Source organism: Medicago truncatula, chromosome 3, assembly GCF_003473485.1.
Source record: "Medicago truncatula cultivar Jemalong A17 chromosome 3, MtrunA17r5.0-ANR, whole genome shotgun sequence".
NCBI lineage: Eukaryota > Viridiplantae > Streptophyta > Magnoliopsida > Fabales > Fabaceae > Medicago > Medicago truncatula.
The window spans coordinates 2,164,928-2,300,624 of record NC_053044.1 but is presented as its reverse complement, the minus strand read 5'-3'; the positions used below and the strand labels follow the sequence as shown (position 1 = coordinate 2,300,624).

The 135,697-nt window shown below is 33.3% G+C and overlaps 10 protein-coding genes across 15 annotated transcripts; 5 read left to right on the top strand and 5 right to left on the bottom strand.

The window, feature by feature from the left end:
* Positions 1-18,638: 18,638 nt before the first annotated feature.
* LOC11416312 (uncharacterized WD repeat-containing protein C2A9.03) lies at positions 18,639-25,299 on the top strand. 2 transcript variants are annotated; one of them, XM_024779549.2, is made up of 10 exons: positions 18,639-18,780; positions 19,682-19,843; positions 20,002-20,169; positions 21,714-21,800; positions 22,455-22,589; positions 22,773-22,883; positions 23,829-23,920; positions 24,016-24,121; positions 24,327-24,413; positions 24,529-25,299. In XM_024779549.2, the coding sequence occupies exons 2-10, from the start codon at positions 19,700-19,702 to the stop codon at positions 24,940-24,942; spliced, it is 1,344 nt and encodes a 447-aa protein (XP_024635317.1). In that variant the 5' UTR covers positions 18,639-18,780; positions 19,682-19,699; the 3' UTR covers positions 24,943-25,299. The 2 variants fall into 2 exon arrangements, with proteins under 2 accessions (XP_024635317.1, XP_024635318.1); XM_024779550.2 differs by lacking the exon at positions 18,639-18,780 and adding an exon at positions 18,860-19,011.
* A 1,570-nt stretch (positions 25,300-26,869) lies between these two features.
* LOC11422409 (photosystem I reaction center subunit V, chloroplastic) lies at positions 26,870-27,644 on the top strand. Its single transcript, XM_024778222.2, has one exon. The coding sequence runs from the start codon at positions 26,937-26,939 to the stop codon at positions 27,423-27,425; it is 489 nt and encodes a 162-aa protein (XP_024633990.2). The 5' UTR covers positions 26,870-26,936; the 3' UTR covers positions 27,426-27,644.
* A 14,312-nt stretch (positions 27,645-41,956) lies between these two features.
* On the top strand, positions 41,957-45,829 carry LOC11422990 (uncharacterized). 4 transcript variants are annotated; one of them, XM_013603394.3, is made up of 5 exons: positions 41,957-42,331; positions 42,660-42,740; positions 42,826-42,912; positions 43,008-43,058; positions 44,719-45,829. In XM_013603394.3, the coding sequence occupies exons 2-5, from the start codon at positions 42,670-42,672 to the stop codon at positions 44,897-44,899; spliced, it is 390 nt and encodes a 129-aa protein (XP_013458848.1). In that variant the 5' UTR covers positions 41,957-42,331; positions 42,660-42,669; the 3' UTR covers positions 44,900-45,829. The 4 variants fall into 4 exon arrangements, 3 of the variants coding, with proteins under 3 accessions (XP_013458848.1, XP_024635518.1, XP_003598292.2); XM_024779750.1 differs by lacking the exon at positions 41,957-42,331 and adding an exon at positions 42,338-42,576 and having other exon boundaries at positions 43,008-43,053; XM_003598244.3 differs by lacking the exon at positions 41,957-42,331 and adding an exon at positions 42,338-42,576.
* Positions 45,830-52,779: 6,950 nt separating this feature from the next.
* On the bottom strand, positions 52,780-57,092 carry LOC11420999 (26S proteasome non-ATPase regulatory subunit 1 homolog A). Its single transcript, XM_039831208.1, has 7 exons — positions 56,978-57,092; positions 54,973-55,007; positions 54,571-54,676; positions 54,272-54,371; positions 54,011-54,179; positions 53,278-53,702; positions 52,780-53,207 (listed from the first exon to the last, which is right to left on the bottom strand). Exons 1-6 carry the CDS (start codon positions 57,090-57,092, stop codon positions 53,466-53,468), a joined length of 762 nt encoding a protein of 253 aa, XP_039687142.1. The 3' UTR covers positions 52,780-53,207; positions 53,278-53,465.
* Positions 57,093-60,606: 3,514 nt separating this feature from the next.
* Positions 60,607-64,926, top strand: LOC11422408 (uncharacterized). The gene is made up of 4 exons (XM_013603392.3): positions 60,607-60,762; positions 61,190-62,512; positions 62,927-63,130; positions 64,500-64,926. Exons 2-4 carry the CDS (start codon positions 61,226-61,228, stop codon positions 64,821-64,823), a joined length of 1,815 nt encoding a protein of 604 aa, XP_013458846.1. The 5' UTR covers positions 60,607-60,762; positions 61,190-61,225; the 3' UTR covers positions 64,824-64,926.
* Positions 64,927-80,348: 15,422 nt separating this feature from the next.
* On the top strand, positions 80,349-86,265 carry LOC11414168 (high mobility group B protein 10). Of its 2 annotated transcripts, none has more exons than XM_024777788.1 (7): positions 80,349-80,729; positions 82,675-82,753; positions 83,006-83,165; positions 83,249-83,326; positions 84,470-84,634; positions 84,763-84,829; positions 85,876-86,265. In XM_024777788.1, exons 1-6 carry the CDS (start codon positions 80,545-80,547, stop codon positions 84,798-84,800), a joined length of 705 nt encoding a protein of 234 aa, XP_024633556.1. In that variant the 5' UTR covers positions 80,349-80,544; the 3' UTR covers positions 84,801-84,829; positions 85,876-86,265. The 2 variants fall into 2 exon arrangements, with proteins under 2 accessions (XP_024633556.1, XP_039688313.1); XM_039832379.1 differs by lacking the exon at positions 80,349-80,729 and adding an exon at positions 81,546-81,881.
* A 1,460-nt stretch (positions 86,266-87,725) lies between these two features.
* LOC11415235 (berberine bridge enzyme-like 22) lies at positions 87,726-89,595 on the bottom strand. The gene is made up of 2 exons (XM_003598236.4): positions 89,055-89,595; positions 87,726-88,834 (listed from the first exon to the last, which is right to left on the bottom strand). The coding sequence occupies exons 1-2, from the start codon at positions 89,593-89,595 to the stop codon at positions 87,726-87,728; spliced, it is 1,650 nt and encodes a 549-aa protein (XP_003598284.3).
* An 11,204-nt stretch (positions 89,596-100,799) lies between these two features.
* LOC11417824 (berberine bridge enzyme-like 22) lies at positions 100,800-101,460 on the bottom strand. The gene has a single exon (XM_003598234.3). The coding sequence runs from the start codon at positions 101,439-101,441 to the stop codon at positions 100,800-100,802; it is 642 nt and encodes a 213-aa protein (XP_003598282.3). The 5' UTR covers positions 101,442-101,460.
* A 7,227-nt stretch (positions 101,461-108,687) lies between these two features.
* LOC11406991 (berberine bridge enzyme-like 22) lies at positions 108,688-110,675 on the bottom strand. The gene is made up of 2 exons (XM_003598231.3): positions 110,108-110,675; positions 108,688-109,836 (listed from the first exon to the last, which is right to left on the bottom strand). The coding sequence occupies exons 1-2, from the start codon at positions 110,604-110,606 to the stop codon at positions 108,755-108,757; spliced, it is 1,581 nt and encodes a 526-aa protein (XP_003598279.1). The 5' UTR covers positions 110,607-110,675; the 3' UTR covers positions 108,688-108,754.
* A 21,523-nt stretch (positions 110,676-132,198) lies between these two features.
* Positions 132,199-134,411, bottom strand: LOC11422989 (berberine bridge enzyme-like 22). The gene is made up of 2 exons (XM_003598228.3): positions 133,789-134,411; positions 132,199-133,505 (listed from the first exon to the last, which is right to left on the bottom strand). Exons 1-2 carry the CDS (start codon positions 134,285-134,287, stop codon positions 132,424-132,426), a joined length of 1,581 nt encoding a protein of 526 aa, XP_003598276.1. The 5' UTR covers positions 134,288-134,411; the 3' UTR covers positions 132,199-132,423.
* Between the last annotated feature and the right edge of the window lie 1,286 nt (positions 134,412-135,697).

The following is a 135,697-nucleotide window of genomic DNA, read 5'->3' as shown; positions in this document are numbered from 1 at the left end:
TCCGATGTGTGGAAACTTCGTGACAACGAAGTGGACACGGCTCATTTATTTTCGACCCGAGACACATGGAAAGATAAAGACGAATTGCTCGGTTGGGTCCGTCGACAAGCAAATAGGGCAGGATTTACGGTTATCATTAGAAGATCTTGTGAAGGTAGAAATGCTATGTTGGAGTTGGTTTGTGAACGGATCGGCGAGCACAAATTACCAAAGACAAAAGTGAAGCATGAAGCAACGGGATCAAGAAAATGTGGGTGTTTGTTCAAGGTGCGTGGATATGTCGTGAGGGAAAACAATGCTTGGAAATTGGCTATTCTTAATGGCGTTCACAACCATGAGATGGTGCGGTATGTAGTAGGGCACCTTCTTGCCGGAAGATTAATGGAGGACGACAAGAAGATTGTACATGACTTGACCGATTCTTCGGTGAAACCAAAAAATATTTTGACTAATTTGAAGAAGAAAAGGAAAGAGTCTATCACAAATATCAAGCAAGTCTACAATGAACGTCACAAATTCAAAAAGGCAAAAAGGGGTGACTTGACGGAGATGCAATACCTAATCTCAAAGTTGGAAGAGAATGAATATGTTCATTACGTAAGAGAAAAACCGAAAAGTCAAACCGTTCAAGACATATTTTGGACTCATCCAACATCAGTAAAGTTGTTTAACACTTTTCCGACTATTTTGATAATGGATTCCACGTACAAAACCAACTTGTATAGAATGCCATTGTTTGAAATAGTTGGAGTCACCTCGACCTATTTGACATATTCGGTTGATTTTGCATTTATGACGTCGGAGAAGGAGGATAACTTTACTTGGGCCTTGCAAATGTTGCTTAAACTTCTTGAACCAAATAGTGATATGCCTAAGGTGGTAGTGACCGACAGGGACCCGAGTATGATGAAGGCCATAACAAATGTTCTCCCCGATAGTAGTGCAATACTTTGTTATTTCCATGTTGGAAAAAATGTTAGATAAAAAATCATCACCGATTGCAAAGTTAAACAAAATGTTGTTGTGGTGGATGGGCAAAAGAAGATTGTCGACGAGGAGAGTCATAGTAAGTTAGTTGATACCATATTTGATGCATGGGAAAAATTGGTTGAATCTACTACTCAAGAGTTATATGCGGGTAATCTAGTGGAATTCCAAGATGCTTATAAGGATCATCCAAAGTTTCTTAAATATGTTGAAACTACCATTTTGAAGCCTTTTAAGGACAAACTAGTGAGGGCATGGACGGACCTTGTGCTACATCTTGGGTGTAGGACCACAAATATAGTTGAAGGAGCTCATGGTGTGGTGAAGGAATATTTGTCCACCTCCAAAGGTGATTTGGGTACTTGTTGGCATAAAATAGATGAGATGTTGGCAAACCAATTTGGGGAGATACAATCATCGTTTGGTAGGAGCGTTATAGTCTTGGAACATAGGTACAAAGTTGTACTTCGGGTTGGGGGGTCACATGTCTAGACAAGCCATGAACTTTATTTTTGTGCAAGAAACGAGTGCTAGGAAAACCTTGTGCATCGAGAAGAAAACTTGCGGTTGTGTTCAAAGGACGTCGTATGGCCTACCTTGTGCATGCTTCATTGCTATGAAAATCCGTCACAACAAGTCCATTCGATTGGATGAGATACACCCGCAGAGGCATAAGTTGTATATGGGTGAAGAAGAAAGTAATGAAGATTTGTTTTCGGTTGCGGAGGAGTGGCGTGGTATCCAAGAACGTCTCGAAAGAGTTCCATTCCAAATGAAACTAGAAATCAAAGACGGTATGCGGTTGTTAGCGTTTCCGAAGACCACAATGTTGTCACCACCTCCAAAAAAGGTGCCAACCAAAGGAGCTCCCAAAAAAATCAAAACTACACATAGGATCCCATCTAAGTGGGAGACTATTGATTCTCAACATCCGAAAAGTCAATCTTCACCACGAAAAAAATCTTCACAACCTAAAAGAAAAGGTGCTCGCATTGGCATTTCTCCGGTTCCGGTTCCTAAGCCTAGCTTGGTTTCAAGAAATTATGATCCATTGAATCCTATGTATTACATGCCAAAATTCATGAGACCATACATTGAGGGAATTGTGAATGTTATTGGTGACGGACATTGTGGGTTTAGGGCTATTGCCGAATGCGTGGGTTTGACGGAAGAAAGTCATGTTATGGTGCGGAGAGCACTTATTAAAGAGTTGAAAGAACATAGGAACAAATACATCGAGGTATATGCGAGCGCGGACCGTTACAACTACATTTTGGATGGATTGCATACTCCCAAAAATCCTAGTAGCTTTGCACCTCCCGGCAAATGGTTGAAATTCCCGGATATGGGACACATCGTTGCATCTTGTTACAATAGGCTGGTGGTGGAGATGACTACCCTTGATATTGGAGTCTCCGAGACTTTTTTCCCACTTAGAGGTGCGCCTCCGGTTAATCTGAAAAGCAACATGATTTGCCTTGGTTTAATCCCAAATCATTTTGTCATTCTTTCATTGAAAGATGGTTGTCTATTACCTCCATCATCCACGGAGTGGAGAAATCATAGGAGCGATGAGGCAAAAACATGGGATTATGAATTCTTGGATCAACACGATCGTTTCCGAGCACTCATGGAGATTGAGGACAAGAGAGACCGGTTCCACCAAAAGAACCAACAAATGAAGACAATCCAATTATGTTTGATGACACTCCGGTTAAAGAAAACGAAGAATTTGAAGATGTTCTGGAACATTTAGATGATTTGCTTTTGTTAGATGAAATATGACACTTTTTGGTCGGTGTTAATCCGTTTTTTTGTCCATACGCGCCGACGTATTTTTTAGGATATATAATGTAATGATCAATTTTTGGGGTGATATGTAACTAACCTTTAACTATATATATATATATTTGAGTTTCGCATTTATTAGTAATTAATGTACATTACGTGTAATGTGTTGCATAATGTGGAAAATTTGACGGATTTCAAACAATTGTGAAACGTTAACTCATTATCGATTTTGTGTAATGTTACCGAATAATTGATAAACTATGAAATATTGATGTTTATGATTGCTGGATGTTGTTGTTTCGGTTTGATTTCCTCCTGAATTGCCGTTTGAAATTATAGTTAAAACAGGACAAATTTCCTGGAAAAAACCAGTGCAGGCTGCACTGATTCTGCTAACTGGTGTGAGCGGCAGTTAACTGCCGCTGGCTCCAATGGTTGTTAACTGTCGGCATATTCTTGAATGGCTGTTAACTGCCGCTGCATAAACGTATTTTACTTGTGTCTTTATGAAATTTTCTATGTGAAAAAAACAATTTTCTTTTGGAATTAAGTTGTAAGAGTTTTTAGGCCCATTATGAATTAAAGTAACCTAGCCCATTATTGAGTACATATAGATACCTTATGAGGGAAAATTAGGGTTTACCTATTCATTACACACATTCTCACAAAAAGGGTGGCTAGAGAAACTTGGTTAGAATTGAGAGAGAAGTGAAGAATAGAAGAGAAAGAGGAAAACCCAAGTGAAGAAAAAAAAAGAGGAGAGCTAGAATTCAAAGGGAAATGAAGATTTTTGGTGATTAGCTTGAAATTAAGAAAAACAAGGTAAGTAGGATAAGTTTTCTCTACTTAATAATCTATAATCAATTCTTAACTTATGGGTCATAATCATTTTGGTTGAATCATGAAAATTGATGATTATATATGTTGAATTTCATGCTTGAAATTAAGTGATGAATTTGGGTATATGGAAGTTGTTGAAAACTTGTTGTTGATGCTTAAATTTCATTGTTGATATATGCTAAGTTGTTCACTTTGAAAATTTAGCTTAAATTGGTGTAAATGATGATGGTGTTGTTGTTTAATGTTGAATTCATGATTTGTATGCTATAAATGTTATGGGTATATGTTTGTGTTAAGAATCCATGAATTTGATTGTGGTGAATGTGATGTTTGGCTAAGTTGTTGTTGGTACTTTGATGAACTTAGTTGTTGTTGTTGGAACTTTGATGAATTAAGTGATAACCTTGTGGATTGAAGTATAAGTTGATGTTTTAAAGTTATGGGAAGAGCTTAAATGAAGTGTTTGAACCTTAGAATATGATTTTAATCGTTTTGGGTATGTTGGGATCAAAATGGAAATTTTTGGGATGATTTGAGGATGAATCCGAGGCTAAAAATATGTTTTCCAGATCATTGAATCGATTTAAGAAAGTTTAAATCATATCAATCTTTTGAATCGAGTCAGACATTTTTGAATCGTATCAATGTTTTTCTCTGACTTGTTTGAATAGATTCAATAAGATATGAATCGATTCAGCCTTAGTTGTAAACATGAAAGTTTTAGGTATGTATGTTACCTTTGTAAAGGCTTTGGTTTGACTTCATTATTATTTCTATAACTTGAGTTATGATTAAATTACTACACATAAGTCATGTGATATTTTTCATGAAATTTTATCATAACTTTTTCAATGAACCATGAAACATCTTAAAAATTAATATTGAGTTTAGGGAAGTCTTTATAGTGAATAAATGAGTATGTAATCATGAAGTTGTGATGTTTATGATGTATATGATTGCGTAAATTTTTTTTATTTTTTTTTATGAAATGTGAAAATAGACGATTTTTTGCGAAAATAGATGATGACAGTCAGTCATGCACTATTTTTAGAGTCTTTTTTAATTAAGTTTTTAGTCTATTTTATTAGTTTAGTATTTAATTTGGAGTCATAATTTATTGAGTCAAATGGTTTATTATCATTACTATCATTAATAGCAACGTGACCTAATAAGAGAAAACAAGGCATGTTATTGTTTGAAGACTTGCTAGTAAAGAGACTAAGAAGCAACATGTAGGCAATGCTGGAATTGTTGAAAGCAATTGGGCCTTTGACCAAAATTGAGTTGGATGACCCGAAAGTAAGAAGAGCAATTAGGTTACAGGAGGCATATATAAGTGAGCGCATAGTAACTGTCAGAGGATTCTCGTTTTGGAAAATAAAAAGGGAGCCATTCACGCGCATCACGAGACAGAGGAAGAGGCACATGAATATGGAAAAGAGTAGTGATATTTTGACAACCATTTTGGTACAATCTTTGAGACAACTTTGTTGTTCTCTCTTCTCATTGGTCAAAAACAATGGAGAGAGAAAAAGGTAGAGAGAGAATAAAAACATAATGTGAGTGTGAGAGAGAAAGTTGTACAAAAGTTGTACTAAAATGGTTGTACAAATATCATTTCTCTATGGAAAAACAACACCATCAGTAGCGACTGGAAAAGAAATTGAGGAGCAACGCCGGCAACGACGGAATTCTATCGGTTTATTTTCTTTACAATGTTGTTTGTTTCTTTATTCATGTCTAGCTAATTTCATATGATTGAGCCATGATGAACCTTTATAATATATGATTTAGTAGCTGATACTCTCTTATTTAATAATGTTATTCAGTTTTTATTCAGAATTATTTGTGTTCATTGCTTTCATTTAATTGCCTGTATGACTATTAACCTTAGCTTCTTGAAATTACATGAATTGATATTAGGAATTGAATGACTACTAACCCTAACTTTTAATCCTGAATTAGTAATTTTGTTTGATTCAACATAGGAACCTAGAGATAGGAAATTGAGAATCATGATATATGAATTAACGTTCTGACATCGCTTCCGCAGTTATTCAATCGGTTTAAGAGATTAAAGGGTTATAACTTAGGAAAGGGTTTTGATTCAAGAGATTGATCAAAACTACTTAGTTAATTTGTCGTAAAGACTAAATAATAATTAGTAAATAATAAGGGAGGTAACTACTCATATAGAACAATAGGGGATTCATCGGCTTAATCATTCTTCTCAAATCATCTTTCAACAACTTTTATTTACTTTTTATGCACACAAACCTACTGCCTCAGGCACTTATAAAATTTACACATCCTAGATATTAACTTTATTGCTAAGTTGAGATTAACACAGTCCTCGTGGATACGAACTTATTTTATTACTTCGATAGTTTTAGTATACTTGATAAAAGTCTATCAATAGACAAACTTTGTCAAAATGAGGAATTATTATTTGAAAACATGTAAATGACTTATATTCATGATAATATGATAGGATAAGAATTAATCAATGTTTGATGAGTGTAAACTTTTTTGGTTAACATGTTGAAAGTGATTGTCCGTCAATTATGTCAATTGTGCCTTAAGAGACGATGTTGTTTCTTTTTTGTGCTAAAGACTTGGTGATGATGTTTATGCTTGATTGATAGCTAGACGATGATTGTATATATGTATAAAATAATGATGAATACATGTATACTTTTGATAGTGTTAATTATGGTGTCGATGTTGGTGTTAAGTGGTGATGTCTTGTATGAACGTATGCATTTGGTGAGTCATCTGTTCATGTATTCATAAATTTTGGTGATTAGGATATTTTAATATCCAAGTGGAGATAGGATCCCTTGGAGATATTATTTCCGACATCCATGTGGAGATATGATATTTATATCCAAGTGAAGATGGGTTAATCGATAAATTAACTTCGACATCCAAGAGATCGGTACCGCATGCATGTAGAGGTGTTTAGAACATAGCATGCATACAAATTGTGTGATGTGGTGATTTGATATATTATGTGGTTATGTGATTCGGTGAACGAGGCAAACTTATGTGAAGATGTGTACTCGGAGTATAATTGATTTGGTGACGTTTGCACACTTGAATTGATGTTGTTAGTTTGTAAATGGGTGTTGATGATGATTTGACTCGATATGTAATATTGTGTTATGAATGAAATATGATAATATTCATATGAAGTTGGTATCTTAGGAATGATAAGTATGTATATGTGCTATACTTGAAATTCTTGAATGCCATTTCCTAATTATATTTTATTACGTGGAATATTATCTAACCCCTAGTGGTCATTTAGTTAATCGCTTACCCATTTGTATGAATGGTGTAGACGGCGTGAATGATTGACTTTTTTTTCTTGTGAGTGCTTGAGGACTAGCTTTGGAGCTACCTCTTTATCGTTTTGCTTGGAGTCTAGTTAGGCTCTGATTTAGGAGTGTCAGGACTTTGTTTCTTTTGTGTCTTTTATCTGATGATGGATTTATGCTGAGACTATGACTATGTATATGAGACCTGTGACACGGTGTTGGGATTTTGTTACTCATGTATTTGAGGATGATTACATGCTATTGAGATATTTTTGTATGATGATTACGAGTTTTCTGAAAACCATATTTATGCATGATTTGGAGAAATGACGACGTGACATCTTAAACTCTGTTGATTAATTGAATTATTTGCATGTTTTATTGCATTCGGGGTTTAAGGGTGTTACACCAAGTATGAGATATTTAACAAAGACTCGATGCTTGCAATATTCTAGGCACAACTCTACATGGATGTGGCACTGTTCTGAATGTCGGAGGTCTGTTACCGATTAATCCATGCGTCACTGGATACCTAAGTATCCTAAATCTCATCAATGGATACCAGAATATCCTAAATCTCATCACTGAATACTGAAGTATTTTAACACCAATACTCATGAAGGCATGAACATATGACTCATCAAATGCATACGTTCATACAAAATTTCAGGATCATAAACTTCTCTTTTTATATACATGTATTCATCATCATTATATATATACCATCATGAATTATCATAATCAATAATCATGATCACCAAAATCATCATCAAAGTCATCATCAATAATCATTGTCAAACATTTACCACACATGAAAGAAACAACGTCTTAACATTTAGCAAATGTGACATTTTTAGACGACTAATCATTTTTCCTAAAATGACCAATACACCATGTGCATATTAATTATCAATTCAATCATTATTCATCATGTTAACACTAGCATATAATCATTTACAAGTTATCATAACATAACTCATTAATTTACAAAGTCCATCTATTTTCATTTATATGCTAATCAACACAAAACACCATAGCACCCATCATATTACCTCATTTTTCATAATAGAACGTTCATTGATTGTTAGAATAAAGTCCATACCCTTAAAAACAACTTTGAAAGCATTTGGAGTAAAGAAAAATACATTTTTAAGGTTTCTGGTATGACAAAATCGTAGCCCGATTTTCTCAAGTCGTAACATGATTTTTGTCGAACCAAAAACTCTAAAATCTTACCAAAATCATTTTGGCCTAACAGGCAACTTCAAATTTTCAGTTTTAAAACACGATTTTTGTCAAATAATCACTTTTAAGCCACTTAAGTCAATTACAACACCCAATCAATCCAAAAAGATACCCATAATCATAACACTTATGATAAACATTTTCACCATTTCAAATCATCAATTACACATCCAAAATCATGATTCTCTAACCATTTTCTCAAAAACTCAAAAACACCGCATAATCACTTTTAAGCCGTGAGCTTATAGCTTAAAACTCATAGAAACAAAAGTTATACATACCCAATATCATACCGAATGGATAGACCATGAATTGAAAATTATTGATCAACAACATCATGAATTTCACATAATTAAGCTAAAATCTAAAAAACACTTATTCCTAATAATCAACCATGAGTTGTAGCACAACAACAACACGTTTCTACCACTTTACATACCAAAATTTAGCAACTTAATTGGAGCATGAAAATTAACTCAAAACAACATCAATTTCATAAATTCACAAAGATAAACATGACCCAACATAAATTCACAAAGATAAACATGACCCAAATATCATACAAGTGAATATAATTCAATATGTGAACATAATCTCTCCATCCTTTCCTCTAACTCACAAAATCTAAGCTCTAAGCTTTAATATACTCCCCCTCTTGAGTTTCTTCAAGCTAGATAATCTTCTCCCTTGAAATTCTTCTTTCTCTATATTTTTCTCTCTTCTCTTCTCTGACTTTGCCTCTTTTCTCTGTGATAATAAGCTCATGACCTAATTTTCACAAAGACTACTTCTCTTATAACCTCTTGGGATTAGTCACTCACTAATGGGCTTAGTAACTTTCCCTCACTCATAAAATATTACTACACAGTTGCTTCATTTAAAACCGCACTATTACTCATACACCATTATTCTATTAATTACCCAAAGTTACTACTACTTCGCTAAATAATCTTACACGCCCAAATAACTAAAATACCTATCACTTTAAAATTACCAAAATGCCCTTACTCCTCAAATGATCAAAATATCATTATCGCCTAAAAATTCACTAATCCCAAAATCAAACACATCAAATAAGCAATTAAGTAAATATTTTAAATAAATGAATAATCCTAGAAAAAAATCAGGGTGTTTCATACGCCACAATTCCATATCTTGCTGCATAATCTCATTACGATGTGTTGCTGGTTTGTCCTCATGTACAAAATTGAACAATGTTGTTGTCACCTGGTGCCACGGCAGATTCTACTCTCACTTCATCTTCAGTCGGGTTAACGTCCTGAGGTTACCCCTCCACATGATGCACTGACATTGTCTCGAGAAGTGACGACATGGGAGGAGAAGAGCGTGGAGGCGAACTTGTAGGTGAACCAGTTTGAATGTCAACATGTGCTACATACTGCTGGATGAGAGAAGGGCGCTCCTCCCTACCAGAAGCGGAGGAAACTATCTCAGATGAATGCAGATGTGTGGCATCGTGCGCTACCGAAGAAGCAGCTAAAACTAAAATCTTAAGGGGGCTGAGTTGTAATTATTTTTTTAGGCTCTGTTGGATAATTTAAAACTAACAAAGCAGAACGGAATGGAATAGAACAGAACGGAATCGAACAAACATTTCATTCCATTGTTTGGATACTCTAAGATGGAATGAAATTAATTTTTCATTCTATTGTTCGGAAACTGAACTGAACAAAATGAATTATCATGTTTTTTTTTTCTCCATTTGTACCCTTTAGTTTTTCTTGTATACTCTTTTAATATATTACTTAACTAATAAATTATAAAAAAAAATATATATATATTTTCGTACAATAATTGTTTTCCCTATATTGTATATGTTTGGCTCACGATTCAGCCATGCCTTACTATTCGAGTTCTGATATTTCAATTTCTAAGTACCAAGAAAAATTAATAAATAGTAGTATGTGTAACTGTAAACTGATACTCAGGAGATAAGTAACTAACTGAGAAAAGCAAAAAGTAGTGAATTATTGATTGATAAAAGCAAAAGGTGTCTCAAAACCTCTAGGTTACCTCGTTGTAGTGTAGGAGACACGACCAGTAGAGAGTTATAGAAGATAAGAGCGAAAAAAAGAGAGAACGAGAGACATGAAATGAAATAGAAAAGAAAATGTAGGGGCGACATTGTACTTGTATTATTGATGTGTTTGGATACAAAAATGAGAATTGCTGTTTACACATTTGATAAAGCTGTGTCACACGAGTAATTTACCTAAATGTCATTGGGCAGTTAACTGCCAAAGTTTTAGTAAACCGGCGGCCGTTAACTATCAAGGATTTCCTCGGCAGTTAACTGCCGATGCGAACTGAACATAACAGAAGCAGAAACTCAGTTTTCTGAGTATTGCTTCATTGTTTAAAATATTTCCAAACCATCAAACTTCTCCAATTTCGAATTTTCAGCAAAATCAAGTGCATCATCTCCATTTAATCACAAGTAAGTATCTTGACTCATTTTTAATCATAACGTTAGTTTGGGTAGGTTTTTTTTTTTTAAAAAAAAATGGTAGTTTTCATGTGGTTAGGGTTGATGTAGGAATTGAATTTTTTATGAGTGCATGTAGTTTATAATTGAATGCAGTTGCTTTAATTGATGATTGAATGATGTTAGAATATAATGTGGTTTTGAATGGTGGGAAAAGAACACATTTTGAGTATGTTTGATACTTTGCACACAAAGTGTTTGATAAAATGTGTCAATGACAATTTTATTGATTATTTAGTTAGTTTAGGTATTGGATATGATCTTGATTGTAATTCGAAAAAGTGTATATTGAATTAGGTTGAATGCATATTGAAAAAGTGTATATTGAATTAGGTTGAATTAGGTTGAATGTGTATATTGAATTATGTTTAGTTTAGGTTGAATGTGTATGATAATGCATTTGATTATTTACGTTTGAATGTGAATGATAGTGTGTATGATAATGTTTAGGTTCAATCAATGTCTTTATTTTGGTAAAGTGGTTATGTTTAGGTTATGTTTAGGTTTAGTGTTTTTTATGAAGTAGTTGAATGTATAAGTTGAATGATATTAATTTTATTATTTTTTGTGTAGATATGGCCGATCAGGACCCCATTGATTCATCTAAGATGATTGGGGGTAGGCGTGCGATAACTCAGAGCCACCGGAGGGAGAGGCAGAGCGGCCACATCCCAAAGAGGGGTAGAGGTCGGAGGGGAGATGGTTCAGGGAGCTCTCAGGCTACACAGCCTGAGGAGTCACAGGTTGTTGACCCGTCACAGCTTGTTGACCAGTCTGGGGTGGAGTACCTGAACTATCAGGATCAGGTACAACATGATGTGACTGATGGTGGATATGAACAGGAACATATACCACAGAAGCAACATGTAGGAGACTATGATGACATTGCAGCAGCTGCTGCACCGGAGGTGTTACCTGTGGACCCTCCCTTTCCTGGTGGACCGGCGGACTTATCTTTGCTCCACTCTTATGCCGGTCATGTGGCGTTGCCACTTTGGTATAATTCAAATAATGTAAGTGTAATTTTTTTAAATGTTTTTTCTTTATGTTTAATTATTTTCTTTAAATGTGTGTTTGTTTAATTATTATATCCACTTTTATTTTTTTTTTTAATTCTTTTTCTTTATGTTTAATTATTTTCTTTAAATGTGTGTTTGTTTAATTATTATATCCACTTTTATATGTGTTTTTTTTAATTCTATTTTTTATGTTTAATTGTTTTCTTTATATGTGTTTTTGTTTAAACCATATTTATTTTTCTATTATTTTAGGTTCGTAAGCTCCGTGTGTTTAACCGATTAATCATGGGGCTAAGATTCTCACTCTCGGACGCCCAAACGGGAATGAGAATTGGTTTTGGGATCCGCTTAGGCAGAGCGGGTTACATGACTTGGTTTACTTGGGGTACTCCACCGTGCCTCATGCCCTGCCGATGACTTTATGCGAAAGGTGGCATCTTGAGACCAGCACCTTTCACATGTCCATGGGGGAGATGACTGTGACATTGGATGATGTCGCATGTCTCACGCATCTTCCGATTGAGGGGCGGATGTTGAGTCATGGGAAGAAGAGGCCGAAACATGAGGGAGCGGCACTACTTATGAGGCATCTGGGTGTGTCGCAACATGAGGCGGAAAAGATTTGCGGGCAGGAGTACGGTGAGTACATTAGCTACCCGAGGCTGAGGGACTTTTATACCACGTACCTTAGTAGGGCCAACTTATTGGCTGGTACGGAGGATCCAGAGGAGCTTCAGGAGCTGGCGAGGGTTAGGACTTACTGCGTCCGGTGTTACCTTCTGTACTTGGTCGGATGCTTGTTGTTTGGCGATAGAAGCAACAAGCGCAACGAGTTGGTATATCTAACGACCATGGAGGACAGCTACGCAGGGATGCGTAATTATTCCTGGGGAGGGATGACACTCGCTTACCTATACGGCGAGTTAGCTGATGCGTGTAGGCCTGGAGACAGAGCTCTTGGGGGGAGCGTGACACTGCTCACTGTAAGAAAACTTATATTTTATTTTTATGTTAACTTTATTTTTTTGTTAACTTTAATTTTTTATGTTATATTTTCCGTGCGTAATAATTTATAAATGTTATTTGTTTGGTTTGTGCAGGCATGATTTTTGGCGCATTTTCCTGGATTTTACAGTGTTGATCCCAACACTGACTACATGGAAAACTATCCGGTTGCAGCAAGGTGGAAGCTCCATAAGGGTCACAGGGAGGGGATCACGTATCGGTCACTGCTTGATCGTATACAGTTAGATGATGTATGTTGGAGGCCGTACGAGGAGCACAGAGAGATCCAGGACTTCGAGGAGGTTTTCTGGTATTCTGGCTGGATTATGTGCGGTGTCCGTAGGGTGTACCGTCACTTGCCCGAGAGGGTTTTGAGGCAGTACGGATACGTGCAGACCATCCCCAGACATCCGACTGATGTTGCAGACCTCCCACCGCTTTCCATTGTGCAGGCGTTCGTCGACTTCCGCACTCACACGCTTAAGGCGGACGATCGGGGTGAGCAGGCAGGAGAGCAGACATGGCGGATGGCGGATGGCTATGTCCTATGGTACACTAGGGTGTCTCACCCTCAGATCTTGCCACCTCTTCCAGGAGATCTTTTGAGGCCTGCAAATGAAGAGCAGATCATTGCAGACCAGTGGGAGCGGTATGAGGCGAGAAGCTCGCCTAACACCTATGACATGATTAGTGGCGCTGTTGCCTATGCTGATGCGCAGTTAGGCCAGGAGGAGGTCATGAGCATGACCCCTCAGCAGTGGTTTGAGGCCATGAGCCATATGAGGAAGCAGATCACGCCAATTTTGACTAGGAGGCGAGCCCAGAGGCCGAGGAGGAGGCACCATCAGCAGGATCAGGACCAGTAGTAGTATTTTCATTTTTAGGACTTGTTTTTTAGTTTTCGTCTTTTGATGACATTGATTTGTATATTTGTACTTTGATGACATTATTTTTAATTTCATGGGATTTTTTTACTTTGTTTAATAAAAATGTTGGTTTAATTAAGTTGTGCATTTGCACCAATATTTTTTTGTTATTTGAACCGTTATGATGAATTTTAAACGTTTGTCTAATTTGAACCAAATGTCGGTTTGATTTAATTATGGACAATTGTAAAAGATATTGTATTTTATCTTGTTTATGTCCAAGTTTCAATGTTGTATGAATTGTTTTGCCTTTCGAAATGCTCTGGTTTAATTACAGGTAAAAACTGGCCGAAAAAAGGCTTGAAAATGTTTTAGAATGATCAAGAGCTCACTGCCTGCAATCAGATTTCCTCGGCAGTTAACTCCCGAGGTTTTCCTCGGCAGTTTTGCTTCGGCAGTTAACTGTCGAAGTTTTAGAAATCCGGCTGCAGTTAACTGCCGAGGGAATCCTCGGGAGTTAACTGCCGAGGATCTTCTGCTACAAATCTGGCAGAATCTCCTCTCATCCATAATTCATCTCATCTTCCAAATAATTTCTTCAAATTTCTCTCAAAATCTCTCTAAAAAACACAACCAAATCCAACCAAATTTATTCAACAAAATCACAAGTAAGTAATTATAATGCTGTTAACTTACATTTTAGTTGTTATAAATGTTTTTATTTTTTAGTTTTTGAGTACATTTATTATTTTTTAGTTTTTGAGTAGATTTACATGTTATAATTAATTTTTAGGGTAGATTGTAACACCCCGTTACCCAAAAACAACTAAATAATAATTAAACATACATCAGAGTAAATCCCAAACGGGCATGTCACACTACATTTTCAAAATTTCTTAAATAGAATATAAAAACTATTTAATAAACATCCTTCAAAATCATCATTAATTTGCAGCGGAATATTTGCATCAAAAGCAACAACAACAACTGTTTGATTCTCCATAAATAAATGTTGGCATAAAAGCCTCATCAACATAAATTCAACAACCAAATAAAGGGGCTACATCATTAAGTTCCAAAATTTGATACATAGGAATGAAAATAAGCAGTTAAATCCCATCCCGTATGTATCAGAGCCCTAGACACTTGAGCCACCACCTACTACTCTGGATCACCTGCAAGTTACCCATAGGAAGGGCTTCAAGCAGAAGGGGTGAGATTCACAACAATAATTATAGATAATAAATTCATCAATTGAATCTAACACCCTAACATAATAATAATTCATCAATATATAAATATATCATCGTTAACAACATCAACAATAAAGGGTAATTATAACCAACAACATCGACTCATGCAACTACTCAACGACTCCACTAAGACTCCTCAACAATGCACATGCATGTGGTACCATATTCAGGGCCAAAGCCCTCACCGCTAATTGAATGATTAAAGCATTCATTCAGGACATAAGTCCTCACCGCTTTGAACAATAAGTGTTCCAGGACATGAGTCCTCCCGCTTTGAACGACGAGGCATTCCAGGGCCAAAGCCCTCCCGCTTTTTATGCTTATGAAACTGACTCCACTTGTGTATATCTACATACAACTCGACAATGCATATATGTATATATGACTCACAACTACCATTCAACAACATGTATGACTTAATTAAATAAAAGCATACATCACAATCCTCAACAAGTCAGAATAATTAATCCAACAATCCCAGAAAAATCACAAATGATCACAATCATGTTCATACATCAAGATCCCTCACTTCTATTCAATTAAATAACAAACAGCTTCAGAACTGGGTAACTCGCCCTGCGAGTGCATCTACTCGCTATGGCGAGCACAAGAAAACGGGTTGCTCGTCGTGGCGAACTCAAGGCGAACTCAAAACAGGTGCTCTCGGGAGTTTTGACATTTTTCTCACTAAATCTTCATTTTTAAGTTCCCTATTCATCTTTTTAATCTAAAAATTGTCCCAGACCTCTCTAAAATCATCTAGGTACTTAAAACTATCCATTTTACAGCTTTTAACAACAATTCAAAAATCAAGTTTCTCTCACAGGTACTCGCCATGGCGAGTTGGCTTGCTCGCGGGGTGAGCTATGAACATTGCTCACTCGCGAGGCGGGGAAGTCTACTCGCCTAGGCGAGCGATGAATGTCAGCACAACCAGAATGCAGGTTTTTCCCCAGAAATCCAATTTTCTCACTTTCACTCCCCAAATTGGTTTACAGATGTGAAATAACTTGTTGTATACACTTATAACCTAATTCTAACATCAGAACAACAATCTCTGCACTCAAAACTCAATAATTCACCATAAACCTAAAATTTCCAGTTCTAACATAAACCTGTTAAAATCAAAATCAGAATTCATTAACTACACTATTGAAGCAAACCTCATCCTTACCTTAGTTTTGCAGAAAAAAAATGCACAGCAATTGATTATCTTGGCTCTACTTGCTCTTCTCTCCCTTTTCTCCACAAAAGCTTGGTTGTACGTAAAAACGTTTCTCTGACTTCTCTTTTCTTAACTCCCCAAAAATGTAACTTCCCTTTAATTCATTAAACCCCCCTTCATTCTATTAATTCCTAATTAACTCCCCAAACTCCAAAATAATATTAATTTCCCACTTATTCTAATTATTATCAAAATAAACTATATAATAAAATAATACACACCACATAAATCACAAATATTATTTAAAATCATATAAAAGATTCTAAATAAATCAAAAATAATTAAAATAACAACTAGGGCGTTACATAGATGTTAGTTGATTAATGTTGTTAAAATATTTGCATGATGTTTATGTTATATGATTAATTTTTTTATTTTAGTAAGAGTATATGATTTATAATTTTAGACTTATTTTTATGAATTTTAGAGTTTATGTATAATGTGCACATCAATTGTTTGATGAAATGTTTGAATGAGTTTTTCATTGATTGTTTTTAGTTTCTTATTGTGTAGATTTAAAACAATGGCCGGGTGGATCGACGTTCATGCGCAATTCAACGGCGGAGAACCCAGAGGTTGAAGGTTCGGTGCCTTGGTGTAACGTTAAGAGGTCTTAAGGATGAACTGATTGAATTCAACCAAGGAGTCAACCCCAAAGACACAAGGATGGTGGAACAAGTTTGGTATAAACGTCCAACGCTCGACGAGGGGAGAGTATCATTCACTTGGATGGAATTAACGAACGACGAAAACGTGACGGGCATGTTTTGGGAGCACATCATGTTCCAGTAGATCGATATGCGGGTGAAGTTGCTTAGATCAACTGAAGATATCATCAAAAGTTTGATTCCGCCAGAAGATCGTCATTAGTTAGGGTAAGGTGCATTCCAACTACAACAATTGTCTTCCTTTGAATGGGGTAATTCAAACTTGTCAAACAACAGGACTCGAGCATTTCGCAAGCACCTCATGTTTCTCCTTTGAAAATATTAAATTCTTGTTATGTTGGTTTAGATGAAGGTATTAAGTGTCAAGGATTGAACCTCAATTCGGTGGCACTTGAATACCATCATCTAAAGCAAGCCTAACAAAAATTTATTCTTTTCAAAGGGAAAACATGAAGTGCTTGGCGAAATGTTTGAGTCCTGTTGTTTTGCAGGTTTGAATTTATCCCATTCAAAGGTAAGACAATTGTCGTAGTTGGAATGCACATTCCAACTGCAACAATTGTCTTACTCTGGATGGGGCAATTCAAACTTGTTAATCGGCAGAACTCCAACATTCGATAAGCCTCTTAAACACTGGTATTCAAGTGTCAAGGAATGCACCTCATTCTTTTGACACTTGAATACCAGCGTTCAAGATGCTGATCGAATACTGGTGTCCTGTTGCTTAGCAAGTTTGAATTTGCCCCATTCAGTGGTAAGATGATTGTTGCAGTTGGAAGGTAAATTTCGGAATGTAATGTAATGTGTAATGCAATGTAATGTGATAACATATATTTTGTTTTGAATGGAACAATAATTATCTTATTTATTCACTTTTCAAATTTATTTATTCCAAATGCAATTTTATTCTAAGTACCATAATGTCAAACAAAATGTGCGCGACACAAAAATAAAACATAAAAAAATCCAAAACAATTAGGCATTAAAAGCCATTACATTCATTCTTCCTCGTCACACAAATCAATCGGCTTACCCGCTACAGTCCCTGCGGTACCTTGTTTTGGTTGAGGACCGAAATAGCATGTCCTCCCGCTCCTCCTCAACCTCGAGTGATTGTACACCGACACCTTCGAACCCTTATTTTTTTCGGAACCATCGCAAATAATTCCATGCCACGTCATAGGCGATTTTTCTTTGTTCTTCTCATCACCCTGAACGTTACCCTGATTCTAATTCTGAGACATATCTACATTAAAAAAAAAATGGCGATCAAAACCTAACAATTCAATAAAAATTCTCTAACAATTCTAACCATTCTAACCTAAACTATACTAACATATCATAAAATCAACAAATCAATATAATCGAACCTATATAATCGAAATTTAACGAACAATTCGACCACAAAGCAACAATGCAATAGGATTCAAAAAACTTACTTGTTTTTGTGATTGAAATTGGCTTGGAATGACTTCAAATGACTCAAAATCGCACCTTGGATAATCAAAAACGCAACAATGGAGTTTTGGAAACTCCTATGCTGTTCTGTTCTTATAACATTTTCTTCGGCAGTTAACTACCGAGGTTTTCCTCGGCATTTAGCTACCGCGGTTTTCCTCGGTAGTTAACTGCAGCCGGATATCTAAAACTTCGACAATTAACTGTCGAGGGGCATTTGAGTAATTTACTCGTGTGACACGGCCAAACCAAATGTGGGAACATCAATTCTCTACAAAAATTAGTTAAATGAGTTTCATCACATTCCATTCAATTCCACTACTTTTTTACAAAACCAAACAATAAGATGTGGCACCATCCCACTCCATTCCATTCCATTCCACTACTCACCACCAATTCAAACATAGCCTTGGGGAGAAAAGAAATTGTTATTTTTGTTATTTTCCTTCGGTTCAAAAATAAAAAAATTAAATAAAATAGATCTTTTTTACCGAAAATAAAATAAAATAATTAAAAAACAGTAATAATCATGATATTTATATTGATGTGTTAATTTCTGAGAATAGATCGAAGAAGCTCCTTTCCGACAAAACAAAGGTTCGCATCATATCTCAATTTTCCACTCTCTTTATTCATTTTTTTTTATTTTTTTTATTTTTTTTCTATCTGTTTTCTTCTCTATTTTTCTCTCATCCAGATCTATAAATTATTATCAAATTATTACAACTTGATCATTTTTGTGAAATTATCATGAAATTAAGGCCAAATTTTACATGAATTTTGAGAATTTGTTATTCTTTTGAACCCTAATTTCTGGCTTGTATTCAGGTTATGAAATTGAAATTCTAGTTGAATTTGATAAAATTGGTTATTTTTTAATTTAATTTAGATGCAATTGATTTCATTTATGTTAATTTGGAGGATATTCTGTTTGAATCCTAATTCTGGGTTATAATTTAGGTTATGAAATTGAAATTCTGGAAGAATTTGACAAAATTGTTTAATTTTTATTTTTATTTAGATGCAATTGATTTCATTTGTGTTAATTTGGAAGATATTTTCTTAAAACCCTAATATCTCGGTTGTATTAAGTAATTATTTTCAATTTCCATATTTTATTTTCAAAGGGTTCATGATTTAACTTGTCAATCATGATTTTATTAGTTAGCGACTTAATGTGCCCATCATGATTTTATTATTTTGGTTTTGGAATTACTGAAACATGTTGGCTATAATATTGTATGATGTTTATCTTGCTTTGTTTTTCATCATTGCTTAATGCAGCGATCCTCATTGGTTAAAAACTTAAAATCTGGATATTATTGGCTTGTTAGGATTGTTACTGAATTTCATCTTACTTGTGTTATATGTATAATTGTGTATGTGTAATTGTGTATATGATTAATGACACAAACACACAAAACTTTTGGACTCGAGCAGACACTGGAATATTACATGCCTCTGATTTTCTGTTTCTTTTCTTTTCTTGATATGATAGGTTTTAGTTGGTGAAAACATGTCTTACCGCCAGGGTGATGCTGAATATTTTGCGGATGAATATGAAATGGAGGATGTAGAGGATGAAATTGATATTGATGGTGAATCTATTAATAGAGAGGGGGGCGATGCCGAGTCTGACGTCGATGAATATGATTACTCGGTTCGTAAGAGGCTGTTTCTTATGTTTTTACAATTTTTACTCTGTTATGAATATGATGTACACGGTGTTTTATCCTCCTTCTAAGTAAATAATTCATCAAGCAAATGTAAATAGTGAAATTTATCTTCCTATGAGTAATATTTTAGTTATGGTGGCAGAGTAGTAAAGCTGTAGACACTACAGCTGCTCAAGCAAGAAGAGGACAAGACATCCAGGGGATTCCTTGGGATAGCCTTAGCATCACCAGAGAAAGGTATCGGCAAACTAGGCTTGATCAATACAAGAATTATGAAAATATCCTCCATTCAGGGGACAGGTCAGGGAAGGTAACAATTTGATGCCTTTTCTTTTTGATATTTCGGAGAAAAACTTATTCAATCATGTCATTGGTCATAACTTATGTCCGATATAAACCATAGTTACATATTTCGCTACAATTCATAGAGAACCACGGACCGATTAGCGAGTGCTGGTTCGAGTTACTTTTGCAGATTGGTTCACCCAATTTCATGAGAAAGGAATCCGCGTACCAGAGAGGCAAAACCATCTCTGTTCCAATTGAGCATAATAATATCTCAGTAAAAACAAGTTAAAGAAACCGACATTTAACTACTGTGCTTGCATTGGAAAGGGCTCCTCACTTTTAAAAGTGAGATGTCACTGGCCCACAAGTGTATTGCACCTTACCGTACACTGGAGCTTTGTTCTACAGTCCTCTATTTTAGTTAATTCACCTCTCTATGTTTTTCCTATTTTTTGATGTGGGACTATAATGCTCTCTCTCTATGTTTGACAAGCCTCATGCATACATGCTTCATACTTGGTTGAAACATCCTCTTTTGGTGACTATTGGACTATCCTTTTTAATCCGACTTTTGTTGGAATTTGGTTTTTTAAATAAATCTAATTTACTCTTTCTTTTTTGATGGAATGTTAATTACTCTTGGTAATAGATGCCTAGATCCTGTAAAATAAACAGATGCATTGATAAAATAATTTATCTTGAAAATAGGGAATTATTTCCTAAAATTAAATCACATTTTTTTATTAAAAAATTTGATCAGTCTATTATATCATAAATCACTATAAACAGAATAAAATCTACTTGTTTAATGCTCAATTTTTAAAAAATTTGGTTATATATGTGGGTATATAGATAGTATATAACATCAATTATGAAGGACATAATTTACATAAATGGTAGATTAAAAATATTTCTATAGTTTTCGTGTATATGAAAATTTGAGCTTCATCAATTATTCCGTTACTATAATAAAAAAATATTTATTAATTGTTTGTTGCTACTTTTTAGGCTGGATAGATTGAGATTCTTTTTCATTGTTTTTTAACTAAATATTTTTTTATTCATAGTGTACAATTAGTATATTAGAATGTACCACAAACTGAAATAGTGTATCAACTATGTATTCCCCAATGGCCACCCCTATGTCATGGTGATTTATATTGTTATTTATATATTTCCTGGCGTAGTGGTTAAGGATTGCTTTGCAACTAAGGGGCTTTGAGTTAGAGTCCGATCGAAACCATTTTTAGCATTTTCTTAGGAAAAAATGTGGCAGTCAAGGTTTGAACTCGGTCTTTACAGTATAAAATCAAGGCCAATTTAATCCCTATTCTAGCAAGCTAATTTAGTAAATTCAGTGCAATGATATTTATCTATTGTTTACATATTTGGCCCCCTCAAAAATACCTACCAAGCTCCCCCACAAGATAACCCCCACATACACTTACAGGTTTGTGTACTGCATACCTGAACCGGTACCACACACCAAACATAATTGTTAATCAGATGACCATGATATAAACATAACCCTATGCTTACCTGTTTATTATTATCTATTGCAAACAGGATTGTAAAAGCACGGACAAAGGATACTCATTTTATGAGTTCAGGAGAAATTCAAGATCAGCAAAATCAACAATTCTTCATTTTCAGGTAAGCTGTAGCCTGTATCGACTCTGGTTTCTATAATGGATTAAGGATGCACTAGGACATTTAACTGCACAGTGGCTCTCTTTAACTGTTCTTTATAAAGTTAGAAGTTTTGTTTTTTTACACAAATAAAGTTAGAAGTTAGATCAGCTTATTACTGTCAGAAAAATTATAAACCAAAAAATTCAAACTTTAAATGAAGTCTGAAAAGTGTTGGTGCTTAATTCACCTTATGTTGAAATTGATAGCAAGAGTGGAGGGAGAAGGAAGCGACTCTAGATCACTCACCCATAAAATGCATTTTAGTTTCACACTGCCGAATCAACATCTGAAAAAAATGCTTGTAGTCATAGAATAGGTTGAAATTTTTTAAAAATGCAGATTTGCCCATATCTGCAATATTTTTCTTGTGGACATTATAAATATACTTGATTGCTGGTTTGAATCAACAGGTGATTTGTAACCTAAATTGGTAGCGAGAACTGTGAGGTCTTCACACATGTGACTTATATATTATGTCAATATTGTGCAGTCTGTTCATAGGATGTGAATCATGAGTGGTACCTGGCATGTCATAGGCTTTGAAGAGATACGATCTTGCTTGCTTGACTGATCCCCCCGTTTTTTTTTTTTTTTTTTTTTTTTTATGTTATGCAGTTGAGGAATTTGGTTTGGGCTACATCAAAGCATGATGTATACCTTATGTCACAGTTCTCAGTGACACACTGGTCTTCTTTGACCTGCACAAGTTCTGAAGTACTCAATGTTTCAGGACACGTTGCACCATCAGAGGTGAATAACCCTTTAAGTAATGTTTTTAATTGCATAGCCCTTTAATTCATGTTGCACCCCCACCATCACATAGCACGAGGTTTAAATGATGGATTGATATTTAAATGTTCATTGCATAAATTTTAAGAAAAAAAAGGATCAATCATCATCGTGATCTTACATGTTATCAATTTTTATTGTCAGAAACATCCTGGAAGTCTATTGGAGGGGTTTACACACACTCAAGTTAGTACACTTGCAGTAAAAGATAATCTTCTGGTTGCTGGAGGATTTCAGGGTGAACTTATTTGCAAGGTAAAAATGTTAATTTTCTCATGTTTTGAGGAATATCTATTTCTTTTAATCTGTTTTGGATAGAGCAGTAAGTATAACTTGTAATCCTGGACATCCGCTTTGTGATCATTTTCTGAAACATTTTAACATAAAGTAATGAATGCAAAGCACTGCTTGGATATGCAATATGTACATGTAGACATGTGACTTACATGTGGTGATGAGTAGCTTTTTCAGGTAATATTGTAAAAGGCTACTGGTTTTCCCTTTAATCAACGTTAAAATCTTTTGTTTGTGATCCCTGTAAAGTCCTAAATCTCTGCATTTGCTCCCTACCTTCAACCTCTTTTACAAAAATGACGACTTAGCTAGTAGATGTCCATCTTGCCATGCCACATGAGATTAACAGCCTCATATAGCATCGAAATTGGATGATGATGTGGCGTTGAGGTTTATTTTCCTCTTCCCATCCTCCATTGCCACCCCCACTTCACTTTGTTTGCTGTGGTGCTTGGTTCATCATTGTACTAATTGTAGTTTATAAATAAGATTTATGTTCTGGGAAGATTTGCTGAATTTTCTCATTTTGTTGCTTCCTAAATATCTCACAATTTTAAGTTTTTTTAAATTGTATAGACCACATGGAACTATTTAATGAGCATTGCTTTAATAATTGGTGGAGTTCTAGAGTGTTGCTACAACTTTCTCCTTCAATTCGAGCCTTATTTTTTAGCTACTTCTCAAGAAATGCTTGAATTATCTTTTTCATTCATGTTATCTATGATTCAGCTAATTAGGCATTTGCAATTTTACATATGCATATTTTGGTTCATCATTCCCATTAGACTCTACATGTTTTTTTAGTTATATTTGCAGACGCTATAAATGTGTCCCCCGTAGGATTTGTTTTATGTTTTAGAACCATCCGCTGATATACTTCCATTACTTTCTGTTACTGAAATGCAGCACCTAGATCGACCTGGTGTCAGCTTTTGCTCAAGGACTACTTATGATGATAATGCTATCACCAATGCCATTGAGATTTACGATTCACCTAGGTATTTAGTTTTCCTTCTCTTTAATTATTTTGACATTTTTAATAATGGATATTGGTACCGTGATTATTGATTAACATACCTTTCCTGGTTTGTAGTGGTGCAGTTCATTTCACAGCATCAAATAATGATTGTGGAATCAGAAACTTTGATATGGAGAAATTTCAACTTTCTAAGCATTTCCGTTTTCCCTGGCCAGTGAATGTGAGTCTCTTGGATTATGTTCTCATGTTTTAATTCCATATCCCCTCTTAAATGAACAATTTTAGTATTAGGAAACATTGCTTACACTTTGGCTGTACTGTATGGATCAGTCGATTGAGAATCCTCGCTATCTATTCCCACCCCACTGTGACTCCTTTGCTTTCTATTTATATTCTTATCTTTGCCTTTTTATGCTATGCTGCAGCATACTTCTCTCAGTCCAGATGGTAAGCTACTTCTGATTGTTGGAGACAATCCTGAAAGTATGTTGGTTGACTCTCAAAATGGAAAGGTAGTACTCTACGCCCTTTTCGGTCAAATAATCAATCACTTCTTCAATTATTTGCATCTGAAGAGTATATGATTGAAAATCGTCCTAATCTGATTTTTTTATTTTTATTTTGCAGACTATTGCTCCATTATCTGGGCACTTAGATTTTTCATTTGCATCATCATGGAATCCCGATGGGGTAACCTTTGCTACCGGAAACCAGGACAAAACCTGTCGGATTTGGGACATGCGGAATTTATCCAAGTCAGTGGCAGTGTTGAAGGGAAATCTCGGAGCCATCCGTTCGATCCGGCATTCTTCCGATGGCAAGTATATGGCTATAGCAGAGCCTGCAGATTTTGTGCATGTATATGATGTGAAAAGTGGGTATGAGAAAGAACAAGAAATTGATTTCTTTGGTGAGATATCAGGCATATCTTTCAGTCCAGATACCGAATCCCTTTTCATTGGGGTTTGGGATCGTACTTATGGTAGCCTTCTCGAATATGGCCGGCGCCATAATTACTCATACCTTGATTCAATGATTTAGTTGCATGTTCAAGAAGAGGGATAAGTGACATGACAGTCAGTGCACTTGAACAACCTGCTTTACATATCCTTTAGGGGTAGGTTGATGTATGTATAAATCGAGTGTCCTGCAAATGTCCTCAATTTGTAGTTGTATTAGGGTGTGTTTATATCAGTGTGTGTGTGGGAAGCGAGGTATAGTAAGTAGGCTAGAAGTTGATGGTGCAAATAGAGGTGGAATGTTGTGTGACTATCTTGAGATGTTGAGTACCATCATCACTATGTAATGCAGTTATTTCTATCTTGGAAACTCATTTTGGCAAGAATATCTAAATAATGTAATTTATTGGTCTTATTAGCTCATTGATTGTCTTGTTAATGTTTTTGATTGGAACAAAGGCAGGGAATCATTCAAAGGAAAACAAAGTAGTTTGTATGATATATTTTTTTTTTAAAGAAAAATAGTAACAGATACCTAAGTAGTGGCCATCTTAAGGAATTGGATTCTCTATAGACTTATAGTACCAAAAAGAGTGATAGAAATACTCTCCTTTTCAATCTTTACTTTAACATTCACTCTTTATTATATAGTGAAATCATTAAAAATACTTTCTTTCTAACACTTACTTTCTTCTTGAATAAATTTACACTTCGAAAATGAGTTTCACAAAAAGTGGTAGAATTTACATGAATTAAGAAGAAAGTGATTGTCAAAATGAGTGTTGAAAATAAAGTGTTTTTAAAACTATTCACAGTAGCAATGGTAGTAACAATTTTGGTAGTTGAAAAAAAAATTGAAATATTGTGGTTGATTTGCAGAATTTCTATTGAGTTGTCTGTTGTTTATGTCATAACTTGAATTTGTTGACTGTAGTGACTTTGTTATTTCTGATGTGGCATGGTTGGTCCATAAACTTATCAACAAAATATTTTTCGATAACGAACTTATCATCAAATATCCATGATAATATTAATATAACAAAAATCTTACTAATTTGAAAGTTAAAATCAGTTAATTTAATTTTATATTAGAAACTCCCCCGTTTAACTTTAACCGTGGTGATATATTTAAACATTCATCAACTATCATATAACATCCTTCATGCCCTTTTTTTTCTCAAAAAAAAAAAAACCTTCATGCTCTTTTTTTTTTTTGAGGGGATCCTTCATGCTCTTTATTTCTCTCTATGTTATAATATTTATCATTTCCTTTTTTTTTTGTCAGATAGCTTATTGGCTAGATAAATTTACCTTAAAGATGAATAAGTAGGTGTCTGGGGTTTGAACTCCGGCCCCTGCACATATTGTGCATTATCCCTTACCAAATGAGCTAAGCTCATGGGGACTCATTTCCCTTTCTTCTATCTCCACAAAAAAAATCCTTTTGAAATTTAAACACGTTATTTGAACATACTCACACAAAAGTACATATAATTTAATTATTTTAAAAATACACGTTATTTTTTTATTTTATTATTTTTCTACCTTTTTTCAAACATGTGTGTCTAAATATATGTGTAAAATGAGATATGGGTTTCCAATCAACATTTTCCTTTCTATAAACAACTATTATAAACTTATTTTTTTTATTATTGTTGTTGTTGTTGTTGTTATTATTATTATTATTATTATTATTATTTTTCATTTGCCAATAAAAAAATTACTTCATTTCAAAAGTTCTCATAAATCAACAGCAAATCCAAATTTATTAAACCATAGGTTTAGTCACATATTTGTTAACATTTAACATTAGAACAAGATATCATACGTCCAAATTCATATCAACAAAGTGAAAGGGTAAAAATATCTGTAATCCAAAACAAACCAACAGATTCAAGCCAAGTCACTAGCCAAAATCTTTATTCCATGGTTCACAATCATAATCACAAACCACCTTATCTTTCTTTTCCACCACATATTTTCATACTATATGAATATGATCCCATTTCATATATCTACCTACTCTTCCATAATTCACTCATCATAGTAATCTTTCTTCAAACCAAAAAAAAAAATATGGCAGCTTCAGCCTCATCCATGATATCAACTCATGCATTAACAACCACCATTCAAAAACACAAAACTCACAATCTCAAGCCATCAAGCTTATCCTTCCAAGGTTTCAACCCTCTCACAAGGTCAACAAAAGTCAACACATTCACACCAAGCAAAAAGAGATTTTCAAGTCTTGTTGTCAAAGCTGAACTCAACCCTTCACTTGTGATAAGCTTAAGCACTGGTCTTTCATTGTTTTTAGGAAGGTTTGTGTTTTTCAACTTCCAAAGAGAAAATGTAGCCAAACAAGGTTTACCTGAGCAAAATGGTGTGACACACTTTGAAGCTGGTGACAAACGTGCTAAGGAATATGTTAGCTTGCTTAAATCCAATGATCCTGTTGGTTTTAACCTTGTTGATGTTTTGGCTTGGGGTTCTTTAGGTCATATTGTTGCTTACTATATCTTGGCTACTTCTAGCAATGGTTATGATCCTAGTTTCTTTGGTTAATATTTTCTTGTTGTTTGTTTCCTTTATGTTGTTTTAATATCACTTTAATTTATCCATATGTAATGTGATGATGTATAGTTTATTTGTATGAGAGAGATCCAACAAGTTTCACTACCTTGGATTGAATATGCTAATTTTATTAGTTATTGGAACTGCAATTTGATTTGGATAAAAGCTTCTATATGATCAATGGAAAATGAATCTTTTTTCTATATTAAATTCTGTTTAATTTTGTCCTGTTTTTTTTTTGTTATTTTGCTTATTTCTTTTATGTTATATAATAAAATAAATTTAGTTTGATTCATGTTCGCTGTGTATGAAAAATCATATATCGGAATATGTCAACCCTTAAATAAATCTCAATTATTTTAAGAGATTAATATTTGCAATTGTATACTTTATATATCTTAATTTGCCAAAAAAAATATGTTGAGTAGTATTAGAGGATAGTTTACAAATGTTTAGTGTGATAGAAATTTCAAAAATATATTTGAAAAGTTGCAATGCTTAAATAGAGACCATTTAGAGAAAAGATGTATTGTTTTTGTTTGACAATTGAGCAATGTAGTCACTCATGAACAAATTTTGGATATTACATAAAAGAAATAAGCAATTGGTTGAAAAATCACCACCCTGTGTTGCCAAAATCACAAGGCTTCAATGAAATAGGTAGCGAACGTGACGGGTGTGATGCTCAATCGATCATTCCATGCCACAGAGACCGGGAACATAAACTTGACAACAAACACATCGGATTTGAGAAAATTTGATTCTTCGCACGGTTTTCATCCATATCCACAACTTTCAACTGTTTTCTTCTTTGTCGATGGAGAAACTATCTATCTCGGGCATTGGTTTATCAATTTTCAGATACTTCGAGTTCTTCATATCCAAATTAATAGACATAAAATTAAAAAGAAAAATTCTAGTCTAAATGGGATAGAAAAATAATTTAATATCAACAATTCTCCAACAACGATGCTAAAAACTTGATAATCCCTCTGTGCTCGTGATTTTCGGATATCAAACCATTAATTGATTTGCATCGTCAATATTTGAACTCTCAATTTTTATTCGTGGGAAGGGAAAAAAATGAGTAAAAACCCTTGTCGAGACTTTGGATTCGGGGGTTGGTTACGCGAAGGGAAGGTGCTAGCACCCTAAGCGTCTACGGTATTCTGTAGGAACCTCTTACCTAAATTATCTTGTGCTAAATTCATTGCTTATTTGAAAATTATTACCTAAAAATCTAAGTGAAAGAATGGGGGGAGAAGAAGTATATTTTTGGTTATTTTTATTTGATTTGGAAGGATAAAAATCCTCTGCCTACATACCCTTAAAGAAAAGGGATCAAAACCAATGTAGTTCACCTCAAAAATTTCTTTGGCGAGTTAAGTTGATTTTAAGATTTTTGAAAATAGGTTTTAAGAAGAGAAAGGAAGCCTCAAGGCATGAGAGAAAATGAGGTGAGGTTGGTCAAGTTTTAATTAGAAGAAAATCAAGTCTAATATGAATATTAATTCAATTAAGCATTTGATTAAGAAAATAAAGGAAAAGCAACTTGGGTTACAAACCAAGGTTTATTAAGAAAATATTTTTTGAAGTTTTGCACATTTGATTTTTTTGAAAAAAAAAAAAAGATTTTTTAAACTAACAGTAAAACTAGCGTAACGGTGTAACGTCACGAGAAATAAACGTGAAGTGTCGGTGCGTTGTGTTATTACATCAATTCCTAGATACATTCTATGGTCTCAAGAGAAATATAATAGCAAGAAATAAAACGCGCAAAATAAATTACATCAATTTCCTAATTATACACACTAAATAATACCAATAAAATAAAATGACAAAGTTAAACATGCATGAGATGATTCAAATATACTATATCAATAATATAATGAAGGTAAAATAACAAAAACAGTAAATAGACAATCGACACAAAGCAAAATATTTTTGTAAACTTTTGGAGAAATTTTTGTAAGTGAAGGAGTTGCAGAAAGTAAAGACAGAGGCATAATTAATAAAATTGTAATTAATTTTTAAAGAAACAATTGGGCTTAAGCAAAAAAAACGGGTTGGTTCGGGTTACTGGGTTGGACTGGAAAGGGGGCCGGTTCGGTTCAGAAGGAGTATATATATGTTGTGAACCATTTTCTAGTCATTTTTCAAAGTCCCATTCTCTCTCTTCTCTTTATTTCTCACATAAAGCTCTCTCCTCTCTCTAAAAATTCTGGAAAAAAGAGAAGATGATCTTCATCTTCTCCGGCGAGCTTCGCCTCTCCGGCGTGGTGGTTTGCTCGGCCCAACAGGGTGGCGCCGCCGCACCGGAAACACGAAACTTCTCCGTTTTCAAATCTTTTTACATAGTTAGATATCCTTTTTGGTTTTAAACACGAACCCGACCTTATTTTTTCAAAATCAAAGTAAAACTCCCTAGATCTACACTTTAAGATTCGGATTCAAACTCTTTTTTCAAACATTTTCGAAAACCATATCACACCACATGCAGCTTTTAAACGTGAGAAAGGAAAGAAGGATAATGAAATTGTTACCTCTTTGGATCTGTTACGATCTGGAGATAAAACTTATGGAACGAAGGAAAAGCTTTGATCTACTCTCCTTCACCTTCGCTTGATACGAATCTGACTCTGTTTGAGCTTTCTGCTTTGTTGTCTTCGCGTCTTGTTCGGACCGATTGAGTTGTCGTGACTATGAAAACCGAATTCGTGCTTGGGGTTGCTGGAAAGTTTTGTGAAAAGTGTGAAAATTCTATGAAGAACATGTATGAATGTTCATAATATTATTGAGATTGTTCATGATTTTTGTGGTTTTGATTCTGAACTTGGGAAAGAGAAAGGAAATTAGGGTTTGTTGATTGCGGCTATCGATTGGTGACTCTGTGGTTTCTCGGTGTTCTTTTTTTTCTCCCCTTTTCTGTGTTTTGCAGGTTTGATTTTACCTCTGCAAAAACTCAGGAACTGATACGCGTTCCCTTTTTCTCCTCCCCAAGTTACTGATTTTCGGCTCAGCACCAACAAACCCAAGCATCAGCCTTGCCCTATAAATACCTGCAACCCACAAGAACAGAAACACACAGTAGAACACAGGAAACAGGCATAAGAAGCAGAATCGCACAACACAAGAACGGGAGAGAAGAGAAAGCCAGAACACAGGAAACACAGAAAAGGAGAGGAGAAGCCAAAAATCGCACATCACCAAGGAGCAGAGAACCGCAACCGTTCCCAACGCAGATCAGATTGCAACAACGTCCACGACATCGGAGCCGATGCAGAACCAGAGGAGTACCGGCTGTGTCACATCAGCATCATACAACAGTGAACAAAAAGGAACGAACCAAAGGTAATATTTTTCTTTTTCTTAGATCTAGGCTGAAATACAACTGTTGTGGGATTTTTGAGAGTAAAAACGAGAAAAGGAAGAAGAACCGGTTTTAAAAAGTGAATTTTTTTTATAAAAAAAAAAAAAAAAAATTAAGTTCCGGCACGGGGGCGCCGCCCATTTGGGTCGCCTGACCGCCGTGCCGGAACCGAAACCGCCGTCGGTTTTCTTCTTTCTCTCATCGGAGAAGATGAAGAAACATGAGAGAGAAGAGAGAATTTTGGGGGATAAGAGAGAGAAATGGAATGAACAAATGAAGAAATAAACCGGCTACCGCATATATATAGTACCCTGAACCGAACCGGTTTAAGCCCAATTCCCCAACCCGTGAAGCCCAACGCGCGCCTCTGAGCCCGGTTCCCTTTTTAATTCCTGCACCTCCTGTTTACTGCTACACCTCTCACCTTGCGATTGAACCTTTTTCTATTTCTTTCAAGTCTTGCATACATTTTATTTTATCTTTTAGCATTGTAATTATTTTATATTTCCTCATGCATATTTTAGGATTAGATTTATTTATTTTTTTAAGCCATTTATTTTGTTTTATATAGCAAGGGTATTAGAATGTAAATTAGGTTTGAAATGTAAATTATTTTATTTCCGTCATTTACTTTCTCGCAGACCATAGCATGTATAATAGGTTTTTTTGTAATAACTTAGGTGCATATGCATGTGTGCGTGTGTGGGTGTATACTTTATTTTTCTACTTAGATTACTACGTTTTATTTTCTTGCTCCGTTAGTTTTAATTTGGTTTCAACTATTATTCCAAAAAACAACAAAAATATGCAAATAGTTCAAAAATCACAAAAATATTTTCATAAATAAACCTTGATCTTGAATCAAGTGACCGTGTTTTTATCTTTTCTTTCCTTAATCAAATATCAATCAATTTAATCATACTTTGAGTCATTTTCTTTTAATAAAGAACACAAATCCATTCTTATTTTGCCACTTGGCTTTTCATTTTAAAACCTTTTTCAAAACTAATAAAAAAACACAAAACCAATCAAACGTCAATTTCTACCCCGAACTACGAGGTTTTGATCCCTCACGGGTACGTAGGCAGAGGACCATGTCCTTCCAAATCATAAAAAATGTAGATAAATTAGGTCTCACTTTCTTTTTTTCTTTTAATCATCACATTAACTTCTTTTTTCAAAAGCAAGCAAGTTTATAGCACGAAAATTAAATAAAAACCAAGAGGTTCCCGTAGATTACTACGGACATAAAGGGTGCTAACACCTTCCCTTTATGTAACTAACCCCCGAACCCAAAATCTTTTTAAAATGGGGTAGTTTGAACTTTTTTCCCCTTTTCTTAATAAAAATTAAATGTTCAGTCGTGAAATAATTAGTGAGTCAAAAGCTAATCAAATAGCCTTGATCTCCAAAAAATGATGCGACAGGCAGCATCAACACCATTAATATTCACAAATGAGAAATCAGGGTCCTTGAATTTCACTACCACTGGTGTTCCTTTCTGCGAGTCCTTCACAAAAATTATAAAAACATTGTCAATAGATTAAGTGGTCGCATTCCTATTATGCAGCTAGCCAAGAAAAACTATCACATGAATTATAAAAACCACACAATTCACATTATGCATAATCAATTCTATACAGCTTGGTACTTAATTTTGAATTGTCCACCAATTTAATTCAAACTGCACCATAAATTATAGATTAAGACAATGGTCCAAATCATATGAAGCTAAATATATGTGATATTTTTGGCTAGTAACATTACCGTGTGCGCTAAAATTCGAAGTGAAACCTTATTTGTTTCAAGAACATCAGAAACCACCGCTAAGAAAACATGCCATCACATTATCAGCTGCTATGTGAAATGCAGGGGGTGGAAGAAACACTGCTATGTAGCAGCAATAATCTGAAACACCTCTGCTGCACAACATTAGTCCACGGCAGAAAAATTAAGCAAGAAACATGAATGAAGGATACCTCCATGGGTAGTACCAAAGAAGAAGGACATTGCTACTTTTAAATACTTTATGCGTAGAGGGTGTCAAGGGGCGGAAGAAACAACTGCAGTACCGAAACACCTATGTTGCACAATTGATGTCCACAAACTGAAAACCAGCTCTGAATTATGCAGAAAACCACCAGGAATTTGCTCTGAATTATAGGAATTGAGATACCTGAGATCGATAGAAGAAGCAGATGAGAGCGGTTGGGGTGAGAGAGAGGAAAACATGCATAGCAGAGAGAGAGAGAGAGTGATGTTGCTTGCAGTATGTCATGAACCAAGATATTTGTTTTGTTGAAGAAATAAAGCGATGCCGATTTGCTTTGTTCATGAAAATAGGAGATTAGGTGTGAGTATTAGGGTTGTTCATGAAAATAGGAGATTAGATGTGAGCATTAGGGTTAAAACAGTAAAATTATGCAATAGGGTTTAGGTTAAAATTAGGACTTCATGAGCAAGAAACATATATGAAGAAAAATTAAGGAACGATAAGCCTCGGCAGAAAAATTAAGCAAGAAACATGAATGAAGGATACCTCCATGGGTAGTACCAAAGAAGAAGGACATTGCTACTTTTAAATACTTTATGCGTAGAGGGTGTCAAGGGGCGGAAGAAACAACTGCAGTACCGAAACACCTCTGTTGCACAATATCAGTCCACAAACTGAAAACCAGCTCTGAATTATGCAGAAAACCGCTAGGAATTTGCTCTGAAATAAGGAGTAAACTAGAATGTGAAGTGTGTTACACGTTTTTTTTTTTTTTTTGAGAGAAGTGTGTTACACATGTTGAAAAGTGAAAATGCAAAATTGAAGAGTAAAATGAGATCTGTTGAAATTGATTTTATGATATGTCACAACTTACCATACTGTGCTCTTTCAGCCCTATAATGTGAGACTCTCTACATCTGCAATCTGGTAACATAACCAAATAAAATTATACTTAGTCACAACATTGTAAAAAAAAAAAGACTTGCGGTGATTTTATGAAGAGATGTTTCTATTCCTCTCTTTCATGTGAATAAAGAAACTAAACCAGAAAAAGAAATAAGATGAAAAAGAAATTTTAACTTGAGAGAAATGGTTAGGAAAAAAAAAATAAGGAGTGTGTGTTTTGACCATGAGAGTATATGGAATATTGTTCGTTGCTGATAATTTTATGGGTTTCTTGAAGAATTTGGAGTAATTAATATACCAAAAATTAGACTCAAATTTAAAATTTTAAATAAGCATGTGTATTTTTTTTTTTTTAAAGGAATAAGCATGTATTTTGTCAACTTAGCAAAACACATATGCATTTTTCCATTGTGAAGTTCTACCAAAGACCAAAAGTGAAGGAATTTGAAATAATTGAGGTTGAATAAAAAAAATAGCATGAAAATGAACGATCTCCAATAACTAAAATTTAACATACAAAAATTAAATAAATGAGACCCACAAGCTAACAAATAATTCATCATAACTTTGGGACTTCCAAGGGATCCTATCTTGAGTTTTATCACCACATTAGACCAAGAGAAAATACACAAGTGAAATTGATATCCTTCCATCTCACTTATATGTTGTTCAAAATTTATCATTCCATCCAATATAAATTTTTAACTCATACTTGACACATTAACATCTCTTATTCAAATTTGCAACTCTCCTGTTCATAATTACGTGATATAGTCAAATAAGATCAAAGGAAAATACAATATGTTTAAAAAAGTTTGTTGATGATGGTTTCATTACAAGTGGTTTATGTTCCTTTCGTACATGGGAAGGGGGGAAAAAATAGAAGGAAAAACAAAGATACCAAAAAGAAATTTGAATATGAGAGAAGCTAAAGGAAAAAAAAAAAGTATTGTGTGTTTTGTTTGTGGAAGTCTAAGAAAGATTGTGAGTTGTTGATAAATCTATGAGTTTGTTGAAGGAGTTGTAGAATTTTGGATAATCATTTTACCAAAAAAATTAGATTCGATTAAAAAACGCCACATAATTCTAAATATGTAATAAACATGTATTTACCAACCCAACATAACACATCTTCAATTTTCTATTATCATTTCCCACCATTAACCAAAAGAATATATTTTTTTTAACTGATGAGCCTATCACGGCCTCATCCAAAATATATTGAAATCAAAAGTGAGGTACAAAAAGGAGGGGGGACCAAACCAAACCCTCAAAGTAAACTTAGAGAACCTATAATAGGGGAGACCAAGTCTATTATTGACAAGGTCTGCTCTAATATTAACAGGGGGTGAAGACCACCAAGTGAAACCATCAACGGTTAACCCTATGCTGGCTAGCTTATCAGCACAATGATTTCCTTCGCTATACATGTGTGCGATCATACAAGTCAAACCAGTCATCAAATGCAAACAGTTTAGCCATCTATTCTTTATCTGCCAAGGAACTATATTAGGTGACTTGACTGTCAAGTTAGCCAATTTTGAATCGCTTTCAATCCAGAGATGAGTCCATCTTTTCTTAATAGCACATTCAACAACAAAAATCACTCCCATGAGCTCAGCATAAAAAGCATTTTCAATCCTTAAATTAACTGCAAAACAGCCAAGGCTTTCTCAATTTCGGTTTCTGAAAATACCTCCACAAGCTGCTTGACTGGTGGTGCCAAGAGCTGCTCCATCAGTGTTGCACTTGATCCAGTGCAATATTGGGGGGCTCCATATGACTTCAGTGATCTTAGGTGCATTAGGATAATGTGTATTCACTTTGAAAGCCTTTAACACAGTGAAATCTCTAATTGCAGAACCAGTAGCTAACTTGGTAAGGTTGCCAGCTGTAACACCCCGTTTCCCAAAATCAATTAATTAATAAACATGCATCAGAGTAATTCCCAAACGGGCATGTCACACTACATTTTCAAAATTTCTTAAATAGAATATAAAATCTATTTAATAAACATCCTTCAAAATCATCATTAATTTTGCAGCGGAAAATTTGCATCAAAACAACAACATCAACTGTTTAAATCTCCATAATTAAATCTTGGCATAAAAGCCTTATCAACATAAATTCAACAACCATAGGGCTACGTCAGCAATATTCAAAAATTGATACATAGGAATGAAAAACAATAAGAAAATCCCATCTCGTACGTATCAGAGCCCTAGACACTTTAAGCCACCACTCCTACTAATCTTCAAATACCTGCAAGTTACCCATACGAAGGGTAACATTTCCAAGCAGAAGGGGTGAGATTTCTCAAACAATAATAATAAGCATAAAATTCATCAATTACAATTAACAACATAGACATCATCATATACACTCAATAATTCTTCTTCTTAACATCCCCTTAGTGCTCATGAATAGAAGACAACTTAACATAACCCTCATCAAGTACATTTAATAACTCATAGGTAACATCATGTAATATCATAACAACCTCACATTCAACACTATAGAAGATCATCATAACCTCGTCATACTCATCAACATAGACCACGTAAGAGTACACCACCTCTCATAGACAACAACAAAGTAAGAGTACACCACCTCTTAGAAAAACGATAAAGTAAGAGTACACCACCTCTTATAAAACGACAAGTAAGAGTACACCACCTCTTATAAAAACGACAAGTAAGAGTACACCACCTCTTATAAAGACGACACGTAAGAGTACACCACCTCTTATAGAAACATCTAACCTGATCAATCACCAACAACGGATACAACTACGACTTCAACAACAACACCAACGATGATAACAACATCGACAATTTGCATAACTTACTTATGACTCATTCGGCAACGTACAACCCAGCACGCTTACAATTTAAACCAACATTCACATCTTAATTAAGATCCAACAACAACACTAGTAACACATAATATGACAATACCAAATGATAATCAACACTACTTAAACATCATACATAATGCATTGGCAAATTCATCATAATACTAAAACCCTCAACCATCTTATATCAGACTTACTGAACATCAACAATATTTTAATAAACTTTCATTCCTAACCCAAGGATCAACTCACAACATGGGTTAAATACTCTTAAACACCTTAATTGAACTCATAGTACTTCTAGTTTTAAGGGTTGGAATTATCCCATAAGTTTTGGATTAACTTAGAAACGGTTTTGCTGAATTTTCATAAAATTTCACTAAGACCTCCTTGGAGTATTTTCATCATATCTCAAAAACTAAAAATCATTTTCGAGTCAAACCAAAGCCATTGGAAAGCTAACAAAATTATCTACAACTTTCATGTCAGAGAGCTACTCGCCCCGGCGAGTAACTCCACTCGCCATGGCGAGTTATGACAGGTAGCTCTCGGGAAAACTCTATTTTTCACCCCAAAATTCCAATTTTGACTTCCCTATGCCCAAATTTGATCCAAAAACTTGTCTAACCATTTCTATACATGTTAAGGCACTCAGAACCATATAAAACATGACCCAAAACATTAATTTACAAAATCACACTTTTCATAAAAGTTCTCAAGAACAACAAAAGTTCACTTCAAGCTCTATGGTTAAGATTACCCAAGGTTTCAATCATCAAAACAACATCTCATAACAAAAACAACAACAATCAGAAGTGAATTCATCAACAACAACATTATACTTCACCAATTTTGAGCAAAAACATAAGTATGCATATATACATAACTTGAGCATGTAAATTCATCATCAACAACTACAATGTTAAACCCTTTTTCAGAATTATACAACCCATCTTTAGAGAAAGCTAGTCCCAATTTTTCCCAATTCAATCCCCAAAATTGTTTACAACATCGCTATATGATTATATCTATGATCAGTACACAATCTCTCATCTTTATCATGGTTTCTACACTTTCAATTCAAAATCTAATGATCAAAACCTAACCCCAAATCCCAAATTTAACCGACACCCTTATGTTAAATCAAAATCAGAAGTTATATAATTTATAATTATTGAGAGTTAGTCTCACCCTTACCTTAGATTGATGAACAAAGCTCTACACGATCTTCTCTTGGATACTCTTGGCTCCCTCTTGGTTTTTCTCCCAAAAACTGCTTCCACGTGAAAATATTTCTGACTGACTGACAGTTTCCCAACTTCTCCCCTATTCTTAACTTCCCCAATTATAACACTTAACTCCTACTTAATTCCTTTAATTAAAATATAACCCCCAAAACTCCAATTATTCTAAATTCCCACTTATTCTATTAAATAGTAACATAACTTATTTAATAAAATATAACACACCACATAATAATATAAAATCATATATATAAAAAAAAGACTTGAAATCGACCAATAATAATTAAATAAAATTGGGGCGTTACAACTCTCCCCAACTTAAGAATTTTCGTCCTCGAAAATATACCTCTAATCAAGCGATCCTTCGTGCATCGTCTGCGTACCAGTCAAAGCAAAAACCTTCCCACCAGTCTGGGCCTTCTTAGGCTTCTTGCACTGCGAACTAATATGACCTTCTTCATTACAGTTATAGCAAACTACATCATTATGACTGCAATCTACCTCAGTATGACCCTTTTCACCGCAACGGAATGTTGGAACAAAATGTGTTTCACAATAAACCTTAATGAGTTTTGATGATAACAAGGTATTAAAAATTGTCAATTGGTTATTGCTAATAATTGTTCAAGTGTACAGGACCATAGGCAAAGTTAATCAATTTCAATAGGTCTTGGAAGAACAATAGAGAGCAAAGGAATCTAAAGCATCTGAAGAAAACTGCGTCTGAAGCTATGAAGTGGTTCTTAAGTAACAAGTGCCTCTGAAGTAATGACGTCATCAGAAGCAGAAGTTCATCAGAAGCATAAGTCCATCAGAAGCAAGATTTCATCAGAAGCTATATCATCACCAGAAGCTACAGTTGATCAGTATATTTAAACTAAAGTTTCAAAGGAGTTGTTTTTCGTTTTAACCTCGTCTAAGAGAACGAAGGATTAAAAGGGAGGTACCAACGTTCATTTGAAAAGCACTAGGTGTTTGTCCTTCATTGAAGAGTTGACAAAGTACAAGTGTACAACTACTACCTCCACTACTCTGTTTTTGTCTATGCTACAAGACAAGACAACAGCTCTGCCTGCATAAATGTTCCTTCAAGATAGGAATGAATTTGAAGTTGATCCTTCATAGGACTACACCCAAATCAGGCAAAAGATTACTGGTGGATGATCAAAGGAACTCAACGACTCTTTAGACGTGCTAAAAATCTCAACGTCTCTCTACTCACCACTATATAAAGGAGTGAAGACTTGAAGATTGGCAAGAGACATCAACACAAGTTAAAAGCGCCAAAACTCTGCCAAATTTGATTCTAAAAAGCACTTTGAATTTCTGCACTGATTTGATATATCTTAGAAATTCTTAAGTCTAGAGTCTTTATTGCATTGTATTGTGAACACCACTAATTGTATATCAAGTGTTCAAAGTCAAACAATTTTCTGTGTAATTCTGTTTGATTAGAAGTCTCTCGCCTGCGTGCTTGAGCATTAGAAGACTCTTGCTTTAGTGCTTGAGCATTGGAAGTCTCTCGCCTGCGTGCTTGAGCATTTGAGAAGTCTCATACTTGAGAGTATTGAGCAGTTGTAATCTGTGTGATTATTTCTTAGTGGAAATCTCCTTGGAAATACAAGGGGGACTGGACTACTTCCGGTTTGTGGAAGGAACCATGATAATTGCTTGTGTCTCTCTTCCTTTTTCTCTGCTCTGTTTTCATTCCGCTGCATATCTGATTCTGAACATCACATCAGAAGCACTCTCAACCAGCTTTTGAAGTGATACTAGAAGCACATCATTCCGCTGCATATATGTTTTCTCTTCCCTCTTGGGCCTCCTCTCGTCATTCAACCTAAGTTCACCCGGGGTACTGTACGGCTTAGAACGATTCTTATCCTTATTCCTCCGCTCACTCATCACCTTATAATGAGCTTTGGTATCATCCTCATAAATCCTAAAGCTACTCACCAACTCAGAAAAGTTTCTAATCTTCTGATAACCAATGGCCCGCTTAATATCAGCACGCAGACCATTCTCGAACTTTATGCACTTAGAGAACTCAGCAGTCTCAACGGTGTAATGTGGATAAAACTTAGCAAGCTCCACAAACTTTGCAGCATATTCTGTTACTGACATATCACCCTGTTTCAGCTCCAGAAATTCTATTTCTTTCTTACCTCTGACATCTTCCGGGAAGTACCTACTCAGGAACTCTCTCCTGAACACAGCCCAAGTTACCGCAGCTCCATCCAGCTCCAGCACAGGCAACAAACTTATCCACCAGTCATCAACCTCTTCCGCTAACATGTGCGTTCCAAACCGCACCTTTTGCACCTCTGAACACTGCATTACCCTGAAAATTCTTTCAATCTCCTTAAGCCACTTCTGGGCGCCATCAGGATCATACCTCCCTTTAAATGTTGGTGGTTGATTCCTCAAGAAAGTCTCCAACATCCTAGTTCCATCATTACCAGCATCAACTTTCGGTTGCTGTTGAACAGCTTGAGCTACAGCCTAAAGCGCAGCAACAAGAGCAGCATCACTATTACCAGTCATCTCAAGGTTCTACATAAGAAACAACAACTCAGAACAATCAACAAGAACAACATTAGAGTTAACACTCTATCCTAGGTGGCTCAACACGACTCTACTACTTGGCCGGACGACTCTACTACTCTCACTTTCATTAAGTTTACTATTGCATCACTTTCAATTGTTTTTTTTTTTTTTGCAGTTTTAATCCTAACCCCAAATTTTCCTTCAAAAAATGTTGATGTGTCAGATTTTCAGATGAGGTGTCCAAAAACACGCTTACGTGGCAAATCATACATGGAAAAACAATTATTTTATTATTCAAAAATACATATAAATCAATTAAATGATAGAAAACAATTAAAAATATAAATGTACATAATTAAAAAAATAAAATAAACCTCAACGGTATATCAAAACCCAAAATTGTTAACATTCCTTCATATCTTCATCCATTTATAATCCATCTTCTCAATAGTTCATTATCATCCCTAAAATCAAACACCATGGTAGGTAGATCCATTTACAATTCATCATCCCTCCTTCATCATACCAACACCATCGTTCACCACCACCATCATCATCATCGCCACCAAACATCATTATTGGTAGATCCATGTTTATTACCATCATTAACCAAATATGGGTTTAAATCAAAACATAACACATAAACACGACAACCCATGAAACAAATAGATATGTCTCCTTCACTCCAATCAATTTTGTGAAAGAAAAACAAAGAAACTTACAGTCTCATTCACTCTTGTCAAATTAACATGATAGTCCATGGCTTCGTGAAAGAAAAAAAAAAGAAACGAAGGTGAAAGAGAGATCTAGAAGTGGTGCAGGTTACTTGAGTTACATTGGGCAAATATAGAGATGAGATTTTCGTATTTGGGTTGAAGCAGCACATTTTCCTTCTTTCATTTCAGATTTCGGATTTTATTATTTATAAATTTAGGGTTTTGATTGAATTGGAAATAGGGTTTTGTGTGTTTGTGATCTATGGTGAAAGAGAGATGTGTTGATATGTGATGATTTTTGGGTATGAGTTCTATCCTAGATTGAAGATGAAGAGACCAATGAAGAAGATGAATATTTTTGGGTTTTTAGTTTTATTTTTGGAATCCCATAATTTATTTAACTTGATCTTTTAATTGACCATGAAATGTTTTTTTTTTTTTTTAATTTCTGAAATATTTTAATTATTTTTCAATTAAAAAATTTGATTTGATGATATGTTAATGTCATTTTCCATGTTGGAAATGCCACCTAAGTGTTTTTTGTCCACGTAATTTAAAAATAAGACAAATCAACTTTCTTTTAGGGGAAAATGGGGGTTAGGACTAAAACTACAAAAAAACATATGTCGGATATTTAATTATTTTTATAAAAAATTGTGTACATATCTTGGTATATTGTTTTTTTAGAAAAGACTTATTTGAGCTTATGCAAATAAATAAACTTTGTATTATTTATAAGACTAATTTGAGCTTATGTCAAAATAGCTTATGCAAGAAGTAATGTATAGCTCCAAATTTTTGATTGGTTAATGTGTTTAAATTGAGATTTATTAGAAATGGGGGATAAGTTATGATGATTTAAAAGAAAATAAATACAATATAATTAAAAAAATAAAGGTGAAATTAAACTTTTTTGGGTACCCACCCCTACCTACTCTCACTAAATATCAACCACTTCCTTCTCATTTGTCATTTCTTTCTGTCCATCGCCGTCTCCAATTTCTCTAGTTTTTTCTCCAAAAGCTTCTCATCATCTCTCTCACCGTTAGCTTCCCTACAGATCCCTATGCCATGTACGCCCTCCTCCCTTATTCACCATTCAAAGTATCAGTCTATTAGACATGCGATCCACTCATCCTCCCCAATCCAAATCACCTAAGAGCTGAGATGAACAAATCACCCGAGTTCTACAAATCCTATCAAACATGAGCTGAGATCTACAAATCCTCAGCGTTCATGAAGATTCACAATCCACAAATTATCGCCGGTAAGCATCGATTCTTTTTTAGACAGAGTTGTCAAAAAACAAATATTTCTCAATCCCTAATTTCTCTAAATTAAATTACCTCACTACACAATCTTTAATTTTCTTGTAAATATCACGTTACTACAACGGATATAGTGTAAATATCCCTAATCTATCTTTATAAATATCACAAATCTATACTTTCCCAAACCCTCTCTTTCCGTGAAAACAATTCACCTTCTATTTTCGATGAACACTTACAATCCGTAAGTATAGTTTAAATTACCTTTATTGATTTATTTTTTTTATATTTTTTCTTTTCTAACACACACACGATTCTTTCTTGCAGTTCACCGGTTATGTTTGATCTTCCTCGATATCTCTTCATCACTGTTGCAGTGGGTGATGATTCCCATTACACGCTTCAAATGTATTTTTTTACTTTATATTCCCCCTCCTTTATCTTTTTAATTTTACTTTATCAAAAATTGATTTTTAATTTTTACGATGTGTAGTGAAAGAACTGGAAATAGATATAAGGTCGTAAACTTCCAAAGTGTATTTCGTTACGTGGTGAATGGCAAGTTGGTGCTTAAGAAAAGGTAAATTAATTTATATATTATTTCTTTCATTTTTGAAAGGAAAAGAAAAGAAAGAAAGAAAGAAAAACTGATTGAATTCTTGTTTAACCTTGCAGGAATGGTAATGGGAAAGACATTGGTGTGGAGAGTATAGTGCTGAAGGAAAAGTAACGATAATGCAGCTTCTAATAGGAGTTTTGTTTTCACTATATTATTTGTTTTTGTTTTTTAAGATACTGATATGAGTCTTGTCTTCCTGCGCAAATTTGCCCGTTAGACAAACTCTTTTATGATTTGTTTTCTTATGGATTTTTTCCATTTAATGCTATAAATTTTAATTTTGGACTTAATTGTGGTTAATTTAAAAGGCATACCTTTGAAATCTTGATGAACATGATCTCTTTCCCCAAATAGTTTGGGCTCATGTTGATCTCTTTTCTTGGTTTGGCATTTTTTTAGTTATTGCAATATGATCTCTTATGATGTGCTCGTTCTCCTCTTGCCAATAATAATGAATTATTATTAGTCATGAATACGGCATTAATTTTGATGAGCCACAATTGTTGCAATTTCAGTTTATGTGGTGTCTGTGTTTGGTAGAGCTAGTAGACTTTTTGTTTACCCTTATGAATTTGTTGCTGCAATACAATAGTAATGATTTGGAGTGTTGCCATTTTGCTTTTTCTTCAGATTCTAGTAAGTTGATATTTTATTACACAATTTGAATATTAGTAAAAAATTTAGGTAGCTTTACCAAGTTTTTTTAATATTGAAAAATGCTAGTTACAGCGATTTCACGAATGGATCGCAAACGGTCTGACACATATTTTGCTGGACCCCGCTTGCAATATTTAACTCAATTAATTCAATTTCTTTTTCTTTTTAAGATCTAAATCCTTCGAACTTTTATTTAGGTTTAAATTTATACCTATCATAATCATAATCTTATTTTTCTTACTAAAGCTTGTTTCGTCAAGCAATTTCATACCTTAATTTTAACTAAAGCTTGTTTCGTCAAGCAATCTCATACCTTAATTTTAACCTAATATTTTTCCTCTATCATACAAGCATTAAATCATCACTCTAAATTCAAAATCTAAATTTCCCTCCCACAACAATTGCACTCTGCCGATGCATGTACCCAAAGGCATATTAATATCTTCTCCCCTCATTTCACCGTTTCCAATATTTAACTTGACTTTTCATACGTTTTCTTCTTTCCAATGCAATATATGACAGTACATGCAAGTATTGTTGATGTAATTTGAGGATTAGATTCTATTTCTATTTGATGCATCAAATGTAGTTTCTTTTTGAATAAACTAATGAAAATTTTATTGAAATAAGGAGTAAACTAGAATGTGAAGTGTGTTAAACGTTTTTTTTTTTTTTGAGAGAAGTGTGTTACACATGTTGAAAAGTGAAAATGCAAAATTGAAGAGTAAAATGAGATCTGTTGAAATTGATTTTATGATATGTCACAACTTACCATACTGTGCTCTTTGAGCCATATAATCTTTGATTAAACTACATATATGTCAGTTTAATTTTACTCTTAGTTAATCCCTTATTTGTCTCCATTTCATGCTAAAGAAGTATGGTTAGATTATTTTCTTTGGGGTTGATATTATTCATGTTTTTTTTATCTGAAAAGTAAAAATTCTATTCCATTTTTAATAAAATATTTATGAGTAGCTTCTTAATGATTTGAAGTGCTCTTTTGTTCGACTTGATCAATTGAACATCAACAGTTTTTTCCTCCAAGCAGTTGTGATGGCCACAAATCTGCTGGTGTGGGATACCTGACATATTGTTTATTGGTAACAGGTGTAGGTTTTGGCGTGATTTCAGTTACATATGGAGCTGGGAATGTGGCTTGAAGATCCGGAAGAAAGGGGATGACCGAAACAGCAGGTCCTTGCTTATTTATTCAAATATTGATTATAGATGTTTCATAGAAGCCTATGCATGTAGAGAAGGTCCTGAAAGACCTTTAATGACTCATTAGATTTTACTTTAGCTTATTATTATAATTAGAATTCCTACTGTGTATAAGCTTGGCCTTTTTTTGACTTCTAACAATAATGGAGCATGATGGAATATTTGTTGTAGGAATAAGACAGAAAATAAGCCCCATTAACAACACCGATGAAAAGATTAATTAAGCAAAGGATAACAAAATATATTGTTTTTTAATTACGTTGAGGATACTAAGTGTCACCTTTTCTGCTACTACAACTTCTTTTGATTCACTATTGTCATATGATTAGTAGAAAACACTAGCAATTGAAAGTTAGTCAATTGATACACAACTAATTAATTGTTAGTTTTTACTCTTATTGTAATTTGTTTGTTTTCATTAATGTTGCATTTCGCCGGAATTGCAAGAGCGTGCGTGGCTTTAATTAGATTCTTATCTTATGCATTCTGTCATTTAATTTCTTTCTATATTAGCGTTATTCTCTTCATACTATGAGATCATTAATTTTCAAAACTCAGGTTATACAAAGTAAAATAAAACTGTAACCAAATGCTTATGCTTATTAGATATAAATATGAAGAAATTGAATTGAAGTATAGTCTGTCTCGAGGAACATATTATAAGATGACATTGCCAATGTTTCACGAACTTGCTATGAAAAGGACATATTTTAGATAACAAAGTCGAAGATAACGATCTTCAACTTAACTTTAATCTGCAATTTCTCAGCAAAAAAAACTCTAATCCGTCATTTTTCAGCTCTGCGATCAATAGGAACATTGTAAGATTGAGTCATTATAACTATTTTCATTATATTTAAGATTGAACCTTAAATTATTTGCTTACATCAGACCTGTTAAATATTCTAGCAAAGTCAATACTTGAAACTAACAAGACAAGAGGATCATGCTTGATGTTTTAGCCCCATAAGAGATGTAGCTTGCAAAAAAAAAAAAACATAGTTCAGGTGGTAGTATAAGTTAATAAAAGGCTTAATTGCACTTTTGGACCCCTATCTTTCCAAAAGTTGCGGTTATGGACCCCTAACTAATTTAAATACAAAACAGCCCCCTATGTTTTGATTCTTTTGCAGTTTTGGACCCCCAAGGCAAAAATAAAAAATAAAAAATTTGACACGTGGCACCTAGCTTAGGGTGCCACGTCAGCGTTGACCGAGCCAACAATAAATTGGGGGTCCAAAACTTCCAAACAATCAAAACATAGGGGGCTGTTTTGTATTTAAATTAGTTAGGGGTCCATAACCGCAACTTTTGAAAAGATAGGGGTCCAAAAATGCAATTAAGCCTTAATAAAAAAGAAAAAGATTGTGTTAATTCTGTCACTATTGTAAGTAAGTAGATGCTTTATTCTTCTTCTTCTATTCTATTGTTTATTACTAAGATTTAAGTGGATGATATGTTTATAGCAAATGCACAAGTATGAATGCTTTGCTGCACAATGAATATGATAAATAATATTAGCAGATTTGATTCTAGAAAAACAATTACTTATAAAGAGAATTAGTTACTGTTTTTGCAATTCTTTCTTTGGGATTATGGTTAATTGTTGTCTATTTTTTTAGTAAGTTGTTGTCTATTTTTATTGAAGAAAATGATGAGTCATGTATAATTTGGTGGAAATAGTTGATATGCCTTTTGAAGTTCTTCCGACTGCTCCATCATTCCAAATGGTGCTTCCACTCTCTTTCTTCCCACAATGTTTTACCACACAATTGTTAAGGAGTTGACAACCTCTGATGTTGTTTTTGGCAATTTGGTAAGATATATATTTAATTGGTTTTGTGGAAGATGTCTTGCAGAAGCTGTCTTGGTTTGGTTTTTGTCAGACTGCATTGCCTGCTGACGAAGCAGAATTAACTGTCGTGGATTACTTGGGTTGTAGTTGAAAATGTGATTTCAAATTCAGTCGCGTAAAGGTTATGTCGTGCACTCTTTTTGGTCAGTGGCTACAACTTTGCAATTCACGTAGGTTCGTTGAAGGTGCAACAATTAGTCTTGGTGTGACAGATGCTGGTAACAATAAGATCATATATCCTATGGCTCCTCGAATGTTGGTCCTTCGTACAAAATTGTGTTCACCAACCAGTACTGGTGCAACTGAACCTATTTATCAAGTTGAGCAAAACTTTTGGACGGATTGAGGATGTTATTTTGCTATTTTTTTATTTTATGATACTGCTTTTTCTGGACATGTAATCCAGTTCATGTGATCCTCCAATCCACCAAACAACCAACCAATTAGAGACAAGCACAACTACGATACTGTACCATGCAATTAGCCAATCAGATTTAGAGGGTTTGCAATTGCAAGCAACTATGATACTCCATGTGACCATGTCTCCCAAATCAAAACTTCTTTCTCTTCTCATAACCCAAACTCCATCTCTCCCTCCCTCCCTCTACTCGCATCACCATCGCCGGCCACCACCACCTCACCACCGTAACCCACCATCACCATCGTCCTCCTCACCGCCACCCTTGCTGATTCTCAATCGCAGGTCATCACTTCGACAGTCGCAGGTAACTCTTTCTTCTTCACTGGTCTCTCTCTCTCTGAATCCATCTTTCACTGTTCTATTTCAATGGCTTCTAATAGCTTCATTGTTGGATTTCACAGTATTCTCATATGGGTCTTTCATTACATGAAGATTTCAAATTATTAGAGTAGCTGATGTAATGGTAATCAAAGTTTTACTGTAATATATGTACTTTACTTTTCCTATTTCACCTTTGATTTTAGGGTTTTATTTTACATTTTTTTATCGCTTTTCATTGATCACAGGAAATCGAAGTTGTAATGTTTCAATTAAGATGGAAATCGGTAGAAGGAGATAGGTGCTGGTATAGTGACGTTCTTGAAGCATAAGTTTACTGGTAAAGTGAAGCTTCTTATGAGGCAATCGAAAACCCTTAAGATTTGTGCTAATCATCTCAGTATTTGTTGTGATTTTGATATTTGTGATTGATTTTAGTGATTTTGTGCGTCTGTTTTGATTTTGGTATTAAACCTATCCATTCCCAATCTTATGGTTTACCTGTTGTTCCTTCCATTTGTTGTGAATTGAGTCGTGATCAAGTATCTGGAAGATTGTGTTTGAGTCTTAAAGCCAATGGAAAACTTCGTTGAAAAATTGGTACTTGATTTCTGATCGTTACATGTTTAATGTTAATTGTGATTCTATAGTGGCTTTTGGAATTGGACCCACTCTGAATGTGCCTCCTCTGAATTCAAAACAGGGTGCTTTGTGTTCTACCACAATTTAAACATAGATTAAGCATGATAATATTGCTAAGTACTCTTCATATATCTCATAAAGTTATATAAGCTCTTTTTAAGTTTTTATTTTTATTTTTTATATTGGTTGGTTTTTGTATTTTATGGCCAGCCACTGTATGTGATTTTGTAAATAAAATATATGAATGATAATATATAGGACCAAAAGTTACTTACAACTTGGGAGTGAAAATGAAAAAAGAATGCTTATTAGATACTTTTATGATAAAGAAAGAATATTTTTATAGATGGTTGGTTAATCTTATCACTTTGGTTTTTAGTGTCATATTGTGTGTCCAAATTGGTTTGGTTTTGTGTATGATAAATGGAGTAAAAAGAAAAGAAGGTGATGAATGGATTTCATGGTCTCATACCTTTTATGAGTGGATGAATGAGTAGATTTTTGGTCAAATTTGTTTCTTTGTTGGTGTATACAAATGAAAAAACTATTTGATTAAATGAAGTTAATTAAAGCTTATTATATATTACTATTTGATTTGCCGAGCTTATTGAGAAGGAAGAGGAGGATTTTGAACAATTAGCGAAAAACTTTGAAAATGCTTCACCTCTTGAAATAATGGACAGGGCGCTTGAGAAATTTGGCAATGATATTGCTATTGCTTTCAGGTTGATTATTTTATTCTAAGTGTGCTTCTGAATGATTCAGGTTGATTATTTTATTCTAAGTGTGCTTCTGAATGATTTTGTTGTGTAAAATTTGTTTATGGTTTTGTTGGGTTTGCTTGATCATGCGAGTGGTTTCAGGTTGATTTGATTATTCTTAGTAGGCTTTTTGATTGATTTTGTTGTATAGAATTGCTTTTGGGTCTGAGTAAAATACATAATCGATTAAGAGATTGTAGATTGATGTATAGAGAATAGTATAATTTGGGTTTATGATGTGGGATTAGCATTTTGTAACTCTTTGGAATAGTTTACAAAGTAGGGAATAATGTATAGAGAATAGTATAATTTGGGTTTATGATGTGGGATTAGCATTTTGTAACTCTTTGGAATAGTTTACAAAGTAGGGAATAATTTACAGTGAATGAATAAAGTGCATCAATGTTATTTTCAATGTACTCTTGTGGTCACTATTATAAGCAAATATGCCTGAACTTTCAATATTATGTTACCATTCTCTTATAAAAGCTGCATTACTTCATTTGACTTGAAATTTCAATTAATAACATGTTTAATCTAAATTCTTACAGGCTATGGACGAATCATATGTGTGGATTTGGCAGAGAACTTAGCAGGGTCAGGAGTGAAGGTTGGAAAATTTAGAGCGGACGGTGATGGAAAAGAATGTGCAAAGAGTGAACTAGGTTGGGAAGCTACCCCACAATACTCTTCTTTCCCCAAACACTGTTCCTGGCCGATTAAGTATCCTTCAGAAAAGAGAGACGTTGATTCATTGATGGCATTTGTGAATGCTTTAAGGTGATGACTAATTGAGTATTTGCACATGAGATGTCCAACGTTCATTGTGTGTAGTTGTTTGTGTGATGTTTTTTGATTCTGATCTGTGTGTGAAATAACATGCAGGGTTGTAAGTAATCTATCATAGATGGATGATCTTGCGACTTGAGACAAATATGATCTACTTTTGATTGTGGGAACAAATTATGGTAATAAATTTGAGAATGTATTTTAATATTGATTTATTGTGAACAAAAATTAAAATTTCCATTAGAGGCACTACATTTTTCAAGAGCTTATATTTTGCTTAAATCATAATCTGAATATTATCTTATATGTTATGCCTTATCCTACTTAAAAACGTCTACTGGTGAATGTTGGAGTAAGTGAAAGCGATTGAGTAATTTCTAAATGTATTTTGACTTTTTGATTGGATGTGGCTTGAGTTTGATATGTTTTTATGGTTATAGTAGTTATACTTTGAGTATAAGTTCTCATTATAGTAGTTATACTTTAAGTATAAGTTCTCACCAAAGTTTGATATGTTTTTATTTTTATAGTAGTTATACTTTAAGTATAAGTTCTCATTATGTTGTTTTACACTTTGAGGTTAATTCAAATAGAATTTGAGTTTTTTTTATCACGGTCTGCAAGTTAGCATCAGAGTGCTTCAACTTTGGTGTTCTGAGGTGTGATACGGCTGTAATTTTTGTTGCCGCTTTGGGTCCGTTTTGAGGTGAGCTAAGGCTGTTGTTCTTCAACCAAACAAGGTATATGTTGTTATGGTAGGTAATATTTGAGTTTCTGATTTCAGATTTTTATATAGTCTAAAATAAATTGATGTTTCAACTTATAACTGCACTTGATTATGAAACAGTAAATTCGGTTGTATTTTAACTTGATGGTTCAATTTATTGCCATTGGTTTAAGTTTTTACACGTTAACTATGATTCAAACAATTTATTTTAAGTTATGTATTTCAAATTTGGCTGTATTTTGTAACTGTACTTCTTTCTGCATTATATTTAACGTGTTTTTTTGGCTATAAACTCAGGAAAAAAAAATCACTACATTTGAAAATTGAGGCTTCTATTAGCTATCACTTTGAAGTTCTCTTAGTTTATGGATTTATATTGTTTTCAATTTTAGATGTATTGGTTTAATTTTAAGTTTCAGATGATTTTTTTTTTTTTCTCATTATAAACCAGGCTTATAACATATGAACTTTAGTTGGACTAATACGCATCTTTTTTCCGCCGAGGTTGTAGCTATGGTCTCTGACGAGATTAGGGTGACAACAAATATAATTGGATTTGGGATTGAAATTGACTTCACCGATTCTGTTTCTGTCTTTGACTTCATGAACGATTTGCTTCAACGAGACATGTGTTTCACACTATCAAATCCCACTGAATGCCACCGTTTGTTGTATTTTCCTTTTCTTTTATTTGTTTTCACATGTTGCAGGCTCATGTCGGAGCGATGTGGTTGAAGCTGCTACCATCATGCACTTATGTTGTTAAAGACAGAGAAGAGAATGCAGCAATCAAGATAGGCTTGATTTTTCTTCACATACAACATTCAAGTAAGGAGGAAAGGTAATAGTTGTCATTTACCTTCTCTTTTTATTTTATTCTAATTCTATTTAAATTGTTTTGGCATTTACCTTCTCTTTTGTTTTGAAACTGTAAGTCATGTTTCACTAATATATGAGTGGTAACAATTCTGATTTCCCCCAAAAAAAATCATTTTGGAGTTTCTTCAATTTCGTTTTGTAGTTTTCTGCAATAAGTCCACTTTATCATTTGTTAAACTCATTAGTAAAAGTGGTAACTATGTATGTTTGATAGCAATGTATTTTAGCTAGCCGAAGACTATCGTGACTTTTTTTTTTCCATTGCAGGTTGAAGAATCTAAGATCTAGGTGGTGGTTTTGATTATGACCAGGTAAGTTTTTGAATAGAATTATCATCTAGCTTGCTATTATCTCTTACATTGAAGACTGTAATTTGAGCACTGTAGGTTTTATGATTTTTATTTTTTTTTGGAGTTTTTAATCGTATTAAGTATTATTTTTGTGCACGATTCTTTATCTGATTCTATTGTTTGAGGTTTAAATGTGACAATTATTATTTTTTATTGTGACTGTCTAATAAAGATATTAGTCTTGAATTTTGTACTCAATTTTTTTTTTCATATGACATGTGCTATTGAATTTCAAGGTTTTGTAATTGGATATTTGTGACTATTGTCTCTTCCTGATGGTTTATGCTTAAATGATTGAATTTTATTGATGTCACTGTGTTCGTTATGTTTTATGGCTTATTTATGCATCCATTGCTCCAGCATAAGTCAATTTATGAGGTGAATCCAGCTTCAATACTTTCAATGTTGGCTTAATTGATCTGTCGGTCCCTTAACTTATTTCTTTTATTCAATTCGGTCTCATAAGTCTTAACTTTGTCAAACATGTCCCTTAACTTATTTCTTTTATTCAATTTGGTCCAATTTTGATAATTTTAATCCTCTAAAAAAAGAGATCGTTGGATTATGGAGATCTATAAGATTTTATAGCGTATCACCAACACCTAATTTAATTACTTTCTTCTTCTTCTTCCATCATCTTCATTCATCCTTCAAAACCTTCAACCCAAATTCAAAACTCACAACCTTCAACAACCTAATCGCAAAAACAAAATAAAAACAACGAACAAATCCAATCAAAATCGAAATCAACGAAACAAAAAAACTAGATCTGATAACATCATTAACAGTATTAATTTTTTTTTTATTTTTAAGATTTAGGAGTATTAAGTTGTTGAAGAGATGAATTGTTGTTGAATCTTGTTTTTATTTGTTGGTTACATGTTGATTTTTTTTTTTTTCTGGATTTTTGTTTTGGTATATTGTATGAATGATTAAATAGTAGGTTTAAAATTTTTTTTTCCTGGATTTTATTGATGAATGATGAATGTAGTAGATGAAGATGGGGAAGAAGAAAAAGAAAGTAAATAAATTAGGTGTTGCTGATACACCGTAAAATCTCATAGACCTCCGTAATCCAATGGTCTTTTTTTCTAGGGGATTAAAATTATTAAAATTGGATTAAATTGAATAAAAGAAATAAATTAAGGGACGTATTTGAGAAAGTTAAGACTTATGTGACCAAATTGAATAAAAGAAATAAGTTAAGGGATCGGCAGATCAATTAAGCCTTCAATGTTTTATGGTTTTTTGCTTAAATGATTGAATTTGCTTTCACCGACATGTTTTATGGCTTAGTGGGAACAGTGGTAGGCTTGGGGTATTCAAAAAGTGAAGGCTTTGCATGAGACAAGAATTCAAACTTTGGAGATTTCAGATCATAGTTCAGACCGATTAAAGCCGTTGGTGAAAAAGCCAAGCTTATGAAATAGATAAGGGGGTTCCAATACCAAAATTGGTTGAAAACTGCAAGACCAACCACTGCAGCAATTTTATCATGCTTAGTCTTAGAAAGTAGTCTTATGGTCACATTTCTTCAGCCAGCCAGCATCAAGGATTCCAGAGGCCAAAATTGCACCCATCTTGCTCATGGTATCCTCATGCTTGTCAAGTATAATTTTCTCCAATTGTCAGCCTGGAATACACGGCATGTCAGAAATTAACAGATTTATTGCTTCAATATCCAAATAATATACTTTCCTTACCTGAAGGTTCCAACACGTGAATCACTAGCTTCACTAATCTGAACCATGAGCATAGCCATTGCTATAAGGGCACACCCTGACGAACAAAATCAACGACATCCGAAGTCAAAGGCTCCAGTAAAGACTTTGGCAATGAACACCAGCATTCTGAGTAGAATCTGCATCACTGGGTTCTGGCTCTACGGGCTCTAAAGGTTGAGACTTTGGCAATGAACATTTAGAAGAAAAGCTTGGTGCTCATTTTCGACCAAATCAAAAGCTATTTGAAGTGCCAAAAGAGCATCATCTTTGTTTTCACAACGTAAAAGTTTTTCCAATATGCTCGCAACCCCCTCTAGCTCATCCAAGAACATAAGACACTGACAAATGCTCAGATAATCTGGTGATGGAAGCTTTTGAAATACTTTAACAAGGAGACGGAGAACCTGAACCAAAAAAAAAAAAAAACAAGCAATATCAACTTTCGTCAAGACCACCGCTGTTAAAAATTCTTCATAAATATTTCCAGCACAAACATTTGTCTCATTTGAGAACAGTTGCTAAAGATTTGTGTCCTATTAACTATTAACGGTAAACACCAAAAGAGATGTTTAAAAGATGATTAAAATCATAAAAATTCAATGGAATATAGCTCAATAACTAAAATTAAAGGGATGAAAAAGGAAGGGAAGATTTTCCGGATATATTCAGCGTATAGACTTCAATATAACTATTAAGATCTCATTTCCCTTACCTCCTGTCTGTATTCTCTAAGTTTCACAAAGGAATGAGAGACGTGAATGCAGTATGATAGAGTTCCTTGAACATTGTCACTTCTTGTAATTGCTTCCTCGAGTTTATCCAATCTCCTGCATTCAATGGCAGTTCCCATAGCTTGTTGGTATTTTCCATCCACAATACACCTGAATTGAGGAAAAGCAACGAAAATTGAGAATTGAGGGAACTCAAAGTTAAGGATACAAAAAACATAAGAATAATTGTAGTTTATACATACTTATTCAACAATCTCTCTACAATCACTTCCATTCTTGGGTCCACTTTTATAGAATCATCAGCCTTAGACTTGAAAATAGCATATTCATCTATAGCCTTAGCTGAAAACATAAGATTTTATAAATTGTCGTGGAATAGAACATATGATTTCATTATACCAAAATGAGTAAAACCGCTAACAAGTAACACCAACTGAACCAATATTATCAATGCAGTCCATTTCATAGAGATCATAGTATTCTTGAAAGATCTGCATACAGCTTTAAATTAAATAGAATAAAACCAAATAACAATTCTCACCTAGAAGAGTATGGACATGGTCAGAATCCTGTGAAACATCAAACAGAGGACCAGCTCCAAGGGCATAGGATAGTGAGTCATTCAGCTCGCCCAAGTAATTAAAGACCTAAGATAAAGGAGCGAAAAAAAAAAATTAGATACTAGAAACACAGACCATGAGACGAAATCCAGCATCTAAGAATAATAATATATGGATATAAAAAAACTTAAGGCCTCTGGTGATTGGTTTAGAAGCCAGGTACAATCAAAAAGGATGAAGGCCGAAAATATTTATTTGCTATCTCAAATATCATGTAAAACACATCATAACAGCTTAGCCACATGAAGAAAGAGACTCCATATATGCAAAAACAGCATCGCTCGGTTATCAATAGAACATGTGACAGTTCATAATAACACTACCTGGAGAGAGCATGATGCTTGAGGGAGATATGGGACTCGTTAAGCATCGCCAACATGCCACCGGCTGAGCTGTCGAACGTCGTAGCCATGTCTGAGGATGACGATTCAGCGATTGAATGAGAGAGAGAGAGAGAGAGATCTCGACGAATTTGGGCTATGCTTGGATTGATGGAGAGTGGTGGAATGGAATGAAATGGAGTGAGATATAACTTGATTCCTTTATTTGGTTTTGTAAAAAATGAATGAAATGGAATGTGATGGAACCCATTGCATCCAATACCATCCATTCACTCAATTTTTCATTCTCCTCAATTTGGAGTGTATCCAATGGGTGAACATCCTCTCCATTTGGCAAAATAATTGGAGTTTTGCAAGTTGGAGAGAGATAGACACAAAAAATAGATGATGGGTCCTACCACTAAGTGGTTTCCACCATCATTAATTATATTTTACTTTTTTCAAAATTTTATGTGTCTTTATCTCTCCAAATTAAAGAAATAGAGAAACACATAAATGAAGAGGATCCTAACCCGTATCCAATGGAATACATTAATAATAAAATGACAACTTTACCCCTACTTTTTCTATTTCACTCTGCTCTTTTTTCCCTCATTTTTTTTCCTTCTCTTTTCATCGTTTTTATTACTTCAATGCTAGGATCACCACCAAGATTCTTCATAGCATCTCTCATAGAAGCAAGATCAAAAAGAGCAGGAACTCAAATAAGATCAACTCGTTTGTTCTGGAATTTCAAATAAAAAAATACCAACAAACAAGTCACAAAAATGGAACAAACCTGCACCAGAACATGAGCAGGCATGAGAGGAATTCCTCGTCACGAAGGTTCATAGGATTTTGATCCAATGATGATCCTAACAATTAGCCCTTTGGTTTGTAACTAGTTTATCAACCTTCTCTATGTGGTGAGCTCTAGATTATCCTATCTTGTTTAGAGGATATTTATCCTTTTAAGATATCAACCAATCAAAATGTAACATTAAATGTCAAATAAATGAGTCAATTTTTCTATAAAAAAAAAAAGAAATTTTAATAAGGTAACTTTTAATTTTTATTTAATTATATTTAGGTATGCAATCTTAATTAATTTACACTATGGCTTGTAACAATTAAAATTTCACATCAAATTCAACTCATCATGGTTGTGTTTGGTAACACGAATAATCTAGTTTATAGCTTATTGGACTATCTTATAACCTTGTTTTGATATGATAAGGTGTGTTTGGTAAAAAAACTTCTTTCACTAGCTTATAGCGTTTTTTGAGAAGCTATTTCAAGTAGCTTTTGAACTTATAGCTGATAGTTTTATATATTTTCTTCCAGTTTTAACCCTATTAATTTAATTTAATTATTTTTTAATAAAACAACATGTTCATGGCTTAAAAAATAACGGTCAAGTTCATAGCTTATTTTTTAATAAAACAAGTGCAACATTTTCTCCTTTGAAAAAAAAAAACTGTCATGTTTTATTTTATTTTTTAATGAACGCTTTATATATATTTCTTAAAATAAAATGTTTTATATTTAACTATAACTAGCCTACGGTACGTTGTAAAATTTTATATATTCTTGCTTGCATTTTTTTCCACCTTCCTCTTATTTTTGGGATTCATAAAAGTAGATAAGCTTTTTCCCCTCTTTTGTACAAAAAGAAAAACAAAGATCAAAATTGTCGGTGAAATTTTATTGGAGACTAAAACCAAAAGTTTAAATATTTACAAGGATCCATAACATAGTTAACCATAAATTAAAATATTAAAAAATAAATACATATAATTTATTTCATTTTATACTTATCAGTCACTTCAACATCTAATTTTACCAAACACTTCAATTTTAATAAACCATCTTTTCAGCTATAAACTATCAGTTATAAAACATCAGCTATAAGCTTGTTTTTCAACTAGCTTATAGCTTATTTTTACGAAACACACCCCACATACGTTCATAAATTTTGTTTCATTCCAAAACTTAGAACACACATAACGTGCAATTTCTTTTTCATTCTTTTTCCCATCTTGATTGTTCAATTCTCTCGTTCGAGAATTGTCATCGTTTCCAATTATCTTGAGAATCGTTGTCGTCCTTTTGATTCCAGACATTGTGAGATAAATAAAATGTATGCAACACTTGAAAGAAATAAAAATTGGGTTCAATCACAAGGTGGGGGGTACAGACAGTACCATGGGAGGTGCAGAAATTAAAATTGAGTTGGGCCTCTGAAAAGCAACAGAGGCGCGCGTTGGGCCTTGGGGAACCGGTTCGGCCTGATAGTATATATACTTTTTTAGGTCTAATATAGTAAGGTTTTTTCTAGATTACCTTTGAAAAATGGTGGGAAATTTACCGATCAACCAATGAAAATAAGCAATTTATTGGTGAGGTCAAGATAGTTCATAGATATCACTTCAAAATGTGAATGTTTATTGGTTGAGGTAAATATTACCCACCATTTTTATATGGATACCCTAATTGTCACCATATAGTAATATTGCATGGTATTGATTTATCTTGAGAAAGGCATGAAGATATAAATGTGAAAGGGAAATATTTAACAAAAGCATGAAAAATAATAATATGTGGGGTAAAGAAATCAAGCGCTAATACTCTAGAGTTTAATTGCTCAAAAAAAAAAAAAAAAAACTCTAGAGTTTAAGTCTATAATTAGATTTAAGTCAATAACAAGTAAAGAAATCAAAGAACATTGTATACAATTTATTTGAGTGTATGTTTGGATGAACGATGAGTTTGATAAAATTATGGTGGTAATACTCTAAAGTTTTGTTTTGTTTTTGCCATAATCCTGACCATCTTGCCATCAATCCAAACATGGGCAACAAAAACGTGCATAAAAATATTAGAATAAAGTTGTGAATTCAGTCATATGAAGGATGGACTCCGACATAGACACCTGACACGGACATGTCGACACCGCTAATGTAAAAAATATAGGACATTACACTGTTACATATATATATATATATATATATATATATATATATATATATTTAAAGATAGTCAAATGAAAACTAAAATACATATATAAATATCTAACTTGAGCAATTGTGTCATTAAGAAAAAGTTCTACAACAAGATGTCATAGTATTTGACCTTTATTTATTCATCTACTATCAAAAGGGCTGTGTCGCGTCATTTTTCGGAGGTCAAGCTATTTTATTAGCATAGACTCACTAATTTTATTTCACGACTGAACTTTTAATTTTTTAAAAAAGGGGAAAAAAGTTCAAATACCACGTTTTAAAAGATTTAGGGTTCGGGGGTTGGTTACATAAAGAGAAGGTATTAGCACCCTTTATGTTCGTAGTACTCTACGAGAACCTCTTGATTTCATTTAACTTTTTGTGCTTAAACTTGCTTGCTTTAAAAAAGAAATTAGAGTGGTGATTAAATAAAAGAAAAATGAAGGTTCTTTGTTTACATTTTTTATTGATTTGGAAGGACAAGGTCCTTTAATCCAATTGTTTTGTTGTAGTTCTTTCTTTGTTTTTTCTCTAGCACCAAAAGAAATTAGTTTTTATTTTACTTTTACTAGCAATAAATGGGAGGACTAAAAATACAATTTTTTAATAAAAAAAAATATAACTGGAAAATAAATTTGAACCTCTCAAAAAATAAACTGTTGTAGGAAATAAATTTAAAAAATGATGGATTCTAGGGTGAGGGTTCAATTAATTCCCTCACAGGTGAAGCACCACAATAACACCATTTGATTGAATCAATGGTCAAGATTGTTTAAGAAAAATATGAGAACATTTATTCCTTTTCCACACACAATCCCACCACTATTTCTTTCTCATTTGCATCCTTTTTCAATTCAACACAAATATGCGGAAGATGCTTGCTTAAAGTTAACTGAATTGGTGATGATAATCAGCCTAAATAAAAATCGGACATACCATGATGAAATTGAATGAAGATTATTGATGTTTTATGTTTTTTTATTGGGTTTAATAGCAAAGGTAGGATAGAGGTATAAAATTCACCAACCACTTAAAATTAAATTTCCATTTCCATTACACCATTGGACAGGGAAGATCAAATCTATTTTATCGAACAAATGTTGACGATTATACAACTATGCCAATAAAAGTTAACGACTAATACCTCAAATTCGTCCTTGAATTTTAAAAAATCGGCCAAATTCGTCCCTGAATTTTGCGAAATATCTATTTAGTCCCTGAATTTTACAGACGTTCATCAAAATGTTCCCTCCGTCCAAAAACTCTGTTAGTGGTGATGACGTGTCCCTTGCATGCTGTGTTGTCTTGTACACGTGTCAACAAGGTAGCCACGTGTACAAGGACTAAATTGATGGAAATAGTACAAATTCGAGACTTAACTTTTAAGTATAAATTTTCCTGTGTTTCCAATTATACCCCTCTAAAATATGGATCGATTTGAGACTTATTGGCATAATTTGAGGACTAATTTGATGGATTTTGTTATAATTTAAGGGCTGATATGATTGATTTTATTTGCAGAGAATGAGTACAGGAGATATTGCATGAGAGGATCAGTGATTTCAAATGACATGCATAAACAAACACCACTGAGGGGTCCTGCTCCACAAAATCCAACTGCTCCTGGAGTTATTAGAGTTCCAAATCCAAAATCCGCTTCTACTCAATGCGAATACATGGAGTTTATCCCAACTTCAGGATTTCCAAAGCATTGATACTTGTTTAAATTATGCTTTTTGACTAGTTTAATTAATGTTTTTTGGACTTGTTTAGTTTATGATTTTTTGGATATGTAATCACTTAAGAACATCAAATGATTTGATGAATTGATGGCTATGTAATGTTATTTTATTTTTTGCTATTTAGTGACTTATGAACATCAAATATATGACTTGATGGTATGCAAATGTGTGTCTTTTTATAATCAAAGTGTCTGTCTTTTACTTTTTACTTTGTTCAGCAAATGTATGCACCAAGGATCACAGTGATATCTGTTGTGAAAATTCAAGGACCTATTTGATGGTATTTTCACTAATTTGAGGATCGAAATGATGGATATGTATATAATTCAAGGACCAATGCGAATGAATTTTTTTGACAGAAATGTTTGATTCATTCATTGACAACCTCTTTTCATTACAACATTACAACATTACATGGACTTGGCACAATACAATAACATTTTAAACAACTCAGTCAAGCAAAATACTCCTATCAATATATTAATCAACCTAAGCTCACTTCCTACACAATCAACTTTATCCATCCACCATTTAACATCATATAGGCTTAATACATGCTTTGGTCCCTTAACTTATTTTTGGATTTCAATTTGGTCCCCTAACTTTAAACTGTCTCAATTTGGTCTCCTAAGTGTACCTCTGTTTACCCAATTGGTTCCTTAACATAGTTTTTGAAAAGTTAACGTTTTTTGATAAAAATTAACAGAAAGGACCAGTTGGGTAAACAGAGGTATACTTAGGGGACCAAATTGAGACAGATTAAAGTTAAGGGACCAAATTAAAATCCAAAAATAAGTTAAGGATCAAATCATGTATTAAACGTTTATTTTTGCACACAATCTTAAATGATTTTTTCATGTAGTATTTTTTGTTAAAATCTAATATCCTGCCCAAATATCAATCGATCCAGAATCAATCACGCTGTCCGATGTAGGCCCATCTAAACCCTTGTTTATAAGCCCTACAAATCATTCCTCTCAACTCTCATTCATTCTCTTGATCTCTTCCTTGCGACTAGGTTTCAGCACCGCAGCTTTCTCCTTCACAAGGTAACCAACATCCAGTCAACGCTTCTTTTTCGTTTCTATTCTTATCATCGATTCATTCGTGCAATTTAGGTTTATATGTGTGATCACATAATAATTAGATGTTTTGGCTTGAACCTATGTGCATGTTTAATCGCAATTCTAAAAACAAATGGTGTGATAATCTTTTTCTTTTGATGAATCGGTGGTTTTATTAGCTTGTTATGAATTCTTTGTGGGTTTTGTAATAGACATGAACATGCGATTATATGATTAAATTAAGTTTTCTTTACTTTTTCTTTTGAAATACACTTATGTTAATTTATTGTTGTATTTCTTTTTGAATTATTGACTTGGATTGTGTTTGTAATTGCTTCTGTGTTTGTGTGTCTTCTGTATCATCACTGTCGAAATTACTGAACTCAAATCAAATTTTTATTTCATTGTTTAGGCTATTAATTCAATTTCTGGTGTGCTTGCGGCAACAATGGAGATGGAGAGGAGTAAAAAACACAAGACTGAGTTCCCTGTGTTGCCTGATTGTGTTATATCATATATCTTTTCAAAGTTAGGTTTGAAGGATTTGGTGAAAACAATCACATTGTCCAAACTATGGCTTCACGAATGGGGATTCAGGGTGGACCTCAACTTTGATATCAATACTTTGTTTGACTATGATAAATTTCCAAAAGACATCACACTCTTTGAATGGGTCGAATCTGAATTTGCCGCAAGAGTGGATCAATTCATGCTGCATTATCAAGGTGACATGATCCATTCAATCCGACTCGTGTTTCCATTAGGTACCAAACACACAGGTGTCATTGAAAGGATGATTTCCAAAGGAATTGCTAAGGGTGTCAAACGTCTTGAATTGATCTTATCATATCAAGATGATGATGATGCTGATTCTGATTATATGCGCCCATACATATTATTACCCTTCGATCTCTTATCTGAGGCTGATTCTCTAACGTATCTGCACTTAAAGAGGTGCATCCTATTAATATCTATGGACAACTTCTGTGGTTTGAAGAATTTGAAAACTCTTGTGTTGTCTCTAGTTTCTGTGAAACAGGATATGATTCAATGTCTACTTTCCAACTGCATCCATCTTCTAGACTTCACCCTTGATGACTGCAAGTTCAAGTCTGACTTAAAAATAACCAGCCCAACATTGTTAAATTTCAACATTGTTAATTGCGGGGTTAAAATCAAGAAGAGGAGGAATATCGATATCATTGCATCAAATCTCTCATCCTTTGAATATTCTTGTACCAGTACTGAAGTACACACAATGAACATCAAGGCTCATATGTTATCCAAGTTTAGCTTCACCGGCAGCAAATTCTATGAATGTGTGGGGTTTTCTGGAATGAAAAATGTGACAACAATTGTGTTGGACGGTGTCCATGAATGTATATCTGGTAAATTAGTGCCACTTCTGTTTTCTGGGTGTCTCCAACTCGAGGACGTTACCTTTAAGAACTACAACCTCATAAGTGAACTGGTGGTTATCAGTACAAAGTTGCGTCATTTGAACATAATCAATTGTGGCTCTCAAGAACAATATTCTCCTCCCATAAGTATCGACGCAATCAACCTCTCATCCTTTGAATACAGTGGTCACACACAAAGATTCTCTATTAAGGCTCCAAAGTTATTGACCATTTTTTGGAATGCGGCTATCAGAGAAAGAAATTCACATCTCTTTGGTTCAATTGCAAGTTTACAACATATTGAGAATTTAGCTATGACCATTAGCCATTCACAGGTGAGTAGTCAAAACTCATGTTTGTTAATGTTTATTTATTGTTTATCATGTTCTTTATTTATATTATAAATGTTGTCTAGTCGTCTATTAAATACATCTCAATTTATAGCTGCAGCCTGCAAGGACAATAATATGTTGAGGTAGGGGTTAAAACCCCAAATTCCCCTCTTTTTCACACTTAAAAGTTTGTGAATCCAATCATTAAATTACTTGACCCAACAAATATATTGTCTGGTCTATTTTGTATACAAAGATTGGACATAATGTCTATTGTTTCAACTGCACCCTTAATATGAGACGCACTTGGGATTGTTGTGGCACAATCTGCCACTATTGACTACCTAAGTTTCTTTTAATTAATAATTGAGCTACTAGCTGCGTGTAATCCACTTGAATTATTATTTGTGTAAACAGATAACAGAATTATCAACAGTCTTGGTTCGATTTCAAAATCTCAGACAATTAGAGCTCTTTATCGAGGGTCCATATGTTCGATTTCAAAGTCCCGGAGAATTGGACCAGCTCTTTATCATGGACCAATATAATTTTAATATAGACTACTTTTGGATTTTGGATATTGCAATGGCTTGTCAGCATCTCCAAAAACTATCTCTTACGGTGAGTTATTCAACTCTTCATTTTTTTGGTTGATCATTTTATAACAATAAATACTGTAATTTAACTTTTTTTGGTTGGGAATAGGCCAGGCCAGGCTTTGATAGGCCTGAGCCTGGCCTACGAAAATTTTAGCAAGCCTAAGCCTGGCCTACGGCCTTTCATAGGCTTATTTTTTTGGCCTGGACTGGCCTGAAAGCCTACTTGCATGCCTATTTTATATTAAAGTCATTAAATACTCAATTTTATTTATTTTTAAATAGGCTAAATTGACCTCAAAGCCTACTTAACTATAAGGCTTGTCGGTTTTAAAAGCCTATTTCACTATAAGACCTTAAAGCCTAATTAAAAAGTTTATTATTTAAGTTGTTTCTCTATTTTTATGTTTAATATAAATAAAAAATAAGTTTTATTAATTTGAAAAACAGGCCGGCCTATTAGGCTTCATATGTTTTTTTTGATAGCCTAAGTCTGGCCTATTTAGTTAAATAGGCTTTTTCAAAAGCCTAAGCCTGACCTTTTTAATAAACAGGCTAGGCCAGGCTTAAACAGGCCAGGCCATAGGTCCCTGTAGGCCGGCCTGGCCTTAAATCTTATTTTGCTCCCTTCCCAATAAGTAGAGAAATTTATTAATAAATCAATGATACAATGTCAAAGTAGTGCATCAAAGCATATGCACCCTACATGTACACCAGTTCTCAAGATCTCAAACGAAAAAAACATCAAAAATATACATATGTAAATAAAACTCCTACTAAGAACACACCCTGGAATTGAACACTCACACTGTCAAGAGGCAAGCAACAACACTAGTTCAAACCCCTTAAAAGCCACCCGCAAAATCCAAAAGCCTTCTCAACAGAATCAGAACATATAGACAACTTTAAACACCCTGAACTTTCTTATTGGTTTTTCTATGCTGCAAACAAAATTGTAGAATAGTTCCTTCGAGATTACAACCAATCGCTCCCATACCATCAGATCCAAAACTCCTCCATGATGCCTCCGTTGTATTGCTCTTGTCCCTTGTTCTTCTTGTTGATGATTATTGTTGTCTGTTCTTCTCCACCACTTCACCTCGGATGGCCATTGCTGCCTATTCTTCTCCATCGCTTCATTTTTTTTTTTGCTTCTTCTAAATTACATGCTCTCTTTTTTACTATAAGATCTATAATAATACCTTATAGTTATGCCATTATAGATTATAGTAAAAAAAATGGTCATCTTAGATCTTACAGTAAAAAAAGTCGCATATGTAATAATAAACCTCTTAAAACCTCTTATTTAGACTAAAGTAATGAATGACTGCCATTATATGCCCGATGGAATTCTCATACATGTAATAATATGGTCTTTATTTTTGAATTTTCAGATAAGAACTTCACATCCGGAAAATTCACATATGATTGGATTTGAGAGACAAAGAAGAGAATATGCAGGGTTTTCTCATAATTATTTGAAATATGTTGAGTTACGAGGTTGTATGTGCACCATAAATGTAATTGAATTGGCCAGTCACCTATTGAGGAATGTGAATTCACTTAAACAAATTACTTTCAGTTCTCGTGAAAAATTCTACAGAGGTGCTGGAAGATGGACCGAGGACTGTGATAATTGTTGTTGGTTGGAAGGGGGTATTATTCATGACATGCTTCAAGATGAAGTTAATGAACAATGTCAGCTTATAGTTTTTTAGTGAATTTTGTAATATTACTAGTTAATTCATTCGTACAAACATTGTATAATTTAAGTTCTTCACACTTTCAAACACATTCTTCATGTCAATCATTGTTTTTTTATCTAACCATTGTCAAAAGAAGTTGCATTTGTTGTCACATTTCTTTAACTTAGTAACAAAAGGGGGATAAAAACCTTTTGGTTGGTAAATTAAATCCCATAACAATCCGCAACAATAAGAGAAAAATCCACAAAATAGAACAAATATTTGACACTATAAAAACCTTTATTCTGACATTCATTTAATTTTTTACTATTTTGTTTACTACCAATATATGGAAAGATGAATGCGTTAGTGTCCGTCTTTACGTTAGTGTAGATAAAAAATCACAAGTGTGTGTGATTTTCATTTCATGAGTGAGTCTCAACATTTCTTTCTTTTTCAAATCTTCCTCTTCAATGATCTTAACAAAAGTGAGTGTAAGAGTGTACAAGAGAACCATTAGTGAGATTTTTCCTTATCCAACATATGATGTCAAGAGTATGGTTTGTGATCAACAAGGTTTTTTTTAGATTACCCTCTCTTATTTAGAGAGTATTTTACCCTCTCATGATATCAACCAATCAAAATGTAATATACATTGGTAACATTAAATGTCATAAATGAGTCAATTTTTTTTCTAAAAAAAGAATCAATTATAATCATAAGTTAACTTTTAATACTTTTAATTTTTATTTAATTATAGACATGATTACATTGGAGATCATTTATCTTATTTATTTGTTACATTTGAGTCTTTTATCTTTATTTTTTTCCGCTTAGGTCTTTTATCTCTTATAAAAGCACATATACATCCTTTTTCTCATTTTTTTATTAAAAAATATATAATTTTATTTTTTAAAATATCTTTTTATTAAAAATGAAACAAATCCAGAAATATGATGAAGATGTTCATCATCTTCATCTTCTTCCTTTGAATCTTCATCATCTTCATTGAATCAAAAAAAATTATACACAAATATATCTCCAAATATCATGAATTAATGTTATATTCACCTCAAATATTCTTTTAAACACAAAAATCAAACCCCTATAGAGAAAGAGATTTAGTTTCATCACAAAAAAAAAAATAAAAAAATTAGTTATATAAATTTTCACGCTGTATATTATTATTATTTTCTAACTCAATATTCAAGTCCGACATAAAAATAACCCCAGCTTTGCACATCAATTTTGTTGTTTTCAAAACAATCTTAACTTTCGTAAAGCCTAACACTTCGCCAGTGACTAAGCCTCCACCATCCGCCTTGCAACATTTGTGAAATTAAAGTTTTGATTTTTGTGTTTAAAATAAGATTTGAAGTGAATATAACATTAATTCACGATATTTGGAGATATATTTTAGTAGATTTTTTTATATTTAAAGAAGATGATGAAGATTCAAAGGAAGAAGATGAAGATGATGAACATCTTCATCATATTTTTGGATTTTTTTCAGTTTTAATAAAAATATATTTTTAAAAATAAAATTATGTATTTTTTAATAAAAAAAATGCGAAAAAAGATGTATATGTGCTTTTAAGAGAGATAAAGGACCTAAACGGGAAAAAATAAAGACAAAGGACCAAAGTGTTACAAATAAATAAGATAAAGGACCCATAATGTAATATTGCCTTAATTATATTTAGGTGTTCAATCTTAATTAATTTACACTACAGGACTTAGAACAATTAAAATTTCACATCAAATTTCTTTCATCTGAATGTCCTTAAATTTATCAGTTATATTCATAAAATTTATTCCTACCATTTTGATTGTTTAATTTTGTCGTTCCCTACTGCCGCATTTTTCAATTTTCGTGAGAATCATCATGATTTCAAATATCGTGAGAATTGCCGTTATTTTCAGTACAACGTCAGGTATGATGACTTGATTTTTGTTTTTGATTTGATTTTTCTTGATTGTGAGGTAGTTAATTATAACAATTGAGTAAATCATTCATTGTACTTTGAGGGCTGCTAGCAGGTGTTGCCGCTCTGATGTTGTGGGAGTTTGCTACCATTCTTTTGGTTGCTGCTGAAATGGTTATGTGATGAGGTTTTTGTTCTTTTATTTGGACTTAAAGGCTTTTGCTGATAGTGAGACAGGTCTATGTGTGTTAACAGATTTTATTAGGTTGGCTGCTTAAATAAAAAAAATAAGTCACGATACCTAACGCGGTTCTAGAAACAACGACAATTCTCACGATAATTGGAAATTGCGGCAATTTGGAACGACAAAATTGAACAATCAAAATGGGAAGAAGAATGAAAAAGAAACAAAAATTGATCAATATGGAAGAATAAAGAAGAAGAAATTTGAAAGAAGGAGATGTTTTTGTTCTCACGTTCGGGGTTCTAGAATGGAAGAAATTTTATGTAAAATTGTATTTGTTATAAGTCTTGTAGTGTAAATTAATTAAGATTGAACACCTTAATATAAAAAAAAAATTAAATCATTTGTTGTTTCAAAAAAAAATAAAAAATTAAAAGTATTAAAAGTTACCTTATGATTAAGATTAACTCTCCTTCAAAAAAAAAAAAATTAAGATTAACTCTTTTATTTTTAAAAAAATCTACTCATTCATTTGACATTTAATGTTATCTATGTATATTACATTTTGATTGGTTGATATCATGAGAGGGTAAATTACCTTCTAAATAAGAGAGAGTAATGTAGGCCTCACCGATCAACAACGGTGGCATTTAATCATGATCAATTCCCTATCAATTTTCCAATCTTGGATGGAAAGAATTACGATAGATGGAGCAATTAAATGAAGGCGGTGTTTGGTTATTAAGATGTGATGAATCAAGTGATTAATGATGTTGATCACATCACCAATGACTTAACAAACGCCTAGAAAGTTGTGTGTAAACCGCCTAGGGGCTAGCTTAGGATCAGCTGTGCATTTTTCTTGTAGTCTATGATGATTTGGCCATGCTAATTCAAGGCTAGAAGAGTGTATCTATGATGATTGAGATTTGGTGGGAGTTGGAAATGAATTATGAAATAGAGCTTATATATGTGCTTGGATTCTATTTATTTGATTGAATATTTTTTTTTACATCATATTTGATTGAGTATTTATTTGAGGGAGCACTAATATGGATCTCAAAAATAAAGGTTCACCAATGAACCATGCATATTACCTGCTATAGCAGGTTACCCTAGTAAAAATTGAATTTTATTATCTTCATCACAAAATCACCCAACTACTTCACTCTTCTCCAAGCACTAGCCAGCATGACTTTGATTTGCAGTAAAGTCATTTGAGATTTGATAAGCAAACTTATGGATACAACTTAACAACAACTAAGTGACATTGGGTTGCTATTTTATTTTGTTAATTCACCCTGGGAATCATTTTCTTACATTTAAATGAAATTAAAATTAAAATAACAGAAATTAGTTGGGTTTTTGTTTCTGTTATGCAGAAAGAGATTACACAAGCAGTAAAATAAAAGGATTGACATATGTGAATTAATATTAATGTTCACGGAAAAAAATTGAGCTACCGAAAAAAAATAAAAAATAAACTCCAAGTTCTCAACATCCAGATAAAACTTATGTGCAAAATGCAATAGTGATGATGAAAGTTCAAAATCCAACATCATAGATCTATGTAGAAAACTTTCAATGATTATTTTCTTGTAAGATTCAACCAAATCTTCCTTTCCAACTCTCTTTCAATTCCATCCACCTTCCAATATCTTCTGTGAAACTACCAGTGCCCCTCTCATTCCTTGCTCTAACCTTTTGTAATTTTTTTTAAGGTAACCTGTTGTAGTAGGTAATATGCACAGGTCCATGGATGGACCTTTATTTTTAGGGTCCATATTAGGGACTCCCTTTATTTGATCATACTTTTTTTACATCATATTTGAGATTTGAAAAGAGAAGGAAAAAGGATGTTTAAAAATATAAAAAGTTTTTGAATCGGAGGAGTTTGAAACTCCGGCGCGGTGGCGCCACCACCGGCCACCGCACCGGAAATTTTTTGCTTACCGGAGAAGAAGGTGGAGGAGCGGCTGTCTTTTGTAGAGAGAAGTGAGAGTCTCTCTCTCTAGAGTTAGTCTTAGAGAGAGGTTTTAGTGTGAGTTTATGTTTTTTCTTCTTTAATTCAGTTTATATACTTTGTTTGTTGCTTAAATCCTGTACATGTATTTCCTAGACTTATCACGCGCTTGTTGAAGTTAGGCCGTCAGATCGTAAATCTAAAGGCCGCTGATGCTCCCTTGTTTAATCCAGCGCGTGTTCTTTTTGTAGTTCACTATGTGCCTGCTGTTTGAACCGTCAGATCTTTGATCTGACGATCGCTGTGCTTTCTGTGATTGCTTCTCTATTTTTGTGCTGTTTTTAACTGTTGGATCTTAGATCCTGTGGCTGTGATGAGATCTTGGGATTTAGATCTGGACCTCTGGATTCATCCAACGGTCCAGATTGTATCCTGCTGAGCCAATTTCTTTCTTTTAATTGTTCTTTATTTTTAAATACTTTTTATACTTTTTTTGACATTTTAATGCTTTTAAAAAATTCCAAAAAAAAATATTGTTCTTATCATCTTAATTTTCTCTAATTTTCAAAAATTCATCCTACTTATTTCTTTTAATTTTTTTGCTCATTCCTTCACTTGATTTCAATTGTTGCTTTATTGTGTCTTTATATGATGATTTTAATTGTCACTTGTTATTTTCATATGTTTAATCTTAATTTCTTGCTTATTACTTCTTATGTCTCATTCATCACAATATTCCTTATGCTTACTAACGATTTAATCTTTGTTTTGAATTATAGCATGCACATTTAACTTTCTCATCATTTTATTTTGTCATTGACTTAGTGTGTATAAATAGGAAATTGATGTAAGTTTTATTTCTTGCATTTTATTTTGGCATAAAGGTCTTAGAGTTGTATTTAGGAATTGATGTAATAATGTAGGTAACACAAACACCGACACTACCACAATTTATTTACCGCTTTCCGCTTGTTTTTTTACGTCGTTACGTTAGCTTACCATTAGTTTAGAAAAACCTTTTTATCAAAAAACCTAAATATGTTAAATTCAAAAATAATTTTCTTAACAACATTTTCTCTTTATTTTCTTAATCAAATTCTCAATCAATCTTAATTCAACTTCAACCATTTTTAAACTTTAAAATCAATCAACCTCACTTGTTTTCTTTATCTCATGCCTTGAGGCCTCTTTCTCTTCTTAAAACCCATTTTTCAAAAATCTTAAAATCAACCTAACCCACCAAAGAAATTTTTGAGGTGAACTACATTGGTTTTGATCCCTTTCTTTAAGGGTATGTAGGCAAGGGAGTCAATCCTTCCAAATCAAATAAAAATAACCAAAAACATACTTATTCTCCCTCCATTCTTTCACTTAGATTTTTAGGTAATAATTTTTCAAGTAAGCAAATGAATTTAGCACAAGATAATCTAGGTAAGAGGTTCCTATGGAATACCATAGACGCTTAGGGTGCTAGCACCTTCCCTTCGCGTAACCAACCCCCGAATCCAAAGTCTTAAGGATTTTTACTCATTTTTTTCCATTCCCACGAATAAAAATCGAGAGTTCAAAGATTGACGATTCAAATCAATTAATGGTTTGATATCCGAAAATCACGAGCACAAATATCCACACTTGTAATTGCAGAATAAAAAAAAGAAAAAATCAAGAAAAAATTGGCAGGCACGTGCAATCTTCATGAAAGATAACATTGAACTTTCATCTTGAATCCATACCAAACCTTTATCTTCGCCATTCAATCGTCTATTAATTTACCAGAAACACTATCATCTTCAATCCATACCAAACTTAAACCAATACCTCCTCCTCCCAATAAACATCCAATTAGATCAGAGATTTGTTCTCCTTCTCAATCATTTTAAATAAAGTTAATTAGTACTTAATTTTGAAACGCGGTTTTGGTCAGATCTTATTGAATCACGTTTCTGAGAATCGCGTTCGTGGATATTTAACACGGTGTGAAGGATTTGAAGTGATTTTGTGAAGATGGTTGACACTGTAGAGAGAATCACGATATGAAGAAAAAACTGATTTAATTTGAGAAATGAAATTAGTTTGTGAATTTATTCTGAAAGTGAGTTCTTCCTTTGGGAAAACACCAGTTTTTAACTGGTTTAAGGATATATTGTACTGGTTTAATTTTTCTGAAATTACGTGGGTTGATTTGGGTTTTCACTAATTGGATTGGGTTCTTAAAATATGGATTAGGTTTGCTAATGTTGTTGATTTTAAGGATGTGGTTGTGTTTTTTGATTATGATGTGGTGGAAAGAACTAAAGGGGAGGTGATGGTTGTTGGGAGGTGGTGGTGTGGTTTGGGGAAGAAGCTCATGCGTGCCTCTCCAAATAACACTTTCATTTTTTTCATTTTTTTTAATTATGTAATTACACGCTTGGTTTTTTTTTTTTTTTTTATAATTTAAAAAATACACAGCTGTCAACTTTTGAAATTATATGGCATGACACGTAGGCTTGACTAAGTCAAAATTGGGGTTTTGCAAAAGGGGCTAAACATGAGGGGTGGCTTTTGCCATTTTTTTTAATAGGGGGTCAAAATTGCAACTTTTGAAAACTTAGGGGGTCAAAAGTGGGTTTAAGCCAAAAAACAATCAACAAAAATCGATGCAACACAAACCTTTGAAAGCAAAATCTGAGAAAAACTGAGAAAAGAAAGCGGAGAAAATCGAATCAGAATCGAAGAAAATTGAAAGCAGAAACTGAGGAAAGAAACTAAAACCTTTGAAATCGAAGAGTGTTTGTGTTTGTATTGTGTGGAACCGAAACCCTTTCTTTCAGCTTTAAAACGGTGCGTTTCAAAGAGCCGTGAGATAGAACTGCAAAGAGATTGATGGCGATCGAACCAATTGATTTGGAAAACCAATGTTTTTTAGGGTATAAGGGATTTAGGGATTTAGAGAGAGGAAACCAATTTTTTGGAAGGAGAGAGATATGTTTTTTGGAAAATTTTGGAGAAAGCAATATTAAACATTTGTCAATTTTTATGAAATATTGATTGCAGTATCAAAGAATACATTTTTTTTACATATTTTTATCCTATATATCATTTTTAATATTGCTTTCTCCAAAATTTCTCCAAAATCCTGATATGACGTGGCAATATAGAAAATGGTGGGAGGGAAAACATTAAATTAAAATTTGAAGTGTATTGGAAAACATTAGGGGAAAAAATGTCACTAAGCTTCCGTAAGAAATATAAATAAATTAGATAACCAACCGTGCTGACGCACGGACATTTATAATGTGGATTAAAATATAGTAGAATTTAACACAAACAATAACAATTTTTATGTGTTAGGATAAGTTGCATTTTTATTTTTATGGGGCTATTAAAAAACACGACAAATTTAACATATATGCAATATTAAGATTAAAATCATCCAACCTTTTAAAAAAACTTTCAAACAAAAAAGACGACTTCTTAAATATTTAGCATTTCTAAACAAAATGGTATTAAGTTCACTCAATAGTCATTTTAAGAGCACCTGAATTCCTCAATTACATGTATAGCTGATCTTTGACAAATTAAAATTACAAATTATCCATTCATGATTTAACAGAAACAGAAATACAATACTCCTATCAGTTTTTTCTATCTTAATTAATGAGGTCTTCCAAACAATAAGAAACCATTGCACAACTATTCCAATTAAATCTATTATTTCTTCCGTGATGGTGTTCTACAATTTAATTAATCTTCAAGGTTATATTACTTGCAGTACCAATGCTTATCAATTCTAACTTTCTTGTAATATAAAAAGTGTAGTAAAAACCATGACTTAAAAATCAACTTCATCCCAAAATCCTGGACCGATGAAGGAAAAAAAAATAATGTTTGCAATTCATGTCAGTAGAATAAAAAGGTATCATTAATAGATTAAAAAAGCATCGTGGTTTCTTGGACCCATATTTGGTTCTGTATACTTCAGTAACAACCTATAGATGGCTAAGAAAAAGTATTAATTAAAACAAATCCAGTGACAGAAAATCTCAAGAAAAGACTAATGCAGTCAACATCTCTGCCTCCCTGCCTGCACATATTCCAAAATGTTTGCCTTTTGAAATTGCAGTCCTCATCACTCATGATCCTTAAATCCTTTTTCAACAGCCACACCTTGTCTACAAATCAACATTAAAAGCTCCAAGCAAATCACAAAAAACAGTTGCCAATCAAGTAACAGAAACAATGAAGAATGAGCCCTGAGAAGCAAAACCCACATAACTTGTATAGCATTATTGCCACACTTTTTGTCATCCACCTAAATGGCAGTGTCATACCCCAATTTTTGACCTAAGGTCACGCCGACACACGTCATTTAACCCTGTTCGGTCTCCAAATTTTCAGTGAAAATTTCGACAGGGAGGTATTTTGAAATACCTCATTTTGGTTCCGAGTCGGGCCCTCTTCTCTCTTTAATTTTATTTTTTTTATTTTTTTATTTTTAGTTAAAATTTCCATCTTTTATTTCTTTTTAGATCATTTGATTTTAATTTTATTATGTTAAGTCTTTATCTATTTATTTAATTATTTCATTTTTTTTAGATAAGTCCAAAAGGTCAAGTGTGTATAATCTTTTCTTTTATTATTTTTCTTTTTATTTTAATTGTTATAATTTGATAAAAATAAAAAATATGGTCTTGATCCAAACACAGCCTGTCACACGCGCATCTCATCTCAATCCAAATCCGGCAAAGCGCGTCCTGATCTAAAACAAACAAACGCTATCTCATTCATTCCCATCCTCATCCAATCTGTGTTGTCACGCATCTCGCATAGCCATTCCAATCCAAAGACGTAAACGCGCTGGCTTCATTCATCCCATAGCATTAGGGTTGAAGGGAAAAAGGAAACAACTTGCAGAAACAGCAACCGTGTACTGGATTTGAAAATAAAAGTTTGACCCTATGAATCTGCCTGAATATGAGGCGTATGAAAAAAATATTTTTTTTTTGGACCCTTGCTGGGATTTTTCGGACTCATTTGACATTATAGCACAAAAACAGAAAATAAACTATTAAATATATAGAAAGAGTAACTAATTTTAAAATCAAAATTAAAATTAAAACTAATAAAAGATGGAAATTAAATACTGAAATAAAAAGAAAATAAAGAGAGAAGAGGGCCTGACTCGGAATAAAAAATGAGGTATTTTAAAATACCCTCTTTGCCGAAATTTCGTCTTAAACGACGAAAATTCCTGACTTTAAAAATACGAATAAAATAGGTAAGAATAGAGAAAAGTGGTCAAAATTTAGGGTATGACACCCACAAATACGTTGTTTTATCGTAAAATAAAAGTATAGATCTTACATAGACTTGAGTATTAAATGTATGTTCTAAGTTGTTTAGCTAGAAAAGATTTGATATTTGAAGGTTTTCTGTTTTAGTTTTTAGAAAATAAACAATAAAAGAAACTCTTTGGAATTAATGATTTCATCACAATAATAGAAAATTAAATCCCAATTCTTTATATTATTATGGAAATCAAAATCAAATTTTTTTTTTTCCGGCAAATGGGGTGCAGAGGGAGAATCAACTGTAACACCTTAGATATATAAAATTAAAAGGAAACAAAAACAAAAAGAGAAGGGGTAAACTAAGGTGACCGACTTCCTTTTGAAGGTACAAAATTGTATCTTAAACCAATATAGCCTTCTAGTTTCATGGTTGTTATATTACTAAAATTCATTTAGTTCAATTACCCTATATCACCTTAAGACGATTTAGACCATTTTCAAGTTTCAAAACTCTTGTTCAATCTTATAGTTCTAGCACCGAACTACACCTTGCGGTTTATCGGTTGATGCCTAAAATATTTCTTGAGCACAATAAAATTGAATTAGATTAGTTTGAAGTTCCATAATAAAAGATAGAGAGAGAGATGAAATCATTCATTGCACTACTTTCCATGATTGAACAAAAACAAAAACAAAATTTCAATGTTTCTACAAGAATTTTTAAATAATTCACACGTTGTTGAGATTATTCAAATAATTCACACATGATATTATACAAGAATTTATGTATTATGCAATATATTTTCTTTAAAAAAAAGATAAATACATAATTAATAAGGTTACAAAAGGAAAAAAATATTAACATCAATATTTAAATATAAAAATCATATGTAAGCAAATCATTGTGTTTTGGTCTACCGTTTTAGAAAAAAATATTGTTTAAAATGATAGTCATTTTTATAACTTGTTTTTTAACATGTTCTTTTTCTTGTTGAAGACTTATCTCGTGTATGATAGATAAATCTAAACAATAACAATTTATCATATGTATTAAAGTTATTTTGAAATCGTAAATCAACAACAACTTATCTTGGGTATATTTAAATATTAAATCTTATCAATGACAACTTATCTTATATATGATAGTTCAATCTCATTAGTGATAACTTATTTTATGTATTGTAGTTCATTCCAATCAATGATAAATTATCATGCGTATGAAAGTTCAGTTTTGTTGTAGCTTAAATGAGAAAACAAATTCACAAAATATATTTATAAGAAAAACCGCTTAGACAATATTAATTTTAAATTAGATGTTGGTCTCATATATAAACAGACAAACACGTAATTAAAAACTAACATTGCATAAAGCAACGTTAATTTTAAATTAGATGTTGGTCTTAAATATAAATAGACCAACACATAATTAATAACGGACGTTACCTTGACAATGTTATTCTTGTATATATAAACAGACTTAACACATAATAAAAAACCAATTTTACCTTATTCAAAAAAGATATATTTGTGATACCGCTTTCTTAATAGAGGTCGTATAAACATTCGGGTTTTACTTCCACCTTAACCGCTTGTAATCTCAAACAGAATATAATCCATAACGGTGAAGGGACTAGCCAAATCAAGCGAAATATAAACGATCTAGCCAAACAAAAACAGGAACAGAACACATATCAAGCAACACAAAAATAAAGAACAAGTTATTCTAGAAAAATTAAAATAAAACACGTGATAAAAAAATTAAAGAACAAAGGAGCAAAATCAAGCAAAGTTAAAATTTACATTTGACAATGAAATTTGGAATAAAACAGAAGTCCTAAAAATATAATAAAAAGGTAAGCAAATACAATATAAGAGATCTAGAACACTCAGATCAGAACCAAAAAAAAAAAGTAGCAAACAAGTAAGCAAAAATGAAAGAGAGCAAAGTGAAAGGTGGTGAAACAATGTATGTAGTGGTTTTTTTGTTTTTTACAAAATAAGAAGACCTTCCACCCTTTTATAGGAGAGCAACATAGGATACCAAAAATTTGCTACTATGGTTTTTGTTTTATGTGGTCAATGTCCAGCTCTATTGTTTGCATAAGCATGTACTCCATTTTTGTTGCAGTTTTAGTTTGTTTTTCTTTTGACCAGTATTTTGTAATATTGTTGTGAATGCAAATTGAAAAATGTTTAGGATAAACATACTCTTTATCACATATTTTTTTGGTATTATTCATTTACATTTTTAATTAACAAATAGCAAAAATGATACAATGGAAGGCCAAAAATTAACTACGACTAAATGCTCACAAATAATACAATGTTGACACCCAAATCATTGTTGAATATATAATTGACTGAAATCGGTCTTTCAATAGAAATCAAACGAACACCACGACAAGATGGATAATCAAACAACACCGCAATGACGAACAACACAACGCCGCACACAATGAGAAAACAAAACTAGATCAATGTGAAGACAATTATTTAATTTAAATTAAAATAAGGAGAAAAAGGTGAAGATAAGGTGATTTCGGGTAAAAAAATTGATTCAAAACCACCTTATCAATGAAGAAAATGGAAGAGAGAACATATAGAGAAAGAAAACTAGAGCTGACTTGTTAAGTGTGAAATATTGTTGTCAAATAACACGATAAATTATTAAAATGGTTAACATTTTCATGTTGACATTGGATGTAAAATTAGATGAATTATTAAAGATAAAGAGCTCATTAACCAAGTAATTAGCCTCAAGTGATTAATGAGCTCCACCTAATGTCACCTCTTTGAAAATGATTCTAGATTACCAGAGGTCATTTTCTTAAAAATAAAATGTAGTATTCTGGAGGGTTTAAAAAAAAAAGTATATTTTACTAAATTAGTACTCTTAAAATGAATTAAATCTTTATCTATCCGCAATAATTTTAAGTAAAAAAAGTCAACAACAATTTTTACGTTGTGTCAAAAAAAAAAATAATTTACGTTGTAAAAAAAAATTAGTCTTAAATTAAAATGAATATTTCTTTTGTCAAGCCTTAAAAATGAATCTCAACATCAGATGAGTTTATTTTCTTGTTCGTTTTATTTTTATTTTCTTTGTTATATTTATGTCCCATCATTACTTGACAAACATATTTGAGACATTTTACATCAAGCACAAAAGCTTTGGGCACAAACGTTGACAATAAAATACTTGTTTGATAATCATATTGTGCACACTTCTTTTAAACAAGGAGATTCTTGTAGCTTGTGTGCTATAGCTAAAGTGGTGGAGATCCTTGGGACTGGTTTCATTGTAAGGTTGGTAGAGACCATGTTTCTATATGGTATGACAAATGTATTGATGATAGTTTTCTTTGCAATGTCGTGCCTTATATTTATATTGTTGTTTTTGGATTTTTAAACTGTTGTATTTGAATTTTTAAATTCTATTATTTATCGAAGTTGTCACTAGATTGAGTCACGACCAGGTCGCTCTTTTTAAGACGTTTAGTGGCACTAAGATAAAACAAGCCCATCTACAATTGTGCGGTTAACTACTGTACTGTAGAAAACCCTTCGAGAATTACACCCTCAAATATGGTACTAAGACCACTCTTTAATACTGAAACCACTTTTATATGGTATTGTTACCACTCTATTATGGTGTTGAGACCACTCAAATATGGTGTTGCCACCGTTCTAACTTTAATTTCTTCAAAACATCAATATGGCACTACGACCACTCAAATATGATGATACCACCATTTCTCCTCAAATAGAAAAATGTTGAAATACTTTTTATATATACCGTTAAGATCATTCTTAATTTCGACGGGACATTGTTATTCCAAACAGGGACCATGATCTTAAAAGTACTCTTTATTCCGAAGAGACATATATTATTGAAGGGACTATGCTTTAAGACCATTCTTAATTTCGAAGGGACATTAAACGGAGATGAAGAGAAGAAAGACTCGTCAACACAAGTCAAGAAAGGGAGAAGAGAGAAAGAGTTTCCGACAACTCAATGAAACTCTTTGGTGTGTTTTTTGAACTAGATGAGCTCTCCTTTTACAGGGAGAGTTTGTAACTGATTTGAAGAAACTTAATAATTAAGTAAACTTAAAAATTAAGCAACCCATAGATCAGCTCAAGTAACAAACTAATTGGATAAGTTCAAAAAGAAACAAACCAATGTTCCAAACTAATGAAGGAAAGATAGAAAATTCAGTTGAATTCTCAATCATATCACAACAAAACCTAAAATTATGGGAAGTGATATCCATGAATAAAGAATAATAATAATTTTATTTTCATCATTATCAGATATGTAAAATTAAATACTGCTATTTAAACACTACTGATGTGTTCTATTTTATGTGGGTCCCCCACACTCTATTTTTTTCAATTTACACAACACTAATCAAAATTTAATAACTTGGTGTTTAACTTCCAACCTTCCAATTTCTTTCCATTTTCACACCAATGTTCCAACACACATCAATGACATCAATCTTTGTCTGTGATATTGTTGAGAACGAGGTTTGGAACTTCAACATTTTGTATACTTAACTCCATCCTTTCTATCAAGATTACATTCACAATATAAACATTGGCCATGATATCGATGATAAGCTTATTTGGAGAAGTTACCATAATAGCATTTACTCAGTCATTCAGGGCTACATGTGGCTTGATTGCTTGTCCAATCAATAGATCATGCCAATTATTTGTTGGAAGTGGATTTGGAGTTTACCAATATCAGAGAACCTTAAGCATTTTTTGTTGGTGAAGCAAGGTAGTCTTCCTACAAATGCTTCGAGAGGTTTGAGACATCTCACAAACAATACGACATGTTATAGATGTAGAGCTATTGTTGAGGATGATATGCTTACTCTTTGAGATTGCTCTATTACAATGTCTGTTTATAGGTATTTTTATTCCACTTAGTTGAATGATTTCTTCTCAAATGATTGCAAAGTTTAGTTTAAGCAACATGCTATGAATAAGGCACGACTACTTCTCATAGTAATTTGGTATGAGATTTTGAGGAACATGAATGAAGAAATTCTTTAAAACATGAAGAAAGAAACTTGAAATTTGGTTAATGGTTATCTTTTCCATGGTTCACGCTCTTGGTTGCTCTAATAAGTAATAACCATCCTATAATCGTCAAGTTCGATGGTATCCCCATGGAGATGGTTACATCATAGTTAATGGTTTCTCTTTTGGTAATTCATGTAATGCTGAATTTGGAGGTCTCTTGAGAAATAATAATGACAGTTAGATTCAAGAATTTTCTAGCTCTCGTGGAAAAGCGTCTAATATGTTGGTTGAACTCTCAATGATTTGGTAGGGCCTTCAATTGACTTGGGATCTATGCTATATGTCTATTATTTTAGAATCTAACTCACGTACCCCTTTGGATTTGATTGATGATTAATTGCACTTTTGGACCCCTATCTTTCCAAAAATTGCGGTTATAGACTCCTAACTAATTTAAATACAAAACAGCCCCCTATGTTTTGATTCTTTGGCAGTTTTGGACCCCAGTCCATTGTTGACTCGGTCAACGCTGACGTGACACTCTAAGTGAGGTGCCACATGTAATTTTTTTTTTGCCTTGGGGGTCCAAAACTGCCAAAGAATCAAAACATAGAAGGCTGTTTTGTATTTAAATTAGTTAGGGGTCCATAACCACAACTTTTGGAAAGATAGGGGTTCAAAAGTGCAATTAAACCTAAAAAAAAAAAGTTCTTTCATCTACCTTCTTCAAGTTTCTTTCTCTCATTAGAATGCTCTTCTTTATTCCTTGGTTGGTTTCCTTCACTTACACCTTACCGAAAGGAAATTAACGCACTCATTATTTAGCCATATTTGGTGCTATTAATAATGATACTTTGATGAAGTAGCTTCTCCCACTCCACTATTAGATTTTATTATGTTGACGGATCCTTTTCGATATTTAGTTATCGGATTGACTAATTTTTTCATAGTTTTCTTTTCTTTAGGCCCGAAAAAAGATTTGTGTCCGACGCTAAATATAATTATATTTCTTTGTCCATATTTATTACGAGTGTCTAATCTCTTCCGAATGACTCAATCTCCATGAATTAAAAACAGTAATTAAAAATAGTATTTTCTTAACATTTATCAAATGAATGTAATAAAATCATATTTTTTTCTCTATTAAATTATTTCAAAAATAAACAGTACGATCATTTTTTCCATGATTAATGTTGTATCGTATCATTATATATTTTCCGATAGATCGTCATATCATATGACATGCAGTATATAAAGTGTGTTTTTATAAACCGTATGATATGATATGGTTTTAGATTAATTAATGTAAGAAAGTGAATTGAGTACTTTGTAGTGTGAATGCATACATAGATTATTATAGGATTTAGAAATAAAAATGTCAATTAATCAAAATCAAAATCAAAATCAAAATCCAAATCAAAATCAGTGTGAGAGTGAATCAAAATCAAACACAAACCCTTATCCTCCTCCAACCGCACCTTACTCTGATCTTGTTCGTGATTCTAATCTCTTCCAACAAAAGCTTCAATCTTTTCATGATTCGCTTGGTACCAAATTAAAGTAAGTGTGCTTCTCTTTCATTTTTTTGTTTCAATTTCCAATTTTTAGTGTTTTTTTCTGCAAATTATTGGGTTTTGGTTTTGTGGGTTAGGTCAATTTTGTTTGTTTAATGTGTAAATTTGTGTGCTTTTTGTGTATTTTTATTTGCCCAATTATCACTTAGTTCTTGCTAGAGAGAATTTGCTTCTGTTGGTGATTTTTTTTTTTTTTTTTTTCTTTTAAAAGAACTTTTATACAATGCTCTGTCCATAGCAGTAGCTTAATTGACAATGCTGATATTGGTAGGCTAGACACTTCACCTGAGTTCGAACCCGGGACATCACTATTGTGTATGCGAGTTGTATGTATAGTGTTTGCCACTTGGTCTATGGACAAAAAAAAAAGAACTTATATTCAGTGCTCTAGGTGCTGTTTTTGCTGTTCCTCTCTCTCACGAAGAGGCAGTTTTTTACTTTTAAAAGACAATTTTTCACCCACCATAATGAGAGCCTTTCGCACCTGGGTATCCCACAACTTCAACCCTTTTAACCGGCTAGGACTAATCCCTGGTTGGGTGATTTTGAATATTTAATGTTAGGGTTCATAAAGGGGCTTTCAATTTTGTCTTTTTATTTTTTTTATTGTTGAGTCAACCAAGTAAGGGTGAGACAACATCACCTGCACGCGTGACCGTTGTACAATTGTCAAATCCATGTCATGTCATAGTTATTTAGTGACACGTGTAAATGAGGGGTCGATATAAGTGAAATTTGATATTGTGCGGGTAGAATATGAAGAATTGTTTTTCACAGGAACTAAAATTAAAATTCGCTTAAATGGCAGGGACGAAAAGCATAAATAATATAGCTTATTTTTTGACAGATAATATCATAATAAATGCGGTATGTAAAGTGTGTGTGCGTTTATAACCGTATGGTATCGTTTTAGGTTACTGTAAGAAAGGGAATTGAGTATTTGGTATTGTGAATTTGAGTTGAGTTCGAAATCCATAAAAATGACAAGTAACCAGAATCAAAACCAAAATCGGCGTGAGACTGAACTCACAAACCCTTGTCCTCCTCCAACCACTCTCTACTCTGACCTTGTTCGTGATGCTAACCTCTTCCGGGAAAAACTTCAATCTTTTCACGATTCGCTCGGTATCAAATTAGAGTAAGTGTGTTTGTTCAATTTTTTCATAACAAAAAAAAGCCCTTTTTGTACCACAGCTTGCTCATCGATCTAGTATATTTGTTGTTTAAAGTTACCATTTTTTAGTGTTTTTTCTGCTAATTCTTGGTTTTTTGATTTTGTGGGTTAGGTCAATTTCATTTGTATGATGGGTAATCTTTTTTGCTTTTTGTGTTTTCTCGCTTGCCCAGTTATCACTTAGTTGCTGCTAGAGAGAATTTGCTTGAGATGATGAAATGTAAAAATTGTATTTTATTGGATAGTATAATTTGGTATTCCCATTCTTAACAAATCCTGATTCAGATCTGATTGAGATTGTGAATCGGAAACCTATTTTTTGGACTGTGAATCGAGTCGTATTATAATTCGCAAGATACATGATCAATAAAATATGATATTTTTAAGTACACAAAAAATATAGGTTGACATATCTTATACGAACCTAAGAATAATTCAAGATTTTCAAGTGATAAATCATATGACAAAAGAAACATGATTGGGTATAAAAAGTTTAGGTTGCTGTTGTAATTCATTAAAATGAATCGGGATTTATCATAGTGAATCAGGATTTATCTGAATGAATTAGGATCTATCTTAATGATTCTGAATTCATGTCTTGTGAAACAGGATTTATCTTGATGAATCTGGATTCATGTCCAAAAATGATACACACCAACGATTCATATTCGTTGTGTTCAGTTTTTGTTTTAAATCGAGATACAATTCAAATGTATCTATGATCCTAATAATAATGTTTTCCTCTGTGTTTGTGTAGGATTCCTACTATAGGGGGGAAGCCACTAGATCTGCATCACCTCTTCGTTGAAGTAACATCTCGTGGTGGTATTGAAAAGGTATGCATTGTATACTTCTCAAGTAATTGTGAAAAACAGTCTCCTTGTCTCATGAAACATACATGTTTTCTTTACTTTCGCCCGTAGGAACAAAGATAAAGGATATAGGTCTTTTCAGCAGATTTGATGTTGATTAAAACAGATTTTCAGTTTGGAGTTTATGTATGATGCAGCTCAATGATCTTGAGATTTTTCTCTTCAATTCAACTTTTCTACAATGACTCCTCTGATCTTTTTCTTAAATTTATGTAGGTAATTGTAGATCGTAAATGGAAGGAAGTAATAATGAGCTTCAACTTCCGAGATACCATAACAAGCGGATCATTCATGGTGCGCAAGACCTATCTATCGTTGCTTTATCATTTTGAGCAAGCGTATTATTTTTGCAAGCAAGTCCCTCCCTCAACACCTGGTTAGTAAAGATACTACCTTTTCCCCCTGTAATTATGTTTTGAAAATTTCATCTTTTACCACTCAACAATTTCCTATATTCAGATGCTTTGAGTGGGAACGTTGCCAATAGCTTCACAACGAATACGGACGGTGCTGCTATCAATGATTCACCTGTCCAGGGTAAGTCAATGAATCATTTAAATTTTATTAATGCTTGATGCTTCAAACATTAGTTTGTATCTATATGTCTTTTTACTTAAAGCAATGCCTCTAGCTTCTTACAATAGCAGCAGAGATAGGGGTATAATTTGTGTCTTGTTCCTCTGACATTTGTTGTGGATCAATGATACAGTTTTTGTGATGTTCGCTGACATGTGATTTGTGATGGAATGATTGGCTATTTTTCTATGTTTTTATGTGGTGTTTGGTACTAATTGTACAAGCTGAAGCTCACCGACAATAAGACTATAAACCGAATGTGCTAACAGGTTACATGGCTTAAAAACTTGTAAACATACAATTGTCTGCAGCTTTGTTTTGCCAATAATATTGACTATACATCCATCATGAGTTTCTTTTTTTGACGTACATCCATCATGAGTTAGGTTATACATATTGTCGTCAACATTAAGCAAGTCGAAGATAACACTTACAAACAGCTATTATGTGAAATATTTTTCTGTGATGTGGAAATAGAAGTAAGGAGCATGCTTTTTGATTGATTTTTTTTTCCTCTTGTTATGGGAATAATATATTTACTAAATATCTGCTTCTTTTATTTTGAAACTGGTAGTTGCGAAACAAATAACCATTCTTAGATGTTTTGTTTCTTTAATTTAGGACTTGACATTTTTTTTAGCTTTGTGTACATCTAATCTTTGAGGAAAGATTTACTATCAACACAACTTATGATAGAACATTACGACGTCGTTTGATCTAAGTAGCTGACCTTACCTAGTGTGATAAAGCTTTGGATTGACTTATTCAAGATTATTTACTGCCATAAGCACATAGGGAACTGTTTGGGAGAGCTTATGGAAATTGGAAACAACTTATGATATGTTCATAAACTCTTTTCAGCTTTTTTCCTTAAACTATCCAAGATAGCTAATGAAAACAGCTTATAGCTTATATGAAAACAGTTTGACTTTGTTTTATCTTTCATAATAGAAGTAGCGTATGTATACATAAACACTTAAATAATAAGACCTTATGCTATAAGCGCTTAGTTAAGTTGTTTATCCTAACAGAGTCCTAATCTATGTTGGTAAGTGGATATAATTTCCATTTATATGTGGTAAAGATTTGCTTTCTTATATGCAGTTAGTCCAATTAGTCCAGCACAGACACTTGGTTCTTCAGTGCGTGGAACAATTGACATGAAATTTGATGACGGATATATAGTTACGGTAGACCTGGGTTCTGAACAGCTGAAAGGTGTCCTGTATCATGTTTCAAGTAATGCATCTAAGGGTTCTTCTATTGAAGGTACACATATTTCAACCAAAAGAAATCAAGATTGTCATTATGTGATTATATCGACTGAAATCAAATAGGAGTGGTTACAATTTCTTTTTTAATGAGAATTATGCCAGGCTAAAGCCCTCATTTTGCAGGCAAGAAGGATCAATTAGCAGGAAAATTGGGTTTATGAGGAGGAATCTGACAGACCCAGAAAGACAGGTATAGACTTACACTTTTTATCGTTGATGTAGTAAGAGTATTGACTTTTGTTCTGCTGCAGATTCCTTTTTCTTTTTGTAACTTGACATATTTGCCTCTGGCTTGTTTAAATTTTCTATAACTTGTAAAAAATACATTTGTTCTCTTATTTGCAAACTAAGCTAGGCGCAAAGCAGTGTTGTTAAATAGCTATTGCATTGCTGCGTAGCGGAATTTGATCAAACTAACATTTTTTGCAATCCGTGATTGGCAACACTGTTTCCTAGTGATCTATTTTTTGTAACAAACCGAAATTTGACAAATCCTTAGCCTGTCATTTGCGAAACTGCCTTGCTGTTCCTTGGAAAAGCCAAAAGTAGGATTCATGGAATTCCTTAAAACATTTATAGATTTGGAGTGTGTGAAAGGAAGTAACATGTTAAGGTCTGTACAAGATTATAAAGTAGCAGGCCCTTTTCTAGTTGTAGCCATAGTTATAATGTTGTCTTTTCAGCATTTGAGATTGCTCCCACAGGCTTTACAGTGTATACAGACCTAACTATTTCTACTGGCTTCTTAAGAGGTTCCCCTGTAGAAAGATTAGGAGGTTATTTATGATAAATAACCACTTTCAAATTCTACTTATGAAAAAATGGCTTCTTAGTTCTATATGAAAATGAGCTATAATAGCATGGATACACTTGTAGTTATAATCTTTTCTTCGATTTAATTAGTATGTTGTGTGAGTGTAAAAGAGTTCACATTCATCCATTCATATCTCATCATTATGCCACTTTGTGCTATGTTAGTTTCTAAAATATCTCCATAATTATCTATATGGTGAGATGTAATTGCATACATGTGTTTACGTTTTTTATACTCACAATGCATATCAATTAAACTCAATTTTTTAGTGAAAAAGATGCATGCAAACTATAGAATCAAAATACATATTTGCATGTCAAAAACAGAACAAAGACATGAAGTTGCTCTTATCTGTTAGAACTTATATTTTGGTATTATTTATCTTAGACTATTTTGCACCATTTTTTGTTAATTTAATGCAGGTTTATCAGGAGAAAAGGTTGAGAGATAAAGAAAGATATAGGATTGAAATGTTGAAGTACAAATCCAACGGTTCAGCTCCTCAATGGACTCTTTGATATGGAATCCTCAGATCTTTTTCTTTTGCCTTTATTCTTGTTATAGTTGATTTTATTTTTCTTTATACAGAGAATTTCCCCGTGAGAAAACGGATAGCTTAGAAGGGTAGCTTTTTGACATATCTGGTGTAGATTATGGCGGCAAATGATTTTGCAAAACATGTAGTAGTTCACTTTGTTGTAGTTTTTCTTAAATCATGGATCCCCTTATTTTATAAGTTTTTAGTTAATCAGTGAATGGTTGTCTTAGCACATGATAAGCAATGTATTATAATTCAAGGTTTGTTAGTACTATCATTTCTAGTTAAGATTTTTAAGAACAACAACCAGCCTCTAGGGTCAACTAAATCGATCAATAGACATCACAATAATCTGCCATATATAATATACATCCCAATCCAACTCATTAATATCTAGGTCGTTCTTAATAATTTCTCTAATAATTTTTCTAGATCTTCCTTTGCCTCTTGGGATTTGATTACCCTTCATTTGATGTTTTTCTTTTTACTATAGAATCTACCGGTTTTTCTTAAGTCAAGTCTTATCAGACATGTGTTACCTCAACTCTCTAATATTGTCATTTTTAATCCTATTTGTCTAGTCTTACTGGACATTCAACACTATACTCAGTCATGCAATGCATATTTTATTCTAGGGGTAGTTTTATTTTTGCTGCTCAACACTTTGTGTCATACAATATAGGTGGTGTTACAACTGTACGATAACATTTTGTCTTCAATTTGAGCATTATTTTTGTATCACATAAAATACCTCGGATGATCCTCCAATTTAGCCACCTGAGACCGTCAGTTTACACTATTGACTCAAGATATTTAAGTTGTGTAAGCCGTGGAATGGGATTATTACAAACTTTCACATCTAGGATATAAATGCTGTCTTTTGCTAAAGTTTTATTCAATATACTCTGTCTTGCTTCTTTGGCGGAAGCCATGTGCTTTTTAGGCTTATCTTCAAGCCTCTCATCTCCCATTTAATTTCTTCCTCGATTCTTCAAGTAGTAGGACCATATCATCTGCAAAAAGCATGCATCTCAATGTTGGCTCTTCAATGTGTTTCGTAAGTATGTTCAAAACTAATGTAAAAAGAAAGAGCTTAAAATTGACCCATTGTAGTGGAAAATCTTTTGTGGCTCCACTCTATGTCCTCACACTCGTCGAGGTCCCCTCATAAGTTATTTTGAATAGTTTGTTACCTGTAGAAGACCAAAGACGGCAAGACCAAAGCAAAACTTTATAACATTCATTTAGTTATTTAAAAAGGGCATATAATTTGGATTCTCTAGGATCTTACGAAAAGGCTGCAGAGGCAGTAAATTCTACTGGCTTGGGTTTATTACAAAAGCATAGCAGAAGATTAACATGATAGTTGTTCTAAGAATATACTAGGTATATAGTTCTTCTCCACGTATAACCACAATGGTTCAGGTTAGATTAATTTATTTGAGCTTACCAACTAGCATAAGCACAGTGAAACTGTTTGTGAGGGTTTATGGATACAACTTACGAAATGCGCATAGGCCTATTCAACTTATTTTCATAAGCTCTCCAAGACAAGTTATGAAAATAGCTTATTGCTTATATGAAAATAGTTTGATTTTATTTTATCTCTTTGCTGCTATAGAAATAACTTACATAGGCACTAACATTATAATAGAAAATAATGTAAGCGCTTAATTTACTTGTTTATCGAAGCAAGAGTAATATTAAAACATTGCACAAAGGTTCTAGGTGCTACTACTTATTTCCACCACCTCTATGTGAAGGAGTAATGGAATTTAGTAGAGGAATACTCTGCTCATTCCTGAAAAAGTTTTGGGGATCAAATATTGTCTTAATTTGTGCCAAACGCTTAAAGTTTCCCTTAAAGTACTTGATGCCCCAAACACTTGCTTCTGAGTAGCTTGTGTTAAAATGCTTGTTCCTACCTATATCAAGATCCCTATAGTTGTAATATGCAGCTCTTGGAGACTTTGAAACATAAGGAGTCATGTATCTATAAAGTTTTTTCATCCACTTTATATGTTTGTTGGACTCTTCAATGCTATTCACTTCCCACTTAACCATGTATTGTATGTTGTACAAGTTTCCTTTTCTGTGTGGAAAAGGGATTTCAGATTCTGAAATTTCACTCATTTTTCCACCATATGGCTCCATTATAAGTAATGCTAATGTGTCTTCTTTTAGAAGCATTTTCCAAATACCTTCTAAACCAGTTTCTGGTATAGGCACTTTTACATAATCAGATTTGGCTTTGAATGGGCTTTTGTAGGCTACAATTCTGTTTAGCAAGAGTTCTATAGGATCATATTTTTTGAATCCTGCAAAATACAAAACTGATTGAATCCAACTCATTTCAATGCAGTCTTTTTCCTGCAACCCTAATTCAGGGAAACTCTCATTCATTATTGTGATTAAGTTTTTTTTTCTTCCAAGGAAGAGAGAGTTAAACATGGTTTGGATTGTTATTGAATTTGCACCATTAGTTTGAGCAACTATTCTAATTAAAAGATCTTTATGCAATTTATCTGCTATGAATTGCCATCTATGAATGAGTTTTGTTGCTCCTTCTTCCAGAGTTTTTTGAATGGTGAAGACAGTAACAATAGATGGAACTCTAACCAACCTTATCTTCCATGCAAGAATGACTCCAAAACTAGAAGCACTACCTCCTCTAATGGCCCAAAAAACATCTTCTCCCATTGATTTTCTATTAAGAATCCTTCCATTTACATCTATTAGGTAAGCATCAAGAACATGATCTGCTGCTAGACCATGTTTCCTAAACAAGGTACCGAATCCACCTCCACTTATGTGACCGCCTATTCCAACGCTTGGACATAACCCTGTTTGGAAAAACAACTTAACTAAGCCCTTATAAATAAGTAATTTTTATAACAAGATAAAATAAAGTCTAGACTATTTTCACAGGCAATCTTTGAGAGCTTATATAAATAAGCGGAAAATAGCTTATGAACAAGTCATAAGCTATTTTCAGAAGCTCTCTCGAACCGTCTCATAAATGGTTGTGCTAGTAGATAGTCTCAAAAAGTCAAACTAATTCACCTGAGGGGAATCCATGAACTTTACTTGCTTTGGAGATTTTATAGTAAAGTTCACCTAATGTTGCACCAGCCTGAATCCAAGCAGATTCATCGGCAAGATTAATGTCGATCAAACGGATGTTGATGAGATCAATCATGATAAAGGGTGTCTTACAAAGATAAGATAGTCCTTCATAATCATGGCCACCACTAACAACCCTAATCTGCACACCAATCTCTTTGCTGCATAGTATGGCTGATTGAATTTCTGATTCATGAGAAGGTGTCATAATGAGAAGAGGTTTGCTTGATGAGTTCACCCATCTTGGATTTTGTTTCAATGATTCCAATACTTGTGGATACAAGGGTGAGTTGGTAAACACTGTTTTTTCAGTGGATTCAGAATAGCTACTAACTATGGTTGTCATGCACTGCATGAAACTCTCCTCAACTGAAGTAGAAGAAGCACAAGAGATTGAAAGAGATAGAAACAGAAACACTACAAGGAAATCCATCTGTGTGTTTTTCTTCCCTACTTTGAGATGATTTGAGTCCTGTGTCATACTCTCTTTGCTCCTTTATATAATACCTTTTCACTCCCAAATATAAAATAAAATGCATATTATAAGGTATATTTATTGATCAAATAAATTTTATACTCTTTTGTATTTAATAAAAATGCAATTAATGTACCCAAGAGCACTTAAATGAAATGGTGCGTGTCTCTTCTAGCTTAACTAAGGTTCTGAGTTTGAATTCAGTCTTGAGTATACAACAACGTTAAATTTTTTAGGTAGAATTTGCCGCCCATTTGAGTCCTACAAGACTAGATTGATTAATCTCCGCAGTTGCGTGCTGAAGATACCTGATTAAAAAAAAATGTAATGTGAAGGTTACTTTAGTACAAACTTTTTAAATGACTGCATTGAATAAGTCTTCTGGTCTTATTAAAAAAAAGTCTCTTTCGTTTTATTTTTTATTTTTGTTGTTTCTTCTTGTATTAAAGAACAAATGGCAGGGGTATAAGAACCACACCAATAAGTAGGGTCGATTATATGAATCAAATTACATCATAATGTTCTATCATAAACCATAATTTTTTTATACTACATTAATTACATCATAATTTTTTTTTTTTTATAGATTTTTTAAAACAAGTTTCTTAGATTTTTAAAAACATCAACCCGATTGAACGAAGTCAAACCAACTCATTCTTTACCATTTTGATTTGGTTTGAATTTTGCAAGAAAATATTACAAAACTCGAACCAAACCAACTATTTTTATTGGTTTCGATTTATTTCTCTCAAAAATCAATCCAAACTGACCTGTTGCACCCCTATCAATAGAAATATATGCACACATGTATATATAGAACATTTGTTCACTTAAGAAGGAAGAAATAATTTAGTTGATAGTCGCAAGAACGTTGATATGCAAGAGTATGAGTTTAAATCCAAAACTTTTTACTTCTCCATACAAAGATGTGTCATTCTAATCACGATACTACTTAAAAAAAATTGAAATATAGAGATACTAGAGTGATTGTTATTAAGCTATTGTCTTTGTGTCCATATTACCACAAAAATTGAAAAGGGTGGCAGTGATATTTCCAAAGCAGAGAAAAAATAACGGATTTTTGTCCTTAGCATCTTAGTTCTTACGCTTCGGCATCCTTTATCCTAGCAAATCTCAGCCTTTGTTTTCATAAATTCGTTATGTTAGGTTCATATTATTATTATTCGGTTTAACACACATACTTGTGTGTTGTTGTTGGCTGTCTTGTTCTTGAGTAAGACAAAAAAGTTATGTCGATAACATGAAATTTTTTCTTTTTGTCTTTTTGAACTAGCAAAGTACACGTAATTGTTATGAGACATTTCATTTTTTTATTTTTATGAATTTGGATCTTCTCAATTGATAAAATAATTTGAGAGATGACCCCACTATTAGAATATGCGGATGATCAAACCCACTTGAGTTGGTCTGATAGCAATGACTTGAGACTTAGGAATGTGCTCCTCCGATGCCAATTTAGATGAGCTAATTTAACTTTTAAAAAAAGAATATGCGGATGATCCACAGGTTGTATTTTTAGTCTGAAAGAAAAGAATATTGTATTTTGACCAAAAATAAAACTAAAAGAAGAAGGTTCCAAAAATAAAAGAAGAAGGTTATATTACTATTGGAAAGTATTTGCCAAAAAAAATTACTATTGGAAAGTAAGAGTCTCTGTGTTGTACCAAACAAAATAGAGTATATGAAACAAAATATGATAATATATTTGCTTAAGATTTTTTTTGGTGGTGGTCGAGGTTTGAACCTCAGACTTTGCATATTTTTATGCATTGTTAAGCTCACGAGGACATATATTTGCTAAAGATAATAACAGCGTACCTATTACTAATATTCAAATATTTAAAAATAAATTGGATTAATAATTTTTTTAAATGTAAAATAAATTATATTAATGAGATATTATTATTATTATTATTATTATTATTATTAGGCTTAAATATGTAAATCGTCCCTGTAATTTGGCGTGTTTTTGGTTTTCGTCCTTGTATCTTTTTTTGTTCTAAAACAACCCCTGTAAGTTAATAATTTTTTGATTTTCGTTCCTCCCGTCAACTTCCGTTACAAAAACGCACATGTGGCAAACAGAGGATGACATGGCAGTGCCTGACGTGGCATACGATGCTGACAAAATAGGCATCGTCTGCATCGTCTGCCATGTTAGGCACTACCACGTCATCCTCTGTTTGCCACATGTGTGTTTTTGTAACGGAAGTTGACGGGAGGGACGAAAATCAAAAAGTTATTAACTTATAGGGGTTGTTTTAGAACAAAAAAAGATACAGGGACGAAAACCAAAAACACGCCAAATTACAGGGAGGATTTACATATTTAAGCCATATTATTATGATAGATAAACCCTTTATTATTATTATTATTATTATTATTATTATTATTATTATTTCATGAATTTTAAATATATAAATTCAAAAATAATCTTGAAATAAATATACATATATTTTTTTAGTTTTTTGGTAGAATAACAAAGGAAAGGAAGACAAAAAGAACACTAACCTTGAAGAGCATCCGAACTTGGAAAGCAATCCATGCAACAATTATCCTCTCTAAGCACAAGTTAGAAATAAATGTTAGAAATATGCTAAACCAAAGATTTTCCACATAAAAAAGTGAATATATATATATATATTGTTTGTTTGTTTGTTTGTTTTATATTGTTTTGAATGACACCTTTTAATTTTTGTAAAGCACCTTTTCGAATCAAAGTTATGGTGATTCGAATCAATCTTCATGTGGAGATCAACGATTCGAGTCATTGTTCATGTGCATTAGATCAATCTGCATCGTTACCCAAATTTCAAATTTGCACTAATGATTCAAATCATTAAAACAATGAATCGAATCAAAGGCACATTTTCTGTTTATTTTTTGCTCAAACTTGTTCATATCTCTCTCAACTATATATACTTACCTATACTTGCTTTTTCATTTACTGAATCAATTTTACAAACTCTTGCTTAAACACTTTTTCAAGGATCATAGTAGGAATTGAGATATAGTGTCATAGGGTGTTATAGGTTGTTGTAACAATTGGTTTATGTCAAGGATCTTGATAGGGAATTAAGGATCTAAAACAAAATAAGAGTTTCTTTTCACTTCCAAAGGTAACAGTGGGGGTTGTTTCTCAAGGCATCAAAGTTGTAGGGAATTGAAGCAACGTTCATAGCATTATATAATTATCGGACAAGAACTTTCAAGCATTGCATGAAATTGCTTGAGATTCGAAGACTTTGGAAGATTCAACTTCAAGAAGATTTGAAGTTTCGAGAGTTTAGAGTAATTACCTAGCATAAAAGGTTTTAGATCAGTTGGATCTATAAATCGAAGGAATCTTTGTAATTGACTGTGTATTTCAACAACATAATAGTAGAAGTTGTAGAATTTTTTTACGAAGAGTGAATGTACCCTATAGCGAGGACGATTGGAGGAACCATTATAAATGCTGGTGCTTTCTCTTTTAAATTCAGCATTTAATAGTTTGAACCAAATTTTCTTGGATTAATTTTGTGAACTCGTTTGATATTCAATCACTCATAACATTTAAAATTAACTAGTATTTAATTTCATCATATATAAAATCATTGTGGTTTTCTTTGTTGGCGTTTTAATTGTTTAGGATAGGTTTGATTTGAGATTGACATTGGTATTGTAATTGTTTTTTTTTTGGTACAATGGTATTTTTTTTTTTGATAAAAATAAACGATATTCATTCATTCAAATTGATAGAGTACATCGATACAATACAAATTCAAATTCGCTAAAAATAAAAAGGATGAATCTGTGAACAAATTCACAACATCCATGTTAATAGCATAAAACGGCAACATCCATGCCGCTTGCCTTGCCCGAATTTGTTATTCACTAGGATAGATTGTTGTTTGGAATTGGTGTCATCAATAAAAGTATGTTCCTGGTGAGCAGCCTTAGAAATGAGAGTGTGAGCCGAGGAAGAAGAAGGCGTAGAGCCTTGTCCCTGTTGAGCAGAAGTCCCAGCATCCCTAATAAGAGCATTACCCTTCCTGTTATTTCTATTCTGCATCTGAGTGTGGTGAGGACCAGCAGTAGCCTGATGTGCATGTTTGGGAATACCGGACTGCAACTTAAAGCAGTTGTAGACATCATGTCCTAGCATTTTACAATGAGTGCAAAAAGAGGGTTGTTGTTCGTATTGTACCGAAACTGAAAAAGTGTGTCCATCCCGTTCCACAATAACAGTTTCAAACAGTTGCTCGGATAAGCCCACATCAATCAAAACACGTGCAAAGAGACCAAAGCGCTTGTGCATAGTAGCATCATCTATAATCAAAGGCGTTCCAAGACCAAAGGCAATTTCCAAGAGAGTTGTCTTGCGCCAATATTCCTGAGGCAAGCGTAAAAACCTTACCCAAATCTGGGCGTGAGTCGGAACTTGTGATTGAGTATCAAAGTCACTCGTCCAGCAGAAAAAAACTCATCAAGCCAGGTCTAAAATTCACCGTCCCCATAGCCCAAATTTTTCGCATATCCTCCACTATGTCGAAATGGAACTCAAAGAAGCCTCGGCCAAGCGGAGTCAATTCCCAATTAAGAATAGAAGGCCAAAGCTTACCTATTTTCATCTTTAGAGCTTGAGTGGTAAGGGGCGAATCACCTTAATGCAATAACAATCGACCTTTACGCACCGTTTTCCGCATCACGACCTTCAGAGGAGGGTTGGCAAGATGAAACTCACCGGGACCGGACAAGACTTGGGGAAACGATTTCCCAGCCTCCGGAGCAGCCACTGGCTTGGCCACTACAGCATCAAAGGATGCCATGAAAGGCCAGGGACATACCATGTCCACACAACGAACACAAAGCTGCACCTAAAACCCAACCTGTCAAACAGTACAGACCCAAAGCCAGAGAGAACAAGCTACACCCTAGCAAAACAAACACTGATAACAGAGAAAAATTAAGAGCAAATCCGAAAAACCAACATGACAGATAGCTACTGTAATCAAACAAACTCAGCAAATGTAAAACAAGCTAGAATACAGATAGAATCAGCGCTGCAAACAGACTCAGAGAGGAATCCACTCAACATCAAACAGAAAACTTCAGAAGATATAGTCCAATTAGCAAGCAACAACAAGTCCCAAGCAGAAGACCAAGCCTCAGAACTTCAATCAAACTCAGTGAGAACTCCAATCTTCAGTATGAAACAAACCACAAAGTGAAAACGAGCCCAGAAAAACTTCAGAGAAAGCTTCAATCGATTCAGAAAGCCCAAAGCAAGAACGAGACAGCAAAACCAAAGCACATACTCGTCTGAGAGCTTCGCCGGAAAAATCAGGGTCACCGGAGATAGTTGAAGACTCCGGAATAAAGATAAACCCAGAAAGAATGAGTAGAGTAGAACCAGGAACATTACCAACCCTAAAAAACGGAGAACTTCAAGCAACCCACCGCACCTGAGACCAATGACGGCACCAGCGATAGAGAGTAGAAAGCATAGGTCAATACGAACAAGAACAAGCATCAACGAACAGGAACAAGCACCAAATCATAGAGTTATGAAGAAAAACCAGTACAATAGAGCAAAACCCAGTTCACTCAATCGAACAACAACAGCAACTGAATCAGCAAAAATCAAAGCAAAATAATGGAATTGAGAGTAAGGATACGGCTCAGGAACAAGAGAGAAGAAAAAACTTGAAAAAAGAGTTCGCAGAACCATCGTCGGAGTGTTCGCCGAAAAAGAGAAGCCTCACTAGAAATCACCTCTCATTTTTCTCTTCTCTCTCCTCTAACCCATGTTTAAGGGTACAAAAAAAAATGTCATATCTCATTTATCCAGGCATTGGAAAGGAGTAAATGGAGGAATGTTAAATGGAGCAAATATGAACCCGCAGATTTATATTTTTTCAATCAATGTCCATTTTGCTTTAAAAATAATTTCTTAATGATATCCACATAAATATTAAAATCACAAAAAATAAAAACTTTTTCATCTTACAAAAAAAAAAGTGATAGGTTTCATCAAGCAAAGTCTCACCAACTCACAATACAAAGTTCTCAATTTAGTATATAGTTAAACACTCTTACTTCCTTGTTTGTAATTTAGCATCCAAAAATGTCCCTTAAAATTGCACACTTAGTCAATAATAGGGATATATTTGATTTTTAGCTTTCACGGTTAAGTGCTTTTGCTTCCAAACATCCTTCCAAAAAAGATTACAATTGTACGTAAAGACGCAGGGAAAACATTTAGGACAATAGCACATATTTGAATAGATCAAATGGAAAAATTCATCTAAAATTCACTTAAGAAAAGTCAAGGAGAACATGATGAAGCCAAATCACTATATCGGTCTTTGAGGAATCCCTAAGCTGATTGTACTGAGAAACTACCATGCTTGCTTATCCACCCTCTAAAATTGTCCTCTATCAATAATCTCTAATATTTCTAGAGGATACTCCTCCAAGTATAGATTGATTGTCTCAAATTGAGGCTCCAAGAAAATTTCTTCTTGAGAAGTACCTGCTTTTCAAACATTTTATGAGAAGAAGATCCTAATTTTGGATTATCTGCAAGCCTTGCTTATCCAACATGGCTAGGTTAAATTCCTTGAAGGTTCAAAAACCCAGACCACCTTTCTTCTTTTCCTTGCTGAGAGAATTTCACTTTATCCAAGGAATCTTACGCTTTCCTTGTTTGCTTCGCCACCAAAAACTACTATTCATGGTTTTGGTGTGATCGGACAATCCTTCGGGTAATTTAAAGCAACTCATCATGTAGGTGGAAGTCGATCGAACTACCACTTTAATCAATACTTCTCTAGCCGCAGATGACATAAAATTTCCTTTCCACCCCTTCAATTTCTTCCATACTCTTTCTTGGACAAAATTAAAGGCATGTTTCTTACATAAGCAGAAAGACCTAGATACTTGGAGTGACATTTGATAGCATTTATTTGCATCAAACCTTGGTACATGGTTTTTCTATCTTCCAGAACGTTTCGGCTGAAAGAAATATCTGATTTTTCCAAATTGATAAGTAGTTCAGAAGTATATTTGTAGTGATTTAGGATATTGTTCACAGTCTGAGCATCCTAATAAGTGTTTTGCAAATCATTAAACTATCATCTACAAAGAAGAGACGAGTAATTCTTGTGGGGCTCCTACAACAATTTGAATACCATGGAGGTTACAACTTTCTTGAGATTTCCATATTTATCCTAAAATTACTTCTGTATATATGATAAACATGTAATGAGATAGCGAGTTCCCTTGGTGGAGAGCTCTACGAGGGTTAAATTTTCACCCGGACGCCTATTATAAATATTAGAAAGAGACCGATGAGATACATTTACAGATAAGAGACAGTCATATTTTTTATTAAACCTCATAACATTCATCACTGCAGTAAGAGAATCTCGTTCTATTCGATCATAAGTTTTAGACATATCCAACTTTGACACCACACCACACCCCTTTGTACCCTTCTTTTTTCTCATGTAATGGAAATATTCAAAAGCTAGAAGAGCATTCTCAGAAATCGATCTTCCAAGAACAAAAGCGCTTTGGAACTCGCTAATTAGTCGGAGAGGACCAGTTTGATCCTATTTGCAATTGTTTTTGTAATAATTTTAAAAATCACATCATTAAAAATAAAGAAAAATATGCCTACCACCCTTACAAATGTAATTCATGTCCTTCTATTTTCTCACAAAGCAAAAACCTTCATTGTTTATTAAATAAACAACCCTTATATTTCAACATCTATAATTCTCAAACACTCATTTAACATTATTTTTTTTAAGTTAGAAACTTATAACATTTCATTAATGATAATTTATTCAATGCAATTTGGTATTTCTACCAATGTTTGAAGATGTGGCCACCTTAGATAAACTATAAACTACCTCATTTGCTTGGATCTCCTTAAAAATTCAACATTGGAATTTATATAATATTGTTTGAAAATAATTTTATAGTGATGGATAATCATCTCAAACTATGTGACATCATAAAGTGAGGATGAAAAACTATCCACCACCTTTTTAACGTGAAGCTCAAAATCAATAGATCATAAACACAACATTGTATTTTCTCTTTATATCTCTTTTTCTATTGCATCATTTATTTGTTACATTTATCTAATCACTCTATTTATCACTATCTCACAAGGTGTCGCATGGATTTTTTTTATTTTTATTTTTGTGATGGCCAAGTTTAAACCCTAGACCTTGCATATTATTATTATACATTGTCTATACCAACTGAGCTAAGCTCACGACGACCTGGATCATGAATGTAGACATAGTTTTTCTTAAATAAATATCTCATAAGATTTTTAACTTCCGTGTGTTGACCGTCTCACAGTTATCGTTACTTTTCTTTCTTGCGTGTGATGAATAAAAATGTGTTTCATTAATAAAAATGTGTTTCAAAATTGTGGGTCTAATTCATTCACTACTAGAATCTAGTGATATACCTGCGGAGTTTTCTGCGAAAATCAATCCGCAGAAATACTTGCGGATTTTCCTACTTTTGCTGAGGGATTTCTTGCCAAACGTTTTGGTCACTTTTCCTGCGGATTTCTCTGCGGAATCGTTTTATATTTTATTGTATTAATTTCTTCATGAAATTTTAAAAATATAGATTTTGAGTATCTTATTTTTTCTCTTTGCATAATGAACATGGAACATATAATATTTAAATTTAAGTTCAAATGAAATATCAAACTATTATAACACAAAAATTGACAAAAAATAATTGGACAGTGTGTGGAATAAGTTACATCCATATTTATAAATAATATTAATTTAATAATATTAGAACACAAATCCTCTTAAAAATATTAGAATAAAAATACTTACAAAAATGCTTGGACACAACGGGTCTGTTTGGTAAGCCCACTAAATGAGCTTTTAGCTTATAGCCTATAAGCTCGTTTGACAAAAAAGCTTTGTTTGGTAACACTTCCATTTTTACCCTTCATCATTTATTGTAATATAAAGTAAAATACATATGTTTTAAATATGAATGCTAGTTTTTTATGAATGAAAGATCCTTTTTTTTTTTTCTCAATTAGAAAAATATATTTTTTTTACCGTTACGTTTAAGTTTTTTTTTGTTACAATTGTTACGTTTTTTTTGTGTGACTATTTCAATATTTAATATCACTTTTTTTTTGGCGAAATGAGACGTTATTTTTGTGTGATATATCAGAATTGTAGAGAATAAGAACAAGGACAATAATTTTCTCCAACAAAAAAAAAAAATGAGAACGTTATGTTTACCTTCACAGCTTCACTATATATATATTTTTGTACAAACTATATTTTATTTATTGTTACGTTTAAACTTTTTTACACTTTATATCTAATTTTTTTAGGCAAATGAAAAAAATAATATAAATTAATATTTAGGAATTAAAAATTAATTTAATAATAATATTAAATTAACAATTTTTAATTTTTAAATATTTTAAACATTAATTGATGTAAACTTTATTAGGAATTAAAAATGATCTTTTATACAATTTTACATCTATCAGCTATTAAAACGCTAATTTTACCAAACACTTCAAGTAGCTTATCAGCTATCAGCTAGCTTCCGCTATTTTTACCAAATAGAGCCAACATGTCATGTTGAGTAGGACACATCAATAATTGATGTGAAGGTTAATTTAATAATTTCCTATTTTTCATATAAAAATAGATAATTAAGTCTTTGACAATAATATAAAAGAGACAATTAAACCCTAATAATAATTGTGCTCGTGAACTTAACTCAGTTGGTATGGACAATACATAATATATGTAAGGTCTGGGGTTCAAACCCCGACCATCACAAAAAAAAACTTGATAATGATTAAAAAAAGAACAATAAATGAAGCATTTTTTTATGTCTATTTTCCAGATTCAAGTTTCTTCGATGTCAATTTCAACATACCAATTCATTCTTTAAAAAAAAAAATTGACTAATTCATATATATAGTTTTGCTTTGGATGGGCCTCGACACGTAAACGATGAGATTACATTATTAAAAAAAATACTTTTATTTTTGTTCAAGAAAAAAAATCCTTTTATCAATAGAAAACATATTTTATATGATTACATTATTTTTTTTTAAAGAATATGATTACATATTATCATTATTTTGAATAAGATTTACATTATTATTATTTTATATTATAAATTTTTTTTGAGATGTTTTTTTATTTTTATTGAGGGATTATTATATATTTATGTTAAAAAATAAATTGATGTTATCATTTCTGTTCTTGTTTTTGTTCGTGCTCCTTCTTCCATTTCCAATCAAACGACGAGACTTTTCTCTTCTCCTCACCTCAAAACCCTAACTTCTTCATCTCATTGTCATCCCGATACGCCATCGCCGGTCTCCGATTCGCCATCATCTTATTGAGGGATTATTGTATATTTTGACTAAATGTAAAAATATAAATATTTTTTGCTTTCAAATTATAACAAAATGGTTCAAGGATGCTATTTCATGTTGCAGCATCCTACGTGCTTTGCAAATAAATTGATTTTATAACCAATATATACCTTTCCTATTCTTTATCATTTAAACTTAGAACCAACTTGAAATCCTTTTTACTGGATTTATTTACTCTTTAATTTTTACACAAACAAATTATTTGTTTAGGAAAATATTGAACTAAAGCACACAATCAATCCCAAATATCGAAGTTCAGCTCTACATGATATTTGTGAAAACAACTTATAACATATATGCAAACATGTGGCTCAGAAATCAAGAGAGAATCCATTCTCTAACTTTCAAATGAGAAACTCAAGTTTTCATATATTTCAATTGATGATGATACATGAAGGAAGTGGCCTTGTTTATAGCAATCCTAGAGGCCAGATTGTAGATGAAATAATAATAGTAATTAATACCAATGGAAATACAATCTATTAAAAATAGATATCGTCAAACATGATGACTTGTTTGCCTTAAAGTCAATAGTAGGGTGGTGGAATGGGAAAGTTGGCATCATAGGGTGGTGGACCGGGAAAGTTGACATGGTTGGGTGGTGGCTGCAAAGTCTATGCTATCTGAATATCTTGATCTATATCACGATAACGTTATTTTATGTTTTGTTATACAAATAATAACTTATACATAAAAACTTACATGATACACACTTATATTACAAGTGCTTAATTAAGTTATTAATTCAAGGCTGGGAATTCAGAAGAGGAATGCTCTGCTCATTCCTGAAAAAGTTTTGGGGATCAAATTTTGTCTTAATTTGGGCCAAACGCTTAAAGTTTCCCTTAAAGTACTTGATGCCCCAAACACTTGCTTCTGAGTAGCTTGTGTTGTCATGCTTGTTGCTACCTAAATCAAGATCCCTATAGTTGTAATATGCAGCTCTTGGAGACTTTGAAACATAAGGAGTCATGTATCCATAAAGCATTCTCATCCACTTTATATGCTTGTTGGATTCTTCAATGCTATTCACTTCCCACTTGACAAAGTATTGTATGTTGAACAAGTTTCCTTTTCTGTGAGGAAAAGGGATTTCAGATTCTGAAATTTCACTCATTTTTCCACCATATGGCTCCATTATAAGTAATGCTGATGTGTCTTCTTTTAGAAGCATTCTCCAAATACCTTCTAAACCAGCTTCTGGTATAGGTTCTTTTACATAATCAGACTTAGCTATGAATGGGCTTTTGTAGGTTACAATTCTGTTCAGCAAGAGTTCTATAGGGTCATCTTTGTTGAATCCTGCAATATACAAAACTGATTGAATCCAACTCATTTCAATGCAATCTTTATCTTGCAATCCCAATTCAGGGAAGCTCTCATTCATTATTGCGATTAAGTTATCTTTTGCTGCATAGTATGGCTTCTTGAATTTCTGATTCATGGGAAGGTGTCATAATGAGAAGAGGCTTGCTTGATGAATTCAACCATCTTGGATTTTGTTTCACTGATTCCAATACTTGTGGATACAATATGGAGGATGAGTTGATAAACAGTGTGTTTTCACTGGATTCAGAAAAGCTACTACCTATGGTTAACATGCACTGCATGAAACTTTTCTCAACTGAAGTAGAAGAAGCACAAGAGATTGAAAGAGATAGAATCAGAAAGACTGCAAGATAAGCCATCTTTAATATTTTAATACTTTCCAAACTTTTTGGTTCTAACAAGTGGTATAGATGCATGTATATATAGAACATATGTTCACTTGAGAAGGTAGAAAATAGAATATTGAACATATGTTATTAAGATATTTTACTTGAGTCAAAAGAAGGGATGACAGTGTTATTTCCAAAGCAGAAAAGAAAACGTGTTTTGTCCTGGGCACCCCAAGCAAATCTCAGCCTTGGTTTTCATAAATTGATTATGTTTCTTGTTTGTTTTGTGTTAACGCTCCGGGTCTTGGGGAAGGGGACTCTAGTAATCCGAAGTTTTGTTGGAAGGTAAGTTAAATCTGATAAAAAATGTTTTCATTAGGAATCGAATTCTGGTTCTTCCGAACAATTTCACTTTGTAAAGATCTTTTTTATTTTTATTTTCTATAAGGTGTTCATTTTAATTTGCTAATAAAATGATGTGAGAATTATAAGTGATGATGATGTGTTTATCACAATAATGAAAAACAATTCTTTTGACATTTTCATCTTCTAGAAATATTTGTGCACTTCAAAAACCTATTACGCCCGTCCCAATTATAAAGAGGTGTGTTATTTAAGAAAATATTTTTGAATGGGGACAATAGAAAATATATATAAGACAATATATGTATTGACAAAAAAAAAAAAAAAAAAAAAAGAGCAATTAAGAGAGTAAGAAAACGATAAAATTTTAAGAAAGAATTGTCTCAAAATATACGATATAAACATAAATAGTTGCTTCTATTTATGTTATGCACCTTTGTTATATTTTTTTTCAAGCCATTCGCCACGAAAACGCTTCAAATACAGGGTGGAATATAAAATCCGTAACCCTCAGTTTCATTTTGGACGGTGTCACTTCACCAAAGGTTTGACCGGTTAGTGGAGTTTGAATGCATTTTTTGACAGTTTTTAATGTGGGAGACATTTTAATTGACTGTACTTAAGACCTATGACTGATTTAAGACTATAAAAAGGCTTGAATCTTCACCAATTTCCTTCATTTTTCTTCACATCCTTTCTTACATTTTCTTAATTTTTTTTTAAAGTTTTTCAGGTAGTGTTTAGGTGTGTTTGTGGTGTCATGGTCATTGTTGACCGTTCATACGACCCCTGCAATTGCATTGCAGCTTAAGCGGGAGTCGTATAACGGATAACAGAGACCCTTGACATCAAAGAAAGACACCAATTTTTTTTATCGTATTTATCCGGATTTCAAATTCCGAAAAAACTAACAATCTGGTTCGAAAAATATTTTCCGGACCATATGTATTTTTGAAATTTTCGCAGGGCGCAGGAGAACACAGTAGGGTGGGAAAAGTAAGACTCTTTTCCTTATCCACCCTAGTGTCATTAGTTGGCCCATTGTCCACACCCCCATCGTTGCTTGGCCCACTATCCTTATTACTTTCCATAACATTTGGAATGCTGCTCTTCACCCAACACATTTTGCTCGCACCATGCAGCCATGTTAAAAATGCCCTTGCGTAAGTTAAGTCACGCTGCGTGACTTAACTTGCGCACCTTATAACCTCTGCTTGATTTAAGTCACGCACGACTTGGACAACGCTGACCTGGCACTTTCAAAGCCGCCACGTGTGCATTGTTTTAATTAAAAAAAAACCACATATAAATTAAACAAATAATTAAAAAAAAAAAGGAAGGAAATCGTGTTCCAAAATCTGATCTTCTTCCTCTCATCTCTCTCTAAAACACTGATTCTCTCTCTCCAAAACCCTTTGTTCCAAAATCTTGAAGCTTTATCACCACCATGGATTTGCTCCGATTAAATCTCTCTCGTATTCGAATTGTAACTAGTTGTAGCATTCAGGAACAGAGTTGATGAGGAAATATAAATTGAAACTATCATTATACTTTTAATAATGTAAACAGTATGTGATTGTTCTGATTTTTTTGGGAGATCATCAAATTGATAATACATGGAGTTCTTGTTCATGCATTTAAGGTAACATGTAGGAGTTATTATGTTTCGGATGAGGAGTTTTTTAAAACACTTTTTAACTGATTCAAGAATAGATATTCATACTATTAAAGATTATTCAGATATTCTTGCATTATTCATGTTGACACTGATAATATTGCATTTATAACTGCAAATTAACAAATAACTAAGCAGTTTATAATAAATATACAGATAGGAAACGATAGAGTAAGGGAGGAAAAAAAGAATTTATATGATAAATATATCATGCTATTGGATTGTTAGGGAACAATGGATGTGTAATTCTTATTCAAGTTATGTATAAGCAACATGCAACTAATATAGCTGCCTTGTTTTGTGCCCTTTATATATGTCAAAGTGCATCTGATATGCTCTTTTTTCTTTTGATAAAAACGAAACTTTCGTTTCGTTCAATAGAACATTATTTCATTATCGTGCTTGCATTGAACTACTCATCATTTTTCCACTTTTTCCATGCTTCTGTCAATGGAGCAGGTTCTTGAATCAGTGTTTTAGAGAGAGATGAGAGGAAGAAGAGCTAGAATCAGATTCCTTCTTTTTTTTTTCTTTCTTTTTTTTTTTTTAATTAGTTTTTTTTTTTCATTTATTTAATTCTTTAATTTATATGTGGCTTTTTTTATTTATTTTTAATTGAAACAATGCACACGTGGCGGCTTTGAAGTGCCACGTCAGCGTTGACCGAGTCAAAATTGGTTTAGGGGGCCAAAATTGTCAAAGATCCAATACATAGGGGGATGTTTTGTATTTTAATTCGTTAGGGGTCCAAAATCGCAACTTCTTGAAACATAGGGGGCCAAAAGTGCAATTAAGCCAAATATAAACAAAGTCGCCAATATCACCGAAACTCAAAGTCACCCAAGCAAGGGAGCTGAATGAAGAATTAGGCGACAACGCAAGCTTAGGGGAATATTTGGCAAGGGCAATGAGAAAGTTTGAAGAAAGGCCATAATTTGAAGTTGGAGCTGATAAGGTAATGCTTAGAACTGCCAACATTTTCTACCATCATACTCAGTCCAAGAAGAAATGGTATGGCTCATTCACTGTGCAATGCATCTGCAAAAGTAGACATGTTGTAATCTGGGACGATATAATTTGGTTCACTAAGATAAGGAAGTCAGAGCTGAAGCTAGTTGAAGAGCATGAAGAAGATGAGTTGGCAGCAGGCGAGGAGCATGTTGAGTAGAGGCTCAAGATCACAACGTAGACTCATTCGTCAAACTATTGACGTTAGACGAGCGTTGAATGAGGGAAAATTCATTGGTTTTAATTTTCTGGTGAAATTTTAATTCTTGTCATGTTTTAGATATTCATATGATCACTTACTGTTTCAAAATATTTTAAAAATGTTTTTTGTCTCATAGAATTGTTCTTACCTTCAATGCGGAAGGCTAGCTTACCCCCAAAGTTCAAGAACATGATAACTATTGAGGCTTATTGCAAAAGATACTCATAATAATCACCATATTCTTTTCTCTGTAGCATAATCCATTAGAATTTGAACCAAATATTTTTCACTTTTTACTATAATTCTTTCATCATGTGTGAATATCCATATTTAAATGTTGTTCCGGACCGGCATAAACTCAATGCGAATAAGTCCAACAAGAGGGCCCCAATAAAGTCAAGACCCACATTCCTCTCAAGAAGCACCAGAACGATGAAAGTTTAGGAGGCTGAACGATGGCATGCTTGAAGATATTGCTATTGCAAAAATTAGCGGGGCTATATATGTGCACTACTTAGTGTATAATTGAAAACTTGTAATCATTTTAGTATATAATTGAAATTGTGTTGTACTTTTTCATTATGAAATAAAATTTCAAATGTTTGTATGAGAACATATTTGGAGTTGCAAATCTGAATGAAGTTTAATCTTCTAATATTGGTTAATTCAAATATGAACGAACTCTAAGCAAACATAAATTTGGTAAATTCACAATTTTTTAATCTAGGCAATTTTCTGACACTTTTTACAACTTCCAAAAAATTATAAATGTAATTTTTTTTATTGTGTTTGATGATACAAAAAGTGTTACAATAACGTAACATTTTACTAGTAATTTTGAATGTTAAAGATAACACTATAAAATATAACTAAAGCTCTTTAGTAACAGGGAATTTACCCAAGAATTGTTCAAATGATTCTAAATTTAATCATTAACATTTTTTTTTTTATTTAGTAACAATTTTCAGGTGTTACTGCCATTGAGAATATGCAAAACAAAAGAAGTAACATCCCGTCATATTATGCATGGAACTGATGATAAAATAATGTTGGCATGCCATCTGGTTTCGATGCTGCGACCTGCGAGGAGCTTCAATTGCTTAGCCGCCATAGCCACTTCAACAACTGTGAACACTTTCTCTAATATTCCTTTCATGGGATTTGTCAGTTTACCTTGCACAATAAAAATGTAAGAGAGAATTGTGTTACTGCCATTTAGTACTATTTTTCTGAAGAAAAAAAAAGAGAGATATTTTGAGTAGATGCATTGTCTCATCCTCCTCAAATTAGAGTAATTTAGTTACTTAGGTTTTAATATTCACTTCTAGGACTTAAGAGTATTTTTATGAATGAATATATGTTGTGTTTTGACAGTGTAATAGCAGGTAGCAGCTCAAGTTGGAAAACTAGCTAAATGTTGTTGCGATGCTACAACATCTGAGCGCATCTGAAGTTGAACACAAAACTAGACAAAATTGTGGGCCTAGTTAAAGGAAAGTTGCTACCTAAATTTTATAGAAATCTCAATGGTATCATAGTACACCTTGGAGAGGATAAGGAGGTTCCTTAGCATAGATGATTTTTTTTTTATAAGCAAGTAAGTTGAAAAGCAAAGAGAGAACGAGAAATTCCAACGCCGTTGGCATCTCGACAAAGGTGGAGAGTAGTAGCCACAACAAAAGGAGTGGTTGTACCAGGTGACCTAACCATCGCAACGTTTGACTTTCATAAGACATTAGTTTGTTGATCTACAAGTTCTAAAATGAAAGGGTGCTGCTCATCACCATTATGTGCTATCAAGACAGATGTATCAATTATTGAATCGGTGACATTTGATAAAGGAAAGTAAAAGGAGGTGCTTGACTTTGGGGGCTGCTCAATACGATCCTTCTGAGGGGAATCCGACTCCTTCAATAATTTGGTTTGAATTTCAGTACCTTGTTGCAATGATAGTTCTGTAGGCGAGCTATGTGTGACAACATGATTGGTATTAGGGACAACACGTTCTATATTGGAGTAAGTTATTCGTTAGTAAAAACAGGCACTTCAAATGCTTTGGAACCCAAGACCATCTGTATTTTCTTTTTTAACATATTTCTGAGTGGATGTTTCGGGACAGAAGCAGGTATTTTACCATGATCAATCTTTTCCACAACCTGTGTTGGGTGCAGCCAACGCTAAGCCGTAACATCGTGACCAATCATTTGACAATGTGAACAATAATCAGGGAGCCATTCATAAACAACTTCTAACTTTTTCTTCTAACTTGAAAGCAAATTAATCTCTCTCGCTCAACCATAATTTCATCAAATATACGGTGTGAAAAATCAATGTCAACTAAAACACGAGCATAATTACCAAAAATTCTTTTTTGTGCAGCATATCAATAACCAAAGGTGTACCTATTACGCCAGCAATTTCGAGGAGGGTGCAATCGTGCCAATACTCTTGAGGTAATTCCATCAGTCCGATCCAAACCTGGGCACATGAGTTTGACTTTGAGAGTGTTTATCAAAATCATTCGTCTACTCTGAGAGCCAAACCAACCTTGGTTTCATGTTAACGGTGCTTTGTGACCAACCCAACCTATGGTCATCCACTGAACTGAAGGTGAACTCGAAGAACCCTCTTCCTAAGGTGAACTCGAAGAACCCTTTTCCAAATCTTTGACAACTTCAAGGAGACCTCTTTTTCTGTATAAGGTTTGTCACCCTTGTTAAGAACCAACCGTTCGTGAAGTTTCCGCTGAAAATCTACTAAACCCTGTTCATACACATGTTGAATTATCTTAATGCACAGTGTCTCCCTTAATCATTGGAACAGGGAGGGATTCATGTTGCACTGCATCGGCGTTCAAAACAATCCGTGCAAAGGATTTGTTGATTTATCATAATGCACAGAGTGTCTCCCTTAATCACCGGAGCAGGGAGGGATTCATGTTGCACTGCATCTGCATTCGAAACATCCTGGACAAAGGATTTGTTGATTGCTGGCGCCGTGGGAGAGGGCCTATCCGTAGAGGGAACCAAACAAGGCCAAGGGCAAATAACACCCATGTCTCCGAAGCTTGTGATCGATGGAATCAATGTTGGTTCTCGTTCAATTGAATCACAAAGCTACCTTCGTCTTATATTTAGCATAGAGCATAAAGAACAAGGGTTCCTTTACGGAAAAGATCACAAAGTTAAAAAGCAAGAAAAGGACGTTAAACTATTACATGTCTTATATAAGACCAAATTCAGCATAGGCAAGAGAGAGTTGTTAACCCTAATTCAAGCGCCAACGACCATCCCTACCTGTCACATACCATCATCCATTCTATTTTGGAGCTTTTGGAATCTATCATGGAGGAGTTGGAGCTAGTAGAGTTGATACTAAGTAAGACGATGCAAAGAACCTCAGTATGGTTGGTTTGACTTGTATTCTTCTCTCTTGTAACTTTAATTACTTTGTTAAATATCTACATTGTGACTCTTTTCATGATCTATTTCATTTCATTTTTGTTTCTTAAGCTCACCATGAGCTAAAACTTTATATAGTTAAGGAACAATGAGGTTATAGTTAATGCTTGCATTTTAGTATGTTGTAGTGTGTTTGGCTCCTTTTATCTGTTTAGGAAAATATTGAAGTCAAGAACATGATCAATCCCAAATATCGAAGTTAAGCTCTACACAATAGTTTTTGAAAACAACTTATATCATATATGAAAACGATAACTTCAGTTTATCTTTTGTCATACACAAGCACTTACATGATACAAGCTTATACTATAAGTGCTTAATTAAGTTTTAAATTCAGGGGAGGGAATTCAGAAGAGGAATGCTCTGCTCATTCCTGAAAAAGTTTTGGGGATCAAATTTTGTCTTAATTTGTGCCAAACGCTTAAAGTTTCCCTTAAAGTACTTGATGCCCCAAACACTTGCTTCTGAGTATCTTGTGTTGTCATGCTTGTTGCTACCTAAATCAAGATCCCTATAGTTGTAATATGCAGCTCTTGGAGACTTTGAAACATAAGGAGTCATGTATCCATAAAGCATTCTCATCCACTTTATATGTTTGTTGGATTCTTCAATGCTATTTGTATCCCACTTAACAATATATTGTATGTTGTACATGTTTCCTTTTCTATGTGGAAAAGGGATTTCAGATTCTGAAATTTCATTCAGTCTTCCACCATAAGGTTCCATTATAAGTAATGCAAATGTTTCTTGTTTTAGAAGCATTTTCCAAATACCTTGTAAACCAATTTCTGGTATAGGCTCTTTTACATAATCAGATTTAGCCTTGAATGAGCTTTTGTAGGTTGTAGTTCTGTTCAGCAAGAGTTCTATAGGATCATATTTGTTGTATCCTGCAAAATACAAAACTGATTGAATCCAACTCATTTCAATGCAATCTTTTTCTTGCAACCCTAATTCAGGGAAACTCTCATTCATTATTCTGATTAAGTTATCTTTTTCTCCAAGGAAGAGAGAGTTAAACATCGTTAGGATTGTCTTTGAATTTGCACCACTATTTTGAGCAATTATTCTAATGAAGAGATCTTCATGCAATTTATCTTCTATGTACTGCCACCTATGAAGGAGCTTGGTTCCTCCTTGTTCCAATGTTCTTTGAATGGTGAACACTGTAACAATTGGTGGAACTCTAACCAACCTTATCTTCCATGCAAGAACGATTCCAAAACTAGTAGCACTGCCTCCTCTAATAGCCCAAAAAACATCTTCTCCCATTGATTTTCTATCAAGAATTTTCCCATTTACATCTATAAGGTGAGCATCAACAACATGATCTGCTGCTAGACCATGTTTCCTTACCAAGGTGCCAAATCCACCTCCACTGATGTGACCACCTACTCCAACACTTGGACATATACCTGTTTGGATAAGCAGTTTAATTAATTTTGTTGTCATAAAAATGTTTATATACTAGTTATTTTTATAAGGAAAGATAAAATAAAGTCAAAACTACTTTTATATAAGCTATAAATTGTTTCATAAACTACCCTTGAGAGTTTATAGAAACAAGTTGAAAACAGCTTACAAACATGTCATAAGTTGTTTTCATAAACTATCTCAAATAGTCTTACAAGTGCTTACACAATAATACTAATAGATAAGCTCAAATAAGTCAAACTAATTAATTACCTGCAGGGAATGCATGAACTTTACTTGCTTTGGAGATTTTATAGTAAAGTTCACCTAATGTTGCACCTGCCTGAATCCAAGCAGATTCATCGGCAAGATTAATGTCGATCGAACGGATGTTGATGAGATCAATCATGATAAAGGGTGTCTTACAAAGATAAGATAGTCCTTCATAATCATGGCCACCACTAACCACTCTAATTTGCACCCCATTCTTTTTGCTGCATAGTATGGCTTCTTGAATTTCTGATTCATGGGAAGGTGTCATAATGAGAAGAGGCTTGCTTGATGAATTCAACCATCTTGGATTTTGTTTCAATGATTCCAATACTTGTGGATACAATATGGAGGATGAGTTGATAAACAGTGTGTTTTCACTGGATTCAGAAAAGCTACTACCTATGGTTAACATGCACTGCATGAAACTTTTCTCAACTGAAGTAGAAGAAGCACAAGAGATTGAAAGAGATAGAATCAGAAACACTGCAAGATAAGCCATCTCTTAACGTTTTACTACTTCCCTAACTTTTTGGTTATAACAAGTGATATATATTTTGGTTCTAACAAGTGGTATACATGCATGTATATATAGGACATATGTTCACTTGAGAAGGTAGAAAATAGAATATTGAAGTATATAGAGACTAGAGAGGACGTTATTAAGCTATTTTACTTGAGTCAAAACAAGGGGTGACAGTGTTATTTCCAAAGCAGAGAGAAAAAACGTTTTTTGTCCTAGGCACCCTAAGCAAATGTCAGCTTTGGCTTTCATAAGTTGATTATGTTTTTTTGTTTGTTTTGTGTTAACACCCCGGGGGTCCAGGGGAAGAGGACCCTATTAATCCGGAGTTTTGTTAGGAGGTAAGTTTAATATGACAAGAATTGTTTTCTTAGGAATCGAACTCAGATTCTCCTGAACAATTCGTTCAAATGGGAGTTTATTTGAGTTCAATTATTTGTTATAAATTGATTATATTAAAGATGTGAGACTTATAAGTAAAAAGCTATGAAAAGATGTTCATTTTATAAGCTATGAAAAGACTTATTTGAGTTTATTTAATTTCTATAACGTGTTCATTTGCTAATAAAAAGATGTGAGACTTATAAGTGAAAAGCTATGAAAGAAATAAGATGAAATGTTAGATACCGTTGATGTGTTTATAAAAATAATGAAATCAATTCTTTTAACATTTTCATCTTCTAGAAAATATACTATTGTGCACTTCAAAATCCTCTTACACCCGTCTCAATTATAAAGAGGTGTGTTATTTAAAAAACTATTTTGGATCTAGGACACCAAAAATATACAAGATAATGTAGGTATTAATACAAAAATTAAAGCAATCAAGAGAGTAAAAACACAATAAAAATGTAAGTGTTATGAATATTACAAGTGTATGTCCATATAGCAATTGGGTTATTGGATCATATTGTTAGCTTATTGGGCCATATTGTGTTTGCTCCCCAAGTCATTGTATTTCTCTATAAATAGAGCTCATATGTAACCTAATTATACATCACAAGAGAATAATATAATCCTCTTTCTTCTCTCTCTATTCTCTCTTCTTCTCTTTAATCTTGTTCTTGTTCTTCTAATCTTGTTCTTGTTCTTCTTATTCTAATAGTTTCATAACACGTTATCAGCACGAGACTCTAACCAACTGAGGTATGTAATTCTTTTTAATCTATTTATATGAAAATAAGTTTTAATTTTCATATCGATGATTATAGACTATACTATTATAATTCAATCAATTGGAATCAGTTTCTTAGAGATACATTGAACCACTATTATGTGAATTGTATTATATTATTGTGTTTATTTATTCCATATGCATTCCTGAAGTATTGCATAAGGATTGATCTCGTATTATAAAATCAAAGAGATCTATTATATGGTTCCTGAAGAAGTCAATATTACTCTATGTGAATTTTGGAAGAATTCAAAAGTGTGGTTCATGAAGAACTCACTAATATTCTTTGTGAATTCATGAATAATTCAAAACTGTAGTTCCTGAAGAACTAAATATTATATATTCTCTTTGAATTCCTGAAGAATTCAACAGCGTAGTTCCTAAAGAACTTAATATTTTCTCTTTGAATTCCTGAAGAATTCAAAAACGTTAATCTATGAAGGAATGATTGCTTGGATAATTATTTTATGGTTTAAATTTATTGCATAGTTCTTAAAGAACTTAAAAATCAAATCTTTATCCTCCATGAATTCCTGAAGAATTCAGTAGTGATACATGTATGAAGGATCGTACAAAAAACTTAAAAATCAACCAATTTTATTCTCCATGAATTCCTGAAGAATTCAATAGTGATGCATGGATTGCACAAATAATTGATTTGATTGTGAGTAGTTCATGAAAAAGTTCTTGAAAAAACTCATTTTCTTTTGTGAATTGGTGTGTATTTTTTTTCACCAAATTTCCATGTTTTATTGATTTAAGATTCAGTTGAAATTATCCCTTGATTTAATTATTATTTATCTTTTTAGTTTAATTTTAAAAATCTCTATTTGATTGAGATTGTTTCCTTTAATTGTAGATTATTTTCAAATATATATATATATATATATATATATATATATATATATATATATATATATATTATTATTGATTTGAAACATATCTTTACGTTTGAGTTTGTTTCAAATATAATATTAAATTAAAGATCTAATTATTTTCTTACAAAAAAATTAAGGATTCAAATTATATCAATTATCTTTTATTTGTAAATTTGATCCAAAAATTATTTTCTAAATTCTATATATTTTTACTTTTTCAAAATAAGAAACTAATTCAAAAAGATAATGTAACTAATTCCGTTTTTTTTGTCTGACTTTATGGCTCTTGTTTGTTATGGATTAATTGTCAATTTGATTGATAGACATCAATTAGAATCATGTATTTTGTTTTAGTGGATTGTCACAATTTTTTTGTTTTGAAATAAAAATTGGATAAAATCATTATTTTTAGAAGCAAATTGACTTCATGATAGAAAATTTTGATCCCATGCGATTTTGGCAATTTCAATTTCTCAACCACCAAAATTGTGTTTGGCAACTAAATTATCATGTTTTAAGTTCTTGAATTTCGGCTCATATAGACTATATAGACTCTTTTCTAAATTATAGTAGGCCAAATATTTTTTTTCAATGTAGAAAATTTTCTATACTTTCGAAAAACTGAAGTTTCTTATAAGGAGATATGTACATCTATTTGTTCTATTCAATATTTGTGTTTTCTTTTGATGACAAATAAATATTTTATTTTTATGGTTGTGCTTTCATGTAATTTGGGAAATTTTTGTGTGGATTTTGATTTAAACTTATTTATGATCCATTATCGATATGCACATAAATATCATGAATACAAATATTTGTTTTGAATTATTGAGTATGGTTATTTGATCATTGTAACAACAAATCGAATTGAATTTGATTAATTGAATTTATTTGTTGTGAAAATATATTTTTATTTGGCAAAACATTTATATCCTACCTTTTAATTTCTAGTTTGAAATTAAAATTGATTCACATAATTTTTGTGTATAAACTTTGTATTTAGTTATAAAATAAAGAAATAAAGAAATGCTATATAATTGGTTATGGTATATATTTGGTTATGATATATATTTGTGGAAGATTTGTTGTATTTTAATAATGAATCTCAACTTTTGTGATTCAATTTGGTAGTACATTATACAAAGGTTTGATTATTTTGAGAAATATTGATTCTACAATATATGAGTAAATATTTATATTCACATGTAGTGAATCAATATTGACATGATTTTTTCTCTCGTATATATAAGATTCAAGTTTATTTCATTTGAAATTGAATATTTGATTTATAGCATGATTATGATAGTTGAATTTATTGTTATTAAATTTTCTACTATAAAGTGGTTTCAATCATGCATTTTGGGGGAGCCAAAAGTATATTTCATAATTTATGATGCAAGGAATCAATGTTAGCATTGCACTTCAAAATAAATAAATTATTGAAGGCTCCCAAAGAGTTAATTTATTGTTACATTACACATTGAGATTGCATTCTCATAAAATTTTAATGTTAAAAATCTCTATATTACGAGATATACTTTGGAGAAAATAAGTGTAGTGAAAATTTTATTTTGTCTCTTATTTATAATACACTTATATTAGTGCAATAGAAGCACATATTATTGTAAACCTGAAGTTTACATATTATATTATTTGTGCAATGGAAGCACATAATATCGTAAACCATAAGTTTACAAATCATGTTTCAAATTTCAAATGGATTAGAACAAATGAATCAAATATTATTATAAAACCTGAAATTTACATATTATATTATTAGTGTAATGAAAGCACATATTATTGTAAACCATAAGTTTACAAATCGATGGGAAGACCGGTTGGGTTATCCCGGATCTATTATGATGCATAAATTATTTGAAAAAAAAATGGATATATATTGAAGAGCCAGAAGATTCTTCAATCTAGTAACTATTGTGTGTTAATAATTCCCAGATAGAGTTGACAATTTAAAAAAATGAGTCTCTCACCTATATAAGGTGTTATTTAAATTAATACATTGATCATGTGAATCACTTGGATATTATATGATTTGAATCGATGCATCAACTAAATGATCACATGTATATTCACAACCAGAAGTTTGTGAGATTATTTTCTCAACAAATTTGACTAAGAGTTTATTTTCTGAAATTTTCAGAAATCATTTGATAAGTATCATTTTTCAATTGAAATTGATATTGAATAAGCATATGCTAATAAAATGGACTGGAAGATCCATTCTTTAGACGTCTAAAGTTAATTGTATGATTGATACTTATCAGAACATACCTTATATACTCTGTTTTGGTTATGAGATCATGCCTTATAGACTCAATTTTGGAAATCAATAATTTTGTATATTGAGATATTGATATGCATCAAGCCAACACATTACTATATGTAAGTTCTCCCCTTAATTTATCATTGGTTTAAGGTTAACAACCTGATATTTTTCATCCAAGTGAATTTTTGGATGTGTTGTGTATGTCACAATTGCTCCAATATAATGCATTTGGATAAATCTTGAAAGAATATTGGGAAAATGTATTTGATATAAATCTCCATATATCTTTAATTGTATTGAGCCAACTTGTTTACAGCCTAGTAGGCTGATTATCAATTGATGGTTTGGTTTTCCCAATATTAGGGGGAGATGGTAAGCAGCTAAAAATTGTGAACCTGAAGTTCAAATAAATTATTTGAAAGGAAATATTATTGTCTCTTCTTGATCCTCAAGATATAACTCATTTGCAAAGGTAAACAAATCTTATTAGCTGCTAATGTATGCTCCAATCGAAATAGATGTCCATATCAGATAATCTAATATTGCAAATGAGTCTTCATCATGCCTGAAACATGATAAATCAATCAGTTCCAAATATAAAAGGCTTTGAATAAGAAAAGGAGCTTAAAGGAAAGATAACCCAAAACGAGGATATAGAAACTCTAAAAGAGTTTTCTGACATAATTGATTTTTCAGTTCAAGAAGAACTAATCAGGTACCTGAAACTTATAAAATATTGGTAAATTATGTCATGAATACAAGATCTCAATGGAATGAGATGGAACCGAAATGAAGTCAACGTTGATGTGTTTTTGCATATAATATAGCGCTATGTGATAAGTAATAATGAGGATCATGTGTTAAAGTCGACTAAAGATTATAGATAAAGAAAATATCTACATAATGGAAAGAGACAATTCTACTGAAATCAAACTCGTTTCATGAAGCAGACTTTGTTTGGACTTGTAGTCTGCACATTTGAAGGTGTGAAGGTAAATGACTATATATGATTTTTCGCGCGAAAAAGGAATTAGTATGGTAAATTACATATATACAGAGTTTGATATGTTCACCTGAAATGAATTGGTAAATGTCTACCATTTATTTTAAAAGACATATTCACCAGAAGTGAATCCAAGAACTTTTTCATACTTGATTAAGTTCAGTAGCACATGAAAGGCTCAAATTATATGAAAATGTGCTACAATTTATTTGTATTATATGAAACTACTTGAAGGATTTCATTTGAGTGAAATGTACTATCAAATCTATTGGAAATATGACATCATTTGTCCATTTTAAGGATTTGAAATGAATTTGTTATAATCGTATATATATTAGAACTCCTGAAGAGATTCTAAATTTTGTTATATAAATGTTTTTATGGACATATCTAATTGATTATGTACTAGAATGATTGTGATGTCACTTGATGTGAGTAAAGATCATGTCCTCGATAAAATCATGAACAATTTGAATTGGTCAGGTGAGGACACGAACGTATTTTGCTTATTATATATATATCGTGGTATTTTTTTTGTCAATATTAGTAAATACAGATATTGCAGCAAAGTCAAACATACAATTTGTATATTAGAGAAACAACAATATCATCCGATCATTTGAATATGTTAGCACTACGTCAAGGAAGTGGAGAATGCTCTTTATTAAGGATTATGATTTCACACATACAAGAAACTTGTGGTTTTCTAATTTTAAAAGGAGGTTCTTTCAACAACTCAATATGAAGATATCACAAGAGCTGCTAATTTGGAGAAGAGTATGGAGATATATCATATATTTCTACAGAGTCACCGTCAAGTAAAGATTTTGAGTAACTAGCATAAAAGATTGTTTAAACTTCTTCGTCTCATATATAATTGTCTTTATGAGGGGGAGACAAAGATGTGTTCTGCACTCTTTTTCCCTTAACCATGGTTTTATCCCATTGGGTTTTCCTGGTAAGGTTTTTAACGAGGCAGATTATAACACAAAAGGATGTTGTACTCTTTTTCCTTCACTGGAATTTTTTCCCATTGGGTTTTTCTCTAGTAAGGTTTTAATGAGGCATATCCGATATGGACATCCAAGGGGGAGTGTTATGAATATTACAAGTGGATGTCCATATAGCAATTGGGTTATTGGATCATATTGTTAGCTTATTGGGCCATATTGTGTTTGCTCCCCAAGTCATTGTATTTCTCTATAAATAGAGCTCATATGTAGCCTAATTATACATCACAAGAGAATAATATAATCCTCTTCTCTCTCTATTCTCTCTTCTTCTCTTTAATCTTGTTCTTGTTCTTCTAATCTTGTTCTTGTTCTTCTTATTCTAATAGTTTCATAACAGTAAGAGAGAATTGTCTTAAAAATTATACTAAAATGATGGTAAAGATAACATTCCTAATTATAAATGACAACCAAAAAACATCAAAACGTTTTGATAAATCCATTTATTACTTGGACTCTTTTCATTACTGTTATTTTGATTGCTCATTTATTATTTTGACTTTATGATACTTATGGAAAATTGTGATGCATTAAATGCATCCACTAAATTGTGATGCATTATTTTGACTTTTTGGTACTTATGGAAAATTGGATTCATCATCTTTCATTATGAGATTCTCAAATTTTGTAGTGAGAAGTTGAAGTCTTGACATTCGAACTTTAGAAGTGCCTTTATGAGTGGTTTTGAGGATCTCCCAAGCATCTTTGGCCACGGTACAAGTGTTTATCAACTTGAACATGTTCTTGTCAACAACATTGAATAAAGCATTCAAAACTTTGGAGTTTCTAAGAGCTAGTTCATCTTTATCTTCGGATCAGTCTTCTTCTAGCTTTAAAGCAGTTGTGGCCTTTCCATCTTTGTCAATCACAACATGATGTTCCCAACCTTTAATGATAGCTTTCCAGGTTTTGCTATCCATAGATTTAAGGAAAGCCATCATATGAGCCTTTCAATAGTCATAGTTGGTATTATCCAAACAAGTGAACTACGAATACAATGTCGAATACAATGTCGAATACAATGTCCAGGACACTGAACTACGAATACTTAACACAATAAACAACTTTAAAGTAAAGTGCAGGAAGTAAATAACACAAGATATTTATTAACTTAGTTCGATGCAACGTCACCTACATCATGGGGCATCCAAGCCAAGGAAATCCATGATGTGCAGATTAGACAAGTGTACCAAATCGTTACCAAGTAATAAAGTGATAAGTAGAGTATCGTATCCACATAAAATGTCGTTTCGTCCAAACAATTCACATTACTTATTTTTAGTTTGACTATAAAATAAAAGAGTAAATGGTTAGAGATTTGCAATTTTTATCTGTTTGCAACATACCAAGTTACCTGTTTTGGTTGTGGAAAAGTAAGAAGTGGTTAGGATTCTTCGAATCCCCCTATTTATATTGTTGGATATTAAATAACAGTAATGTCTCGTTCATTTATTTTAGGTAGACCATACAAGTGATGAGTCGTTGGGACGTTACTAACTTAATGGATCGTCAAGCTGCACTTGCTGGTCACACAGTGATCCTTACATGTGGGGTCTTACCACCTTAAAGGTAATTGAAAGCATAGACTTTATATTGGATTTCCAAGATTTCCCAAAGCAATGAAGGTCAAAGTTCATGTAGGTCTACCCATCTATGAATCTTAGGACACTCATATCTCTCTCTCTCTCTCTCTCTCTCTCTCTCTCTCTCTCACTCACTTAGTAGTTCTACAAACGGGCAACCCTGTCAGCGTTTATCTTACCAATGGTTTAAGAGAATGGTTTTACTAGGCTACAACTTATTTCCTTCAAGCAGGAACTTGTGTCCTTAATTATTAACTAGTTACCTCCTAGGTTCAGCAAATTTTAGTCAATATTAGTAATGTCACCTCTTAAGTACTTACTATTATGGTCAACTCGCTTTCTGTATATTTTGCTAGTTATAACTATTACTTCACAGACAAATAGATATCAGTATCAAGATATAAGCATGATGATAGTAAGATCAATATTAGACCTTGTCACAACCTAAGTATCTAATCTAGGGTTGCACTACTACAGAAATAAACTAAATTCCTAATAAACTTAATAACGAACAAAAAATAAATAAAATATAAACAACATTAAATTAAATAAATATCCAAGAAAAATAAACAGAGGCTTATCTTAGAATTCTAACCTAAAAAGAATTAGTTACACATGGTAACTAAAAACAAATTACTAAAGATAAAAACATACCCTAGAAAATCAAGGAGAATATAGAAACTCCTTCGAAGCTCTAGAATTGCCTTCCTCTTGAACTGCCACAGTTTTGAACAAGAAATTCTGAATGAGGAAGACTTGTATTTATAGTGAGAGTTTCTAACTGGGTTTGGGTTTAAAATGTGGGCTTTACCCACAAAAAAGCAGGAAAAGACGCTTGTGCCCCATGCATTTTGGATGGTAGGTTTTTGCCATGCTCTAGGCGCATGGTGCAACTTTTCGAGCCCAGTTTCTCCAATTTTCCGTCAATTTAGGACTTCATCTTCAAATAACTTGCCTCGGAACTTGGGAACAGAATTCCTTCCGCTGTAAAGGCTCATGAGGCCTCTTGAATCTTCACTCTCGGTCTTCCCAAAGTATTCACAAATCTTCGGATGTTCTTGATTTGCCAATTTGCATGATTTCTTCGTGAATTACTTCAAAAAAACCCCTAAAATTGCTATGTTTCGGGAAAACTAGAATTACAAATTCAAATATAGAAAACATTACAAAAGTCCCGAAAGCATATTCAATCGTTTTAATACTCCTCCTTTTTGTTGCTAAAACCTACTGAAAATGACAAAAAACATGCCAAGAATAACGTATCATGACCTGTCATCAATCCACTATAATAGTATTAGTTCGAAGTCCTATGTGATCAACCTCCGGTGCACAACCTTCTCGCCTAATCACTACCCATGATATTTCTATCTAAGACTCACCTAGATATGAGATCCCGTCTCACTTCCTCTCAATCACACAACTTGTGATTACAATGATTACAATCAAGAAGGAGACACACTCCAACAAAGAAAACCAACTCTTCACTTAAAAATTTTAGAGCAGTTCAAATATACAACTCAACTATCAGTCCAGCTCAATGCATCAAGGTGATACAAGAGTGGCTCACAGATAAAAAAGTGAAGTTGAAGTAAATGTCACTAGAAGGGGGGGTTGAATAGTGACCCTTTAAAAATTTCTTAACTCTTAGAGAGTTTGAACTCTCAAGACTTTGCTTAGAGTAAGATGATTAGTAAAACAATAAGTAAATATGTAATACTAAAATAAACAAAGCAGAAAGTAAAGAGTAGAGTTTAAGAGAGATCACACAGAGAAGTTATCCTGGTTCCCCCAATATGGGTTAGTCCAGTCCCCACAGCTTTTGTGAGATTATCCACTAGTTCTTGGGAGTTTCTTCCTCCTCTTTGCAATGTGCAAAACAATATGTATTCTCTAAGCCTCACCAGGCTTACACTGACTCTCGAGCTCTCGCTGAGCTTGAGGCTAAAACAACTATGTATTCTCTAAGCCTCACCAGGCTTACACTACTGATATTATTAGCTTCAGCAAGCTTACAGTATCACTCAAGTTTTTACAGGCTTGATGATATACAATCAAAATGTGATTTGATGTTTGGATCTAATTACAACTTTCAAACTTAAGAGAGTGAGAGATTGTAGTTTGTAATACTCTTAGAAAGATGATCCGAAAATCTGATTTGGTTCTGTAAGAGTATTTCTGATATTGAGATTGATTGATGAATTTATTGCTTGTAAGTAGGCTTGTGATTGTATTGGAAATTCATGCTTTCTTTGTTGAGAGAAAGCTTCTATTTATAGCCATCCTTCATCCTTCAATATCTGCAACTATTCATTCTTGTGTAGACGCCCTTGCTGTTGAAAGGAATTGCAAAACTGCCATTGTCCCATCTTTTGTTCGTTGAGTTTTGAGCTTGCCAGCCTCGGCCTCAACTTTTAACACTAAGATCTTGAGCTCGAGCTTGAGCTTGAAATGGACCAGGAGCGTGTGTGAACAGTGAAAAGTACATGAACAGTGAAAATATATTTTCTTTTTACTACTGTTTGTATCTTGTCCTCCAAGATGCATCATTGTCATTGTCCTTGCAAAGCTTTGTCTCCAAGATACCATTTATAAATTATATTTTCATACTTGGTCACCAAGTCATTGTACTTTATGCCTTTTTTGCTTGCTTGCTCATCAAGATACATAACAGGGCTTATGTCATCATCCTTTTCTTTTTCAAATGATTAGCACATGATTGAAAGACAATTTTCCCTTGCATTTGCGCATGGCTTTCTTTGTGATTTTTTCTTGGATTAAATCATTTAATTACCCTTTCTTGATTAATAATGAACTCATATTCTTCTTGAGAGCTTGAGCTTGAAACTCCAATGATACATGGCTTTAATAATGTGTGAGAATTGGACTTTCCTATCTTTAATAGAATTCACTCAAAAGCACACATTAAATAACCAAATAACATTATAATCTTAATTTTAATACAAGAGTTTGTTTATCATTTAAAAACAAGTTCAAAGGGATTTTTGCTTCAACAATCTCCCCCTTTTTTGATTGATGACAAACTTCTTGAAATTAAAATTGCATAAGGAGGTTTAGAATGAAAACTCCCCCTTAATTTATGCATCATATTAATTTTGGGGCTCCCCCTCAAATTATGCATATAATATGTAATGATATGATTATAAGATGGAAGGATTTAAGAGCATAGAATCATTCATTTCATAATAGTTCATGATTACAATTGATTCATAAATATTTGCATAGGCATCATATTAAAATTTCAGAGGATCATTTTGCTACATACACCATGTTTAAGCTCAAAAAAGATCCTGGAAATTTCAAAAGAAGTTAAAACTAAGTTCTACCTAGTTTTCAAAAGATTAGACTAAACAATTGTTTATACAAGCACGAATTGCACACTGATTGCAATTTTTAGAAAGCAAGAAATAAAAAACATAAAACAGCAGACACCAGATTTTTTCAAGACACATTCTCCCCCTATTGTCAGCAACCAAAAAAGTAAGGGGGTGGTCAGAAGCTCAGCCTCAGCCTCAGGCTGGAGGAGGAGCTTGATCAGAGGGCTCAGGCGCAGGGGCAGCAGTAGGAGCAGGAGCAGGAGCTGCAGATACTGGAAGGATGGGATAGACAATTTCTGGTAGAAAAGGAGCAGCGAGATTTGGGGCAACAGCAGGTAGAAATTCACTTAGCAACCAATTGTTCATAAAAGCTTGCCTATTTCCATAACTAGCAACAGTTTGTTGCAAACCAACCATATTCAGAATCACATCAGCATTAGTGGGACCAGTAGGAGCAGCAACAGGCGCATTAGCATTTTCAGAATTATTGTTTTCAAAAGATCCAAGTGAGCCGAAATGACTAGGTTCAGGTAAGGGAGAGGAAGAAGAAGGTTTGTTAAGCTTAGGATCAATTAATGGTGAAGCAATGTAGTCACGAGCAGCTTCCATCAGAGGGTTATCAGTTGATTTTATTGGTGAGATGAAAGAGGTTGAAGGAAGAGTGTTACTGGTTTGTCCTTGAGAGATACCTTGCATTTCATCATCCGGATGAAATCCACCAGTCATGGAATAATATTGATAGGGATTTAGATTAAAGGGTATGACAGAAGCAGGATCAAAAAACATAGAATTAAAACCTTCTTGGACATCTTCATTCAAGTTTGGTAATGGTGAGGATTGGTGATCAAAAAGAACAGGACTAGGGGATTTTCTAGGTGAAGGAATGGGAGGAGTATTGTGTTCAGGAGTGAAATTATCTTCAGCTAAAGCATGATCTTGTTGAACATCCTCTTTCTCATTTCCTGGTTCTTTCTCAGATTCAGAATCATCTTCAGATTCTCCAGTTTCAGCTTCAGATGATCCAGATCCTTCCTTAGGACATTCAGGTTCTGGCGTAGGTGTTGAGTACTCAATCTCTTCAGAAGGCTCAGGAGTTTCAGATCCTGAGTCAGACAAATCTGTTTCATGCTCAGGTAGTTCATCCTCAGCCTCAGCCTCAGCTCGAGGTTCACCTACTTTCCCTTTTTTCTTAACTGACTTACTAATCTTATGAGTTACAGTTTTCTTTCCCTTAAGTTTAGGACCAATAGTAAAACCCAGGCGTCCTAAATTTGAACCATCAATCACAGCACATTCATCTAAGCTCACTTCATCATCTAAAGGAACTTTAAACTCTCTAAAAATTTTAGTTAACAACATAGCATAAGGAGCTGTTCTACGACGAGAGGCTGAGTGTTTCATGTGAGTTAAAATCAAATAACCTAGGTTTAGAGGTTTCTTCTTCATCAGATGATAAATGACAATTAGGTCAGAATTGTTTACCTTGTCCCAACTACCAGCTCTTGAGAGAATGTTGCGAACGGTTATGTTATGAAAAAGGTGACACAAAGGAGTGAGATTGGAAGCTGTTGGTTTTTCATCAGACCCTTCCTTTAGAAATTTTGCTAACACATCATCACTATCTAGCTTGTAATGATCGAACCAGTTATCTCCATAGAGATGAACACCCTTATTTTCTATGTGAAAAATCTTACACAAGATTTCTGGAGTGAGTTTGAAGGTCACGCCTTTGAGAGTGACAGAGACAGAGTTTGCTTTGAACTTAGCAGCAGCATAAAAGGCTCGAGTGAGACGAGGGTACTGTAACTCTTTTACAGATAGAATAGGTGTCCAACCTAAGGCATCAAAGTAGGGTTTAATATTCTGACCTCTTGAAGCCATATCAGCAACATCCACTAACCTTCCATTTGCTATTGCTTTGTCCGCCCACTTGCTTAGATAAGCAGCCTTGATAGCAGGATCTCCAAAAACAATGTCCAGAGAAGCAGCTTTGTCCTTTTTTGGAGCTTCAGATTTTCCTTTATCTCGAGCTCTCGGAGAGCTTGAGCCAGAGTCCTTTAATTTTTTCTGAGGTTGAGGCGAAGAAGGCTCAACAGTTTGTTTCCTCTTTTTAGAAACAGATTTCTTGGACTGTTTCGAAGGAAGAGGATATGTTTCAACAGCGGTTTCAATTGCCTTTCTCTTAGGAGGTGATTTCTGAGGTTGAGATTCAACAGATTTTGGTCCAGCGAGTTCTTGAGTTTGCGATTCGTCCGTTGCTGCAACCCTAGGTTCGGTTCTTTCTCCATCAGAATCAATAACATGCACAGTTGAATCGATTATTGGAGGTTTGTTCACGGACCTCATTCTTTGAGACTTTCTAGTAGGAATCGATGATGAAGAGTTTTTAGGTTTAGCATTTTTTGATTTTGAACGAGTTGATTTAGACAAGGAAGCAGAAGGGGCTTTTGAAGCAAAAACAGTTGGAATAGTTTTGGAACCAGAAGAAGGAGAAGAGTTCTTAGGAGGAGGAACAGTTGTCATTGGTTTGGGATTGTTTGGTAGAAATGGTACCAAAGCAAGATGAGTGTTTGGTGATGGTGATGGTGGCGATTCGGGTTGCTGAGAAGGAGAAAGGAATGGTTCGGTTTGATGAGGAGAAGAAGATGGTGGTGATGGCAGAATTGGTGGTGGTTCGGTTTCAGAGGCGAGAGGTGGTGGAGATTCATTTTGAGTTTCTTCCATGAATAGTGATGGTTCGATGGAGAGAAGGAGAGACAAATGTGTTGGTTTGATGGAGAGAAGAAGAAGAAGAGGAAGAGTTTTTGTAGGAAAATGAAAAGGTAGTTTGTTTGTAAGGAATAAAGAGAAGAAAAAAAATAATGATGATTAAGGACACAAGCCATGGGAAAACGTGAGAAAAAGTTTTGAAGAAAAAGTTTTTGATGCAAAAGGCATCTATTGATATGACCAATAGTGGTTTAGGGGACATTCAAAAAGGTGGTATTTGGAGGGAAATAACAACAAGAGGTTTAAAATAATGAGCTTAGGTGTAGTAAAATTTTTGATCCTCTATTTTAATGTTTGGAGAGAATTATAAAATAATTATTTTAATAAAGATAAACTAATAATAGATAATTTATCTCTTAAAAAATTAAATCTATCTTCTACCAACGGTTTGGTAAAAATATCTGCGAGTTGATTTTCAGTGTCAATGAAAATCAATTCAATTTCTCCTTTCTGAACATGGTCTCTGATGAAATGATGTTTTATTTCAATATGTTTAGAGCGAGAATGATGAATAGGATTTTTAGACAGATTTATAGCACTTGTATTATCACAATGAATAGGAATTTTTGTGTACCTTACGGAGTAATCTTCCAGCTGATTTTTTATCCATAATACCTGAGAGCAACTGCTTGCAGCTGAGACATATTCAGCTTCAGTAGTAGACAGAGCAATTGTATTTTGTTTTCTGCATGACCAACTTATGAGAGCTTGACCAAGAAATTGACATGCTCCGCTGGTGCTTTTTCTTTCAATTTTATCTCCGGCATAGTCAGCGTCACAATATGCTGTAAGATTAAATTTTTTGTCCTTTCTATACCATAAACCCAGATTAGTAGTACCGACAAGATATCTGAAAATACGTTTAACAGCAGTAAGATGTGACTCTTTGGGTGCTGTTTGAAATCTAGCACAAAGTCCCACAGCAAAAACGATATCTGGCCTGCTCGCTGTTAGGTATAATAATGATCCAATCATTCCTCTGTATTCTTTTTCAGATACAGACTTACCTTGTTCGTCTTTGTCTAAGCTTGAGGAAGGATGCATGGGAGTAGACATAATTTTTGCTTCATTCATTTTATATTTTTTGAGAAGATCTCTAATATATTTTTCTTGAAAGATAAAAATGCCGTCTTCTTGTTGTTTGATTTGCAAACCCAGAAAGAAGCGAAGTTCTCCCATCATACTCATCTCAAATTCACTTTGCATGAGGTTAGAGAAATCTTCACACATTTTCTCATTTGTAGATCCAAAAATAATATCATCAACATAGACTTGAACAATTAAAAGGTCTTGGTTAAGACTTTTTCTGAAGAGAGTTGTATCGATATGTCCACGAGAAAAATCATTTTTGAGTAAAAAAGTACTTAGTCTTTCATACCAAGCTCGAGGAGCTTGTTTGAGACCATATAAGGCTTTTGAAAGTTTGAAAACATGATTTGGTTTTTTATTATCCTCAAAGCCAGGAGGTTGATGGACATAAACTTCTTCATTCAGAAAACCATTTAAGAAAGCACTTTTAACGTCCATTTGAAAAAGTTTGATTTGTTTATGTGCAGCATATGCAAGCAAAATTCTAATAGCTTCTAACCTTGCTACCGGAGCATAAGTCTCATCGTAGTCAATACCTTCTTGTTGATTATAACCTTGAGCAACTAGCCTTGCTTTGTTTCTGACAACTTTACCATCTTCATCTAGTTTATTTCTGAACACCCATCTTGTTCCAATGATGGTTTTGTCTCGTGGTTCAGGTACTAAATTCCAGACTTTGTTTCTTTCAAATTGAGAAAGTTCTTCATTCATGGCTTCAATCCATGATTGATCAATGATAGCTTCATTTATGGATTTTGGCTCCATTTGAGAGATCATAGCCATGTTTGTTTTGTCTTGGAATGATGATCTTGTTCTTACTTTATCAGCAGTGTCACCAATGATTAATTCTTTAGGATGATCAACAACTGATTTCCAGCTTGGAGGAATGAATGAACTTGGTTCATCTTCATTCTTCTGTTTTGATACATCAGAGGTTTGTTGATGTCTAGAATGACGAGGTTCATCTTCATCCTCATTTACATTCTCAACATTAAGATCATTAAATTCATCAAAGACAACATGCATGCTTTCCTCTGTACATCTGGTTCTTAGATTATAGACTCTATAACTTTTGGAAGTAGTAGAATAACCAAGAAAAATAGCTTTGTCTGACTTAGAGTCAAACTTACTCAAATTATCTTTGTTGTTCAAAATGTAACAATAACATCCAAAGATATGAAAGTATGCAATGGTAGGTTTCTTATTTTTCCAGAGTTCATATGGGGTTTTGTTTAGAAAATTTCTGATAGTAACACGATTCAGAATATAGCAAGATGTGTTTATTGCTTCAGCCCAAAAATATTTTTCAACATTTGATTCATTTAACATGGTTCTGGCCATTTCTTGTAAAGTTCTATTTTTTCTTTCAACTACACCATTTTGTTGAGGAGTTCTGGGACAAGAAAAATTGTGAGAAATCCCATTATCCTCAAAGAAGGATTTAAAGGATGAATTTTCAAATTCTCCTCCATGATCACTTCTTACAGAAATGATGCGTGAATTTTTTTCATTTTGAACTTTTTTGCAAAATGTTTTAAAAGCTTCAAATGAATCATCTTTATTTTTCAAAAATAAAACCCACGTGAATCTGGAGAAATCATCAACAATTACAAATCCATATCTTTTTCCACTAAGACTAGCAGTTTGAATAGGACCAAAGAGATCAATGTGAAGAAGCTCAAGAGGTTTGTTTGTGGAAATATTATTTATGGGATGAAAACTACTTTTAACATGTTTCCCTTTTATGCAAGCTTCACATATATTATCTTTGTCATAACTGAGTTTAGGAAGACCTCTAACTAGATCAAGTTTGGATAGTTTTGAAATAGTTTTCATGCTTATATGACCAACTCGTCTATGCCAGATCCATTTATCTTTATCTATGGACATGAAACAAGATTCAGTTGGAAGTTCATCTAAGAATAAAATGTACAGATTTTTATGTCTTGATCCAGTAAAGATGATTTTTCCTGAGGATGATTGCTTAATTTCACATATGCTTGGTTTAAAGATAACTTGAAAGCCACTATCACAAAGTTGACTGATGCTTAGCAAGTTATGTTTTAAACCTTCTACATATTGAACATCCTTAATCTTAGCAGATTTATTGTTACCAATGACACCCATACCTTTGATTTTAGCTTTATCATTGTTACCAAAAGTTACTGATCCTCCTTCCTTTTCTTCGAAGGAGAGAAAACAACCTTTATCCCCTGTCATATGCCTTGAGCAACCACTGTCCAAGTACCAATGCCTTTTCTTGGTTGCCAGCATACATTCCTGTGTCAGAGGTTAGTAGTAACTTAGGTACCCATATAGATTTGGGTCCTTGAGGGTTAGTGTTCTTGAGATTTTTGTTTTTATTGTAACATTTGGATTCATGATGACCAAATTTGTTGCAATATGAACATTTTCTCTTTTTCTTAACCTGATAGTTTGTTTCAAGGTGTGCAGGTTTCTTATAACAGTTATCCTTAGAATGACCATGTTTTTTACAAAAAGAGCATTCCTTTTTTATTTTAGGAACTAAGATTTTTTTACCCGGTTTAGGAATAAAAAAGTCTTTATATATTTTTTGCTTCTTTGAAATGTTAAACCCTATTCCAGTTTTATCGAGCATTCCTTTTTGAGAACCAATAATTTTTTGAAATGTTTCAGTTGATTTAACAAAACTAGAAATGTCATTTGTTAATCCTTCTATTTGATTTTTCAAAAATTTATTTTCTTTTTCAAACATTTTTGTGGTTTGTTTGACTGTAGTAATATTACTTGTGGGTTCCTCCATTTGAGTTTTGTGAGAATCGATATTTTCAATGTTTTTCAAAGGATGAGTATCTAACGTAATTTTTGTTTCAGACAATCTAAGATTTTCTAATTTTAGATTTTGAATGGTTTGAAGATATTCTTCATTTCTTTTTTGTAGCTCCTCATTTAGTTTCTTCATTTCAATAAGTTTATTTTTTTGAGATAAACATTTTTGAGATAGAGTTTCTGAATCGTTTAAGAGGTTATCAAAAATTATTTCTATCTTTTGACAAGAGAGACAAGAGTTTGAGAAAATTACCTCTTCTGCATCATCTTTTGCCATAAGACATAAGTTTGCTTCTTCAACCTCTATTCCATCATTTTGGTCGTCAGCATCATCCCAAGTGGCAGGCATAGCTTTTTGGAATGGAGGTTTCTTTTTCTTTTCCATAGGACATTCCGATTTGTAGTGTCCTATCTTGTTGCATCCGAAACACTGAACCTTGCTTTTATCTGTTTCTTTTTGAGGCTCTCTTCTGTTTTGAAATGGTCTTCTGTTTTGATTTCTTCTAAAGACCATTTTTTGAATCTTTCTTGAAATTAAGGCTAGATCAACCTCATCCTCAGATTGATTTGTGAGATCGTCATTTGATTCAAGATTTTGTGAAAAAGACATCTCATCTTTATCTTCATGGTTTTGAGAGGTTTTCAGAGCAACCATCCTGGTTTTTTGTGGTGGTTTATCTTCCATGAGGATGGATTCATGAGCTTTTAAAGAACCTATCAATTCTTCAAGCTCAAGCTCTTTAAGATTCTTAGCTTGAGTGATTGCTGTAACCATTGGTCTCCAAACCTTTGGGAGACTTCTTAAGATTTTCCTGACTCTTTCATGAGTTGTGTACTTTTTACCAAGAGAGCGTAATTCGTTTACGATGATTGTCAATCTTGCAAACATTTCATCAATGGTTTCATCTTCTTTCATCTCGAAGGTTTCGAATTTTTTAACTCCCATGTCTATTCTTTCTTCTTTAACATGACTAGTTCCTTCATGATGAGTTTTTAAAGCTTCCCATATTTCTTTAGCGGTTGTACATTCTTCTATTCTATCATATTCTTCCCTGCTTAAAGCACATGTTAGAAATAATTGAGCTTTAGAGTTTAGAAGTACCTGTTCATTTTCTTCTTTTGTCCATTCTGCTTGTGGCTTTATTACTGAGGGTGCGGTTGCTGTGCCAGTTGTCATTGGAACAAAATTTCCATGTTCAATGACTGGCCACATATAATTGTCTTGAGATATTAGAAATAATCTCATCTTTCCTTTCCAATAATAGTAGTCTGTTCCATCAAAATAAGGAGGTCTATTTGATGATCCTCCTTCAGGTACAAACTTGGCTGTTTTTGACATTTTCTTCTTCCTGAATCTTTTCCTCTTACACTGTTAAGTGCTCTAATCAAGGTAGGGCTCTGATACCAATTGAAGTTGAAGTAAATGTCACTAGAAGGGGGGGTTGAATAGTGACCCTTTAAAAATTTCTTAACTCTTAGAGAGTTTGAACTCTCAAGACTTTGCTTAGAGTAAGATGATTAGTAAAACAATAAGTAAATATGTAATACTAAAATAAACAAAGCAGAAAGTAAAGAGTAGAGTTTAAGAGAGATCACACAGAGAAGTTATCCTGGTTCCCCCAATATGGGTTAGTCCAGTCCCCACAGCTTTTGTGAGATTATCCACTAGTTCTTGGGAGTTTCTTCCTCCTCTTTGCAATGTGCAAAACAATATGTATTCTCTAAGCCTCACCAGGCTTACACTGACTCTCGAGCTCTCGCTGAGCTTGAGGCTAAAACAACTATGTATTCTCTAAGCCTCACCAGGCTTACACTACTGATATTATTAGCTTCAGCAAGCTTACAGTATCACTCAAGTTTTTACAGGCTTGATGATATACAATCAAAATGTGATTTGATGTTTGGATCTAATTACAACTTTCAAACTTAAGAGAGTGAGAGATTGTAGTTTGTAATACTCTTAGAAAGATGATCCGAAAATCTGATTTGGTTCTGTAAGAGTATTTCTGATATTGAGATTGATTGATGAATTTATTGCTTGTAAGTAGGCTTGTGATTGTATTGGAAATTCATGCTTTCTTTGTTGAGAGAAAGCTTCTATTTATAGCCATCCTTCATCCTTCAATATCTGCAACTATTCATTCTTGTGTAGACGCCCTTGCTGTTGAAAGGAATTGCAAAACTGCCATTGTCCCATCTTTTGTTCGTTGAGTTTTGAGCTTGCCAGCCTCGGCCTCAACTTTTAACACTAAGATCTTGAGCTCGAGCTTGAGCTTGAAATGGACCAGGAGCGTGTGTGAACAGTGAAAAGTACATGAACAGTGAAAATATATTTTCTTTTTACTACTGTTTGTATCTTGTCCTCCAAGATGCATCATTGTCATTGTCCTTGCAAAGCTTTGTCTCCAAGATACCATTTATAAATTATATTTTCATACTTGGTCACCAAGTCATTGTACTTTATGCCTTTTTTGCTTGCTTGCTCATCAAGATACATAACAGGGCTTATGTCATCATCCTTTTCTTTTTCAAATGATTAGCACATGATTGAAAGACAATTTTCCCTTGCATTTGCGCATGGCTTTCTTTGTGATTTTTTCTTGGATTAAATCATTTAATTACCCTTTCTTGATTAATAATGAACTCATATTCTTCTTGAGAGCTTGAGCTTGAAACTCCAATGATACATGGCTTTAATAATGTGTGAGAATTGGACTTTCCTATCTTTAATAGAATTCACTCAAAAGCACACATTAAATAACCAAATAACATTATAATCTTAATTTTAATACAAGAGTTTGTTTATCATTTAAAAACAAGTTCAAAGGGATTTTTGCTTCAACAAAAAGAACAGACTAAAATCCTAAATGACACTTTTCTCAATTGCGGCTTCAGTAATCTTCTTTAAGTTTGAGTCTTCCTTTATATAGCTAGAGAATGCATGGGCTTGATGAACGATCGGGCGAAACAATACAGATGATCCACAAGTGTCTTCAGCTACTCCTTCCGTTTCTTTTTAATTGTCACTTTTAGAAGAAAAAAAAATATTGTTCCTATTTAACTGTCACTTTCAAAGTTCAATGCAACATTAAATGTTGTCTTATCAATATTACTCTTAGATATTTCAAAGCATGTTGTCTTATTTTTATTTGAAATTTTGGTACATTCAAAAATTATTATTGACTATTTATTACAGTGACCAAAATAACTATTACCCCAAAAGTTTTGTACTAGTAAAGTCACATGCTTTGATCTAATATATTAACCTTAAAAGAGAAATAGTCCTTTGATAACCATGATAAATGTATTGGAAAACCCTAAGGCAAAATGGTTCCGGGATGCTATTTCATGTTCCAGCATCCTAAGTGCATTGCAAATTGATTTTATAACCAATGTATACCCTCACTACTCTTTGTCATTTGAACTTAGACCCAACTTGAAATCCTTTTTACTTGATTTATTTACTCTTAATATTTATCTACTTTTTATTTATTTAAATGTTGAAAACCCTAAATGTTATCTTTAATTTTTACACAAACAAATTATTTGTTTAGGAAAATATTGAACTAAAGCACATAATCAATCCCAATATTGAAGTTAAGCTCTACATGATAGTTTCTGAAAACTTAGCATATATAAAGACGGTAACTTTATTTTATCTTTTGTTATACACGTAACTTATACATAAACACTTACATGATACACGCTTATATATAAGTGCTTAATTATATGCTTAATTAGTCCTCCTAAGCTTAATTCAGTTGGTTTGGACAATGCATAATATATGCAAGGTCTGGGGTTTAAACCCTGGCCACCACAAAAAAAAAAAAATATTAAAAGTGCTTGATTAAGTTGTTAATTCAGGGGAGGGAATTCAGAAGAGGAATGCTCTGCTCATTCCTGAAAAAGTTTTGGGGATCAAATTTTGTCTTAATTTGTGCCAAACGCTTAAAGTTTCCCTTAAAGTACTTGATGCCCCAAACACTTGCTTCTGAGTAGCTTGTGTTGTCATGCTTGTTGCTACCTAAATCAAGATCCCTATAGTTGTAATATGCAGCTCTTGGAGACTTTGAAACATAAGGAGTCATGTATCCATAAAGCATTCTCATCCACTTTATATGCTTGTTGGATTCTTCAATACTATTCACTTCCCACTGGACAAAGTATTGTATGTTGAACAAGTTTCCTTTTCTATGTGGAAAAGGGATTTCAGATTCTGAAATTTCATTCAGTCTTCCACCATAAGGTTCCATTATAAGTAGTGCTAATGTGTCTTCTTTTAGAAGCATTTTCCAAATACCTTCTAAACCAGTTTCTGGTATAGGCTCTTTTACATAATCGGATTTCGCTTTGAATGGGCTTTTGAAGGTTACAATTCTGTTCAGCAAGAGTTCTATAGGGTCATCTTTGTTGAATCCTGCAAAATACGAAACTGATTGAATCCAACTCATTTCAATGCAATCTTTTTCTTGCAACCCTAATTCAGGGAAACTCTCATTCATTATTCTGATTAAGTTATCTTTTTCTCCAAGGAAGAGAGAGTTAAACATTGTTAGGATTGTCTTTGAATTTGCACCACTGTTTTTAGCAATTATTCTAATGAAGAGATCTTCATGCAATTTATCTTCTATGTACTGCCACCTATGAAGGAGCTTGGTTCCTCCTTGTTCCAATGTTTTTTGAATGGTGAACACTGTAACAGTAGGTGGAACTCTAACCAACCTTATCTTCCATGCAAGAACGATTCCAAAACTAGTAGCACTACCTCCTCTAATAGCCCAAAAAACATCTTCTCCCATTGATTTTCTATCAAGAATTTTCCCATTTACATCTATAAGGTGAGCATCAACAACATGATCTGCTGCTAAACCATGTTTCCTTACCAAGGTACCAAATCCTCCTCCACTGATGTGACCACCTATTCCAACACTTGGACATATACCTGTTTGGATAAGCAATTTAATTAATTTTGCCTTAAAAATGTTTAAGTGCTAGTTATTTTTATAACAAAAGATAAAATAAAGTTCAAACAACTTTTATATAAGCTATAAATTGTTTCATAAACTATTGTTTCATAAACTATCCTTGAGAGCTTATAGAAACAAGTTGAAAACAGCTTACGAACATGTCATAAGTTGTTTTCATAAAATATCTCAATTAGTCTCACAAGTGCTTATACAATTATACTAATAGTTAAGCTCAAATAAGTCAAACTAATTAAGTACCTGCAGGGAATGCATGAACTTTACTTGCTTTGGAGATTTTATAGTATAGTTCACCTAACGTTGCACCTGCCTGAATCCAAGCAGATTCATCGGCAAGATTAATTTCGATCGAACGGATGTTGATGAGATCAATCATGATAAAGGGTGTCTTACAAAGATAAGATAGTCCTTCATAATCATGGCCACCACTAACAACCCTAATCTGCACACCAATCTCTTTGCTGCATAGTATGGCTGATTGAATTTCTGATTCATGAGAAGGTGTCATAATGAGAAGAGGTTTGCTTGATGAGTTCACCCATCTTGGATTTTGTTTCAATGATTCCAATACTTGTGGATACAATATGGAGGATGAGTTGATAAACAATGTGTTTTCACTGGATTCAGAAAAGCTACTACCTATGGTTAAAATGCACTGCATGAAACTTTTCTCAACTGAAGTAGAAGAAGCACAAGAGATTGAAAGAGATAGAATCAGAAAGACTGCAAGATAAGCCATCTCTTAATGTTTTACAACTTCCCTAACTTTTTGGTTATAACAAGTGATATAGTTTTTGCTTCTAACAAGTGCTATACATGCATGTGTGTGTGTGTATATATATATATATATAACATTTGTTCACTTGAGAAGTGAGAAAATAGAATATTGAAGTATATAGAGACTAGAGAGGTCGTTATTAAGCTAGTTTACTTGAGTCAAAAGAAGGGTTGGCAGTATTATTTCCAAAGCAGAGAAGAAAACGTGTTTTGTCCTAGGCACCCCAAGCAAATGTCAGCCTTGGCTTTCATAAGTTGATTGTTTTTTTCTTTGTTTTGTGTTAACGCTCCGGGTCCTAAGGCAAGGGGACCCGAGTAATCCGGAGTTTTGTTAGGAGGTAAGTTAAATATGACAATAATTGTGGTGGATGGAGTTTGAATCCCGGATCTTATATATATATATATATATATATATATATATATATATATATATATATATATATATATATATTATGCATTGTCCCTACCAACTGAGCTACGCTCACGAGGATGGTAGTTATATATATTGTTAATACATAGATAGCGTCAAAAACTTCAAAATATAATGCTACATATTAGTTTAAAATGGTTCCAATTATACTATATTTCTATTTTATTTTTGTCAAGTAGTTTAGTGCCTAAAAATTCATCTTTTCTCAGACCCGTGTTTGTAAAAAATACTCACACTCTATGGGCAGATACTACAATGCCATTTCCTATATCCATGTTTGTCAAAAATACTCATACCCGAGCCCGTATCCTCGTGGGTGACAATTTTAGTGCCATACCCCATACTTTATGGGCACCTAAGGGCCCATAGCCGTACCCATTACTCGCACTTTAATTATGAAAAGACAATAAAAACATCACAATTGAAATAAAACTATGGTCTAAATATTTTCAAATCAACTCATAAAATAGTACGAATCGTAGTATTTGGCCAAATAAAACATCCAAAATATTCCTAAAATATGGTACACCAGTAGGAGCGAGTGGTTACTGTATTAAGTAGTTTTTAGGTTTAGGCTTAAATAACTAAATAATTATACACCAAAAATAAATAAATAAATTATTTATCATATTATATAAATATGGATATGCTTGCTAAACATAAAATAAAATGTATATGCCGGTTGTAGGGCTAACAGTGTAATACCCTTACCCTTTGCTCATGTCCATTTAAATTTGCGGGTAATTATCCGAACTCAAACCCAGACAATGAAAGCTGGGTTTTATCCTATCCATTACAGATACCCATCGAACCTGTGTCCAATTGTCATCCCTTATGATGTTGTCAATCTCACAATTATTTTTTAACTTTGGGATGTTAATTGTATGGTATGGTTGACTATTGCTCAAAATTAACACATTTATTTGAGTTTCTCCTTCTGCA

Excerpts from the sequence above, each read along its gene's own strand:
- LOC11416312 (XM_024779549.2), top strand. The coding sequence starts at position 19,700 with ATGTCTTACCGCCAGGGTGATGCTGAATATTTTGCGGATGAATATGAA. Across the intron at positions 22,590-22,772 it reads GACACGTTGCACCATCAGAG|AAACATCCTGGAAGTCTATT; the intron begins GTGAATAACCCT and ends TTTTATTGTCAG. Across the intron at positions 22,884-23,828 it reads AGGGTGAACTTATTTGCAAG|CACCTAGATCGACCTGGTGT; the intron begins GTAAAAATGTTA and ends ACTGAAATGCAG.
- LOC11422409 (XM_024778222.2), top strand. The coding sequence starts at position 26,937 with ATGGCAGCTTCAGCCTCATCCATGATATCAACTCATGCATTAACAACC.
- LOC11422990 (XM_003598244.3), top strand. Across the intron at positions 42,741-42,825 it reads TCCCATTACACGCTTCAAAT|TGAAAGAACTGGAAATAGAT; the intron begins GTATTTTTTTAC and ends TACGATGTGTAG. Across the intron at positions 42,913-43,007 it reads AAGTTGGTGCTTAAGAAAAG|GAATGGTAATGGGAAAGACA; the intron begins GTAAATTAATTT and ends TTAACCTTGCAG.
- LOC11420999 (XM_039831208.1), bottom strand. The coding sequence starts at position 57,092 with ATGTCTGGAATCAAAAGGACGACAACGATTCTCAAGATAATTGGAAAC. Across the intron at positions 54,677-54,972 it reads AAGCATCATGCTCTCTCCAG|GTCTTTAATTACTTGGGCGA; the intron begins GTAGTGTTATTA and ends CCTTTATCTTAG. Across the intron at positions 54,180-54,271 it reads GTAGAGAGATTGTTGAATAA|GTGTATTGTGGATGGAAAAT; the intron begins GTATGTATAAAC and ends TCCTCAATTCAG.
- LOC11422408 (XM_013603392.3), top strand. The coding sequence starts at position 61,226 with ATGGAGATGGAGAGGAGTAAAAAACACAAGACTGAGTTCCCTGTGTTG. Across the intron at positions 62,513-62,926 it reads TGACCATTAGCCATTCACAG|ATAACAGAATTATCAACAGT; the intron begins GTGAGTAGTCAA and ends TTGTGTAAACAG. Across the intron at positions 63,131-64,499 it reads TCCAAAAACTATCTCTTACG|ATAAGAACTTCACATCCGGA; the intron begins GTGAGTTATTCA and ends TTGAATTTTCAG.
- LOC11414168 (XM_024777788.1), top strand. The coding sequence starts at position 80,545 with ATGTCAATTAATCAAAATCAAAATCAAAATCAAAATCCAAATCAAAAT. Across the intron at positions 82,754-83,005 it reads CTCGTGGTGGTATTGAAAAG|GTAATTGTAGATCGTAAATG; the intron begins GTATGCATTGTA and ends AAATTTATGTAG. Across the intron at positions 84,635-84,762 it reads TAAGGGTTCTTCTATTGAAG|GCAAGAAGGATCAATTAGCA; the intron begins GTACACATATTT and ends CTCATTTTGCAG.
- LOC11415235 (XM_003598236.4), bottom strand. The coding sequence starts at position 89,595 with ATGACACAGGACTCAAATCATCTCAAAGTAGGGAAGAAAAACACACAG. Across the intron at positions 88,835-89,054 it reads AGTTCATGGATTCCCCTCAG|GGTTATGTCCAAGCGTTGGA; the intron begins GTGAATTAGTTT and ends TTTTCCAAACAG.
- LOC11417824 (XM_003598234.3), bottom strand. The coding sequence starts at position 101,441 with ATGAATGAGAGCTTCCCTGAATTGGGATTGCAAGATAAAGATTGCATT.
- LOC11406991 (XM_003598231.3), bottom strand. The coding sequence starts at position 110,606 with ATGGCTTATCTTGCAGTGTTTCTGATTCTATCTCTTTCAATCTCTTGT. Across the intron at positions 109,837-110,107 it reads AGTTCATGCATTCCCTGCAG|GTATATGTCCAAGTGTTGGA; the intron begins GTAATTAATTAG and ends TTATCCAAACAG.
- LOC11422989 (XM_003598228.3), bottom strand. The coding sequence starts at position 134,287 with ATGGCTTATCTTGCAGTCTTTCTGATTCTATCTCTTTCAATCTCTTGT. Across the intron at positions 133,506-133,788 it reads AGTTCATGCATTCCCTGCAG|GTATATGTCCAAGTGTTGGA; the intron begins GTACTTAATTAG and ends TTATCCAAACAG.